The sequence below is a fragment of the Asterias rubens genome, chromosome 7 (assembly GCF_902459465.1).
Source record: "Asterias rubens chromosome 7, eAstRub1.3, whole genome shotgun sequence".
Classification (NCBI taxonomy): Eukaryota; Metazoa; Echinodermata; class Asteroidea; order Forcipulatida; family Asteriidae; genus Asterias; species Asterias rubens.
The window spans coordinates 17,722,876-17,867,054 of NC_047068.1; the positions used below are offsets into that span (position 1 = coordinate 17,722,876).

General features: G+C 38.4%; 8 protein-coding genes and 3 long non-coding RNA genes across 16 annotated transcripts in view; 7 read left to right on the top strand and 4 right to left on the bottom strand.

Annotated features, from left to right (window-relative positions):
* Window positions 1–1,857: 1,857 nt before the first annotated feature.
* On the bottom strand, window positions 1,858–10,429 carry LOC117293005 (WD repeat domain phosphoinositide-interacting protein 3-like). Its single transcript, XM_033775206.1, has 9 exons — window positions 10,233–10,429; window positions 8,528–8,602; window positions 7,919–8,020; window positions 7,455–7,637; window positions 6,853–7,043; window positions 5,276–5,361; window positions 4,692–4,793; window positions 3,999–4,120; window positions 1,858–3,477 (listed from the first exon to the last, which is right to left on the bottom strand). Exons 1-9 carry the CDS (start codon window positions 10,297–10,299, stop codon window positions 3,371–3,373), a joined length of 1,035 nt encoding a protein of 344 aa, XP_033631097.1. The 5' UTR covers window positions 10,300–10,429; the 3' UTR covers window positions 1,858–3,370.
* A 333-nt stretch (window positions 10,430–10,762) lies between these two features.
* Window positions 10,763–19,155, top strand: LOC117293121 (enoyl-CoA hydratase, mitochondrial-like). Its single transcript, XM_033775339.1, has 7 exons — window positions 10,763–10,992; window positions 11,867–12,055; window positions 12,776–12,903; window positions 15,197–15,296; window positions 16,001–16,105; window positions 16,791–16,978; window positions 17,453–19,155. Exons 1-7 carry the CDS (start codon window positions 10,851–10,853, stop codon window positions 17,516–17,518), a joined length of 918 nt encoding a protein of 305 aa, XP_033631230.1. The 5' UTR covers window positions 10,763–10,850; the 3' UTR covers window positions 17,519–19,155.
* LOC117293120 lies at window positions 18,667–52,538 on the bottom strand. The gene is made up of 26 exons (XM_033775338.1): window positions 52,291–52,538; window positions 47,775–48,398; window positions 41,635–46,927; window positions 40,958–41,130; window positions 40,248–40,418; window positions 39,564–39,859; window positions 38,847–38,987; window positions 37,528–37,551; window positions 36,671–36,796; window positions 35,817–35,907; window positions 34,891–35,081; window positions 33,157–33,399; window positions 31,825–32,055; window positions 30,504–30,768; window positions 29,890–30,020; window positions 29,230–29,454; window positions 28,535–28,705; window positions 27,679–27,839; window positions 26,436–27,189; window positions 26,001–26,139; window positions 24,896–25,128; window positions 23,694–23,895; window positions 22,765–23,255; window positions 22,050–22,251; window positions 20,977–21,537; window positions 18,667–20,139 (listed from the first exon to the last, which is right to left on the bottom strand). Exons 1-26 carry the CDS (start codon window positions 52,454–52,456, stop codon window positions 19,904–19,906), a joined length of 11,541 nt encoding a protein of 3,846 aa, XP_033631229.1. The 5' UTR covers window positions 52,457–52,538; the 3' UTR covers window positions 18,667–19,903.
* Window positions 52,539–55,487: 2,949 nt separating this feature from the next.
* On the top strand, window positions 55,488–65,345 carry LOC117292488. 2 transcript variants are annotated; one of them, XM_033774549.1, is made up of 6 exons: window positions 55,488–55,567; window positions 57,093–57,224; window positions 57,937–58,062; window positions 59,141–59,305; window positions 59,890–59,967; window positions 60,538–65,345. In XM_033774549.1, the coding sequence occupies exons 1-6, from the start codon at window positions 55,564–55,566 to the stop codon at window positions 60,750–60,752; spliced, it is 720 nt and encodes a 239-aa protein (XP_033630440.1). In that variant the 5' UTR covers window positions 55,488–55,563; the 3' UTR covers window positions 60,753–65,345. The 2 variants fall into 2 exon arrangements, with proteins under 2 accessions (XP_033630440.1, XP_033630441.1); XM_033774550.1 differs by lacking the exon at window positions 59,890–59,967.
* Window positions 65,346–69,051: 3,706 nt separating this feature from the next.
* On the top strand, window positions 69,052–77,604 carry LOC117292535. Of its 3 annotated transcripts, XM_033774620.1 has the most exons (6): window positions 69,052–69,129; window positions 69,300–69,395; window positions 71,255–71,380; window positions 71,846–72,001; window positions 72,814–72,909; window positions 73,379–77,604. In XM_033774620.1, the coding sequence occupies exons 1-6, from the start codon at window positions 69,123–69,125 to the stop codon at window positions 73,540–73,542; spliced, it is 645 nt and encodes a 214-aa protein (XP_033630511.1). In that variant the 5' UTR covers window positions 69,052–69,122; the 3' UTR covers window positions 73,543–77,604. The 3 variants fall into 3 exon arrangements, with proteins under 3 accessions (XP_033630511.1, XP_033630513.1, XP_033630512.1); XM_033774622.1 differs by lacking the exon at window positions 69,052–69,129 and having other exon boundaries at window positions 69,309–69,445; XM_033774621.1 differs by lacking the exon at window positions 69,052–69,129 and having other exon boundaries at window positions 69,309–69,417.
* Window positions 77,605–78,974: 1,370 nt separating this feature from the next.
* Window positions 78,975–100,011, top strand: LOC117292250. Of its 2 annotated transcripts, none has more exons than XM_033774237.1 (6): window positions 78,975–79,057; window positions 86,855–86,950; window positions 87,776–87,904; window positions 95,333–95,458; window positions 95,837–95,923; window positions 96,262–100,011. In XM_033774237.1, exons 1-6 carry the CDS (start codon window positions 79,006–79,008, stop codon window positions 96,417–96,419), a joined length of 648 nt encoding a protein of 215 aa, XP_033630128.1. In that variant the 5' UTR covers window positions 78,975–79,005; the 3' UTR covers window positions 96,420–100,011. The 2 variants fall into 2 exon arrangements, with proteins under 2 accessions (XP_033630128.1, XP_033630127.1); XM_033774236.1 differs by lacking the exon at window positions 78,975–79,057 and adding an exon at window positions 86,224–86,340.
* A 1,553-nt stretch (window positions 100,012–101,564) lies between these two features.
* LOC117292673 lies at window positions 101,565–111,651 on the top strand. Its single transcript, XR_004519309.1, has 4 exons — window positions 101,565–101,648; window positions 108,283–108,348; window positions 109,170–109,261; window positions 111,074–111,651. It is a non-coding gene; the product is annotated as an uncharacterized LOC117292673 (long non-coding RNA).
* A 10,486-nt stretch (window positions 111,652–122,137) lies between these two features.
* Window positions 122,138–125,370, bottom strand: LOC117292130. The gene is made up of 3 exons (XR_004519259.1): window positions 125,273–125,370; window positions 123,125–123,261; window positions 122,138–122,259 (listed from the first exon to the last, which is right to left on the bottom strand). It is a non-coding gene; the product is annotated as an uncharacterized LOC117292130 (long non-coding RNA).
* A 979-nt stretch (window positions 125,371–126,349) lies between these two features.
* Window positions 126,350–129,662, top strand: LOC117292782. Its single transcript, XR_004519319.1, has 4 exons — window positions 126,350–126,459; window positions 126,815–126,924; window positions 127,266–127,334; window positions 128,490–129,662. It is a non-coding gene; the product is annotated as an uncharacterized LOC117292782 (long non-coding RNA).
* Window positions 129,663–131,423: 1,761 nt separating this feature from the next.
* On the top strand, window positions 131,424–136,969 carry LOC117292781. Its single transcript, XM_033774934.1, has 5 exons — window positions 131,424–131,664; window positions 132,106–132,246; window positions 132,753–132,938; window positions 133,526–133,639; window positions 133,953–136,969. Exons 1-5 carry the CDS (start codon window positions 131,577–131,579, stop codon window positions 134,060–134,062), a joined length of 639 nt encoding a protein of 212 aa, XP_033630825.1. The 5' UTR covers window positions 131,424–131,576; the 3' UTR covers window positions 134,063–136,969.
* Window positions 136,970–139,903: 2,934 nt separating this feature from the next.
* Window positions 139,904–144,179, bottom strand: part of LOC117292783 (alpha-N-acetyl-neuraminyl-2,3-beta-galactosyl-1,3-N-acetyl-galactosaminide alpha-2,6-sialyltransferase-like) — a 14,819-nt gene continuing 10,543 nt past the window's right edge. For both annotated transcript variants that reach the window (XM_033774935.1, XM_033774936.1), the window contains exon 6: window positions 139,904–142,318. In XM_033774935.1, coding sequence (XP_033630826.1) covers window positions 142,135–142,318 — 184 coding nt within the window. In that variant the 3' untranslated portion in view covers window positions 139,904–142,134. The remainder of the gene's footprint in view (window positions 142,319–144,179) is intronic.

The following is a 144,179-nucleotide window of genomic DNA, read 5'->3' on the forward strand; positions in this document are numbered from 1 at the left end:
TGAGAGAAATTTAAACAGGCCCTCGCGCTGCGCCAATTGATGCATGATCTCCTTTCCAGTTGCTTGAGATAGCTGCTCTATGAAGCTGTCAAAGCCATGAAGGGCTTGACAAAAAGCTAATCTTAGCTGGAAACAAGGTTGAAACAGCCCAAAAAACGGATGGACAACAAACTAATGGAGTGGCAACAAGGACCAGGGACAAGGCAAAGACGAGGAATGAGGGATGACATAAGATTTTCGCAGGAACAGAATATGGACAAAAACAGCAAGGAACAAAAGTAAATGGCATTTACAAAAGGAGAGCTACATCCTACTAGTGAATGCTTTTGACGTAAAAGAAGGGGCACCGCAAGGCCAAGATCGGGGCACCGCAAGGCCAAGATCGGGGCAACAGAGGCCATGGCCTGGCCTCTGTGGCCTAGCCTCTGTGGCCTACATGTAATTCCAGGCCTGCTCTTCCATCCATCACGATGGAGCCTCAATCAAGGTCACGAGTTTGTAATCATAAGTTATCAACAAGTATACTTCTTAAAATGGAATCATATCGATATTTCAAAACTTTTTCAATCTAGTATTCACATTAGTTTCATAACTTTTAGATTTTTATTATTATTTATGACAGTTCACTCATTGAAAACTGTGTATAATTAACTATCAGTTCCCGATTTCATAGAGCTGCTTACATGTTAGAAGAAAAGACTGCTTAAATTTCCTGCTAAGCACAAACGAGCCGGATACCAGTCACAGGTATTTTGGCCTGTGCTGTACCCTGGTTTTGGTCAGCTTGATTTCTTAAGCTACTTTTGTGGGTTGGAAACTTTTTGTACAACACAAAGCACCATGTCCATAGATTTACAATGACATTAGACTTACATGGTTTGAAGATAATGATGGTAGAAAGCTTCCCTAAGTATTACTTGTTGAGGTGCTGTAGTTTTTTAGAAATTAGTAAGACAATGAAATGAAAATAATTTTTGTCTCAGTGAGACGAAAATTATTTTAGCATGTAAAACATATTTACCAGTTACCAGTTACCAAAACTGGTAAAAATGTTTACAAGCTAAAACTGTGTTGAAAATGCTAAAACCAAGAAAACATCACTCTTGTGACATTGTTTTACCCAAACCCTTTAAGCAGCTCTATGAAATCAGGCCCAGATATTTCAACCTTCAAAAGTTTAGGGTCGTAGAGCACACTTTAAATGGAATAGACTTTTAAATGCAGCATTAGGTAAAGCATGCAACTGGCCATCTCAGTTCACATGTTGCCACCATCTTGGTCTAATTACTTATATCCAGTAACACTAACAGTAACTGATGCTAATATTCGTTTTAAAAAAGGAACCAGACTCTTTCTCTTTCCAGCCCAGTTTTGGTAACATCGATTTAGATGGGAGAAAAAACAAGATGGCTGCACCATGACGACATAGTTTTTAATGCTACAAATCATGTTAAAAAGCCATTGAAAATAAGCCTAGTTTATGTACAATGCAATTTTTCCTTAAACATATTTATATGTACACCATACCAATGCCATGTCTAAAATGGCAGCGCTGATAAGCCATTTGCGAGTTAGCCATTTGCGAGTTAGATTTGAATAATGTCTGGTACAATGACTTGTTAGACACAATGCACCGCTTACATTTGAATTCCTCAAACTATAGAGACAGATGCTAAGTCAAACAGTTCGGGCAAGCTTTTGCATAGCAACCTCCCGATGAGCAAACCCAAGTACCACTGTGCCAAACACATCCATTCAAAATTGTGTATGAGTGTTCACCGTCTCTTATGTAACTACGCAAAAGATTGCCCCCCCCCCCAATTTTGTAGTAAAGCAACCGTCTCGATAGTCTGAGGAATTCAAATTCAAGTGGTAACTTGTGATCAAACGCGTCATTGTACCAAACAATATTCAAATCTAACACGCAAAGTGGCTTATTCGCAATGAATACTGAATAAGCATTTACAACTTAAAGAGACAAAGGTTTGAGGGGTGGGGGGAATTGTCCACTTTGACCTTTGTTGACCTTTAACCCTTTAGAGACCATTCATATTTGTATAATCATCAATATTAATTGTTTGTGAAACCAACCTTTTACTGCCACAAAATCAGCTGGCCCGATGATGCCCCAGGACATGAAACTGTCGCTACAAACAGTTGTAATTCCAGTTGTCTTGATTTCAGCAATACCAATATGTTTCTAAAACTTGTGACACCGGCATCAGGCCTGTGGGTCAGCATCAGTGGCCTTGGGGTAGTGGGTTCCAGGGTGAATGTTTATATTAAAACTACTTTACTGATGATAACAGCTGATAAGAGTCACAGTGAAACCGAGTAGATTTCAGAGATTTTGGCTGATGGGAAGTTCACTTAATGGGTAAGAAAACAATGTTATACATCTCCCTTAAAATTTTGTTATCTCCAAAACTATTACTTCCTCTTCTGAACCACTGAGCCATTCATCAATTGATGTACATGTATGTGCCTCTCTTCATGAACAACGCAAAGCTTGACGATTTGAGCTCGCACAATAACGACACGTTTTATCTCGCACGAGAACGACACGTTTTGAGCTCACACGAGAACTACAAGACAAAACTTCAAAGCACAAGCATTCACCGCGTCTAGTCCTCAACTCACAAGCCAAAATCACAGCACGGTGTGCAGCTCAATGCCCAGTAGCGTTTCTCTGTGTGTAAGAAGTGTGCAACATTTGGAAATTAAAAGCAGAGTCTAGTATTCAAGGTGTGGCCGTGAAAAAGCGGAACCCACAAGAAAACGGTAAATAAAAACGGGGATATCAACATAAATGACGAAACGTACGCGTGATGTAATAACATGTGGCTTCGTCTTCCCTAATGTTGAACAATGTTGAATGAAAACTTTCACGCATAGACCAATGAAATAACTGGCTGACCAGTAAAATATTGACGCAACTGGCCCCGCTGACTTGTCACAGGCAAAAACCCAGGGTGATTGAACCCTGAATTCCTTATGGCAATACGGGAAAGCTCAGTCAAAGAAAGTGGCTAGAATAAAAACATCCTTTTCATCTTACAACTTACACCTGTTTTCTCCATGTAATTATTTTACCAATTAGTAGATTAATTGGATCTTGCACAAATCAGTAGACTGCTGACTGCCCCAGACAGATTAACTGCTCATTTATTAAGTTTCATGACCCAATGTAAAACCAACCACTGGTGAAAGAGATGTATAGTTTCCCAGTGAATGCGGCAAAACTTTAACGGAGCTTTCCCAAAACTCTGTGACAACCAGACATTCAAAACAGACACGGGGTTTAAAAAATTGTGTGATAGAAATACTTGATTAATAAGGAGGCAATGAATAATATGGGTGTGGCAGACCTTTACATCTTATCGTCAGTCATCTCCATGAAGTTTTCATAGACGTCCCTACTGCACTCTCCTTTTTGGTTGAAGACAAATTTGAAATAGCTTCCGTCCGCACAAATTGCTGGAGATGGAAAAGAGGGGAGGAAAAAGTTAATAGAAGGCAACTTTTTCAACTCAGATTTCTTTGGTAAAGCACCGAAGTAAGTTTAAATAATAAAACTACTGAGTATATGCAGTTCTTATAATAATAACTTATTTATTCATATTGCGCCCATTTCATAAAATGTACCAAAGCGCATATCAAAATAATGAAGAAATAACTTAATAAACACAAATCGGGAACACGTCTAAAAAAGCTTCACAGCGCATTTACAGTCAACTCTCGCTATACCAAGAATACCTGGATTGACCATGTCACCTTTTTATAGCAGGAACGTTGCTATAAGAGGACAGCCAAACAAAGAAATACAAAATAGAAATTACATTTGCGACTTAAAGGGAACATATACTTTCAGTTTTCAGAAATGTAGACATAGTTTGTGTTTTGTGTCATACAAAGTACCCAAACCCTTTAAGGATGTTTTCTTCATAACTGTGCTCGAGCAATGGTTGACTGTAGTTGCCTTGTTTTAAGTTCCTCACCTATAACAGAGTTGGAGTCTGCACCAAATGCGCAGATGCACTGAGCATTATCGGGGACTTGAAACTTTGAGAAACTCCACTTTGAGCTGAAATACTTTGGCAGGAAACTGGCTGACGCAAGACTAGAAAGAGTAACCAACAAAATAAACATGTAAGAATTACCTGTTCATTTACAAAGTCCTTGACAACAATGCTCCAGAATGAATACCTCATCAATTTCATAAATTCATACACCTCACCATACACCGGACCACATTTGAATGAGCTTATGATGCTTCATCAGCCCAGGACGTCTACTCTTTGGGGCAACTGGGTCCAATTTCATGGCTCTGCTTACTGCCAAATTCCGCACTTATGATCGCCATTCTCCGCTTACTGTGTAAGCGCAAATATCTGTGGTAGATGTGTAGCGAAGAATGCCTTGTAAAGTAGAGTATGCGAGCGCACAAGTAAAAAAATTCCTTCTTACCCGTGAAATACCTTTGACGTAATCCTCTGCTTCCAGAAGCGAAAGCTCTTTGCTTAAAAGCAGAGCCACGAAATTGGGCCCTGGTAATTTTCTGCAGCAAAGTGTGATGTCACACTACAAACTTCTGGCAACATTGACAACTTTTATTTAGACAAATCTTAGTGTTTTGTGAAATCGAGCCCTTGAGCTCGGATTCACAAAACACTCAGCTCAAATATCTGTACCTAGATTGCTTGTTTTTTCGTGGTTCCTCTGCACCAAATACATGCACCGTGCCGTGGTCACTTGATACACACAGAAGTGAAGAGTCTTGGTTGAAGTTGATACTGAAAAACACAAAATAAACAATTAGCAGAAAATGCTCCTGAAGATGAGCAGAGTATACTGTTTGAAATGTTGAGACTTCATGTTGAGACTACACCGGTTCTTCTCTGAACCAACAATCTTCTCAAAACAGTTTTGGTATGTATGTTGCACTAGTAAGTTAACTACTATTGCTTTTCTTAGCCTTAAACACGTATCAAACACATAATGCCCTTGAAACATAACATAAAACGATTGTTTGGCTTTTGATTGGCACCCCCGAAAAAATTATTTGCAAAATAGGGAGACCGTCAACATAGGCCTAGATAGCCAAGTTGGTAGAGGGCAATTCAGAGGTCATTAATTCAAATCTCGTCCTAGTAATTTTGTCTTTGTTGAACACCAAATCACAACAAACAATTCATAGAGATTCCATTTGTTTTTGGCTGAACCTTGCTAACGTGTGTGAAGGTAGTGGGGGGAAGAAGGAATTTATTCTGCTCACCAGTAGATATTGGCACTTCCTGATCCCCTCCTTAGTTCCTGTAGTTGAGTTCCATTACTTGTGTCAAATATCCTTATAAGTGTGCCCTGTAAACCAAAACATAACATAGTCTGTTACCATTTTAAAGAGTTTTGGTACTTTTTGTACGACACAAATCACAAACTTCCATTGATACAATAAATTTACACAGGTTAAAGATAATGATGATTGAAAGCTTCCCTTAAAATATTACTTGCTGAGGTGCTGCAGTTTTTGAGAAATTAGTTAAACAATTTCACAAAAATATTTTTCATCTCAGTGAGACGAAAACTATTTTAGCCTGTACAAGGGATTTACAAGAGTGTCATGAACACACTGCTCTGTGATGTTCATTTTTTTTTTTCTCAAAAACATGACGAATTATATTACATACATGAACATATACACTGTAAATCTTCATTCGCGGTGAGTAGGGATTCTACAAAAGGTGTCAAAAGCCTTTAAGAGAATATTTTGAGCTTACAATAGACTGACAAGTGCAAAAAATACCGATCAAGTGATTTGCTGATCAAAGAAATCGGTAAAGTACTGAGTATACAAGTACAATACACATCGATGTAAGGGTAAAAACTAATTGTAGTCTTTATCCCCGTTGCAAAACTTACAGCTATTAAATTGTTGCAGTACCCGCTGCTAACCTATAGGATTTGAACTGTCTCTACCCACCGGGCTAACTCAACAGTCTAATTGGTATGACACTGCTCTAGCAATGCAAAGGTCACCTGTTCGAACCCCAGCTGTATGATTTGCCTGTGGAAGTACTGAGTATACAGTGCTTGAAAATAATACACACCGGTGTAAGGGTCAAAACAAAATATAAACCTTTTTCATAATTTTGACAACTTATTTACTTAATTATACAGGGTCATTCATATTTTTAAACAAACACACAAATTAAGTAACAACTTTGTATTTGTTTTGCTGATAGTCTGTGTCAAAGTCTAGCGTCGGAGCATTGAACATGTTGAATGGGTACATTCGCTTCACAACCAAAACACAGCATGTACCAGTTTAGTCAGTAGTTAAACCTCTTTCTCCGTTTGGATAAAAGGGGCAAAAATAGTTGTGATTACCGGTATTAGAGAATCTTGTACATTCTCTTGTACATGTACTGTTTTACTATGATTTTAAGACTGACTTTGGAGACAGTTAATTGTTTTATTAATTTTTTATTTTTATGCAAGTCGCCGGACACACAAGGCCTAAAGGCCACTTCAAGGTGTGGGCTACAATAGACTTTTTTTCAAAGAGCTGTTTGCAACCTACACGTACTCCTGGGGCTGAAACAGGGTTACCCCCTTTACAGTCCATACGGATGTAGGCTTGGGTATCATCCATCAGAAGCCTGGCTGGCAGAGCAGAAAGCACTACCTCCCCAACTTTACAAAGCAATCATGGTTAAGTGTCTTGCCTAAGGACACAAGTGTCACAACTGCGGCTAGAACCCACACTCTGCTGATTAGAATCACCAGAGTTTGAATTCGGTGCTCTTAACCGCTCGGCCACGACACTTCCAAAAGTGCTGAATACAAGCTTACCTTTTCTGAGGCAGATGCTAGCCTTGTTCCTTGATGGTTGAACGTTAAGCAACTCAAGGCGTTGTCATGGGCTGCAATGTCTATCGGGGTCTTCTCGGTGTTAGCGAGGTCAACGACCTGAACATGACCCATACGACGTGCTGGAAACGCTAGCAGGGAATTGTTACTGTTTGGGCACAAGACACACAGACCTAAAAAAAGAGGGAATAAATAAAAAACACTTATTAATGGAAGGAAATGTACACCTTTGGTTTTGGGAATTGTTTTATTGTTTTAATCCTATATAAATGTAGATAGGCCTCTACAATAAAACTAACCTATACAAATTTCACCAGTAAATGGTCAGAAACTAGGGAATAGCCAGGTCCCAGGGAAAGGCAAGGAACCAGGAAATGGACAGGAACCAGAGAATACCCAGGAACCAGAGAAAGGCAAGGAACCAGGGAATAACCAGGAACCAGGGAAAGGCAAGGAACCAGGGAGTAGCCGGGAATGGCAAGGAACCGGGGAACAACCAGGAACCAGGGAAAGGCGAGGAATCAGGGAGTAGCCAGGAATGGCCAGGAACCAGGAAATAACCAGGAAGATTCTACGCTCTGTACCTTTGGGATTACGCCATGTTTCGAATACATGAAGCTGTTGAGGGTTTTGAGTAAAGGTGTAGACTTTGATCATGGTTTCCAGGACGACGACAATCCTGTCTCGTCTGAGTCGGACGGCTTGGACCTCTCCAGTAAACTCCAGCTCTATTACTGGTTTCTTCTTGACATCATCCCATATCATCACTGCAAGGACAGATCAAACATTTATAACAAGAGTTATAAACAAATAGTAATAAATAGTAAAAATAGTGGTTTCTTAAATAGACCGTATTGAATATATAGACCTTTTTGCTATGAAAGTCGCCATCTTGTAAGTAAAACCTAGCCCTGGTGGTCTTACACTTTCGTATTGTACTACAGTGTAAGCACAGAGGAAGAGTCCTATATAGGGCTAGGTCAAACTGTATGCGCGTTCAAATTTTATGTTTTCACTTTTTGTCAAATGGGGATTCTATCCCTCTTACCTTTATTTGGGGGGTAGTTGGGCGTCTTCCCACCTCCAACCAAGGCAAGGTAGTTACACCTAAACAACATCTCCACATGTCCCACACCTCCATCAGTAAAATCTCCAAAGGTGAAGAAAAATCGATTTGAATTACATGTATTGTGGCGGCAAATTCTTGGACAGTTTACAGTTAACACTATGTATGGATCTCTCTTATAAATTGTTGAGGTGTTGAAAAGAATGGATGGTAACAACCTGAGGTTTTGATAAGTATGTTATGCTTGTCTTCAGGAGAAGCATACTGATACAATGTAGAAACGCTGAGTTGTTACACATCGGGTAACCACCACACTTAGAGTCGTGTCACCGCATACCTTACACTCCAGGCCTGGCATTTCATATTCGATGGGGTAATGCCATTTTCTTTTTTTTGACACGAAGGGCATTATCAATTGAAAATCTTGAAGTCTATGTGAAACTTTCTAAAAAGTCAAGACTAGGGCAACAGAGGCCATGGCCTCCATGTCATTCCAGACCTGCACTCTGTTTTAATTTGTTTTGTGCGCAAAACCCGGTCCCTGCGCACAACGCAGATATCAATAGAGGGCGATGTGTATACTTTACCAACCTTGTCTTTCCTTCTCTTTCAATGGATCTGTGTTATACACCCTGAAACCCTTCTCCATTCCACACGCAAAACATCCTGAAATGTAAGCAGAGATTCAAACTGTTCGGCCTATTGTTTCCATATTGACATAATCTAGAAAATGCCATTGTTATTTGCTTGAAAATTTCTCTTTTTTTATGGATTGCTGTGCATTGATTTTTGTCACTTTGTGTGCGGTGTGTTTTGTCCTGAATTCTTCTGTTCTTCAGCCTTGACATTGGATTTGTGTGGTGGTTCAAAATTAGATTCAATCAATTTAAATTTAGGACAATGTAAAAAATATGTTCATGTATGATGTTGTACTTCGACAAAAGAAAAGAACTTTTGAGTTCGGCACAAGAAAAGGACTCTTGAGTTACAATTTTATGAGCAGTTTTATGGACTTCAGCTACATAACATAGCTTTTGACATAACTGGTGCTAATTACTTCGAGTTCAAGGCAAGTAATAACTAGAAAATTTGATCTATATCTAGGAAAATCATCAAATCTAGGAAATTTACTGTATTAAGATAAAAAGTTTATACTATTCATCAGTATTGTCAGATTGTAGTCAAGTAGTTTTCAGTTGTCTTAAGTACCAAATACTACCAAGTACCAAATGTACCAGGGTGGGCTGCAACTCAGCCCTGTTTTGACAAGTACTTTAAAAACATGTTAAAATTTGAGTGAGAGCATGGAGGTATAAACCCATGGTCAACTCAGAGACAATACATTAAAGGAACACGTTGCCTTGGATCGGACAAGTTGGTCTATAAAAAGAGTTTGCAACCGTTTGTTATAAATGCATGGTTAGAAAGGTGTTGTAAAAGTAGAATACAATGATCTACACAAATATCTATCGAAATTGCGTGGTTTTCCTTTTAAATCGTCGACTAATAACACGGTCGGCCATTTAATTATGGGAGTCAAATTTTTGACTCCCATAAATGGTTGACCGTGTTTCTTCGCGACAGAACTAAAAGGAAAACCGTGAAATCCTGAGGCATGTTTGTGTGGATTATTATATTCTACTTTTATATTATCTAATGTATCTAACCATGCATTTCATAACAAACGGTTTCAAACGCTTTTCAAAGACCAACTCAATATCCAAGGCAACGTGTTCCTTAAGTCGACGAGTAAAGGCTATCGTATCACTATCAGTATCATTCAAAAGAGCGGACTTCAACAAGTATTGAGTACTTTGCTCTTTGCTTGCTGCGTACAAGAATACAAACTCGAGCGAGTAGTAGTAGGCCCCCCTAACTCAAGTTTGTGTAACGACGAAATTAAGGATGGATCATGACGTCATGATTATCTATTCTAATCTAAATTCTAAGTTATGCATGACGATGTCCACAGCATAACAATAATTAACATAACATAACAGGAACATTTAACAAGCAAAACTTGTGTCATGTTGTGTACTGTAAATTTTGTTACAATTGTTTTATATCTTCAGCCACTTAAACTGATCATACTATTCCCTACATAGTAAAATAGTCACACTTCCCTGTTTGTGACACGGCATGGAATCAAATTATGATTTGATCATGCACAGACATTTGAGAAACAGCTCGAAAAGTGAATGATTTATCATTTATGAACAGATTTTATATATTATTATTAGAATAGACGATCTATCTAAATTAATCTTAAATTAATAAATTCACACGCTCGTCTTACCATGGTCCTGATTGAAGCCAGCGTACAACAGCTTGTTACCAAAAGGATTCTCCTGTCCTAAATTCATACTAAATGAAGATGTTGAAAGAGGGAAATATTGACAGTTACTTTCGTGATGAGTTTTCTTTTCATGCACTCCTCGGGCCCTCTAGTGTGAGTCACGGTCGTCGGTAGAGATCGAGTAATGACTGATTTGCTTCCTACTAAAATAATGGGTTCGTCCCCCTAGCCATTTTGGACGGATACACATCCTGAAATGGGGAAGTTATAAATATTACTTCTCAAACTCCATAAAAGACAGACCTAATAAATCATTTCTACTGGAATATTTCATTTATAAAAATCAAGTGAGTATTTGTAAGGTTTTAACTTTTCAATTCAATGTTTGATTTGAAGGTTTTTATAACATAAAATTGTTTGTCCGCAAACTTGTGTTTTTGGACAACCCTAAATTGTCACGTCGAACATGCCGATTTAAGTCTCGCGAGATATAACGAGAATCCAAATGTTGACCTCTGTTTGACCCAGATTCAGACATGTGTGGTTTTCGGTCAAGATAAGACTTCCCCCAAAGTTGCTGCCAGAAACCTAGGCCTTGGTCTTGATTAAACATTTACAATGGCATCTTTTCAGAAGTGTGTTTCCGTCCTCAGCAAGTCCTTGGTAACGAGGGCATCAGCTAGGTCACAGTTTTGCTCCAAGTTTGCAACAGGTGTGCAAACGCCTGCATTTGCTCGCTGTTTCAGTATTACTCCAGCAGGTAAAATTTATTAATTGTGTTGTGTTGTGTGCTGTGCAATGCTGTGTGTGTGGTCCTATGTGGCAGTGTGGTACGTTCACTGCATGTTGTGTGTGTATTTACGTAATCACTGAAGTGAATCAGGCCAAGTGAACTAACAAATTTTGTTCTTCAGTGTTTGTTTACGCATTGCCAGAGTTATATTTCATTCATTCAAGAAACCATGTTTTAAATAACTAAGTTTCTGCTGCCTACTGTAGTACTACACTACTCTTCCTTCGCACAAAAATCCCCACTGTACTGTAGGTAGAATTTTCTACCCCCATTATTATAAAACTAATAATAATTTTATAATAATAATATAATTTTTATTGCATTGAAAAAGTTGATTGGGAAAAGTTTCCGTATGGCGCCACCACTTTTTCATTCGATATGAAATAATATAGTATCTAATTTACCTCAGTCAGAGGCTCAGCCAGTGAGATATCCCTTTTTGTAAAAATAGTGAAAAAGTGGTGGCGCCATACGGAAAGTTATCTGTTAATTGATAGGTTAAGTTACTGTGGTCCTTTAGGCCTACTCCTTTTTAAAGAAATTTGTCATTGGTCGTACTTTCATTTGAAAAATGTCAGGGGGAAAAAGGAGCGCCCTAGTGGCCCTAGTAAGTAACTGGGTCTGTAGTACAGTAGAGAAGGCCCAGTGCAGTGGCAGTTTGGTTCCTGAATTCTGTCTACATGTTTATCTACTGCTGACATTTTATGCATCGTGCATCATTCCAGGCATGACACTTTTCAAACTAAGTGCATGGTACTCCTGATATCAGATACCACATTTTCGCTGGCCTTTCATCTGTTACAAGAACTTCATTGTGTAATTTTTTGATCCCCAAATGCAGCCAATTATGAAAATATCATCGTAGAGAAGAAAGGAGAAAGCATTGGATTGATAAAGCTGAACCGACCCAAGGCCCTGAATGCTCTGTGTGATGCTCTAATGTACGAGGTGTCTGATGCACTCAATGCATTTGAAGCTGATAAAGATGTTGGTTGTATCGTCCTCACTGGATCTGAGAAGGCTTTCGCTGGTAGGTAGATTGGGTTCTATAAATGTGGGTGGATCTTTTCTGTGGCGTTTCGTAGCCGAGTGGAACTCAAGCTCTGGTGTTTCTGATCAGCAGAGTGTGGGTTTGAATTCTGGACATGACACTCGTGTCCTATTAAAAGCAAGATAATTTTAAACCACTTTTGCTGCATCCTTGAAGTCAATACTGAGTGCTTTGGCTCAATTTGTACAGTACAGCACTGGTCAGCTTCCTTGAAATACATGTAAGGGGATGTCTTGGGAGTAGATACCACTCATCTTATATAAATATTATAGATCGTTTTTTAATTTTTTTTATTTTATATTTCTAGCTTCATTCTTACTGTTCATCAGTTGACCTTGTTGTCCCTTGAAGTCCCTTGAAGAGTTTCCAATTCGACCTTTAGAATAGATTTCCTAATGGAAGTGCCCTTTGTAAAATGAAGACCAAGAGAGGTTTGTTTTCCATTGTGTTGCCACAAACCTAGATTGTAATAGGTCACTTGAATAGCTGTGGGGTTGACTGCAGAGCTTCACAAAAAAAACCGATTAACCAGCTATAGGCCTAAAACAACCAAATGAAAAGTGTTTTTAATGTAGGCGTGGGGTGTCACATCTGTATAACACACGTTTACTACAATTATTATTTAAAGACAACGTTATTAAAGGTTGTCCTTGATCTAAATAATTAACCCCCCACTCCCCGATCTTTTTCTTTTTAAAGCTGGAGCAGACATCAAAGAAATGGAGGGGAAAACATTCCAACAGGTTTATGGAGGAAATTTCCTGAGTCACTGGGACCACGTTGCAAGAACTAAAAAACCAGTCATTGCTGTCGTCAACGGATATGCTGTAAGTTTGACAAGACTGAATTTATTTGCTCCTTATTTATTACTTGATTTTTGAAATAAAAATTGCATTCCCTTTGGATGATCCTACTACTGCTGCTTCCCAGGTTGTATTGTAAACTTGGATGTGATCCCTGGCTACACGGCAGTTACAGGTTGAACGTGCTCTGACTGGCTAGCAAGCGTAGTTAGCTTGACGTTTCACAAGCCCACCAGCCTTTGCACTGGTCAACAGTTTTGTATTATGATGCTTTTAAATATTAGGGAGAATTTGGGCTGGTACTGGGGTGTTATAACTAGCTTTTGGCCAGCAGACCTTGTTCAGGGGACATGTACATGTAACTGTTTCATGTGTGAATCTTTTATCTTGGCTGTGGTGCCCCTCTAAAAGCTTCTCAAAGACTCTCAAATTTTACAAAGAAAGTGTCCTTTTTGCAAAATTAAGATTGCCTTGCCCTCACAAAGATGAATTTCCACGCCTGATTTCACTCTTTCCAAAATTACAAAGAAGAGCCTGATTAAAGCACATGGTGTCACATTCATAAATGATGCAATAAGTCCAAAGGTCAAAAGTCATTGTCTGTACATGTACATGTACATGTACATGGTGTATGTGTATTATGCAATTCAATTATTAATTCAATGACTACATAATGATTTTAATCCACATTGAGCCATGGTGTTAAACCTTTTTGCAAATAGATTCCTAATCCATTGCTGGCTGCTGCTGTGCTCAAAATACAGGGCAAGGAATAAGTCCAGTCAATTCAGTGAACTAGCAGTGTAGTAAAACATTCATATTTGGTGGTCTAGCCAGAGTTTCATGCTGCAAAGCTGTAATGTTTTCTGAACAATTTACAGATGAGAATATAGTTGCTAAGGTTTTTATGGCCTCAAGGCTTCTTAGAAGAGAAAAATTGCCTTTGTTAAACTCAAAGTTCAAATCTCCACAGTTAATATAACCACTGATTTCACAATGACTAGAATTACATGTAGTGTTGTCGTCTTGTTATGATATCATGTCTTGATTTGTGCAATTCATAGTTAGAGACGTTAAAGCCATTGGACACTATCGGTAAACAGTATTGTCCAAGTCCCACACTTCGTGTATCACAACTTATATATAAAATAACAAACCTGTGAAAATTTAGGCTCAATCGGTCATCGGAGTCGGGAGAATAACGGGAAAACCCACCCTTGGTTTCAGCACGTTTCGCTGTGTCATGACATGTGTTTAAAATAAATCCGTAATTCTCGCTATCGAGAATTGATATTGTTTTAATGTTTTCTCAAAAAGTAAAGCATTTCATGGAATAATATTTCAAGAGAAGTCTTTCACCATTACCTTCTGTAAACCCTGCTGTAAATTATTTGTAAATCTGTGAACTTTAATTTTTTGTTCTGTACCGAAAGTGTCCAATGGCTTTAAACCAATGTTTGTATGAGAGAGATTGGCTGTTGCCAGCTTGACGCTTATATCCCCTTGTGGAAGCATTGCCAAGTTCCAATGATAAAATGTGGATTTTTGTTAAATCATTTTGGATCGTAGCCCTCTAAAAAAATGTTGATGTCGTGGAAATTCTGAAATAAATGAACAAAGTTTTTGTCTTCTCGCCATTGGGTTCTTGGCGTGATTAAAGTGCACTCTTCTGAGTGTCCTTGGCTTCACTTGAACCATTAATATGAAATGAAAAGAAAATGAAATGAAACCATTTTTTTTCTGGCTAGTGAACTGATTTCTGTTCAAAGGTTAAAATTCAAATTGATGATTAAAGGATTTGAGTACTTTTTCAAAATGTCCATAGATTTACATTAAACTTACAGGGATTGAAGATAATGATAGTGGAAAGCTTCCCTTCAAATCTTACGTACTGAGGTGCTGTAATTTTTGAGAAATGAGTAAGACAATGTCCTGAAAAAAACTTTTGTAAATGATAAAATAATTTTTGTCTCATGAAACGAAAATTATTTTCATGACATTGTTTTATTCATGTCCCAAAAACTACAGAACCTCAGCATGTAGTATTTACAGGGAAGCTTTCTACTATCATTATCTTCAAACTGTGTAAGTTTAGTGTAAATCTAGGGACATTGTGTTTTTTGTGCTACAAAAGTTATATAGACCCTTTAAAGAACCAGTTTTTGCCTGCAATCTAATAAGAATTAAGTTCTACTCATCCAAATCCGAAGTTCTTGATTTCCCCTGATAGCTCAAGAAAAGAGCTAAAAAAATCCCAAATCTCTTGAAATATATATAATAATGATGATAAGTGAAAGTTTCATGTATATTTCTATAGCTTGGTGGAGGGTGTGAGCTGGCTATGATGTGTGATATCATCTATGCTGGATCAAAAGCCAAGTTCGGCCAGCCTGAAATTTTGTTGGGAACAATTCCAGGTATGTTCTATTGGTTGTGTGTTTTACAGTTTTTTTTATCATGATAAAATAACAGTACACAATTTTGTCCCTACCTGACTGTGTGGGGTCACCCCGGTAAAATAATTCTCTGGGGTTTTCCTCCCACATATAAAACTACAAATTCCTTCTTTGTCATCTCTACATTTGGGTTATAGGCTAGTACAGTGATTAAGCTTACTTTTTGAGAGTCCTTGGCTTCACAATCCACATCTAAAACTGAAACGTCCTTCCTTGTCTTCTCTTTCTTTGGGTTCTAGGCTATTTCAGTGATTAAGCTTATTTTCTGAGAGTCATTGGCTCCACAACCAGAATCAAAAAATGAACAAAGTAAAATGAACTATGGGATAGGAGCCATCCAAGTTGAGCGACCCCGGCTAGCCATTGGTTGCATCGACAACATTGAAGAATGAGTCTTGTCAGCAAACAATTCAAACACTGTTTTAATAGACCCTTCCCATGAAGTATGTAAATTACACACAGCGCCTGCGCACTAACATTTTGGTTGGCAAAAAGAGGGAACATCGTGCTGTTTTGTACAAGGCTAATGGGTACGTGACGCAGAGGCGATTGCCCGTCTGCTTAGTGCACAACTCTATGGCGTTTGCCAACCTATAGGGTCTGTTTCATGGGAAGGGTCCATTCTAAGAGTTATGCTAAGCTTTGCACTGTCTTTCATTCTACAGGTGCGGGAGGTACTCAGAGACTCACACATGCTATCGGCAAGTCCAAAGCAATGGAGATGGTCCTTACTGGGGATCCAATCGCTGCAGATGAGGCCAAGGAAATGGGTAGGAGAAGATTGATTCTTTATCAGTTACCTTAGTCTCCAACTCCAAAATAAAATTACTAGAGAAAAAGATTTGAACCTGGTTTGCGATAACACCATGTGTGTATCGTATCTACTTGCCAGGCTTGTTTTTTAGAGAACTGTCTTGCCATATATCTACTATCGCACAGTAGATTTATCGGATTGTTCAGGAGGCTTCTCGGTTCTCAAAGATTTTAACCTGTGACCCCCAGATTAATGTGCCAGCACCCTACCAGCTGAGCTATCTAGCCCTAATGTTCTTTCCTTACTACGTGATTGCCTTTGTTTGGGCTGCCAGTCAGAGGTCATTCAACCTCCAGTCAGAGGTCGTTCAACCTCCAGTCAGAGGTCATTCAACCTGAAACTGCCAGTCACAAGGGTCAGATGGCATAAGTTCGTTAAGTTCTGGCATGTTAATCCAGAGATTGCAGGCTCAAATCCTGTTCAGGTAAAATTGATGTTGTTCACCTCAGCGGCCCTCACAGGTACCCCTTTTTACCAATGGGTGAAAGTGTCATAACCAGATTCAAACCAACACTTTGATGACTTAACCACCAGAACTTGATTGGATGCTCTTGACTAGTGGCCATGACACCCTTAGTTTGATCTACATTGTGTAACTGCCTTGGATCCAGTTTGTTGACATTGTTTTGTTTACTTTGAAGGGCTCGTAAGCAAAGTCTTCCCACCAGACGTTGTTCTGGACGAGGCCTTCAAGTTAGCAGAGAAAATCGGGAAGAACTCTAAACTAACAGTTGCCATGGCGAAGGAAGCAGTGAATGGCGCCTACGAGCTGTCGCTGACGGAAGGACTTCGACTTGAAAAGAAAATCTTCCACTCTACGTTTGCAACAGTACGTTTCTTTTTTACTTTAGTGATTAATGTTCTGATGGCCATGTGTGCCAGAAAAAAGTAGGTTCTGGAAATGATGCACACTCATATTGTGAGCTTGTCAAAGTTTTCCGTCTTTTAGTGTTCAGTTGGGAAGGAGGTTGATGTCTTCTATGACTGTATGTGTATGTTACTGTTTTTGGGTTATACAAAGAAAGATCGGCTAGATCAATATTTGAACCAGAACCAGTTCCCTACTAAACCTAGTATTTTGGACCTACATCATACTGTCTCATTCGAAGGACAAAGCAATTATTGTTAAGTCAAACCCATATTCTGCTGATCAGAAACACCAGAGCTTGGATCCGGTGTTCTAAATTGCTGGGCCACAACACGCCACAAAAAATATTGGTCTTTGCAGAGTGTTGATTCAAAAAGTTTTTATTAAAGTTAATCGCTTATTGATTTGTTTGTGTTACTTTTCCAACCCCCTCAGGATGATCGAAAGGAAGGGATGACAGCATTTGTGGAGAAGAGGAAAGCCGTCTTCACCGATAACTAAAGATCATTTTGTGACAACATGATTTGTGACAGCAGGGTTTTTGTAGCAATCATGACGTGGACTAAGGACAATTGGTTTGACAATTTAAGCAAAGTTTTATTGAGAAGCTAAAATTATCACCACATTATTCAAATGATGTATATATATAGTGGTGAAGGTGAAGGGACTGTTGTCGACATGATCAAATGTAGAGGAGCGGCACTTTGGGCATCAAATCTTTCTGTTTTTGCGATGTGCCTCTGACAACTCAACAAATCAAAACAATAAGACTATGCAAGGCTATGAACTTTAATGGTATCATGTTTTGCATATTAATTGAAATAGGAGAGATGTCACAAGTAAAAATGCCTTGGAATAACATGAACTTAAGCCTCACTCTAAATCCAAGTTTGTGCAAAAAGAGAACTCGCACATACGGCTGAGAGGATTTCAGTAGTGGGCGGTGTAGACATAAACAAAGGGCACTTGGTTTATTGCTATTCATCCTTTACCATGCTCGATATGGCAGCAGAGGGTACCCCCTCCCCCAATAAACCCATACTTCAACACACTATTTTCCTCAAAAGTACCCCCTAAAATCCTCTTAAGAATTCATGAGTTTCTTATCACACAACAAGGACGCAATACAGGGAGGGGGTACCACTATGGGGGTACCACTTTGCGAGCACCCATATCGAGCACCACATGATTCATCCTTGTTCACTAATCTCATTTGAAGTATAGACCCCTTGCACATGACGTCACAAGCCTGGGCTCAAAGGAAGATCACCAATTAGCTGCGAGCTGTGCATTGTGCGCTCACAGAGGCACGTTTTCATTGTTTGGCCTCAGTGATGGCGGCATGTGCAATGGGTCTAAACATCTGTTTGTGTTTTTAAGTTGTTTTCTTATATCAGAGTTATCTATTTTTAATTACTTGAATTAATTATGGTAAAAAATTGTATTTTGCTCGTATTTTAACACCTGTTATCTCCATGTAAATCCTTTCTGAAGGATTATCACAATTTGAATCACTAACTCATCCCACATGCACCAATCTTCGATCCCAGTGCTGTCCCTCGATCCCACTGCTGGGTCTCCAGTCCAATAGCAATAATGTTTAAATTTCTTCATCAGTGAAAAAATAATTTGACTAACACACTTGCTGGTTAACTACGCACTATGAAGTTTTTAATCATTGACTTTATAGTCATTGTACCTATAGATTTCTTGAAGATTTCTGTAAAATACCCCAAAAACTTATTTTAGATACTTTACAGCAGCTCTTTTCGGGTACAGTATACAAGTACATAATAAGGAGAGGAAATATTTGGTTTATTTTGAAAATAAAATACAATAATTATAAAACGACTTAAACAAATTAAGTTTACATGTACAAGTGTTTTTGTTTTTTTTCAATTTGTGTTACTGTTATATAATTACGACTAACACTGACATTTTGTATGGACTTCATTTGCATGCAGCTACAAACCCTTGTTTCCCCCTCCCCAAATATTTACATTTGTTTGCGCACTGAAACATGCATGTTCACTAATCATGTACACCATTGTTTAGTATCAGTTGATACTGCTGATTTTAAATTATTGAGCATGGTAACATTTAGCTGTGTATAAAAATACATTCATAAATACCTTGGACAGTTTGGCTATTGCTATTTGTTGAGAGCGTGTTACGTGAATTCGTTGCTGTGTGATAAAGGCCATGGCGGAAGGCGAGGGCCTTTATCGCACGCCCAGGACCCTGCCTGTTTTAATTGGCAATTTAAGAACTCCTCGCTTCCCTTTTATTTCCTTATATATAGACGGTGATTTTCTGGAATAAGTGTTCAGGGGTCGATTTCACAAAGAAAACTTAGGACTAGCCCTAAGAGATATCAAAAACGTACAGCTAGTCCTAAGTTAGGACGAGTAATTGGTCCTAACTCCTTATCCTAAGATAAGACTAGTCCTAACTCTTTGTGAAATCCACCCCTGGGTTCTTTTACATGCACTACTGAACCTAGTGCCCGGGACCTAAGGTTTAATGTCCCATCCGAAGAACAAAGCAATAATAGTAAAGTATCTCTCTGCTGATCAGAAATCGACAGGTTGAGTCCATTGTTCTTACCCGCTCGACAAGAAACCACCCTTGCTCTTTTTCGACCCAACCCTCCTCCCAAAAGAGATTTAAACATGGCTCTACTTCCAATTTTACTAGTTATTGTACACAACAAGTACAATGTAGTATTAGAATCAAAAACTAAAAGAGCATTGACTTGGGTTTCTCAGATTGTTTATTCTTAATTACGGAATACTCTCCCTGCACTGACATAATCGCTCCAGATTTTAGAAATGTCTCAAACCTTTTTTGGAGGGGTCAAAGTTCACAGGGAATGAAATCGGCGTTTCAAGCCAGAAATATTCTACGGTTACATTGTTTCCCGGGAGACTCTTCACCACCATTGTGTGATGACGCAGAATGAAGTGTGATGCGGCTCAATGTCCGCGCAGGTGACCCACTCCCTTCACTGGGGCTGTCTTTTGGTATGTCAAGATCGCCGTAGTTGCTCTCCACAAAGTGGACGATCCGGTTGACCTGGACTTCCAGTGAATCCATCGTGTCCTCGTAGGATGTTGTTTTGGCTGAGAACAAAAAACGTAACAATTTGTTTTTCTCGTTGCCTGAAGGTAATTACATTGTACAAATATTGGATGCATGTTAGTACACTATTGCCGAATATAAAAATATAAATGTTGGTTTGCTGTTATCAATTAGTATGCAGGTATTTCGTTCACAAAATCCTTTTTCAACCAAGTGTATAATCAAATAACATTTTCCTTAGCGAATGATCAGAGGGCATTTGGTTGGCACATGGAAATGATGTGTTTTAGCTGCCCCAACACTTGAAGAAAAGTTCTGGCACTTTGTAAAAGGGAATGTATTTGTTCAGGTATCATTCTTGAAATTAATGGCAATAAAAACTTTTGGTAAAAAGCCACAGCAGCTCTTGAATAGTGTAAAGCATTTGTAGAGACATTTTACTTCAAAGCAATGTGGTTATATAACAATATACATACAAAATATTATTGTTTTATGCCTCTGAAGAAGGTCCGATTTGGATCGAAAGCTAAGGCCATCTACCCTACTCATTATATATATCAGTGTTTGCCCCAACATTTAAATAAGAGAAGCAGTACTGTCTCAGTAACATTTTTCAGATTGTGTATTCCTATTGGCCATTATTCTGTCCTGCATAGACACTTTGGGTCTGTTTTTGATCAATATCTATAAAAAAAACGTGACCACCATTTGGAAAATAACTGTTCACATAAGATTAGCTTTTTTTTTATATACATCTATATTTATCAGGATTAAAACATAGTGGTTTCGAGAACCAAGGGAATACTTTGCTTTAAAAGGTCGAAAGTTTGGCCCACTGGTGACTAAATCTGTAGATGTGAAATGTATCTTTTACTAACCTTTTGCTTTCAACAGTGGATTTTCAGAATGACCTTGAAGAGGTCTCAGGAAGAAGGCCTTGAATCTGTCGATCATAAACTCCACCATCTCATGATCTGTAGCATCGTCAGATCCTTCCTTGGCTCTCAAGTGCCTGAAGGCCTCGGTGACGATCGTAATGAACATATTCGTCAAGATCATATACATCGTAATGATGTAGACGACGAAGACAGCGCCCCCGATGATCGGTTTGGCCATCTTTAACGCCTCAAAGTCAAACTTTCCAAGCAGCATGGAGAAGAGAGTCTCTGTTGTCGTGATGAAGGTGCTGAAGGAACCCACGATTGCATGGAATAGGAGGTAGGTCAGCTGGGCGAAAGCACAGAAGACTAAGCTCCAGATGATTGAAAAGTGGAACAGGTCTTTTGCGGCATAGGCGAGAGTTGACCCAAGGAGGGACATCTTGGCGTTGAGGCGCAGGAGGCGCATGTATCGGATTAAAGAGAGGAAGGAAACACACGCCAAGATGTACCCTAAGAGCTCGTCCCACTTTGCAATATGGCTGAAATTGACAAATTCACCTGCAATGAATAATTACAGAATTGATAGTTAGGTTCACTGTTACATCTTGGTGTGTGTTCATGAAATCTCCATTTGAAATTGTGTTGATTTTAAAATGAACAGGTAGTATAAACGGCTCAAAGTTTTTATCATTATAATTGATGGTCCTCAGGAGAAAGTTGAACTCTAATGCTGTAGGCTGTAAAATTTCTCAAAACTTTTCAAAACATCTTTGTCTTCGCCTTTGCATCTTTACACAACAGGAAAGCTCCATTAAATATTTTCAAAGTTTTGGCACAAATCTTGGAAACTGCATTGTACACATCCTTTTCACCAGTGGCTGTATTAACATTGAATAACTTGGGTCACTCATGTCATTAATTTTAAGTAGTTTGAGCATGATTAATTTTTGGAAAAGGAATTACATGGAGACCCAATGTAACAGGTGTTAGTTGTCAGATGGAAAGGATGTTAATATTTTTAATGGAGCTTTCTTTAATGAGAATGAGAAAATAGTTTCTGTGTACTAAACCCTGATCTTTGTTCTTGACGTCCTGCAGTGTGTTGACTATGAAGATCTGTCTGAGTATAAACATCACGATTGAAACAACAGAAAGCAGAAGCATGAGCAGCTCGATGGCAGTCCAGAAGTTTTTCAGCTCCTTGCAGCCGGCCTGTTTGATCTTCACAATCAGACGGATGAAGAAGTAGATCAGGTAGGCCACAAAGAGGACCTAGTGGTAAAAAAGGTTGAGCTTTATAATTTGGTTTTTAAGCTTACACAAATGTACTCATTAACTTCCCCGAGTTCTATGAAAACAAAATCACACGTAAGTCGCTTTGGTGGGATTCTAACCCATGACTTTTTCATTGCTAGAGCTGATGTCTTACCACTAGACTGACGAACTAGCCCAATGGCTAGAGGTAGTTTGAATCCCTAGAAGCAGGAACCACAACTAAATGGTAATGTTTGCATCTGACATAGAAAATATAATTTGCTTTTTACCCTGATTTCTATTAATGCAAGGGTGTGTATAAAGGAACTTTAATTCCCCACGAGCTGTTCCGGCGGCGTATATATCAGATCTGGGGAAGGCATCCCTGGCCGGACAACGTAAAAATTGATTTATCGGGCTTCTGTTTGGGTGTCCATGAACATTTTGTGTGTATATCTCGACCGTTAAGTCCTTAAATGTTTGGAGTGGAAATAGTAGAACCAAGGTCAGACAATTTGTTGACAAATTTACCTGAAAAACAACAGTGAAGATGGCCATATTGTCCCCGTAGTGATACAGCCTCAGTGTGTTGACATTGGAAGACACAACAGCGCCCCCTGTTGGCAAGGTCTCGGCCAACATGGTCACCACGCTAAATAAGTTAATGTTGCCGTTGAACACTGAAAATTCCACAAAGATTGCCCGTGTCAGCTCATCGTACCATCCTGTCTCCCGTAAGAACATCGCCATAGATAGGGCACTGGATTTGCTTGTGCCGAACTCTGCCACATAGCCACCACCAGAGTAGAGAGCAAGCATGCCGAAATGAGGTACCCCTTTCAGCTCATGGTAGTCATGAAAGATCCATGGAGATGACTCCTCGGTTGAGTAAGGCTGAGTTTGGCTGGAGTTTGTCGGTTGCCAGCCGACGGAGAAGTTTCTCTCGTCTTCGTTATCCCAGGAGTAACCAAGATGGCACTTTGGATTCAATGTCTGGACATCTGGAGGAATCTGGCAGGGTTCTGAAATGTCAAAACATGCTTTAAGTGTCAAGAACTGTTTTTTTATTTAAGGGGGAGTCGCTACACTCCAGGACTTTCCAGGCACTTAATTGCAATCCATTGAACTGCCAGAACATAACAACTGGACTGCTTCATTGTGCCGAAGTACCAGACAATAGTTTTGAACGTTTTGGTGGTCAAATGGAAAAGTCCACTGGGAATTGTTGAATACTTATCTGATCCAAGGAGAATACTAAACAATTTCTGGCTTTTTATGTGCCTTCGTCTCTAAGCATTTGGTGTTTGGTGTATGAGATCATAGTCCATGTGTTTTATCTTGATCAGTATCAAGTCAGCATTACATGTACATGAGGTCTGGGTGAGATTCCATCTTTCTTCGGCTTATTTTGAGCCACAGAAGGCCTCAAGCTGAATAATCTTAATTGTGTCGCATCTCACCCGGTTTCACTCGTAGCTGCCTCAGACGTACAGGGCCAACACGGTAGCACTGCCAGTTGCTCAGGAACCTTGTATGTCTCCAGTGCATGGGATCTCCATTATAGTATGTCTCACCATAGAGACCTGGTAGCAGAGCTTGTTCAACCCAATTCCAGAACAGGTCAGGGGTGAGTTTCTCCAAGCTTGTGAAGTTCAGTTTCGTCTGGTAGGATTTGAATACATAGAGATGCTTTAATTTTGGGTTGCATAAAGACAAACTGACTAGAGCGAGACTTGAATGCCCGACCCCAAGATTAACATGCCTGAGCTATCTTGGAACAGGGTAGCCAGTCAGAAGTCATTCAACCTGTAACTGCCTTTTAGCAAGGGATCACATTCAAGTTAACGGTACAACCTGGGAAGCAGCAGCTGAGGGATAACCTTAGAGGGAAAAATTGCAACCTGGGATTAACATGCTGGCGCTCTACTAACTATGGTTAAGCTCTCTTGCCCTAATGTAAGCAGTCTCCCTTTTTAGTTACAGGGTTGTAAGGAGAAGCCATTTAACCTGCAATGGACCCTTCCCATGAAATATGTAAATTGCACATAGTGCGTGCGCACTAACGTTTTGGTTGGCAAAATGAGAGAACATCGCGCTGTTTTGTACACGGCTATTGGGTGCGTGACGCAGACACGATTGCGCGTCTGCTTAGTGCACAACTCTATAGCATTTGCTAACCAACAGGGTCTGTACGCATGCGTGAATGTGATTACCACATTTCTGTATAGCGAGGTATCACATCCAAGTTTACAATGCAATGTGGGAAGCAGCAGCAGAGAGATCATCTTGTTTGTTAGTTTGTTTGTTAAGATGATATTCCTATCAAGGGAAATCGGCAAAATCCCACAAGGGGATATAAACACCAAGCTGGTAACCGCCAATCTCTCTTAGACAAACATTGGTTGAACGTGTTTGTGATTTGGAGTTGCACAAAATCAAGAATTGTGATTCAGTAACTTGATGACAATATCTACATTGTATTCTTGTTATTGAGAAATCAGCGGTTAGCTTGGGGGATTCAAAACCTTCATTCTTGCAATTGCAAGTCCTGCAGTGCAGGGGATGCGAGTTTGTACTTGGACATCTTGGAAGTGGTGACGTGTGGGCATGTTTTGGCATTTGGAAGAATTGCTTTGAAAAAGTAAAAAAAAAAAAATCTTACCGCGGTCTGCGCCCCGTTATTCTTAATGAAGATATCTCGGATTGATTGAGACATGTGGAATGATAATCCATCCCTGGTTGTGAAGCAAAGGAACATCACTATCACAACGAAGACTGTGTAGAACCCAGTGTCCTTCAGGATGCGGTTCATCTTCAGCTCCTTCAGACGCTTCTTACGAGCCTCTTCAAGGGCTGCCTTAGTGGGAGGAGGACAGAATCTGCCTCTTCGTTCGCCTGGCACAGACCAACAAGAAATAGAACTACAAGATCACTATCACTATTTAAAGGGAAGGTACACATTTGGTAATTGTCAAAGACCAGTCTTCTCACTTGGTGTACATGTATCTCAACATATGCATAAAATAACAAGCCTGTGAAAATTTGAGCTAAATTGGTCATCGAAGTTGCGAGAAAATGATGAGAGAAAAAACACCCTTGTTGGGCCAATAGGTATGCTTTCAGATAGGAATAAAAGACTTCTAGCTAGAAGTCTTTTATTTTTTTAGTGTGAAATTACCTCTTTCTCAAAATCTATGCGACTTCAGAGGGAGCCGTTTCTCATAATGTTTTATACTATCAACAGCTCTCCAATGCTCGTTACAAAGTCAGTTTTTAAGTTAATATTGGTTTTGAGTAATTACCAAACGTGTACCTTCCCTTTAAAGGGATGGTATACGTTTGGTAATTTGAGCCCACTGTTTGTTTCAATCCTATATTAGTTGTATGTACATGTATATCCCCCAAAAACTAATCTGTGAAAATTATATTTCAAAAGGTGGTAGTTTTTTTTGGGTTTAAACATTGCTGAAAATCTAGAGCGATTATGTCTATGCAGGAAGAATAATCTTAAATAGGAATACACAATCTGAGAAATTTTTCTGTCAGTAACGCTTCTCAGGTTCACATTTTTGGAGAATAGAAAGATATTGTTTTTTCCATGACCACAGTACTTTCACACAAGTAGACTTTATCTCAACCTATAAACATGATAAAGGACTGTCCCTTGCACACATGTAGGGTCCCTTTATAGCTGAATAAAGTCTCCTATCAAAGGTCTTGCAACCATCAGCAAAGATTTGCATAATATGGACAGATTTGTTGTTTACCTTTCAGCATTGTATCATGAAGCATTTCTTCATCATCCCCAAGCTGATTTTGATCTTTTGAGAATCCCTCATTGACCACGATGTCCATTCTAGTGGGCTTCTTACATAGTAGGGACAAAAAGATGGCTACAGCAATCACCTGCAGATTTATGAAAGAGAGGAGTTGAAGCAGGAGGCGGGATTAGCATCTTAGATAGGAGAGTGGTAATCAAATGTTGAAACGATGAACTAAACTGAGTTTCAAATAATAAACTCGGGTGGAGCGTGAATGAAAAATGATTTTTAGGCCATTTTTAAAACCATAGCTTGGGCCTGGGCTTGGGCTTCGTCAGTTATCTTGAAAATATGTCTTTTTCCAACAGGGGTTCAATCAAATAGACAGAGCCTAAACTAGAGCCTTGGCCTAAGCTGTGGTTTTGAAAAGGGCCTCCTTGCCTTAAATGGTTGTATGATGATGACCGAGTTGAAGAGTGACATCAACATGGATACCAGCCATTCATTAGACTTCTCTCTTCCCCACTGCAGGCTGTATAGGACTGTGAAGAATGCTGCTGTGACAGCAGACAGTATAATCAGAAGCCAACCAAGGTAGACACACCAGTGCGGCAGCGAGAAGGCTCTACTCTTCGTCTTCTTGTTCCTGGGCTTAGAAGAAGGTACTAGCTCTACCTTATCGCCTTTCAAGTCGCTCATAGAGCTCTGCGGGGAGGAGTTCTCTGATGATTCGCCTTTCGATGTGTCTTTTAGATGGTTGGGAAGAATGGCAGTCTGAGATGGTTTAGACTTCCTGAATAACTGGACTATGATGATGTTGACTGGAACCACAATCATTGCGCTGATGAATCCGACATAGAACTCTTGTAGGGTGAAGGTCATCGGGCCAAGACGTAGTACACTCTGGTTTTCACGCTCCTCTCCCTGGCCAACATAGAACATGGCACTCGCAATCATGCTCAGATACAGAAGGCAGAGGCAGCAGGAGAGTCTCTGAACCCTGGTGAAGGTGCTCCTCGTCGGGCGACTGAAGAGGGAGAACCAGATGTGTCCATCGAAGAGGTCTTTTCGGCTGCTGGTGTAGAAGAGTTTGCCAAACTGAGTGAGGTCGGAGCGTGTTGCGACCGGGATGACACGCTCGACTGCTCCGTCTTCTTTCTCCACAGCCAGCCAACGGTCACAGACAAAGAAGAATCTGAAAACAAGACAAATTGTTAATTCTGACAGTCTGATAAAGAATTTCCTGACACTTTCTGGTAGAGCACCGGACTGAAGCTTTGGTTTTTCTGATCTGCAGAGTGTGGGTTTGAGTCCCTTGTGTCCTTTAGCAAGATACTTTACCATAATTTCTAAAGTTGGCCTTTGAATGGCTATCAGGTTCCTGGTACTAGTATTGGTAAATACACGTACAAGAGCTCAGAACACTTTTAGTGGAAAAGTAGGGGTTAACCGTGGTGTTTCTGTTTCCACATAGCAAGCACCCATGTTTACAGCTATCTTTACGCTTCCAAGGTACAGTGATTATAATAAGTAAACAGGGGGTCTCAAAAAAAACTATTCACTTTTGAAATGGCTGCGGAATAACAAATATATTGGAGTGTGTTATTCGGCAGCCATTTAAAAAAGTGTACACACGGTATAATAATATTACGGAACTTCAGTGACACCTGAAGCAGTGACTTACTGTTGTCTAGTTTGTAGATCAGTAATAGAGACCTGTGAGAGATACCAGCTTGCTGATTCCCCAGCTCCAGTGTTATCATGCCATACCTTGATGTGAGACAGGTTACCTAGAGGTCTGGCCACACTCATCAGGAAATGGCACACACTGCCCCTCTCAAAAATCTAGGAAATACAATCATACATTTTATAGGTAGGGTCATAGACTGCTTTGGCAATGTAATGCTGATTTGCAGGAAAAACTATAAAGAAAGAGAGAACAAAAGTCATTGTGAAAGTTTCAGCTATTATACCACAAGGGAAACTCATTGATAGTTTGGGTTTAAACAAAGACAAATTGATTGGAGCGGGACTTACAGTGGCCTTCGGTTTTAGTACGAGCGCTCTACCAACTGAGCTATTGTAAGGATGACTATCCACTATTATCTCTAGAATTCCCCAATTAGTTGTTTATACCAAAACTGGTCGCCCATATCCTCTGTCATCCCATTTCTTGTTAAACACACCACAACAAGTGGAAAATCTTTCTTAGCCCTATCTAGACAGTATCCCTATTAATCGGTATCTTTGTTTGGGGTTGCAAGTCAGAAGCCAATATTTGGTAAGTTTTCAACACAACATGGGAAGCAGCATGTGATGCGACATTATTTAAAAAAAAAACATGCTCCCTAATGTACATATGTCGCCTTGGTGCAACCGCGTATCCTGATTTTGCAAAAGCATTGCACAAAAATACTCCATGCAAATATGTTGTTAAATAAACTTATAAAGTTGACCATGAGAATAATCTACTGTATTTAAACCTACCCGAATCATAGTTTTTTTCCTCACAAGAAGAGAAATTCTATTTTATTTGTTACCTTCCTCTTATTGTCATCCAGAAGTCTGACTCCGCTATCTGCATCGTCTGTGCTGAGTATCAGGCTGACCTTTGACCTTGTGCCACTTTCTGGACCCAATCCCGTTGACACCGTCACTTGGTAGAAGTAAGAATGCTTTGGGTGATTGTCAGCCAACGGACAGACTCCCCACTGTGGAAATACATACACAATGTGATATATCAATATCACACCAGCATCAATAACACTACACCATGGAAATGAACAATGCAAATGAACAATGCAAATGGAATTGAGCAATAAACAAAGGAACACTGAGCAACGTGTGTGCGCTGTACGTGCACAGGTGACACCATGATGATGATGTGGTCTAAAAATATGTATCTCATTGGTTCTCCTGACATTGAAGGTAATTTTTGTCATTTCATTTTATTCGCCAGCAGATAAAATAAAAAAATTGCAGATCAAAGGATCTTCAACAAATGTACAAAAACAAACATTAGAAACCCTCCGCCAGTAGGGATGTGGTCGGGTTGGCATAGTTGTATCAGATTTCTCGCACATAGCAGTGTCTCAGATGGATTGTTGCATTAAGGTCATCCGACTATTTTTCTTACCAGCCTCATTTTGGGCTGATTGTTTTGAACAGAAATTTTACAAAATGGTGGCACCTTGAATGAGATTTAGATGTATGGTACCCAATGGTCATTGAGTACCTTGATAATATCCTGTCGATCCTTCCTCCTCAGCCACACCAGGAGAATCAAATACAGTCCGAAGCTTCCCAGCACCGTTGAGAAAACAGCTGCGTTGTCGCCAAGGTCCTTGGTGAAGACTGTGGAGAAGTCGATGCTGTTTGGAGGAACGAAGAAGGAGGCTGCAAAGGACGAGAGATGGTTGCAGAGACAGTGGGTGGAGCGGAGGTTCGTCAGTGGACCGGCCTAAGGAGCATCAAAAACAGGAGGTGAGTTTGTAAGTTACTTGTGAATTTGGGATTTGAGTCATTGCGTGATTATTAAAAACTTATATTTGGTTTGCAGGACACATGGTACACCATGTTTGGAAGATTATGTTCTTTTGAGAATTTGTCTTGCTTTGTATGCTACTTAGCGGTAGGGTTAGGGTTATACTTGTGATTTGTAACTTTCAAATCTGGCTGTTTGTGAGAAAAACCCTTAAGAGAAAAGACTTATAATCTTTAAGCAAACTTAAACCTCGATTCTAATTGATCAATTCATAGCAACAAGTTAATGATATTATTCTTTATTATAAAAAAAAAATCCACATGCAAGGCTCTGGTCCAAAGCGGGCTTCGAACCGAAGTCCACAGATTTGACAGGCTGAGGAAAATTCAACCAGAATTCAAGAGTGCTTACCTCGCAGCCTTCACTACTCATTGCTTCAATATGGGTGTCCCAGTACCGGCAACCAGAAGCATAGGTCAATAAAGTAACATTAACGACCTTTGACCCAGCTAATGATGATGTATCATTCAAGACCATAGATTCTGAAAAACAAGACAATTGTTTGTCATAAGCATTGGCAGCCATTATACAATTGTTGCCACTGTAGCGAGGTCCATGGTGTTTTGTACACCATGGACCCCATCACAGTGTGCATTTTTTGTTATACCACGGTAACAATATTATTCCTCACAAGTTCTGTTTTCATCTTCAAACATTATTACGATGGAGTAGGCATAGTTAATATGAGCAGATGGACAGTTTTTCAAATATGAACAACTCTTCACTGTTCCCTCGAACCCGGGGCTGATTCATACAAAGGAAAAATTTGGGCTGAATTTATTTTGCTTAAGCGCACTAAACTAAACCAACCACAAGAACCGTCCCTGCCCACACAGGTACCCATTTACCCCCTCAATAAAGTGTCTTGCTCAGGGACACAAGTGTCACGACTGGGCCTCAAACTAGCTACCTCAAACCCATATTATAATATTACTTTTCAAAGAGAATGGTAATATTTTACTTACCCATCAGAACAACTCCCAGGTAGTAGTTGCCGACACCATTCAATACTTCTATAGGAAACACAGCTGTGTATTCAGCCTCATTCTTTACCGCATTATCATCCCAGCTTTCCCCCGCCTCAAGAATCCGAGGAATGGACTGGACTGCATCGTGCGTCTTCTCATCTGGGAAGCTGCCGTTTCTCAGATAGATCAGGAATCTTGAGGTCTCATCGGAAACATCTTTGAGAAATACTCTAAGCTCAACGTTCTCATCAGTAAGCTCAACCTTAATAAATAAGTCAAAAGGCTTTTGTAAATTTTTATTTCAAGAAAGGATAAAGCCAGGTGGTCTTTGCCGTCATGGTTTGCTTGTGCGTAAAGTACTCTCTTTTCACCAATGCGGCCCTGCTGTCAATTTCACCCAACTCTTCTTAACGAGTTAAGTTCTGTATCTATAGACATTAGGACGCATTGAACCCATCCTAAGTTAGGCCGAGTTACTCGTCCTAACTTGAGATAGGATTAATCCTAGAGTTTTTGTGAAATCGGCTGCTGGTTCCCCTCCCTGTTAAGGTAATAATTGAGAAGAGTTGTGCGTTGGTTTTCTCCTATGCCACAAGTTTTTTTTTTCCAGTCGCTCCGGTTTAACTTCATGTGGTAAAATCAAACACTTTCAATATCTGGCTGTGCTACGTGTTCATGTATGGGTTGGTGTGGCTGGCTGCCGCTGCTTTTCTCTCCGAGGCTCCTGTTTTCCTCATTCCAGAAAAATCAAACACTTTCAAAATCTGGCTTTGCTCCATGTTCATGTATGGGTCGATGTGGCTGGCTGCAAATGCTTTTCTCTCTGACCCCTCCTGTTTTCCTCATTCCAGAAAAATCAAACACTTTCAAAATCTGGCTGTGCTTAGAGTCATACATGTATATGGGTTGATGTGGCTGGCTGCCAAAGACGCCCTCGCATGCCTGCAGCTAAAACGCATCATAGCGTAATCATTCGCAAATCAGCTTCTCAACTACCAGTCATGATATCCCTTATATTTGTCCATTTTCATAAGGGCTCTATCTATTAGAAAACGAGTGGATGACAAAACTTAATTTGACCTCTGAGCCCCTCTTTAATGTTTTCATTCGCTCCAAACCCCTTCCGAAAAATAATGTAGAACAAAAAAGTAAAGATGGCACGACCACACAGTTTTCAGAATGGGAAAGAGGAATCTTGAGGGTACTATTTTGACCTGTTTTAAGGGGGTTGCCTTTTGGCAAACGAAAAAAGGGTATTTGTCCATAAGATGATCCATTTATCAAAGGGTGCAACTCAAGACAGTAAACATCTACCTACCTTCTGATATTGCATTTCCAAGATGCTTTTGAAGCTCATCTTCAGCATCATTTGACTCTCAACTTTCCCTTCATCAGTCTGGAAGATGATGCTTATCTTATTTTTGGTTAAGTTAATCACTACAATTGGATTTCCATCTCCGTCGTTGAGTTCCATTGTGAGGACACCCTTGGATCCAATGCTTGCTGAACTTTCAGAAAAACTGAACGGGTTTGATTTGAAGAAGAGAACCTGTTGGAAGGAATTGGAAATTTATTCTTAGTTTGTATACTTTGTGAAACATTATGTATAAGAACCATGTTTACACCATCACTATAGGTGATCACATTTTGGAGAGAATGGAGGTATATGATGTTTCTGCAGAGTAAACATTGAGGTAAAGTCTTAAAGTAATTGAGTTCGAGTTTCAAGTCAAGTTTCAAGTCTGTACAAGAGTCAAGTTAGAAGTCTTTTAGGTAAAGTGTCTAAGTTTTCGTGGTGAAGTCTTAAGTCAAGTCCCAAGTATTTGAGGTTAAGTGTCTCAGTCTAGTCTGAAATCTTTGATGGTAACTTGTTGAGGCTTTTAGGTGAAGTGTTAAGTCATGTCTGAATTCTTTTAGGTAGAGCCTCTTTGAGGTAAAATCTCCAAGTATTTCAGCTTAAGTCTTTAAGTCTTTAATGTCAAGTCTCTAAGTTTTTGATGTCAAGTCTCAAGTAAAATCTGACATCTTTGAGGTCTATTTTCTAAAGTCTTTAGGTGAAGTCTTGTGGCGAGTCTTAAGCCTTTAAGGTCAAGTTTCTTAGTCTTGTAGGTGAAGTCTTAAAGGCAGTGGACAGACACTATTGGTAATTACTCAAAATAAATTTTAGCACAAAACCTTACTTGGTATCAAGTAATGGGGAGAGGTTGGTAGTATAAAACATTGTGAGAAACGATTCCCTCTAAAGTGGAGTAGTTTTCGAGAAAGAAGTAATTTTCCACGAATTTGATTTCGAGAACTCAAGTTTAGAACTTGAGGTCTCGAAATCAAGCATCTAAAAGCACACAACTTCGTGTAACAAGGGTGTTTTTTCTTTCATAGTTAGTTATTTTATGCATATGTTGAGATACACCAAGTGAGAAGACTGGTCTTTGACAATTACCTATAGTGTACACTGTCTTTAAGTCAAGTCAAGTCGCTAAATCTCAGGTCATTTCTCTAAGTCTTTGAGGAAAAGTCTCAACTAAAGTCTCAAGTCAAATCTTTTGAGGTAAAGTCTGAAGTGAAGTCTCACCTCAAGTTCCTACATCATAGACACACACAGATTCAGTTTTATCGACCCTGTTTATTTCTTGTCAACTTTAGTACTCACAGTCTGCTCAACATGGATGTCGTCTCGTTCACCAAACAGTGAATAACCATCTGGAAGACTGAAGGATCCAGCATCAGACTGTATGGATTGATTCGCTATTGAGTCTGGTTTACCTTTGTAAACCTCCACTATGAGACCATCAGATTCCAGGCGCAGGGGAGGCTGACCCAAGACCCTCTTGTCCATGACAACATCCACTGCATGGTTAATTGTTTGCCGTGCTAGGGTGCTAATTGTACCAGCCTAATAGTGGTGAAAAGTAGATCGCAGCATCAAGGTATAATATTTTTAATCATGCATTTGCTATTTTAGAATACTCTCAAGGATCCCCTTGGAGATAATACCCTTGGAGATATTCCCATGAAATATGTAAATTGCACGTGGCGCGTGCGCACTAACGTTTTGGTTAGCAAAATGAGGGAACATAGCGCTGTTTTGTACACGGCTAATAGGTGCGTGACGCAGACGCGATTGCGCGTCTGCTTAGTGCACAACTCTATGGCGTTTGCCAACCAACAGGGTCTGTACGCATGCGTGAATGTAATTAGCATATTTCATGGGTAGGGTCCATTGAATAATGCCCCACTTCACGTAGGTTAAAAGAATGCATATCCATGGCTTCAATTCAAACAATGTTCTCCACTTTAATACAGATGAAGGTGGCAACTTGCCCCTGCGTGACATTAAATTTTGGTCGATAGCCCAAATCGCTGAAGTGTAGCCCTCACCTTGAAGTGGCTTTTCAGCCTTGCGGTGTCTGGTTATCATTAAATTTGGAAAATTCAATATACTAATACACTTGTGTAAGATTGCTCCTGTTTTACGACACCCCAGCTCTGTGTTGCAGTTAGTGTGTGGACATTCCTTTGTTCTGTCCACTTAAAGACACTGGACACTATAGGTAATTGTCACAGACAAGTCTTCTCACTTGGTGTATAGCCTCAACATATGCGTAAAATAACAAACCTGTGAAAATTTTAGCTCAATTGGTCGTCGAAGTTGCGAGATAATAATGAAAGAAAAAACACCCTTGTCACACGAAGTTGTGTGCTTTTAGATGGTTGATTTCTAGACCTCAAATTCTAAATCTGAGGTCTCAAAATCAAATTCTACTTCTTTCTAGAAAACTATGTCACTTCAGAGGGAGCTGTTTCTCACAATGTTTTATACTGTCAAGCTCTCCCCATTACTCGTCACCAAGTAAGGTTTTATGCTAATAATTATTTTGAGTAATTACCAATAGTGTCCACTGCCTTTAAGGAGAATTGAACTGTAAATAACACTGTGGCCATGTGTAAACTCCACATAGTATTTCTGGTCTCTACATTAAGTGGAATTCTCTCGTTCTCAGGTCCACCTTGGAATGTAGAATTAAAGGAACATTATACAGAATTGGTTTTTGCTAATAAAACAATCCACCGTATACATAAAAACCTGTAGGAGTTTGGGATTGATCGGCCATCTGGGTCGAAAAACGTTGAAACACGTTTACACAATTTGCATGACATCGATTTAAAAAAAAATGTGAATAAAACGGTTACTGAGCGCTAAACTCGAAATGGGAAATTAGTTTTATTTATTTCTCATAAAATATGACATTTCAGACTTAAATATTTCTAGGGATGTTTTCCACTATCATCAGACCGTGTAAGTTTTATGTAAATCTGTGATTAGACAAGTTTTTTTTCCTTACCAATTTTGTAATGTTCCCTTGAAACACAGACATGTACATACCACCATTTGTGCGTTTTGTATATTGATTTTCTTCTCCTCTTCGTATCGTGCAGTTTGTTCGACAGCATCTTCAGGTGAGATATCATCACCATAAAAGTTGGAGATTTCCAGACCTGCTTCACTGGTTCCCAGTGCATCCTGAACTAAGCCGTCTGATTGGGCGATCATCATTCCCAAGCCAGCGGTGATTTCTAAAGTATTGGTGAGTAATAAATTTTGTTTTTGAAGGATTTTTCATCGTGGTCCATCTACAAACATCACCCTCTTAAGCCTAAAACACACTCACTACTACCCACTTGATTATCATTACACACAAGTTTTAGCTTGGCTCTGGAATTTGGTTGAGGTCGAGTAATGAGTCTGTGGCCATACAAGAAAGCTCCATTTAAGAAAGAGGCTAGAATAAAACATCCTTTTCATTCGACACTTAACACCTGTTATCTCCATGTTATTCCTTGTCCAAACAGTAGTCTTATTTGGATAATGCATAAACCAGTAGTAGGGCTTTTGACTGACTCAGCAGGCAGATCGACTGCTCATGACCCCAGTAATTCAATGTAAACACAGCCACTGGTGAAAAGGATGTCTAGTTTCCCAGTTTTACAGAGTTGCGAGATACTGCCCACTGTGTGGAGAGTATCTTGCTGATGATAGACCCCTACCTCCAAAAATACAAACTAGTAAGACAGGAAGGAATTTGTTGAGCTAGATATATAGCTGGATTGTGTGTGTGTCTGACAAGGGCAGGCCCTCGAAATAACCCACATCACCCACAGCAATTGCCTTGGTACCAGCCCTGTGCTTTTGCTGTGGTGCCTTTTGCAAGTTCAAACACAAATTTAACTTTCCTTGTAGAAGTGCTTTTTACCAGAGAAAAATTGAGGTGCCAAATCAAGAACAAAGTTCAGGGCCTGCAAATGTCTTACCTGATGCTGTGTTGATAACCAATTCTACATTATTAGAATCAACGCCTTGCAGGGTAATGGCCATTGCTAACATTGCTTGTGATGCATCCAGCTAGGAAAAATAATGCATAATGGTTATAAACTGTGTTGTGTGCAACCGACTAATGGCCACTTAATTGTCTGTGATACATGCACCTCCACTATTCATATCATCACCTGTGGACCAATTGAACTTTATCATGGTGCGGCCATCTTGGTTTTCTCCTATTCAAATCAATGAAACCAAACTGAGGCTGGAAGGAGAAATAGTCTGGTTCTTTTTTTCAGTGCAATGAATACCAGCATCCATTACTGTACTTGGATAATGGGAACATGACCAAGTATGATAAAGGTCTATTGTCCCTCTTGTTCTCTGTTGCCCATGTTCTTTGCCTTTGGACTATAGAAATAGAACTCGGAGAACGCTGAGTGTGTCATTGTGTGTGCGGTATTGTTCTGAGACCATTTTAATGGACGCGTATATGCCATTATGCATATACAGTATGGCAAATTATTTTGCCATACAGTAGACATAATGAAAACAAGTAGAACGGTCTATGTACGCTGCTATCTTGCCATTTTGCCATACACCCGTGTCACTTGATGCTCATTTTGCCATACATGTTCATTTTGTCCTACATGCGTATCGCGTGTGGTATCGATACGCCGCATCCACAGACGACACAGAGGGCGGCTGAGCTCAGCATTCTCTGGGTTATTTCTATGCTTTGGACACACTTTATGATTGTCCATAAAGTTCCCTTTGCAAAGTGAAGCTGTCCTTCCCCCTAATGTGCCGAAGCTAAGATTCTAGGTCTGAGATATCATACACTTACCAGGGCTTTATCATTGACGTGGCCAGTCAGACTGTTGGACAGAGTAGAAGAGCCTTGAAGTAAAGATTCCACAGTCTTGCCCCATACAGACACCCTAGAAAGTGTTGAGACCAATTCAGATCGTTGCTGGAACAATAAATCAAAATACAGACTAATATATTCACAGCATTATATCACATTAATGTTTTTTTTTAAGATTTGGGACTTAATGTGTACAAGACACACAAATTGTATATGATGAGTAGATTCGTTCTGTAAGTCTGTGAAACAAGCTGTAGTTCTCGTTTCTCTTGTTAATTAATAAAGCCTTGTATGATTGGTTGTTAACCATTTGGACTTGACTTTTGTGACTTGTTAATTGAACTCGTCCCAAACGAGTTAGGGCTTGGACTCGACCATCCCTTTCAACCTTTGTGACTTGTTACTCGGATATAACCTGAATGATTAACCCGACATCTTTAAAGGAAAGGTCCATTGAAGGACAAAATAACATCAAACTTAATTGGATCTTGCACAAACAAGGAAGGTAGCCGACTGCCCATACAGATTAATTGCTCATCCATTAGGATTAATGAACCAATTGAGTCAATGTAAACACACTTACTCACTGAAAAGGACACTTTCTGAGTTTTTGTGGAAAAAGCTTTCTCGCAATGTCTATTTGATAATCTGGACTCGGCCATTGTAACTGGTGACTCGGACTCAACCCAAATGTCTCTGGTCTCAGACTCAACCATCTCGTCTTGACTTTTGTGATTCATAAATCCAACCCAACCAAAACAACTTGGACGACTCAAAACTGATATTACAGACTTGAAGATCGATCACTTTATTGGAAGAATCATGGGTACACCTACCTCTATAAGTGATGTATTTCCAACCTATAAGAAAAAAATAAAATAAAATTCAACAAATTTGTAATGTCTTGGCAATTAGAGAATAGCTAATCATCATTATTATTATTATTATTATTATCGTTATTATGTTATCATGAAATGTCTTTAGACTGCCACAGTAGCCCAGGGCTATACTCCTAAAGGGAGCTGAGAAAGATTGTTATTGGCCAATTGACCAGAGGTTGATTTCACAAAGAGTTAAGACTAGTCCTAGGAGATATTAAAGACTTATGGCTAGTCCTAAGTTAGGACGAGTAACTCGTCCTAATACGAGATAAAACTATCCTTAAAGACACTGGACACTTTTGGTAATATTGTCAAAAACCAGTCTTCTCACTTGGTGTATCTCAACAGATGCATAAAATAACAAACCTGTGAAAGTTTGAGTTTGGTTGTCAAGTTGTGAGATAATAATGAGAAGAAAAAACACCATTGTCACACGTAGTTGTGTGCTTTCAGATGCTTGATTTCCAGACCTCAAAATCTAATTCTGAGGTCTCAAAATCAAGTTCGTCAAAAACTACTTCTTTCTCGAAAACTCGGCACTTCAGAAGGAGCCTTTTCTCACAATGTTTTATATTATAACACCCTTAACAAGTATTCTGCCTGCTCATTGGTTTAGAGCGCGTCACATGACATGTTTTAGTTTTGCTAGACGACGGCCGTGTGATAGTATGTCGGTTTGCCGTGCACTAGTCCGAAGACTAGCACACGGCGTGCAGTACCCAGACGTCAGTTGCGTGTGCGAGGATGTTAAATTAATAGTCTGTAACCATTTCGGATTGCACGACACTACATGCAGCACAGTAAAAGTTTTTGCAATCTGTATTCGCGTCGTCCGTGGATTGTAGCATTCAGGTCTGTAACTTAATAATAACAGTACAGTATTTAGAAATGTTTGGGGTGTTATAAAACAAATATTGACTGCTTTGACTCGTGCAATGGTTAAAACTATGACTCCCTTGGTGATCCCCGTAGCGTTCTATGTTCCCTTGGTTTCGCCTCGGGAAAATAGAACGCTCCGGGGATCACCTCGGGAGTCATAGTTTTAACCATAGCACTCGAAGCAGTCAATATTTGTATACTATCGACCTCTCCCCAATACTTGTTACCAAGTAAGGTTTTATGCTAATAATTATTTAAATTTTAAGTAACTACATTCTACCATTACTAGTGTCCACTGCCTTTAACTCTGTGAAGACCCCAAGGCACTACTGTGAAGTACATTGATACGTTATTGTGAAATATTAAGAACTTTATATTCTTATATCTTGACTTACCGTAGGGAGGACAGACAAGATTGCAGTTATGAGCTGAAAAGCCCCCTGTGCGTCGCCAGATGAAACCAGGAGTGAAAGTTGACTGGTGTTGGAGCCGAATAAAGATAAGAGTTCCTCCTGTCTCAGACTGGGCGGTCTCACCTACATGTACAGAAGGCACAAGATACACATGTATGAATGTTATACCATGCAGTAGATGATGATTTGTTATTGTATCTGATAACAATAATAATCATTTAATACATGGAAATTTACAGCATAAGTCTGACAGAAACGCTGTCATGTCATGGTAAGACACAACCTTTGGTCTAGTTGGTAAAACACCGCTCTAGAATTGCAAAGGTCGCTGGTTTGAATCCAGCTGAGTAACGTGCCTTTGATTTTTTTCCATACAGTTTTTGAAAGTAAACAGTGTTCACAAAACTAACACACATGTGTGTATATGGGTAAATTCAAAAATTTATAATAATAACTTCATAATAATAAAAGTGGCTTCTTACATTGTGTGTATGTGTATGTATGTACATGTATGTACAAGTAGTGCTCATACATTATCTGTCACTCAGTGACGTTCAAGTTTATTATTTCCTGTAAGGAACTGTGGAGCTTGAAGTTCATGTATATGACCGATTCCATTACAAAGCACCAAGTACAATTGACAATATGCAGCTAACAAAACCACTCACTGCATTTCAATTGCAATCCCTAATAACTTACCTCAACTGTCAAATTTACAGATGCAACTGCCCCGTATGCATCCAGGACATTGACCAGCACCTCATGTGTGTAGCCAAACTCCTCCTGCCCTAGCTCTAAGAGCATTGCTGGGACTGCCCGTTGCGTCCCGGATGTCTTGAGCAAAAACTTGGTTTCTCCGGCGACCCTGGTCATCACACGATACCGGAGGAACTGAACCGAGGCGAGATCGGGGGAAATTGAGGTGCGGCTTAGGGCGTGGCCCTCGTCCAGCCAACCAGAGCAGGTGATGCTGAACTCAGTGCTGATGGCATATCCTGTGGTGAGAGTAGACAGTAAGTACTTTTGAATATATTCATTGTAGGAATGCTTCGTTAACTAAAGAGGCTGAACAAACACAACCTTTTCGTCTGGCAACTTACACCTGTTATCTCCATGTAAAAGCTCTTCCAAATAGTGGGCTAAAGTGAATCATGCACATTTTGTTAGACCAATCCTTATTGGTCAACCTTTTTAATAACTCCACGTCAAACTTAAGTGAGCCTTACAGTCATGTGGTATCTTGGAGAAGAGCAGAGAAAAAGTCCTACTGTTTTTTCAAGATATATTTAGTTAATGTTTATGATTCAAAGGTGCTTTCTTGAAAAGAGTCCTTGGCTCCACAACTTAAATGAAATTTAAAGAAATGAGTTAAAATCATCTTACCTGTGGTTGGAGTAATCGAACATGAACCGTCATACGGCGGTAGATTGGTGATAAAAGAATGTTGGATAAAGCCTCTTCCATGAGTCTGATCACTGACATTCAGTTGGAGCATATACTCTCTGCCACCTTCCAAGGTGTTTGGATAAAAGTCAATACCTTGATTGTCCGAACCTTGAACAAAAAGAAAAATTTAAGATCTTCTTTGTAATGAGACACTCTCGACTTCTGGGTTTGCTCCATGATTAAGGTACATGTACAACGTTTTTTTGGATACTGAAGGCACCCTTGCATGCCTAAGGCTTGAACACATCATACCCGCACCTTTTTTTTATAACAAAATTAATTGCAACCTTATTTTAGGTTTTGTTTTTGCACAATTATGTGCACTCTTTGCTGTTTGACATTTCAGATCTCTCCTCGGCGATTTTGAAAGGATCGCATAAAAAGCAACATTATTTTACTGTACCACCATAAAAAAGAGCCGATGGTAAGCTCGGGTGAACATGGACAAACTACAGCTTTACTACAGATAGCCTTTTTGCTTAGGCTTTAAAAATTTGCCCTCTGTGATCAGGAAATGGTTAATATGTGAAGCAAATACCTGTAGTCTCTAATACATACAAGGAATAACTGCAAGGTCTGTCACATGATGAATATGAATTAATTTATGAAATGATGTTCAAAATACTCTGGAGTATTGTATATCTAACCTGTTGAGGTTATACTTTCAAGATCACTTATAACTCGTAACTCTTTGCTGCCGTGTTCCCTCACAAATAAAGACCAGTCAAATACTGCTTTTCCTGCATCACAACCGCTGCAAGCCCCTTGCAGTATGAACGAAGTGGTTGGGTTGATTTTAGCTGCGCAGTTGGATATACAGCTGTATCGTAACACAAAAAAACAAATAACTTTATAAGATCCAGGAACTGGTTCCCAATGTCGTAGAGCTATTTAATCACACAAAGTACCTTAGCAAAACAAAGTATGCTTACCCGAGTAAAGTTACCAGCTAATGATTCCATGATTATTTTTGTTTGCCTAGCAGGGAATTGTTAGAAGCTTTATTTTTGCTTAAGCAGGGCTTTGCAAATTTGATTCTGGCGTAGGTTCTGTCATTGTAAAAACATAAAAAATTATTCATCTTATTTTTGTTGTTTAAAAAGTTTGAATACTATGGCTTGGACTGGAAGTGTTTGCAGCAGAACTCCTTCAAAAAAAATTCTTTTAATTCTGTTGTGAAGAATTTTCATTTCATCTTGCTTGAGAAACCTTTTTGTAGTAAGGAAAAGTTGCAATGTACTATTAGTAAATGGACAGTTCTGTAAATGGATTTTCAATGTATGATTGTCTCTAGGCATAACTGAGAAAATGAAGTTTTGCTTGCCTTATTGAGACCACTGGTGGGATGCCTTCCAAGACCCAAACTGTCTGCTCGTATGATGCACTTCTTGATCCAGATACCACTTCCACCCGGAAAACATACTCTGCACCTTGTCTCAGCCTTGATGCGTCGAGGTTAATCACAGGGTCTGTGTTGTTCAGCTGCTCCCATGAGGTGAGGTTGTCACAAAGGTGTAGCAGATCTGTATTGCTGACGTTAGATTGTATCTGGCATGACCAGTTGATGGTCCAGTTGTGTTTGCTGCTCGTTGGATCATCTGGATCGTAAGATGACGTCAGGACATTCAGAGTCAGAGGGTTTACTTTACCTACTGCTCTGCCACTTCCACCTTCGATCACCAAAACCAGAGGTGATGGATCTATTCTAAGAAGAGCCACGTCATACTTTGAAGAGTATCCCTCTACCTGAGCATCGACTAGTACCAAATGCAGACCTACGTCTAAGAGACCTGGTGAGAAGTCCAACTGGTAGTTGTTTTCTAGTGTAATTGGCAGTAATCTTTTTGTGTGGTCATATACCCTCCAAGTAAAGGTCGTTGGGGCGAGGCCAAAACATTGAGCGGAGACACTGGCTTCCAGCTGGATAACTTCAGATCTTATATGCACCCTGGGAATGTTTGAATCGCCAGGACCTCTGATAAACACCTCTGGTGGACACAGGCAACCCTTGACTGTAAATTCTCTAGTGATGTGCGCTGTACTGAGGAAAGATGTCACAGACACGTTGATATGGTGATAACCAGGTGATGTAAACACATATGATAGGTTTGTGCCTTCTGCTTGATCTGTTGGAATGTAGCTGCTGTTGTCTTTCCGCATTAAAGTCTTGCATGCCTCAGGGCCATAGACAATCTGCTGAGCATGATAACCAACATCCCATGTGATGCAGAGAGGGTTGCCATTTGTTAACCCACTCCCAAGTAAGCTTAAGTCTAACGTCTCATTAGGTTTTAAAATCTCCTGCTCTGTTTCGCCAACAGCTTCAATGTGCAACAGGTTGAATGGGCCTACTATGTATGCAAAATAGTGCATTTCCTGGGGTGCACTGTCACCTTTCCTGAATTGCAATGTTATGTTGTAGATACCAGGTGTGTAGTACTTCCTCTTTACTAACTCAGTGTACACTTCTTCCCCATTGCCGAAGTTCCACTGAAATGTAACATTTTGAGTGAAGTTGGCAGCTAGTTGCAGTTCAAAGCCACTTGGAAACCAGTTCAATTGTGGTCCAAAACCATCTCTAAGGCTTCCGTTGTCGTCAATAAATTTCAAGCTGACATCCACTTCAGGCTTTATAAAAACAGTTGTTTTAAGTCGCTGGTTGTCAAGTTTGTTATACACATGTGCGTAGGCTTGGTAGGATCCTGAATTCTTGTATTGATGGGTGGTACCAATGCTGTGATTCTCGTTAAAGTCCATTCGCTCTAAAGTTTCATTCACGCCGTCTCCAAAATACCATTCCACTTTGATGTATAGCGGATGGTTCAAACCGTCATTTGATGTTATCAGAAATGTTATCAGTGAATCTGGAAGCTTCATTGGACTGTCCGATGAAAGTTCCAATGTGTAAGTGCTGTGCATGACCTCGATGGCAAAAGTGGCATTGGATGAACCTACCCTGTTACTTGCTGAAACTGAAGGATGAAATGTCCCTGGTGTGTCAAATGTATGCTGAAACATTTGAATCTTGGTTTCACTGGCCATCAGGACACTGCGATTTTCATGCTGACCATCACCAAACTGAACCAAATACTCAACCAGTGAGCCACTTGTCATACTGACTTCAAAGGTTATCTTGGAATCAACTCCAACGACCAATGCATGAGGGAATATTTCCAAGTTAGTTATGTTTTCAAAGACATCGATCTCGGTTTTCAGGTTTACACGTCCGAGAGCGTTACTACAATTCAAATCAACTAGAAAATGTCCACCGTGGTAGACATGGTTTTCAGCAAGCCTGAGGCTATCCTGAATAAAAACGTCGTTCATCTTCTGACTGGGTTCACCGGTCCCCCACTCCCATGTGCACTCCATTTCTGACGGAGACGGGACCCCGTTGTCAATTGAAATGTAGAAAGTGATAAGTCCTGGATAAAGAATGCCATCACTCACTTCTAGGCTTAGTCCTCGTACCGGATACAGAACTTGGATCTCTGTGTGGTTACTCAAAATACTGCTTAGGTTGTTCCATGCATGGATTGTGAGGACGTAAGTTCCCGGAACATCGTAGGAGAAAATGAAACTTTCATTTTGCGGCTGGTCTTGAAATCGGTTATCTATGCATCCATCACCATAGTCAATACTGTAGGTTATGGAAGAACCTGATGTTGGTAGAATCCATAATGTTATATTAGCGCTAACTTCAGCTGTGATGGAACTAACATCAAATTCGATTCCACGAATTGGTTCAAGAACAATCACCGTTCCTATCAGCACCTCATAACTAACCAAGTTTGAGAGACTCAAAGAAACATCATAGGTTCCCACCTTGTTGTATTTATGAAAGATGTTGAAGTCCCTGGTATCTTGTGGAATCACTTGACGATGCGAGGTACCATCTCCGAAGTCCCACAATGCAGTAACATTTGTTGGCACAGAGAGATCTTGATCAAAGTTTATGCTTAATAAAGTTAGGTTCGAAATGCTGACCGTACCTGGGTTGATCGAGAGTTGGTATCCATCATCTGGTACAGGAATTTGCACTGTCACTGGGATCCCGTATGCAATACATTCGCTGATTGGGTTTGATGCATACAGTGTGGCTCTGTAGAAGCCTGCTTTCGTGTAGACTTTCTGAGCGATGTGATCTTCACCCGTGATAAGAGTTGCGTTTCTAGAGCCATCTCCAAACGTTAAGTTCAACAAGATATCAGATCCATTCACTTGTATGGTGAAGTCTACTGATGTGTTGACGGGAACAGCTTGGGAAGAAGCACTGAGAGAGCATCCAGATATAGGTTGATGTACGTCTAGACTGAATTGAATGGTCACGTTACTGACCATGTTGTGACAGAACACAGTCACCTCATAGTTCAGCTTTGGTGTGCTGTACGTGTGGTGAGCGGTAAGGTTGGTGGACTCTGATAGATTAGCACTGAGTCTATCTGCTGATTGGCCATCATTGTAATCTATGAGACAGTGAGCCATTTGGGGCGTCTGGACACCCTTTGCCAGGTACACTACAACATCAACTGGGGATCCTGTCGACTCAACTCTCTTATGGTAAACCTTAAGGCCATTGAGTCCGTTGATTATATTGACTGAGAGCTCCCCGTGTGCCTCACTAAATGCGTTCAGAGCTTTATATTTGATAGCATACACCCCTGGAATCTCATACATGTGGCGTATTGGTGTAATTGTGGAGCTACTGTGTACAGATGTGTTTGAGTAAGAAAAGAGTCTATGGATTGTGAGATTGTCGCCAGAAACCTTGTTGTCTTGTTTTAAGGTTGTGTTTGAATCATCCCCAAAGTCTACCACAAAGGTAAGTTCACTTCCGGTTTCAACTCGAAGCTCCAAAATGATGTCTTCTCCAGCTGCCTGAGTTGATGGGATAAGCTGCCCGGAGAAGCCTGTGATGTTTTCTCCGACCTGTATGATGATGTTTTGGAGGGTCAAGGAAGAAATGGCGTTGAAAACGTGGACAGTTAAGTTGAAACGATTGACCACAGGGATGCTCAAGTAATAATTGGCCGTAGATTCTCCTGGTAAGAATGGACTAAAATCTTCTTCGAATTCACCTTGGAAAAAGTCAAGTGAAAATACTACTCTTGCATCGGTTGGCCAGGGGGATGTGTTCGATAAAGGACGAAACATCAAGACCACAGGTTCAACAGTTGAGCTAGAGTTAGATACCACCATCTTAAGAGGTGGCACTAAATTGTAGACTTTTACCGTATAAATCTCACTTTTCAATGAGGCAATCTCATTTGAGACTTCCACGTAAACTTTGAAATGTCCAGCTGCTAGGAAGTTGTTCATGTAGGAGAGTTTGCAGGGTGCCATCTCACAAGTCAAGAGTTGTTCTCTCTGTCCAAATTTGAAGAAGAAGTTACAAGGAGCTCCACTCTCGACAAATGCTGTCATTGTGATCCACTTTCTCACTTCAACAGCTGTCTGATTGATTGTTGATGAGAAATTTGTCAATGGAGCCCCGACATAGATATCTGATCTTGACGTCACTAGACCACTGATCAAGTTAGAGGCCTTTACATCAAGAATGTGTATACCTGTTTGACTTGTCAAAGTTACCCCGATGAACATCTCACAGTTAGTCTCAAGACATGTGATGTTAGGCATGGGTTGACCATCGTACAAGACTGCTCGGTCTGTGATGTTGGTGCCAGTTATCTGGAAGGGAATTGTGAGAATAATCCCCTGGGGAATTTTAAAGGTACTATTGAGAGAAATGGAGACTCTGTCCTGGACTGTAATTCGGGCGAAGGCATGGAATTGCGTAGATTGTTGGTTTGTGCAGATTGCCTTTGCTGTAAAAACTCCTGCTGTGGTGTAGTTAACAGTGGTGGTGTAGTAAACAGTAGATACAAGTGTATCAAATATAACTGCCGATGATCCATCTCCACTTTCCAACTCACATGTCTCGGGACTTCCATTAAAAACTTCAAGTGTTATTGTCTCAATTTCAGATGTTGCGATGACCTTATCTTGAATTTCCAAATAGAGTGCATCTATTTGCCATGTGTCTGTCACGGCAGTTATCCACAGGGAATTCGTCACAGTGTTGATCTCATTGGTGGCCCTTGCCATCAGGTTGTGCTGCCCTCGTGTGAATGTCAAATAGGTCGTGGTCATGTAAGTTCCAGCAAGCAGGATGTCATTCTCGTAGATTGAGTAGAAGATATCCTTGCCGGAGACCACGCTGAAGCTGAAGTTGATGTTAGTACCCTCTATCACCGTATAGTGTTTGTCGAGCATTACTACTCCATCAATACTCACTGTAAAGCCAGTGATTGCCAGTGGATCTGATATCGCAGATCTAAGTGATGGAAGCCGGTATACACTCACACTATTATTACCACCACAAGAAGCCTTTGTGTACCCATCACATGTATTGCAAGAACCAATCCTTTCTGAAGTCCTGTATCTTTGGCGGCATATACAAACTGGAGTATTATTAACTTCAGTAATAAGAACATACTTGTGATAATTGAGTTTACACAAGACCATGCACTCCTGGGGTGTCGATACTGGAGGTGGTTCTGCTACCGGCGAAAGATTGTTGGTATATTTGCAACCCTCGAAGTAGATTTGCAAAACATCTGTGATTTTAGAACCAAAGGAGACAAAAAATCAGGATTAATTTTTGTCCATGGAATGTGATTAGCTGTGTGGCCTCCAATACATGTAGCTATCAACATGTGATAGTGTTCGTGGTGGCTGATTGGCTTATTATGCGATGATATTCATAGTTTAAATTGTTAAAATAACCCCCCCCCCCCCCCGAACGAAGGCATTGACCAAATGGTAGAGCGCCGGCACAATAATACAGAAGTCACAGTCTCAGGTGCTGCCCTTGTAAAGTTGTCTTTGTTCAACCCAAATTTTGAGTAAAATGCATAGACAACAAGTGGACACTAAAAAACAAGAAAATATTAAACTCCAACGTTAAAAAAAGCCCGCTAAGTTTTTAACATTAAAAGACAGTGGACACTATTGGTAATTGTCAAAGACCAGTCTTCTCATTTGGTGTATCTCAACATATGCATATAATAACAAACCTGTGAAAATTTGAGCTCAAGCGGTCGTCAAAGTTGCGAGATAATAATGAAAGAAAGAAAAAAAACCTTGTCACACGAATTTGTGTGCTTTCAGATGCTTGATTTCTAGACCTCAAGTTCTAAATCTGAGGTCTCGAAATCAAAATCGTGGAAAATTATTTCTTTCTCAAAAACTACTCTACTTCAGAGAGAGCCGTTTCTCGCAATGTTTTATACTATCAACCTGTCCCCATTACTCTTTCCCAAGTAAGGTTTTGTGCTGATAATAATTTTGAGTAATTACCAATAGTGTCCGCTGCCTTTAAAGGATGTGGCCTTGGTTTAACAATAAATAACAATGGCTATGTGTGTATATCACAACTAAGTTTTACAATGTCGCCAAACTAACCTTCGTCCTCTAGATCAGAGATGTTGAAGGGGTTTTTCCAGGCATCCCAAATGGTTATCTGTCGAATGTCGGCCCTGGCAAAACCCCCATCAAAGTCATTCCTCCCGCCTACATACAGGTACGGGAACGGATCATGAGAACATGGAGAGGTAACATTAAATCTTTGGTAGCCTTCGTCAGTCTGAGCTCCTACGCACAAACCATCAACGTAAACATCCAATCCAATGTCCTGTCTCCAGGACATGATGACATGTGACATTTGGTCCATGGTCGCTTGGTAACGCACGTGCCAGATCCTGTCCAAGGTTGCCACTCCGATGGAGAAGGTACCGAGCGGAAAGCCAGTTTGTGGATCTTCCACGGAATCCAGTCGCAAGTAGAATCCGTCTGACTCTGGTCTTTGAGCTCCTGATGATAGGTAGTACACTCCTTCGTCCCCCACTGTTGCGTTCTGCGGACGTAGCCATAGTGCGACCGTGAAGCCGTTCTCACAGGCGGAGAGATCGCCCGGGCAGAGATCAGTCCCGATCGGGACGACTTGCGATGAGGAACCATTCAAGACAAGCTTGGCTTCAGGGAAAGATTGGTTGGATGAGTACAGCTGGAAAAACCTTGAGTCGACACCTGAAGAGACAAGGAGGCGAATTGGAAAATGGCCAGCTTGTTGTTATTGTGCAAACAAAATTGTTTCTAAAGCTCTTGATAATAATAAAAATTGAATTAAAAATGTGCAGATTCCAGACAATTAAAATATTAAACCATTTCAAAATCAAAAGAAGTTAGAATAAAAATATACATTACAATATTTAAAATGCAGAGAACAACCAAGAAAATTAGAAAAAGAGACAACCTAATAAAAAAAGCAAACCATTTAAAATCACATTACACGTTAGAACAATAAATACTGAAAAAAGGAATACCAAACCAATAAAGCAGCAATAAAGTATACAATACATTTGCAGTACCAAGGTGGTACATGTACAATCTATTTGATGTATTCCTAAAGCGCCATTATCAAACATGTACAATAAATTTCGCCACAAAAACTCAGAAACTATAATACATCCTTTTCACCAGTGGATGTGTTCTTTACATTGAATTACTTTAGTAAAGTTGAAGTTAATGTCAAAGGGTATACTCTTATTTACTGCCACAAGACCCGTAACTTCACTTGGTGTATCCCAATAATTAAATCCATAAAAAAAATGTGAAAACCCCTTGTGTCGGTGCAAACGAGTTTGACATTGTTTAAACAAACTATGTTTATTTTAGTCATGAGTCCATTCTTATTATTATTATTATTATTATTTATTCAGCAATTTCAACAATACATGACAATACAAAAAATACTTCCAGATGGGCTAGGAGAAACAAAAGCAAAATAATTACTGTGGTCCATAGACCTGCCTCCCCACATCTGGTTGTAAGACAAGTAATAAAACGAGTAATAAAATATGTATAAAGCAATTCATGTACAAAAAGATAGGAAAGTTAACTTATAAATAAAACATGTCTATGTACATCAAAATTTGGCAACTGAAACAAAAATAATATAAAGCATGGACTATTTGAGATAGAACCAGTTTTAAGAGTGAAAAATTTGAGAAACTTGCACAGTGTTTGGTTATTTCTGAGATTGGTCATTGTTTTTTTTTTCAAGGACGAACAAAATAAATCAATTTGAGGATTTTAATTTCAAATTCACTATGACTTCTTTCTCTGGATACAGAAGATCCCTAATATTAAAATCCACACACCAATAAAATAGGCAGATTCATAAGTGATGTGAAATGAATAGTGTCGTTTGTTTTGAAACCATAGCAACAGTCAGTAACACCACTAGTAGGGTGTGAACTTGGAAACGAATCAATCAAGTGCATCAAGCCTCATGGTAGCTGAATCAATGTAGTCTTCGACCGCTAAATTAAGCATCTAAGGATCTAATAGAATAAGCCTTTTTGAGATATGGTGGACACAATGCTACAACACTGTAAGGTTTGGGTAAATTTGTGCATACTGACCATAGAAAAAAACTGTGTGTTAAAGTGCGCATTACTGTGTGTTAAAGTGCGTAAACTTATTGCCCACCAACATGGTGAGCGTGGCATCAATGGCGGCGAGTGACGGGCGTGCAAGGGGTCTGCCATACCTCATAAAGGCTTATGGAATTTGCATCGGGATAAAGAATAGTAATTTTGTGGTTTTACCAACACATGTATGTTAGTTCTGTATACTCATTACTTTAATAAGCTTGTGGTTTTGAATCCCACCAATTAAAATGCCTGGGGTTTTTTTCACAGAGCTCTGGATTGCACTTGTGTTTTTAGTGCTAACACTAAGCGGTGTATATGGATAAAACCAAAAATTACTACACTTTAGGGTAACAGATAATAGGATACAATTTGCTATGTAATAATATGCTATTCATTTTGGAAACCTCCATTTAATATTTCTGAGTTTCGCCTCATAAACTCGGAAACTATACATCCTGCCTCACTGGTGGGTGTGTTTGTTTGCATTAAATTACTTGTGTCATTGAACTGAATAGATGGGCAGTTAATCTGTCTGTGACAGTCAGCAGCCCTACTGGTTTTTGTGTGATCCAATTAATTACACTGTTTGAAAAAGGAAATACATGGCTATAACTGGTGTTAGTTGTCAAAAAAAAGAGATGTTTTAGCCTTTTCAGTAGCCTTTTCAAGGAGCATAAAACTGGGAGAACCCAATTTTTCATTGAATAAACTTTTGTTCAAATGGTAGCTGATTCCTAATAGCAAGTATAAAACAATCCACACAGGACCATAAAACTGAAAAAATCCAAGTTTTTCATTGAGTAAACTACAAGTAGAGATTTCCAGCTGGTAATTCTTTCTTTTCAGGACAATAAATTTGGAAAAATCCTCATTCATTGAATAAATGTTGATGAAATTTGCAGCTTTATAATGGCTAGTAGAGACTTCCATCCAATGTATTTTTCAACAGGTGCATTCAACCGAAACAAATACAATTTTTGACTAGAGACAAATTTCTACCGTGTAGCCAGAGATCACACCCAAGTTAAAGATACAACCTGTGACCTTTATTTTTTTCATCAGAAACTATAAAACTAAAAAAGCTCCAATCTTTATGTTTATCTCGGTATAAAGTTGTGTAACTTAAATCACACTGTCAAAGCGCTGGACACAAGCTCTGATGTTTATAATCAACAGAGTTGATCATAAGTCTTTCTCAGATTTAGATTTGTTAGTGAAATATTATCTCTTTCTCGAAAACTATACATCTCTTCAAAGTGGGTTTTTAACAGTGTTTTCAAATATCTACAGCTCTCCAATGCCCTATATCAGTAATTTTGATGGTCATTAACTTGTGGAAAATTTACCCAAAGTACACTCTGCCATTAATGGATTTTGATACCTGTGAATATGAAGATGTATTTAATACAGTTTACCATGTTTTTGAGAAAATAAGTGAAAATCACAGATCAAGTTTTCAGGAGGGTCGCCTTAATCCGCTGTACAAGCTATATCAATTTTTGTGAAATTGTCGTACTCATTTCTCAAAAATTATAACACCTCTGCAAGTAACAAGGGAAAGTTTCTATCACCATTATCTTTAAACCATGTAAGTTTAATGTAAATCTTTGGACTTTTGTGTTTTGTGTCGTACAACAAATACCCAAACCTTTAATGTTTTGTACTTATTTTATCACTCTTGTATTTAACACGTAGACCAGGAGGTTTGAAACTGCACGACAACTAAATTCTTTGAACTTTGAACCAGAGGGTGAGTAATGCTCGCAATTTTTAACAAAGGATGAATTGCATTCGCCTGAACACATAATAGTATGGCATAGGAATGTTGAAGCAACGTTCACTCATTTTTAAAAGGGAGGGTATACCTTTGGTAATTATTCCAAAAATTAATTACGATAAAAAGTTACTTGTTAAGAAGCACTTTGTCTGTCGATAATGTATGTGCTGAGAAAAGATTACATTCTAAGGAAGATAGTTTTAGAGAAAATTCAATCTGAGCAATTTTTCTTCATGAAATGTTTCTCAGTCTTTTATTCAAATTACGGGTTATTCTTTCTGCGTGATCATAAATGATCCAGTCTTTTGGCTGAACCTCAAAAAGCTACCATCTTTTGAAATAAAATACTTCCAGCTTTGTTTTAACAACTGATTGGTTCCAAAAAACAGAGTTTCCTTTCAAACAGGGCTTACAATTGTACATGTATATTGTGAACACACATTTTTAATAAACTCATTCACACTAACACAAAAATAACAAAGAAAATTGCTTGTTATTGCTCGGTACCGAGTAAGTTTACTTCTTTCTCAAAAACTATGTTACTTCAGAGGGAGCCGTTTCTCACAATGTTTTAACTATCAACAGCTCTCTGTTACTCGTTACCAAGTAAGTTTTTATTCTAACAATTATTTTGAGTAATTACCAATTATGTCCAGTGCCTTTAAGGGTGAAATGTTTAATAAGAATCGTAAAAAGAGAGTCCTACCTGAAGTCTTATCCTCCCTACAGGGGGAATCCTTTCCTCCACCGTTAAAACCATCAAGCAAATCGGTGATAACAGACCCATCGACTGCTGCCCTGCCATGCCCATATCCACCCCAGTCTGCTGCAGCTAGCAAGAACAAAATAATCCATATATTGAGATTGATCATGATTGCTCTCCTTAGTGACAACTGAAATTCATCTCCCAAACTCGGCCAGTTTTTATATCCTTGAAGTGTTAAAATCTCGGGGAGGGGGTTTGCACGCTGGTTGACGCAGGAGGATAGGGTGTCACTTTGCGTTTAATAACGTCACAATAACTTTCATCCAATGGTTTGAAAACGGTCTGAGCCATTTTGCTTACGGGAGGAATTATTGTAACCAGCAAAAACTCTACGTTCACAACTGGTTTGATGGTATACATTAAAACTTGTTGAGCAATAATTTTAGATATCAAAGTATCGACAAAATAGGGAGGTATTGACTTAGGGCTGGATAGCTCAGTTGTTAGTAGAATATAAAGCAAGAGCAGCTCTCAAAAGAATATTATCTACCCAGCAAGTAGTAATCACATTGTGTTGCTGCTGCAACAAAATATACAAAAATTATTCTAGTAGGCATATTTCTGTTATGCTTAGTTAGTTTTTATAATCCACAGTAATAGAATATACAACAAGACAAGCTCTTAAAAGAACATAATCTACCCAGCAAATAGATATACTGTACACATTGTGTTACCGCAAACCAAATATAAAAACTTATTCTAGTAAGCATATTTCTGTTATGCTTAGTGATTTTTTGTGCTTAAGCGACTTGATAAAAATAGGCATAGAGGCCGACCTTATAACCTGTTAGGTTAGGTGTAACAATCAATGACACCTGTGCCTTCTGGTCATTATTGCAGTCTATGCCAATAAGACATGTAATATGAATCGCTACTTCTCCATTGACATAATGAAAAAGTAATACACTGGTGTTGTGATAAAATATTGATTTGAATTGGGGGGATGTAAACAATGTAAGCATGTGAGATTTCCTCTTTTGGGGTTTTTGATTTTCCTGTTTTCTTCCTCACCTTCTGTGTACAAAAGTATAGGAATATTATCTTGTTCTCTTTTTTTCTTGCATGGTTATCTTTTTCCCTCTTCTTTCATGGATAGTTACTCACATGCCTGTAATTAAAGCTGAGCCTGGTTCAATTAAACGTCTACCACAGACTTTGAGATTTTCCAATGGAACTGCCCTTTGAAAAATGAAAATGGCCTTGCCCTCTCAAAGATGAAATCCCAATTCAAGGCCATGATCATTGCTGATTGAAATGCTTTGTTGTATACCAACGTTTCTTTCCAGAACGCCCACACATCACTTGGGAGATTTGTTGCTACAAACCCAACTAATTTTTTTTCCCCTTTGCAAAAAATGAAAATGGCCTTGCCCTCTCAAAGATGAAATCCCAATTCCAGGCCTTGATCATTGCTGATTGAAATACTTTGTTGTACACCACTGTACTTTCCAGAAACCCCACCTCACTTGGGAGATTTGTTGCCACAAACAATGACAAACCCAACTAGATTTTCCCCTTTGCCAAAAAATGAAAATGGCCTTTCCCTCTCAAAGGTAAATACCGTTTCTCGCCATGTTTGTTGCCCTCAAGTGGAGGGCAATAATGAAAGACTGCCAACTCTGCTACACTAACTGGATGGATAGCGAGTTGGCCTATGCGTGTGCACAGGCCCGTGAAATGAAGTCACTGCACACACATCGGCGGCCATTTGGAAACATCCACAAAGCTGTTGAATGCACATAGTGGGTATACAAATTACGCTGTATTTTTTAATTTAAAGAAGGGTGCACGCCCCCCGCTGTTTGTGTGGTAGTTTTGGGTGTTTCAAAATGGCGTACGTGGTGACTTCAATGAACGCACTCAACCCGCTTGTATAAAAGAGATCAGTGACTCGCACTGATTCTGCAGAAAACTCCCTGAAAATAAAACAATCTTTCCTTGTTACACTGAACAAACTTGAAAATCTCCCTGATCAGGGAACATTTGTCGCTATTGTGTTGAATGTAGTTCTATATATCTCCCTGATTGTTGTACAGTATCTCCCTGATAACATGAAGCAAATGTTGGCAGCTTTGAAAATGTGTCATTGGGTTTCTTTAAAAGTAAAATCAACTTTGAGTTTCCCAAAAGGTTTGACAAAGCAATCAGTCTGAAAATAAACTGATCAGATTATATTGGATCATAAAAGGCTGCAAATTGCTCAGATAGCATTGACTATGACTTTGTGTGACTAAGCTTAAAGGCACTGAACACTATATTGGTTAGCAACATATGTAAATAATTTTTAGCATAAAAAACGTACTTGGATAACTTGGATGTTGTTTAGAAAGAAAATATCTCACTTAAATATTGGGCCTTATGTTTGGCACCTGAAAGCACACACATTTGTGCAAGGGTGTTCTCTTTCATTTTTCTCTTGCAACTTCAATGACCAATGGAACCCAAATTATCACAGGTTTGTTATTTTATGCTCATGTTGAGATACACCAAGTGAAAAGACTGGTCTTTTACAATTACCAAAGGTGTACCCAGTGCCTTTTAGAGAGAAAGTCTTAAAAAGTAAAACAAAAATAACTTTATTGATTATTAACTTGTAATTTTGCTGTTTCCTTTTTCTTTTCTTTTTTTTGGGGGGGAGGGGGGGGGGTCGGAAGGTTTTCATTCAGCAACTATTTTTGTATTTGAATGAAATTTCTAACAAAACTTACTTTTTTTCACTCAGACAGGGCAACCAAAGTGTGATTAAAAGGAACCATAAAATGTTCAGTGTGTTGATTGATTGGTGAGTAGTTAACAAAGAAGTGGTTGATAATTGCCAATGAGGTCAAGCCACTTTAAGTATTAATGTTTCACACCTTGACATAGATGGATGACACATTGAAACTTTAATAACATTTAAGGTTTAAAACAAATTAAATTCTTTATCCCTGTTGCAAAAATAACATCTATTAAATCATTGTGGCACCCACTGCTAACCCATAGGATTCAAAAATGCCTCTTGCCACCAGAGTATACATCAGTGTAATTTGAACAATAACAGGTTGATGATGTAATAATACATGTACAACTGATTTTGAAATCCAAAGCATTGAGAAGGGGAATCCCAAAATGTTCATGTAGGTTGCACTGTACGACTACATAGATGGTGGTTTGGTAGGCTCTGTGGTCACAATATATCTGATTCAACCAGAACCACGACACTCCAGCAGTGATATGAGTAAGTCTATGTTGCATTTTTATCTCATTATTTGTATTAATAATAATGCTATGGTATGTGTAGGCATAGTTTTGGCTCTCTTACAGAGGTAATGTGCAATTGAAGAGTAAATTCTGTTTTGAATATTGAAAAGGATATAACTTTTTAATTTTCTTGATTGTGATGTCTGTTGGACACCAGTTGTCAATTGATTGTTTAGCCCATTTTTTGTTTAGCCCATCTTTGACTGATTTTTGACAAGTTTTTAACAATTCAATTAGAATACAAGGAAAGTAATGTTTTGTGCTTTTAAAATATTGTTTGTAAACCATGAATATATAATCAACATTTATTGATCCTGTTTTATAAACCATGAAAATTGAACCATCATAAAAAATTTATTGTCACTTGCATTTCAGAAGAAATCATTTTGCCTGATTTTTACTACAGTTACAATCTTTGTAATAAGTAGGTTATTCAGATGTAAACCGCACAGTTTCCTTTTTTATGGTTCATAACTTAATTGTTTTTTTGCTAACAAAACAGTTGATGGCAGTGTAAAGCACTTTATGTAATCCACCATTAATCAGCCATCTGGGTCACAAGAAAATAATGGGGAAAAAAACGGTTACACATTTTGCGTGACATCGATTAAAAATGAATGAAACGCTCGATGAGCGATAAACTCCAGATAGGAAATTAGTTTAATATATTTCTCATCAATTGTGACATTTCAGAAATAAATAATTCAAGGGATATTTTCTACTGTCATCATCATTAGACCAGGTAGGCCTAAGTTATATGTAAATCTGTGATCGACAAGTTTTTTTCTTGCAAATTCTGTACCATTCCTTTAAACGCACTGGCCACTAATTGGTAATTACTCAAAATAATTGTTATAAAAACTTACTTGATAGCAAGCAATGGATAGCTATTGATAGTCTAAAACATTGTGAGAGCCAGCTCCATCTGAAGTAGTTTTAGAGAAAGAAGTTATTTTCCACTAATGAGTTTAATTTCGAAGCCTTAGAATTAGATTTTGAGGTCCCGAAATCAAGCATCGGAAAGCACACAACTTCGTGTGACAAAGGTGTTTTTTCTTTGATTATTGTCTCACGACTTCGACGACCACTTCTCAGTTCAAATTTTCACAGGTTTGTTATTTTGTGCATATTTTGAGATACACCAAGTGAGACGACTGGTCTTTGGCAATCACAAAAGGTGTCCAGTGTCTTTAAGTTGACTTGGTAGGATATATTATCTCACTTTATGGCAATACTGGAGGCTCAACAAAACCTATAAAGCTAAGACATGGATAGTTTTTATCTTTTATATCGAGCCCTTGAAAGGTGCACATGTGTACGTGCTGCGCATGACTCTTGGCCCATGATAGCTCTGCGTTAACCTCAGTGAGGGGGTTATTTCCGCTTGTGTCATCATAATGCAGTTGACCTTTAACTTCATTGTCAATAATCTTTCCATCTTAAACTGGAACTTGTACCCCCTCATTCCCCAATTTAAAAAAGAATTATTTGTTCTGTTTCAGACCTTGCAGCTTTTGGGATATTTTCCATTGTTGTGGCATGCCACTTACCGGCCCTGCCCTCCGCAGCCCCAGTCAGGGACAAAATTCCTACAGATCAACAAAAACTGACAAAGCGGGAGAAAATTCAAGAAGGTACGTGTGAACACATAAAGAATATACCTTTTCGGATCAGTATTACATTCAAAAAGAGAGGGGAAAAAGGAGAAAATTACACTGTTCTAGATTTGCAACGGTCGTGGGTTCGAATCCCACCTGAGTAGTATGCCTGGGTTTTTTTTCCACAGAACTGAGTATACAGTGCTAACACACATCAGTAATATGGGTAAAACAAAAATGATTTTCCTTAATTCCCGATGCAAATTAAACATATAATCATTGCAGTACTTGCTGCCAAAAATAGGATTCAAACTGCCTCTATACACCGGGCAATCTCGGTAGTCTAGTTGGTAAGACATTGCTCTAGAATTGCAAAGGTCGTGGGTTTGAATCCCAGCCGAGTAATAATGCCTGTGGTTTTATTCACAGGACACGGGAAAGTACTGAGTATACAGTGCTATAACACACATCAATGTATATGGGTAAAACTAAAATGAATACGGTTGACTTACTTTCACACTGGCATGAAATTTTGCAGCCTGTATTGAGCATGTTGTATGGCCAAGTTTGCATAAGGACTATCGTTTTTGACTTTGTCAGTCAACATTCTGTCAGAACCTGAGAAAGTGCTTGAGAAAGTATACAGTGCTGACACACATCGGTGTATATGGGTAAACCCAACGTCAATATTCTTAATAGTTCTTGTTTCCCTTTACTTTTATTTATTCCTTTATTGTTGAAATTCCAGAGAACAACATGATCTGCCAGAAAAGTAAGAATTCTACAGACTATTTCTTTGAACCAGTTCAGGAAGTTTGTCTTTCCTGTAGAGTCTGTGTGGGCAGTAAGGACCAGTACTGTGAAGTATGCAACAGTAAGTTCTTTTCATTTTTGATACATTTTTTTTCATGTCAACATAATTCAAAACAAAGGTGATAACATTGCTCTGCAATGTTGGACAAGATTTTACAAGGGACCCTGGACACTCAAAAAATTGTTGTTCTATCACACGGAGTACATTTTGTAAAATTTTACAACCGTGCTACAATTTAGCAAGGGACCGTTGCTAAATTGCTCTTGTGTGGAAGGTTATTGAACAGATAATAATGTGATATTAACAGGTAGAAAAAGGAGAAGCAAGTGTTTTTAGTTCCCCTTCCCTATAAACAACTTGTCTATAAAGGCAACGACGAAGAAATGTAGTCAAGGGAAACGGTACTAGTACGTACGTGAAAATGGGGAAACGGACATGTTATGCATGAGTGAGACTGGGCAAGTGATACATAATTACTAATAAATTAGGTGTATTTTTAATAAAAGAGATACAAATGCATTAGTTTTCCCTTAGGTTATTTAGTTTTGCACTAGACAAAAATTCTGCCTTGGAAAACATGGTTGACCTTTCACACATGAGGGTTTGATTAACTTGTGGGGTTCAATCCCACTCGAGTAATTTGCCTGTGATTTTGTATTCACAAAAGTCCAGGAAGTATACAGTGCGTATACATATCAGTGTGAGGGTAAAACCAAAACCAAAATAACACAATAATTTTAATTTATCCTGTGATTGATATGTTGTATAAATCACAATTGAACATTAAAGGCAGTAGACACTGTTGGTAATTACTCAAAATAATTATCAGCATAAAACCTCACTTGGTAGAAACAGCTCCCTCTGAAGTGACGTAGTTTTCGAAAAAGAAGTAATTTTCCACAAAGTTGATTTAGAGACCTAAAAAAACTCAAGTTTAGAATTTGAGGTATCGAAACCAACCATCTAAAAGCACACAACTTCGTGTGACAAGGGTGTTTGTTCTTTCATTATTATCTCGCAACTTCAATGACCAATTTATGCATCTGTGATATACACCTGAGAAGACTGGTCTTTGACAATTACCAATAGTGTCCACTGTCTTTAAAGTAAAAAATGCTTTTGTTTATTTCTTGGTCAGAGCCTACAACCACTGTACCCAGCTTGGTAGAGACCCCCTCTTCCCCAAATGACTCCTCAGTCACCTTTTGGGAAAGCACTACTAAACACCTGCAGACCCCTGAAACGGAGAGTGCGAAAACAGGTGGAAAGACAACTCCTGATGAGGCATCAAGTTCTAACAAAGGTTAGTAGAGAAATGTTTAAAGGCAGTGGCACTATTGGTAGTTACTCAAAATAATGGTTAGCATGAAAACTTACTTGGTAGCGAGCAATGGAGTATAAAAAATTGTGACAAACGGCTCCCACTGAGGTAACGTAGTTTTTGAAAAGAGGTAATTTCTCACTCAAGTACTAAAAGCCTTCAGAGGCCTGAAAGCCTTTTATTAGGCATCTGAAGGCACACAAGTTTCTTCTTTGACTATTCTCATGCAACTTCGATGACCAGTTGCTATGTCATAATGTTTAGGGGCTAGCTTTTGCTTAGTTACGTAGGAGATAGTGAACACCCATACACGATTCTGAATGGATGTAGGAGTCACTTTAAAAAACCTGACCCGAACCATTTGACTTTAGCTACTGTCCCTATAGTCAAAATGTAAGCGGTACATTGTGACTAGTAAAAGCAAGTCATTGTTAAAATCTTACTCGCAAATGGCTTATCACTAAACGTGTTGCCTTTACTGGGAGCTTCCCCTTCATCCTCCCCTCCAGCCATCCCCTCCAAATTGCTTTTGATTCTTTTTTTCTGGTTTCTTCATTTATTTACAGAATATGTGTTGATTGCGATACTGTCTTTTTGTTTCCTGTTTGGACCTTTTGTTGTTTTCTGTTTGTTCAAACGATACAGTAAGTTCGATTCATTGCAAATTAAACCTTTTCACTCTTTTTATACATCCACATCCAAAAGATAATTGACCTCATTTGAAACTTACAATTGAATGTTACAAGAACGAGCAACTTCACACTGATGTATTCTAGTTTATTTATTTATTTTATTTTATTTATCTATATATTTCTTTTTCCTTTTTTTTATTTTTTACAAATTTATATAAAAAACTCCTTAATGGTGTTTAAATAAATGTGGCATTTTTCTTGTAGTGTTTTAGACAGAACAGGTTGTTGAGACAGAACTGGGGAAAGTACTGAGTATCAATCAATCAATCAATCAATCAATCAATCAATCAATCAATCGTATCAATTTATAAAGCGCCTAAATCAAACGTTTGCTTAAATGTGCTGAGGCACATATGAAATAGTTGGGTCATTGACGGGTAGGCCTCCTGAAATTTCGAAAGTTAATGGATATAGTATACAGTGTAAACACACTTCGGTGTATATGGGTAAAACCAAAATGAATATTCTTTATATTCACGACACAAATTTAACATCTAATAAATCCTGTGTTTGGTCTTTCAGAGGGAGTAGCTAACACACCACCTGCTGTGATACCACGGACCATTCCAAGCACCCAAGAGGAAGAAGAGGCGTTCCTACGTGGTATCAATGATACTGAGTCCAGTCTAAGAAAACCCCACCAAGATACAGAACCTGTGCCATCATGTCACCCCATGCGTCCAAACTCCTTTTCAAGCTCCAGTGATGAAGATTCCATTAGAGAAACCATGGTGTAGATCGGTCAGTCATTATCAAAGATTAGATTGTGTTGTATTGTATGTTATTTTAAAGACTGGAATTAGCCCTTTACGACTACTACAAAAATTGTGAGGACTACCTGTTTGGTGAACCAATTGTATCGGTCACAACTATTCACGACAAAATCGTTTAATCAGTGACACAATCCTTCAATCCTTTCAGCTTGAATCAAGCAACACAATCGATTCATCAATCAGTCAATAATAATAACTAGTTCTTATATAGCCCATTATACAATAACCATATCAATGTGCTTTACATTAGTGCCCTGGTCATTGGGCCAATACCACTCAATCTTTCTCAAATCCCTGGGAGTTTACAGCCCCGGGTCGCAATACATCGACCACCGCAGCTACCCATTTATATATCTTTTAAAGAAAAGCAAAGCATCTCGCTAAAGGATACAAGTGCCATGATAGGGAATAAAACCACCTCTGACACTCTGATATCTAAACAACCAGAACTTGAATTCAATGCTCTAAACCACTAGGCCATGACACCCTATAAATACAACAATTCAACAGTGCAGACATTGACCATTGATGTCAATGATATAACCAACAATCGCCCACCATGTTTCACATTTCCAACATTACATAGAGTGCCAGACACCAATATTGTACATTGGGCGCTGCATGATCTTTTATCTGCATGTCTGTAAAATTACCTTTGTCGTGTGGAACACATTAGCCTACCAGACAGCCGACTGCTGTGGTTATTGTGGTCAAAATTTCACAGTTATAAAAACAAACGACTGCTTGACTGTGACATTGCGAAATAATAAATCAACACATATTAAACCAAAGAATAGTTCAATGGCTGGCAGGCAGGGTAACAAGTTTTTATCTTCCAGTGCAAGTTTTTTTTTTTTTTTTACTTTTTTGTATTGCGAAATATGAACAGAAAGATACCAGCCCAAACAACTTTGTTTGCGGTAACAAATTTTTGTTTTCGCTGGGCCTAGCTTTTGGTTGAAATTCTGAGAACTGCCATTTTTACTTCTAGTTGTTTTCCTTTTTTTATTATCTTCCTTATATTTCAAAAAATCCAGGACATGTTGTTCCAAGATTCCTTTTTTTAAATTTGTTTTTATATATAAGCTTTGATGAACAAAATTTCTTCCAGTTTCTTTTTTACTTCTGATTGTTGGTCCTCAGTGTTGGTTGACAACGAAAATACGTTTTTCACTTAGTTAGATAAGCTTATTTTAACCTGTAGGTTATTTTAAGTGTAAGTTTTTTTTGTACTTTTTTACTTTTGTAAGTGGTATAAGGACCCCCAAAAATATGTCTAGCACATCATAGCATTACCCAGTGGGGTGTCTAGATGTCTGTTTTATCTGTCGTTTACATGTAAATGTATTGTAAGTGTCCAATTTGCACACCCAGTTTTTTAATTTCTAGCCTATTTAAACACCCTACAACAAATCCTGCACCAGCAATAATCATAATCATTGAGGAAGACAGCAATTATAAGTACTTCACTAATTACATAAAAACACTTACTGTTTCGTTGTCACTATTAATGACAGTAAGTCGTTTTTATAGTACTGTTTTAGTTCAAGTTCATGGTGAGATTTAATAAGGTCATAACAATTGTTCGTTGTCCTCACCACTTTAACTCCTATTGGTTCATAGCCACTAATTGTTTCCGAAATAGAAACTTTAATTTGCTATTGTTTGAGCGCTTTTTCTGGATCCCTTCCCTTAATCCTTTGCTCCTCTTGTTTCTTTTAAATGGGTATGTATTTGTTTGTATTTGTATTTGCTTCTGAAGCAGGTTCGATTTGTATCGAGACCATCTACACTCATTTAATAATGTCATATAATAATATAATATGAGTGGACAGGAAAATGTCATAATAGAACTTTTAGGGGTAGATTACACAGCAAGACAGTTTTCTAAAGAACACACTCTACATGGAATAGATACAAACATGGTGTTACCGCAAACCATTATTGACCTCACCATGCAATGCCTCAAATCCTATTTAAACCCCAAAACACGAGATCCACCAAAGTTCACTCACCAGTTTGGGGCCTTTTCATTACACATGGTTGGTCAACAGATATTGTAATTGTTTTGGTTTCGATAGAGTATGAACTTTTTAATATGAATTTTAACTGAAATTTATTTCTCTTCATGAAGAAAAAATGTTACCTCTAAAATGACTTAAGTAAACTAGTAAACATAATGTTAGATTGTATTTTTTAACTATAAAATGTCCAATTAAGATCTACCTTCTCAGAGAGGGAGATACAAAACTACCTCTCAACGAGGGAGAAAATAGAAAAAAGAAAAAAACAACTCATCGAGGGAGATAAAGTCTACCCCTAAACGAGGGAGATAAAAACTACCCTAAAAGAGGGAGGCACAAAGTTTTGTGTGGACACAAAACTACCCCTCAACGAGGGCGATGTAAAACTACCCCTCAACGAGGGAGAGAAAAAAAAACGAGGGAGTAAAAACAAACAACCTCAGGGAGGGAGATTAAAAATTAAAAAAAAATCTCAAAGAGAGAGATATAAAAGAATTGCCCTCAAACAGGGAGAAACAAAACTACACCTCAACGAGGTAGATAAAAACAAATAACCTCAAAGAGGGAGATAAAAGTAAAAAAAAATCTCAAAGAGAGAGGTATAAAAGAATTGAGAGAGATATAGGGAGAAACAAAACTACACCTCAACGAGGGAGATAAAAACAAATAACCTCAAAGAGGGAGATTAAAAAAAAAAAATCTCGAAGAGAGAGATATAAAAAAATTGCCCTCAAACAGGGAGAAACAAAACTACACCTCAACGAGGGAGAGAAAAAAAAAAAAAAAAAAAAAAAAAAAAAACTCAACGAGGGAGATAAAAACAAATAACCTCACAGAGGGAGATTAAAAAAAAAAAAATCTCGAAGAGAGATATACAAAAAATTGCCCTCAAACAGGGAGAAACAAATCTACCCCTCAACGAGGGAGAGAAAAAAAAAAAAAAAAAAAAAAACTCAACGAGGGAGATAAAAACAAATAACCTCAAAGAGGGAGATTAAAAAAAAAAGAAATCTCGAAGAGAGAGATATAAAAGAATTGCCCTCAAACAGGGAGAAACAAAACTACCCCTCAAAGAGGGAGACATTAAACTGCCCCTCAAAGAGGGAGCTGTACAAGTAAGTCTCGTATGGAGTATCAAAAGTTGTCGATATTCCATAGTCTCTTGTAAATAAAGAAGAAAAGGGAGTAAAAGAGAAAGAAAAATAAAATCCGCGAGGAAAACAAAGAAGAAAGAAAGTATACTATACATGTAGTTTTATGTAAAATATTGTAGCTATATTGTTAGTAGTTTTAAATGTGTATATATGCTGCTGTTGTACAGCTACTATTCTTTTGTCGCGTCACAGTGGGTTTTGCCAACCTCATGCGGCCTAAGGCCTTCATTGCAGAAAAGCCAAACAGTTATGATTCAATAGTGGTTTCAAATTGCACATAAACACAAATATGGCGTTTACACCACTAACACAAAATGTTTCAACATTAAATTCTTTAGAAGGGGGGGGGGGACAGAGCTGTCACAAGGCAACTGTATGTATTATAAGATACCCCGCAAAGCACACCATTCAAAAAGAAAAGTAACTTTATGCCAGCTTTGTTATAAAAAAAGTATTTTAAAATAGTTTTCGCATATCTTAGTGTGTCTTAAAAGCTGCCAATACTTTTTACTTACGAAAGCTGCTGTACTTCTAACCAATATGTTTTATTGTCGTTAATTTTAAGAGTAATTACCAAACGTATACTTTCCCTTTAACTTCAGCTTGTATGCTGTGATTGTTCTTAGTATATAGCTTATATCAGATATTACTTATTCAAGCTTGTATAAGCAATTTGTCATAGAATATACATCTTGGTCTCTCAACTAGACTAGTAACTTTCCAGGACAAATTAGGAATTCGTAATTGGGCATTGTAAAGAGTCTTAAGTCGTATCCGAATCGGCAGCTTTGGCTACAGCTATGGCTGTCGCTGAGGACGTCTTTCACTCTATCGCATGGCATCATGGCGATCCAGCCGTAGCTTACTGTAGCTATCAATTTGGACACGGCGTTATAACATCATGCTCCGAGTGCCCGACTAATGATTTCATAATTATAGGTGGGCCATTCCCCCAAGTTGAGACACATTGTGATTTGTGTGCAATATTATGAAAACAAATCATTTATTTGGCCCATTTACTTCACGTTACATTCTCCTTTAAGTGTGAAAATGTTTGATGAAATATTAATGGTTTATTTTTTTTGAAAAATGTGTGACTTGGATGTTACATCCAGTTGTTTTTGTTCTTCAAATTGTTGGACACATCATTGTGCAAACTCACTTCTTGCACTAATTACAAGGAACAAATTGTACCAGGCAAAACCGTTTTTGATGCACACGTCATACAAATATCACAAAGTGTTTTCCAACTTGGTTGAATGACCAATCATAGACTTTTGATTTTCTTCATTTCCGTTTGGGCGTTAACCTGTTTATTGCAGCTCGGGTCAGCTTAGGCCTATTTATACTCCCGCGTTTGTTGTGATGATGCAATGTAACAACAACAAAAATCAAAAAATGAGAGAACAAATATATACAATGGACTCTTCCAGATCTTTGCTAACCTGGGAATTTGCGGAACTCCGAAGAGTCACACAGAAGGCATGTTTGCTGCATAGAGGAACACATCAATCTTGCAAAAATGCTGAAGTTTTTTATTGTTCATAGGGGTGCCTTGGCATAATAACAAAACCAAAAAACAAACCAAAAATTGTCTACCCAGAAATCTTTTGCACGTCAGGAGTTTCTCACAATTAGTCATCCAGAAGGCATGTTTGCAGCATAAAAGAACACAAAAAGCTTGCAAAAAATGCTGATTTTTGTTATTGTTCAAATGGTGCCTTGGCATTGGCTTTGCATTGACAAAAAATCCCCAAAACTTAAAAATGGTCCACCCACCCAGTATTTTTTTTCTTCCTCCATTGAGGAAAAACTTTTGCACATCAGGAGTTTGAGGAACTCACAATTAGTCATCAAGAAGGCATGTTTGCAACAGAGGGGTACACAAAAAGCTTGCAAAAATGCCGAAGTTTGTTTCTGGTCCAATTATTTTTCAGGGGGTGCCTTGGCATTTGATTTGCATTCACAACAAACCTCAAATTGAAAAATGATCAGTCTGTCTATTTTTTCTCAATTAGGGTAATTTTTACTATAGAAATGCAGCTTCAAATTCAAAAATTCAAGTTGATAAGTTGGAAGAGTCCAAGGTTCTATATTTAATCAAATAAAGGACTTCATCAGTTAGACATAGCACTCTGTGCTTCATTAAATCGTTGATTAAAAATCATGTTGTGATTATTTCTTTTTGATGGTTCTTTCTCTGTCTCACCCTCTGATTTCGTTTTATATCACTTTGCTGTTGGCGGTGGTTAGACAAAGGAAGAGAAAGTTGTTGCAACATTTCAACGAAAAAAAAAACATTTGTGATAGGCCCTACCAATGTTTCTGTGTAAATGGCTGCAGTCGTGGGACTAGCCTTGGTTACAACAGGTTTTTGTTTAATTCCGCAGATGTAATTTATGTTGTTTATGTGATTTATAGGCACCGGACACTGTAATTACTCCAAATAATTGTTAGCATAAAAACTTACTGAGGCCGAGCAGTGGGGAGCTGTTGGTAGTATAAAACATGAGAAATAACTACCTCTGGAGTAACGTGGGTTTTGAGAATGATAATTTCTCACTCAAATATTAAAATACTGAAGGACTGAAACATTTTTTAGGCATCTGCTGAAAGCACACAGGTTTCCGCAACAAGTGTGCCTTTTTCTTCCATTATTCTCTTGCATCTTCCATGACCAATTGAGTCCTAATTTTGACAGATTATTACTTTATGCATATGTTGGGATACACCAAGTGAGAATACTGACCTTTGACAACTACCAAGGTGTCCAGTGCCTTTACACTAAATAATTGCTCAATGTGCGTAGAATAGGCTTTTGAATTGAATTGGCCGGTAGATAATAAATTAGAATGCATGATTCAAATTGTTTACTAATTGTCGATTTTGTTTGAGTGTGTTCTGGTGACCTACAGCATCAAACAGTTTGGTGTCAACTCCATTATTTTCAGGGTCCTTTGGTCCCATAGACCAGTGTACGTACCGAAAAATACTATACATCTTCATGGCAATAGTTACATTGCTCGAAAGAGGCAAATGGCACACCCCGGGTCGCCACATAATGTGTTAGTTAGAATCATCACTACACGATTTTATGGGATTATTTACAACAGTAATTAATGGTGCTTTCTGACTAATTTCACTATAGCCTGTTTCAAACACATCAAAATGTTATCACATTCGAATTCCACGCAACCGTATGCTGAGCTCACGCGCACGTTTTCTACGCACAATAAAAAGCGTTTAAAATATGACGGATAATGCAGATGAGTATTTAGCATAGAGCTATACGCCTCTCTTAATATTTATGCATGACGTCATAATTCTTTCCCAAAATGAGGCAATGGGCGCACGTCCACCATCACTTGCAGTGGCTGCACCCATCGCCTCGTTTTGGTATAGCATTGTGACGGTACCTCATGCATAATAGCTCTATGGTATTGGTATTTAACCATAATCATCACGTTTTCTACGTTGAGAGCTGTTATCAATTTTGCGATCATCGCTAGTTACTGGTGAGCTCATGCGCACGTTTTCAACGCACCACGAGAAGCCTTCATCCAATAAGCTGCCTCCTTGTTGTATTACGTCATATGCAAGCTTATAATAAGGGCATTTAAGCCAAATTACCACGTGGTTGTGCGTTGGTTCCATAGAAATGGAACAAATTTTCTATTGACTCTCGATGAATAGAAACAACGTTATTCAATTAAAAATCGAGCGGGAATCTCGACATGGATACAAATTTCGTTGACTGTTGACAATGACTAACTATTCGTATTTACAACCGTTTAGGTTTACCACCATGCATGATTCAACATCCGTTACGTAGACCATCCTTCCGGTCGATTAAAGGGTTGTGTTATTTAATCCGAGAGTAGATAATGTCGTAATTAGTATACAATTCTATATCAATCAATCAATTAGAAGACATTTATATATCCCCAAAATAAAAATAAAACAATTTTTCAAATGCGCTCAAGGCAGTTACATGAAACTAAGTACAATGCACTTGATGAAAAAGCTAAGATTTTGAGCAGTTTCTTAAAAATATAAACAGTCTGAACATCCGAGTCCTTTGATGTAGTTTGGAGTGTTTCATTATCTATGTAGGCCTGTAAAGTATAACAGATTGTTGTTTTGTTCTTGTTTTCTTGTTGAAGTATGCTTATACATCAAAAGAGGCCCTACATACATACACTTCCTTGAAGTTTAAAGGAACACGTTGCCTTGGATCGGACGAGTTGGTCTATAATAAGCGTTTGAAACCGTTTGTTATGAAATGCATATGGTTAGAAAAATGTTTTAAAAGTAGAATATAATGGTCCACACAAGTATCACTCAAAATTGCACGGTTTTCCTTTTACGTCGCGAACTAACACGGTCGGCCATTTTGTGGGAGTCAAAAATTTGACTCCCATAAATGGCCGACCGTGTTAGTCGACGAGTTAAAAAGAAAACCACGCAATTTCGAGGCATATTTGCGTAGATCATTGTATTCTACTTTCAAAACATCTTTCTACCCATATGCATTTTACAACAAACGGTTACAGAACGCTTTTCAAAGACCAACTCGACTGATCCAAGGCAACGTGTTCCGCCCTTTATTAAAGGCATTGACACTATTGGTAAATACTCAAAATAACTGTAAGCAAAACTTACTGGTAACCAGCAATTGAGAGCTGTTGATAGTATAAATCATTGTGAGAAACGGCTCCCTCTGAAGGAACGTAGTTTTTGAGAAAGAAGTAAGTTCTCACTCAAATATTGAAATCGAATAAAAGGCATCTTAAAGCACAACTTGCGACAAGAGTGTTTTTCGTTCACTGTTCTCTCGCAACTTCGACAACCAATGTAGCTCAAACTTTCACAGTTTTTGTTATTTTGTGCATATGTTGAGATACACAAAGTAAGAAGTACCAAAGGTGTCCAGTGATATCTTTAATGATATTCACCCTAATTCCTTGTTCTTTCAGTGTTCAGTGGAATCCAACGCCATATGTCGCAATCCTGCCCGTGCAGCCGGGAATTCCCCCCTTACGTATTGTAAAAGACCAATGCATTACACGTCACATATTTTCATAAGCGAGCCGGTGTGGAGCGAAACGCAACATAAACGATCAGCTGAAAGTCTGTAACTAACCGTGTCGCCTTTGATGAACAGTAAGTGGTGAATTATTTTCCGTTTTTAGTTAATTACCTCCACAAATTCTGATTTCCGAAAAAAGGAAGTTTGTGATTCTTTATGCAATGCCTCATTCCAATGCTAGTAAAAAAAATACCAGAATTTTCATGTCAGCCATTGACAAAGTTTTTTCTTCTTCTTTTTACAGAATTGTGGGTGATTATTGTAATGGAAGTTTGGATAGGTCACCATGGCATGTGCTGGCCTCTGGTACCTAATAAATCGCAGGATAACATGGAGCTCAGTGAGAATTAATCTATTTGATTGTAAAACATACTGAATGGTCAAATATGGGTATTTTGTCTGTTTACATAATTTGCGTGTAATGAAAAAAAAATGTGCAGCTTTGCTTCCACGTCTCGATGATGATCTTTTCGTGTACACTGTATTGTATGTTGTCTTCTTTTACAATTTAAATGAAATTAAATGGTGTTTAGATGCGCTGATGTTAGGAAACTAGATACCATTGTCATGGTTCGGCCATTTTGTGTTTCTCACATGCATTCAAATCAATGTAACCAAACCGAGGCTGGGAGGCCAAATAGTCTGGTTCCTTAAATATTGTTCGATGATTATTATCATGCATTACTGCTGTTGGATACATACAACTTGATGGCAGCATGGCGCAGGGAATGTATTTATACGTTTGGTAATCACTCTAAAAATTAGTGGCAATAAAATAGGAGCCAACACAGCAGCTTTTGATAATAACATTTCACTATAGGAAGTAATGGGATTGTGTGCTTGTGTAAAAAGATATCAGCTTTATGCCCCAAAATTTGAATATATCAAATCTGTCATTTTTGTACTGTCAGTAACGCTTCTCAGATTATGTAGTCCTATTAGGGATTATTCTTCTTGTGTGGTCTCCTTCCGGATTTTGAAGTAAGATTACAAAATGTTATCGGTTCAAAAAACCGAAGGTATACTTTGCCTTTGAATATCTATTGCCTTGTGGTGCCGGCTTTATATGTGTGGGTTTTTTTTTTGGCGGGGGGGGGGGGGGGGGGGGGGGAGAAGGTGACTTTAAGAGAAGGCATAATACATGTAAGTGGTTTGAGTTGGGATGGTTTTTATTTTATTTGAAAGGTGCTGAAGGGTTGGGCTGGCCTTGGATGTTTTCCTTTTTCTGTATGTTTTTTCTGCTTTTGGGGAGAGTCAATTTCAGCTTATAGTGGAACCTGATTGCCATTTTATATTCCGTTTGATCATCGATCTGGGATGAATGTGTATATCTTTTAAAACGACGATCCGTGCATTGTTCATTGACCCTTGCACGGTGCGCCTGTTTCTAGATGAGATAAATTGTGCCCTTTTTCTTACGTTATTATTTCTTTTCCTTGGGGCCCGTTCAAATTATTCTGTTGATAAAGTGTGAAAGCAAAAACCGCAACAATTACCAAACAATGAGCCATCATAATTTTGAAAATATTATTGTGGGCTCCTGGGGTGATTTTGCGGTTGAATTTGCGGTGGTGGTTGTCCCTCCCCCCCCCCCCCCCCCCTCCCACCACATACACTGTTTGACTAAGGGTACACCCGATTGTGGTTAAAGGGAGGGTATTAATAAGGTTTGTCCTCTAAAGCACCGGAGAAGTAATTAATTTTCGACAAATTTGATTTCAAGATCTCGGAATTAGATTTTGAGGTCTCGAAATCAAGCATCTGAAAGCACACAACTTCGTGTGACAATGGCGTTTTTTCGTTTGTTATTATCTCGCAACTTCGACGACCAATTGAGCTCAAGTTTTCACAGGTTTGTTATTTTATGTATATGTTGAGATAAGTGAGAAGAATGGTCTTTGACAATTACTGTTAGTGTCTAGTGTCTTTTTATCTTTATATATTTGTAAGCACGGGAGCCAAGACAATTTATGTGTATTCTTGTATATAAATAGCAGTCAACCAATTCTAATCTATGTAGTAAAGGTTTACGGTAACACCATATGATAATCCCTGAATAAGTTGGGTTGGATCTGATCGGAACCGTTGGTTTCAACTCGACGTTTCGATCAGTATACTCTGATCGTCTTCTAATCTAATGAATCTTCATTGAGAAGTGTTCACTGTTTTTACCCCTTGACTACTATACTCCATGTACAGGCGGAATGAACAAGGTATGCAATGACGATGATAATATGACCGTCTATGAGGAAGTATTGGGGATGTGTGTATCATGTTCAACGTGTGATCTGCAGTCCCAGGACGATCACTGCTATACTTGCCGAGGTAATCAATGGGTTTACTATACATGGGTTTAAACTCTGATTTGGAAACATATTTGGGTCAGTTTGTCCATCTTGAAACGGTTTCGGGTGAGTTTGACAAAGTTTTGGCTCATGGTTCGTTCAAAGGTTTGAGTCAGTTATTGACACGTTGGCTCAGTTCGTTTACAAACATCTGGGTCAATTTGACACAGTATGGCTCAGTTCGTACAAAGGTTTGGGTCAGTTTTTGGCTCAGTTGGTACAGTTTTGTCCCATCAGTTTTTACAAAGGTTCAGGTCAGTTTGACACAGTTTTGGCTAATTGGGTCAGTTTGGCACAGTTTAGGCTCAATTTGACATAATGAAAAACTAAACAAAGTTAAGACTTGTATCCATTGGGATCCTTACAGAAAACCGGCAAAAACCTCCCCCCCCCCCCTATTTGTTTGTACCATTGGTTAAATGTGTACAATTTCTTTAATACTCAGCACTTGGAATTATTCCCAGTGGAACAACGCCATCACCGGTGCGTCAAGACATTGAAGTGCCGGGTGACCAAGGAGACAAAGACCGCGGCTCGTCTAAGGATGTTGTCAAAATCAATAACGAAATTGACAACACTGACGGTATCGATAACACTCATGGTAAGCTCCCTCTCGCATAAGATTCTTCGTCTGACATGGGTATTTTTAAAAGAGTTCAATTGTCACCATCCCTTTATGTCCGAGCCCCCAATTGAAATCCGGACTTTCCTGTTTAAAAATTACAGAACGGAAATGTTGCAATTTACATGCTTTGCAATAACGTCCATGTTTGTAAAACTGTTTTCCCATTTGAACGCAGATAATGTATTTTTGTATACACTCTGGTCAGATTATATATTTTGTGGAAATGGCAAGAAACAACAGTTTTGATTGACCAGAAGTGCCCCCTTGACAAACGATGGTTCACCCACTTTGCCCCTAAAATGTTTTCCTGTTTCCAGCGCTGTCACTATACTTGAAAGCACTGGACACTATTGGTAATTACTCAAAATAATTTAGCCTAAAAACTTACTTGGTAACGAGCAAGGAGAGATGTTGATAGCATAAAACATTCAAGAGAATGGCTTCCTCTGAAGTAGAGTAGTGTTTGAGAAAGAAGTAATCTCTCACTAAAATATTTTAATTGAATTCGAAACCTCTGCAAGCACACAACTTGTGCGACAAGGGTATTTTTTCCTCAATTTTTCTCAGAAAATCGACGACCCATTGAGTTCAAATTTTCACATGTTTGTTATTTAATGCCTACGTTGAGATACACCAAGTGAGAAGACTGGTCTATGGCAATTACCAAAGGTGTCCAGTGTCTTTAAGAACACAGGTGATTTTTCTAATTTTGATAGTATGAGAAGCCTATTGCTGCCAATCTTGTTGCTGTTTATCCAAAAAATCAAATTCTATTCACACACATCCAGGGTTGCCAATTGGACTTGCACTTGGAGGAGTCTGTGGAGGCGTCTTTACATTGACTCTCGTAGTAGGAGTGACATTGCTGAAGAAACGAAGAAACGGTACGTATGCTAATGAAGTCTACTTCGGCAAACCAAAGTTAACTTTGAAAATCACGTTTCAATTATGGTTCTGATAAAGATACGATACACTATTTTCCGGAGACCACAGTCTTCGCTTCAAAGGAAAACAAGTGAAAATCACAGAGCGATGTTTTTTGGAGAGTCGCGTTGATACCAGTACTGGTAAATACGTTGCGCATGTTGCGCATGTTGTGCATGCTACAATAATGTTTATTTCCCGAGACGCAAAAAGTGTTTTTTATTAATATGACATTTGTTTTCACTAATATCTCAAAAAGTACAACAGCTTAGCAAATTATATTTTAAGGGAAGCTTTCTATCATCATTACCTTCAATACGTGTAAGTTGAATATTATTCTGTGGACATTGTGTTTTGTGTTCTAAAAAAAAGCACACAAACCCTTTAAACGGTGTTTATATTTAAAATTGTGATGCATACTTTCTTTAGGGTTGGTACCTGTACAACAACATGACGATGCAGCAGTAGGGCAGTCAACGCACCTTCCGCCCCAGCAAGAGACCAACCCGCCAGACAAATTTCACCCAAGCGCTGCCCTCACTAACACAGAAGGATTTAACCAAAACTCGGGTTTGCTTGAAATCACTTTGTAAGCTCTTCACAAGTTTGTTTGGACATCGAGGTGTGACTTTAATGCTAGTAAAATAAGCATTTAAAATTAGTATCAAACGGGGAGGGGTGGGGGATAACGCAAAAAAAATCATTTAACAGTAATATCATTAAGTAATATCATGAGTCATGGCTTTTTATAAAGCCTTTGTGTTGAGTTTAGTTTACCCGAACCCAACACTGTGTTCGGCTAAATTAAAGAAGCTGGTCTGAGATGCACTGCAAATATTATTGAATACCAGATCACCGATATATAGTCCAACATTGTGTTCGACAGACACAGAAGTATTGTCGACAATGGTGGATGCATGTTCTGTAATGAAGGCCTAAGTGTTCGCTGGCTTTATAAAGCCCCAAACTGCGGCTGGCAGAATATTACAGAGGCTGGTCTGAGATGCACTGCAAACAATGAATTTTGGTTACAAAGTTAGCCGAATTTATCTAGTCCAACATTATGTTCGACAGACAGAAGTTTTGTGGACAATGGTGGGCTCATTTTCTGTAATGAAGGCCTAAGTGCTGATGTTGGCTTTATAAAGCCCCAAACTGCGGTTGGCAGAATATAACAGACGCTGGTCTGAGATGCACTGCAGACAACGAATTTTGGTTACGAAGGTAGCCGATATAAACTTTTCCAACATTGTGTCGGACAGACAGAAGTTTTGTCGACAATGGTGGATGCATGTTCTGTAATGAAGGCCTATGTGTTGGTTGGCTTTATAAAGCCCCAAACTGCGGCTGGCAGAATATTACAGAGGCTGGTCTGAGATGCACTGCAAACAAAGAATTTTGGTTACAAAGGTAGCCGAATTTATCTAGTCCAACATTGTGTTCGAGAGACAGAAGTTTTGTGGACAATGGTGGGCTCATTTTCTGTAATGAAGGCCTAAGTGCTGATGTTGGCTTTTGAAGCCCCAAACTGCGGCTGGCAGAATATTACAGAGGCTGGTCTGAGATGCACTGCAAACAATGAATTTTGGTTACAAAGTTAGCCGAATTTATCTAGTCCAACATTATGTTCGACAGACAGAAGTTTTGTGGACAATGGTGGGCTCATTTTCTGTAATGAAGGCCTAAGTGCTGATGTTGGCTTTTGAAGCCCCAAACTGCGGCTGGCAGAATATTACAGAGGCTGGTCTGAGATGCACTGCAAACAATGAATTTTGGTTACAAAGGTAGCCGAATTTATCTAGTCCAACATTGTGTTCGAGAGACAGAAGTTTTGTCGACAATGGTGGATGCATGTTCTGTAATGAAGGCCTATGTGTTTGTTTGGCTTTATAAATCCCCAAACTGCGGCTGGCAGAATATTACAGAGGCTGGTCTGAGATGCACTGCAAACAATGAATTTTGGTTACAAAGGTAGCCGAATTTATCTACTCCAACATTGTGTTCGAGAGACGAAAGTTTCGTCGACAATGGTGGATGCATGTTCTGTAATGAAGGCCTATGTGTTGGTTGGCTTTATAAAGCCCCAAACTGCGGCTGGCAGAATATTACAGAGGCTGGTCTGAGATGCACTGCAAACAATGAATTTTGGTTACAAAGGTAGCCGAATTTATCTACTCCAACATTGTGTTCGAGAGACAGAAGTTTCGTCGACAATGGTGGATGCATGTTCTGTAATGAAGGCCTAAGTGTTCGCTGGCTTTATAAAGCCCAAAACTGCGACTGGCAGAATATTACAGAGGCTGGTCTGAGATGCACTGCAAACAATGAATTTTGGTTACAAAGTTAGCCGAATTTATCTAGTCCAACATTATGTTCGACAGACAGAAGTTTTGTGGACAATGGTGGGCTCATTTTCTGTAATGAAGGCCTAAGTGCTGATGTTGGCTTTATAAAGCCCCAAACTGCGGCTGGCAGAATATTACAGAGGCTGGTCTGAGATGCACTGCAAACAATGAATTTTGGTTACAAAGGTAGCCGAATTTATCTAGTCCAACATTGTGTTCGAGAGACAGAAGTTTTGTCGACAATGGTGGATGCATGTTCTGTAATGAAGGCCTATGTGTTTGTTTGGCTTTATAAAGCCCCAAACTGCGGCTGGCAGAATATTACAGAGGCTGGTCTGAGATGCACTGCAAACAATGAATTTTGGTTACAAAGGTAGCCGAATTTATCTACTCCAACACTGTGTTCGAGAGACATAAGTTTCGTCGACAATGGTGGATGCATGTTCTGTAATGAAGGCCTATGTGTTGGTGTTGGCTTTATAAAGCCTCACACTGCGGCTGGCAGAATATAACTGACGCTGGTCTGAGATGCACTGGAAAAATGTTGGTAACAAATTTAACCGATACTCTTGTCAAACTATGTGTGCGACAGACAGAGAGTTCGGCAGAATAGTACTGAAACTTGTCCCAAAATGGGCAACGTTGTCTGTAATGGCGGCCTTTGGTGATGAGGTTTGTTTCCTTGCACATTTCACCATATTACTCCTTTTGCTTTATAATTTGTTAGGTTTTTGTTGCTGGGTATAGTTGGACAGGGTTTATAGTTTAAATATTGTAAGCTGCTTTTACATTGTTTTGCTTTCTAAATAATAACCATTCATGACAGTGGTATTGCTAAAATAGTTTAAATTAATGTTAAAAGTGCATGGAAAGAAGTAAGTTTAAACATTAGTGTGAAATCTCGGAATGTGGCTTTTAAAGTTGTTTAGTTCTTAATTTTCATTGCGATGTGTTCGTTTTCATTCCATTTTGTTGTAACGTGTGATAACAAAACTGAAAGATTTTGTGGCGTTATGGTTGTTCATAATCCACTCTGTCATACTGACAACCATTTTCCTCACCACTTTATTACTCTTATATTATTTGCCACCAAATGTTTATGAATTATTGACTTTGATTGACAGGGTATAATTGTCTCGCTTTTCTGGATACCTTCCTCCTCCACGAAAGGCTCAGTGAGTCGAGTTGTCTTTTCCAATGGGTTAAAGGTGGTTGAGGAATGTTCATTCTGTGTTGTAAAAAACACTATAATGACAACAATACTGTAGGCTCCTAACAACGAACACACTTTCTGTGATATGCCTTTCTTTGGCTTTGTTGACCCTAGGTCAACTCATAGCTAATTTGCATAAACGCTGTGCAGAACACCCTGAACTGTGTCCCCCAGACGACAAAACAAGCTCGCATCGCTCTTTAAAAAGGCCTACGTGTTATGTTGTCCCATTATGTTAGTTATGGACGATCGAAAACATATAATATAGTGTTTAATGTTTCGTCCGATTTGGAAAGTGGTTTAGTTTTTTGCAGTAAGTGGACACAAACAATTATGCACACGATCTTTCATTACTTTGGGCGTTAAAATAAATTTACCTTTTCATTTGGGGTGCAAGCGGGGGTAAATACTTAATTTGTAGAGGATAACATTGAACCAAATATTAAACTATTTCTTGAATCCATTTGGGATACTGACAATTAGGGCAAGATTCTGGGTGGTTGACATGTCCTGTCTAGTTACGCCACTGTTCATGGCATATACCTTATATTTTAGTTATTGTATTGTATTGTGTATTTCTTAAATAGTTCTTGTGGCTCAGTTACAGTTTGTTTTAGCGCATGTGCGTGCATTGTTTTAGAGGCAAAGTATTCCTTTGGTTTTTGGAACCATACAAAATGTAGCTTTTGCAATGAAAAGGTGATTGCATTTTTCAGACATCGCCTTAAATCTGGAGCAATATTATGTCCACACACTGAGGAAAAATAATCCGTAATAGGAATACAAAATCTAAAAAGCGTTCGCTTTTGTGGCATAAAAACTAATAGCCTTTTTCGTTTTATAAATAACCACATTATTTTGAAGTTTCTCGAAACGCTTTATATTATCGAAACTGCTGTATAGGTTCTAAACCAAAAGTTTACTTTGCCATTAAAACGTATTGGACCCTACCTGAATTCCCTTTTAACGTAGACAAGATTGTATAATGAATTCTACTTTAATAATATTTGCATTTAAATTTTTTAGCATAGTGTACTTGAGTCGTATTTGCATTCTTTCCGATTTTTAATAAATGCCAAATTCTATTTGCCTGCCTAGTTAAAACTACCTCTCGTCTCTATATTTTGAGAATGTTGGTGTTATGGTTGTTTTTTGATGGGGCGGCTTCTGTTGGCAATTTACGGGCAACCAGTTCAAGGCAGTAGAAGAAGAAACAACCACACCGTAACGTCCACACCATTTTCTTAAGACAGTAGGCCTAGTAGAAAAATGTGTCGTACTTCCAAAGTGTTCATTTTTTCACTTGCCTCAAAATTGCCTGTGAAAACTCCTTGTGTGAAATTGCCATTAGGGTAACTTTTAAAAACATGGGCGCCGGGCAGAATCGTTTTTATTTTATTTTTTAAATGCCCCCATGTTCTACCAGACCTGTGATCGGTGTATAGCTTAGTGCTGGGTCTACGTACTAAGCCTTATCCATTTTTATGCAACGGGAGTGTCTGAGCATTAAACTTGCTACAGGGAGAGAAATATCTTGCTTACTGAAATAGGGTTACGCAGATAAAATTCAATCAGGTTTAAATGGGGCTAATGTAAGCAGTATTGCCTGCTTAACAGCTTTGTAAAATGAATACCATTTTTAAAATCGGGCCTTGTTCTTGGAGCGACTGCTAATGTGGAACATAACCAACTCTAGCAAGCTATCATGTGGTAGTACGTGGCAACAACATGTCCAAAACTATGAAGTCCATGCCACACAGGGCAATTATTCCACTCATGTAAGGCAACCACTTTCACTGCTACATGCACAATGAAAGACACAATGTTCTTAAGTGCGGTATATTTCCATAATGAGAAATGTGAAATTTCAAAATGAGATTTCCTGGGAGTGGTTGCCTGAAATCGCCTCATGTGACCATGGGCCTTTACAGTTATATTATTTAGTGGAGACTTTAAAAACAATGCTTTATAATTACCTGAAATGAATGAATCATGTGTGGTGATGCAACTTAAGACAAAGCAAAATGGCAAATTATATCCGTGAGTTGTATATTTCCTGGTTATCCTGGTTATCCATAATTTCCCATGTTTATGTTATCGGTGACAAAGGTCGCTTGGCGGCAAGGTCCCTGGGAAACGGTATTTGGCGCCCCCGCGAGCTGTCCTAGTCTTGATTGGTGACGCTTGTTTGTTTTTTGTCACCACTAGATGGCGCGAAATCGACTGGTTTGGAGGCATGACTCGGAAGGACTTGACAAATCTACGAAAAAAGTACTGTGTAATACAGATTTCTAATAAAAAAAATGTAATAATGGTAAGAAATTTTGAAATAAAATAAAATATTTTTAGAATATTTTTCTGAACCAAAATGAGAAACTCAACAATAAAGGAAGAAAACCTGTAAAACCTGCGCCCTCTCTCATGAAATGAAAAATGCATGCTTCCTTTCGATTGACTCCATGTTTTCTCACAGACCATTCTTTTATCCCCCGGTAGTAATGCACATTTTATTGCGAAATCGGTCTACAAAAGCGAGACAAGATGATATAGGTAAGTAAACTAATACCCATAGCATCCAGAGGAAACTTTCTTTGGGGAAAATGTGTTTTAAAAACCAACAAAAATTAAGCAAACTTTAGGCTTCATTAATTTAAAAATGTGAGGCGGCGATTTTGAAACAACACACGCGGTGTGGAATTATTTTAGTCGAGCTCGTACACTTAAAAAGAGAAACGCCCTTCTACAAATGGTTTAAATGTGTACAAGACTGACTATTTTGTTATAAATTGTAGACATGGTGTTGTGTACGTGAAGGGGTAAATTTTGCGTATTTGCACAATTTATGGGGGTGCTTGATTGACTAGCTAGTTTAGGTCTTGGTGGGGTGGGCGGAGTACAAGGGAGGGGCCGGGGCCTACTCCTAGAACTATAAGGTTCTGCTTATGCCAATGATCCCAATGCATGCGCATCGCGTCTGAGAACCATGCAAATAGGCTACAAATAATAGGGTACATTTAAAAAAGGACTAAACATGCTAAAACACACTTTTAACATGTTTTTATTTTAGACCCAAATCTAAATTTAGCCTCAACCCAAAAGCTCGCTCAGGGTACACTTCGTGGTTCCCAGCCCCATTTTCATACCCTTTACAGAAGTGAGCAGTGCTCACCCAAGCATGAATTATTCAGACTTTTTGGTGTCATATGAAAGTTGAGTCCATTAGCTATTCATACATATAAACCTTTTCCCCCAGAATCACATATTTGTTTTTTTCGATAGCCATTTCAATATGGTAGACCCTAATTTTGGCAAGAAAAAAAAGAAGAGATTTGCGCACACACAATTAAAAGAACCACAGAATCATTATTGTTGTTAGAGATGTCAACCTACAATATGTGACTATGAGGTCAGCTTAGGCCTATTTATACTCCCACGTTTGTTGTGATGATGCAATGTCAAAAAAAAAAATAGAGAAAAAAATACAATGGATTCTTCCAAATCTTTGCTAACCTGTGAATTGACGGAACTCTGATGAGTCACCCATAATGCATGTTTGCAGCATATAGAAGAACACCAAATACTTAAGTTTTTTATTGCTCCAATTTTTCATATAGGGGTGCCTTGGCATAATATCAATAAACCACAAAACTTTGCACATCGGGAGTTTTTCACAATTAGTCATCGAGAAGGCATGATTTGCAGCATAGAAAAACACCAAAAAAACTTTGCAAAAATGCTGTGAAGTTTTTTATTGTTCCAATTTGTCATATAGGGGTGCCTAGGCATAATGTTAATAAACCCCAAAACTTGAAAATGGTCCATCCAGTATTTGTTTCCCCTCCAATGAGGGAAATCTTTAGCAAATCAGGAGTTTTTGGAACTCACAATTAGTCATCGAGAAGGCATGTTTACAATAGAGGAAACACAAAAAAGCTGGCAAAAATGCCGAGGTATGTTTCTGGTCCAATTATTTTTAGGGGGTGCCTTTGCATTTGATTTGCATTCAAAACCAACCCTTAACTTAAAAATCGTCAAGTCTGTATTTTGTCCTTTAATTAGTTAGTAGAAATGAAGCTTCAAACTCAGAAATTCAAGTTGATAAATTGGAAGAGCCCAATGTTCTATATGTTTGCAATTTGTAATCAAATTAATAAATGACATCAACAGTTAGACATAGCACACTGTGCTTCATTAAATCGTTTATTTTAAGTCATGTTGTGATTTCTTTTAGATGGTTCTTTCTCTGCTTCCCCCTTATATTATTATTATTATTATTTTTTTTTTTTTAACATAACTTTACATTTGGCCTGGTGGTTAGATGAACGTTGTTGCAACATTTTAAAGAAAAAAGCATCGCATTTATGTAGACCCTACGTTGTTTCTGTGTATAACCGGCTGCAGTCATGGGAATTATGGAGTAGCCTGGGTTACAACGGTTTTCTTTTAAATTCCCGCAGATGAGTTTAAAAGCACCTGTTATTGTTTTGATGATAATTGGCTATGTAGTGGAATTATTAACACAATGGAAATAATTTTTGTTAAAGCTGTATCCACAATTTTAGCTGCACATTTCTAATTGTACAGATCCAACAAATCTTTCGCTAGCAATCTACCTCACTGTGCACTAGGTCAGAGCTTCCAACTTTTCCCGAGTGTGCAGACAAATCCCTGGAAGTAAACCAATACTTCCATTAATTTATTTTGCAATCTACATGATTTTGGAAATTGATAAAACGTTGAACAAAAATCTGAAAATGTCTCCCCGATTGCTGCAAAAAATCCTCTGCTGTCAGCTTGCTCTGCAATTCAACTAGAAAAAAATAGCCTATCATTTCTCAAGGTGTGTACAGTTAGGGTTTTGAACGGAATTGGCTTTTTGCAAAATAAATGAGAATGCGTGCTTGAAATTATTTATTAATTTGTTATTTGTTTATGATGTAGGAATCCCATTATTATCTTATAATTATGTTTTTCAATAATGTTAATTGATTTCCCCAAGAGTTTTTAAGCTCCTCTGCTTCTAAGGTTTTGGACTCGTTGCCAATGACGCCTATTCATGACAACACCAACCCGCTCCAAAATGCTCAAGAACTGAGGGACCATATTTCTTCGGTGATCGTCAATGATCCTTCATTTTTGCAGTCCATTATTGAGCCAATTGCCACCATGGTTGCGGACAAAATTATCAGTACAAGCTGCAGCAAGTTGATCAGCAATTTGGCCAATAATCTGGTAGCAAACAAGACTTTTTTGGCATCCATTTCATCATCTGTACACGATGCCATTGCTCAGGAGGTTTATGAAGCCACCTCTATGGATACAGAGAGCCAACGTAAAGATATCACCAAACTTGATCGCCAGTACCAAGAAATCTCCAAACTCAACCGTAAACTGACGGATGATCTTGACAACATGGAGCAGTACAGCCGTCGTAACTGCCTTTTATTACATGGCATTAGAGAATCCACCACCGAGGTTACTGACAAGCTCATCATACAGACCATCAATGATAAGCTAAACTTAAACATCAAACAGGATGACATTGACCGTTCCCATCGTATCGGTCAACCAAGGAAACACCCACCAGGTGCCTCAAACAGTCACCACAAGCCACGGCCTATCATCATCAAATTCGTCAGCTACCGCACCAGGTCACTTGTCTTCATGAATAAGCGCCATCTCAAGGGGTCCGGTCTTCTGATAACAGAGAACTTGACCAGAAGACGAAGTGAGCTCCTTCAAGCTGCCAAGGCCAGTTCATCGGTAGAGGCAGCATGGACAAAGGATGGGAGGATCATCCTGCTCTTGGAGAACAACAAGAAAGTCTCTGTCTCTTCATTGAGTGAACTAAACAATTTCATTTCATGAGATGGCTGATGTTTGATTTTGCTTGTCTCTCATTATTTCAACATTTATATGAGCCTTGTTCAATATTTTCTGATTAATTTTTCAGTCAGATTTCGTTTGAATTTTAGCTTTTGAGCTATGACTTCCACCGTCAGTTCTTTTCACGCAATTAATAATGAGTTTTGCCATTCCGTTTTGATTTCCTTTGAAGTGTATTGTTTGTTTTGTTGTTGTTGATGCTTAAATCAAGTAATTAAGTATTACGATTTTGTTTTCTTTAAACATTTTTTAATCACCAGTTCATTTGTGTGCTTTTCTGTATGTTCCATGATTGTAATGTTTCAGATTTGTTTAGCCTCGACGACACTTCATCCACCAATAGTTGTTCTTATTTTGAAAGTAATGACTTTAATAATTTAATGACAAATTCCACAGGTCACTTTTCTATCTATTATATGAATGCTAGGAGTCTTTGTAAACACTTTCATGATATTCAAGATTATCTTTGCTCTCTCACTCATTCTTTCTCTATTTACGGGTTTACTGAAACATGGTTCAAAGACGCTCCTCCTCCATACATTCAAATGAAGAACTATCAGCTTCTTCACTCTTCTCGGTCCAATAAGATTGGAGGAGGTGCGGCCATGTTTATCAGTGACTCATTGGCTTACCATACTCGAGATGATCTCATGTTAACATGTGATGATTTGGAATGTGTTTTTATTGAAATTGCCAGGAGTGACTCATGTAACATTATTGTTGGTAATATTTATAGGGCACCTGGTACTTCCTTTGATACTTTTCAGACATCTCTTGATTATTGTCTCAGTGTAATTACCAATGAGAAAAAGCTGTGTTATATAATGGGAGATTTTAACCTGAATCTTATCAATTGTTCCATTCATCAGCCAACAGAGGACTTTGTAAATATGATTTCTGCTTATGGTTTCTGCCCACTGATAAACAAGCCTACTCGCATCACCTCTCGCACAGCCACGCTAATTGATAATATTCTTACCAACAATGATACACATCAAATATCTGCCGGTATCCTTTATACCGATATCTCTGACCATCTTCCTCTTTTTCAAACTACTCCTTTTTGTTTTCATCAAAAGCCGTCACCTGATAAAACATACACTACTAGGCCAATAAATAGCTTCACGCTAAATGCGTTTCGGTCAGACCTTGAATGTACTGATTGGACTGGTGTTTTCCACTCGTCTGATGTGGATCTTGCCTACAATTACTTTCTTTCTACTTTTACAGATCTCTACAATCACCACTTTCCTCTTGTTACGAAATCTGCAGTCAAAGTTAAACAAAAACAGCCCTGGATTTCTCAAGCTATTATTACTTCTATCAACCACAAAAATAAACTCTACAAGCGGTTCTTACGCAATCCATCTACAACCAATGAGCATAACTTCAAATGCTTCAGAAATCGACTTACGACAATTATCCGAGTAGCAAAAAGAACGCATTATGCTCGCAAATTGGATGCCAATAAAAACAACATTAAAAACACCTGGCGTGAAATCAGTGACATTCTTGGCAAAAAATAGAAAAGTTGATATCCCAGAGGAAGTTACTGACGGACAGCAGACTTTTTCCAGCCCCTGTGATGTTGCTAATTCTTTCAACACTTACTTCACCAACATTGGCTCTTCACTTTCCAGCAAAATCTCACCTACACAGGCATTGTTCTCTGATTATCTCCCAACCTCAAACAACCATTCCTTCTTTCTTGTACCAACAAATCGCTTTGAAATCAATGAGGTGTGCAAACAACTTAACAATGGTGTAAGCTGTGGCTTTGATGGAATTAGTTCAACTGTGGTGAAGTCTGTAATTTCTTTTATCTCTTGGCCTCTTGCCCATAATTATTTTCAATCTGTCCTTTCTGTGTGGCTCGGTGCCTTCTCAGCTAAAAATTGCTAGAGTCACTCCTATCTTTAAAAGTGGTGATCGCCATGACTTGCGGAACTACCGCCCTATTTCAGTTCTTCCTTGTTTCTCTAAAATTCTTGAAAAACTTGTCTACAAACGACTCTTTAAATTCCTTTCTGATTTTCATCTTCTTTATGATCTTCAATTTGGTTTTCGTAGCAAATTCTCGACAGATATGGCGCTAATTAAACTTGTTGATCATCTTAACAACTCTTTCACTGAGAAAATGTCTACTATTGGTGTCTTTATAGACCTTTCCAAAGCTTTTGACACCATTGACCATAGCATTCTTCTCTCCAAATTAGATCACTATGGAGTGCGTGGTGTGGCTAACCAATGGTTCGCTAGTTATCTGTCTGACAGGAAACAATATACAGTTTTCAAAAACTGTGATTCCCCTCTAAAGACAATTGACTGCGGTGTTCCACAAGGCTCCATTCTTGGACCTTTACTGTTCCTTTTGTATGTAAATGATCTTTATCATTGCTCATCCGTCTTGTCTTTTATTCTATTTGCTGATGATACCACTATCCTTTGTTCTCACTCTAATATATCTTCTTTAAGCAATATCATCAACAGGGAACTAAGTCTGGCCTCGTCTTGGTTTAGATCTAATAAGCTGTCACTCAATTCGAGCAAGACTAAATACATGTTTTTTAGCAGGACTCGCAACGCTAACGACAACTTCACCATCAGTATTAATGATACTCCAATCGAACAGGTTCACTCGACAAAGTTTTTAGGAGTTTTAATTGATGATAAGCTGACCTGGAAAGATCACATATCCTCTGTTTCGAAAATTGTTTCTCGCAACACAGGCGTTTTGTCTAAGCTTCGTTCCTTTCTTCCCACACACACATTACTTTCTCTCTACAACACTCTTATTCTTCCCTATCTTAACTATTGTAATATTGTTTGGGCTCATTCAAGCACTAGCAAACTTCATTCACTGTTCTTAATCCAAAAAAGGGCTATCCGTATCGCTTCTATGTCTCATCGTCGTGACCATACCGCGCCCTTGTTTGCTAACTTGAACACACTCACACTCACGGATATCAACAAACTTCAAACAGCCATTTTCATGTTCTTACACAAAAAATCTTCTGCCCCACACTTTCTCCAATTACTTTCCTTCTGTCAGCAACACGCACCTTTATAACACACGCTCCTGTAACAATCTCTATATCCCTTTTGCACGTACTTCTTACACAATGAACACTCTTCGCTATCATGGGCCCCGCCTCTGGAATTCAATTGATAGGCGAATTCGCTCGCAGTCCTCTGTTGGTCGATTCAAAGCATCCTTCAAAAAACACATTGTCTCCCATTATGTAACATAGTTGTGATTCTGTCATTATTTAGGTTTAGTTCTATCGTCGTGGCCGTCTTGTGGTATTTGTATTGTTTGTTTGTTTGAGGTGTCAGTTTGAGGTGTTAGTTTGAGTTGTTTGTTTGTCTGGTTGGTGTTTTGTTTTTTGCGTTTCGTTTATCCGTCTCGTTTTGATGTTATTGTTATTACTATACGCTTTGTTTTATAATTTAATTACCTTCCTTATTACCTTCCTTTGTTTTGTAAAAGGCATCCCAGCTTACAAGCTTTGCTTTAATGGGCCATGCCTCCATACAGTTTTCAGTCTTGTAACATCCTATTGTTTGTATTTGTATATTGTGTTTGTATGGAAATAAATGTTGATTGATTGATTGATACTGAAACTGATTTTAAGTGTGAATAACCAAACGTATACATTACTTTAATACTTTCCGTTATCACTCGCAACCAACTGACAAAATCAATGAGTATGCATTTTCCTCGAACAAAGTGTTGAGCAAGACTGCCCTAAATAAAGGGAATTTCCCCATCAATGCATGGTTTTATCTATAGAACGGGCGAATTGTGATCAGGTGATACCCTCGCCGAATGTTGGGGTAATATGAGCTCGTTAATCAGAACCAGATTGCCTACTGTTCGGTGTTCATGTGGAAAAGTTTTCTCTGCGGGCACGTCGTTTGGTCAATTATGACGCCTTCTATATCCGGTAAGTGTTTTATTGTAACGATTTTGTTTCTTGCACTTCTATGATACGGCCTCTCAGCCTAAAAACCAACCGAAATTCCATGACCTTTTTTGTAACAATTTGGCTTTTTGGCCTACAGAATCGATTGCCGAGAATCATTAAAACTGTGGACCATGCACCTTTGGTTTTTGGAACCGCCGCTCAATTGTTCTAATATTAATTAAAAGTAGATATTATACATTTAAATTAACCTGTACAAATTTCATTTCAAAGGGTAGTAGACTTGTAGTAGTTCCGTGTTCAAATTTGTTTGTCCCGTTTTAATTTGTCATTATTTTGCCTTGTGGGTTTTTATCCATTTTTGTGTTTAATGTTAGTTTTTTTTATACAAAAACTTGTATTCATCCTTGAATTGGCGCTTGCGATCTGGGCTGTTGTCATGACACACACAAAAAATGAATAAATGCATACATTAATTCTAAGTGTGGTTACCAAACTATACATCCCATTTAATAACATATTTTGTTTGTTATAGCGTTCTGTGTGGTCCTTGGAATGGGAGTGTGCATATGTCGCTATGGTATGTGCAGTCCATTGGGGAACAATCAACAAAAACAGAACCAGGAGCTAGGTGAGAATTAATAGTATTTTCTATCGACAGTTATAAAAAGTATGAAGTAAACAATACAACATGTTTTATATACCACCATTTCATCAAGATCACCAAGATCACACGGTTTGTGATGATACAAAAAGTATAAAATACAGGGGAGTGGCATAACTGGACCTATTCACCCCCCTTCCACTCTTTTCCCCGTCAAACCCACCGCTACAAAAAATAACAGCTCCAATTAATTATTCGGTACATTAATCCCCATCCTATTGGGTCTCTGCCCCCCCCCCCCCCCCCCATGAAAATGTATGTGACACCACTGCTAAACATTATTGTCACTTTACTTGTAAACTGTTATGACAAATTGAGTCTGTAGCTTGTCATAACTGTATAGGCCTAAAGTCATTTTTTTTTTTTTAGGTGAAGGTTATTGACTCTTGGGGTAGAGTGGCGACTCACGGGAAAGGCGTGGTTGGGCTTAAATGTTCTGAAAAGTGCTGAAACTGTGTACTTGCTTTAGAAAAGTTGTTTGAAAATGGAGGGGAATGGGGCGGGCTTGATCTTGGGCTGTGATGTTTCCATGTGGCAGACTGAAAACTACTTTTTGGAAAAGTCGATCGGTTTCGGTTCAGGGAAAACTTGGTTGCTACATGGGAAATGTTCTTTATGCATGAATGAAGTGAACCTCATAGTTTCCACAATGGTTGCCGAGAATTGTACGGGTTTTTTTTAAGTTAAAAGTTGACTGTTTTAACTCCTTCTGAACTACCTTCTGAATCACTTTTGCACTCCTTTCACAATCATAAGAAATTGACTGTTTGCTAACCCCTTCAAAATTCACAGTAAAACATTTGAACGAGGTATGTCAGGAGAATAATAAAGAGACCGTGTATGAGGAAGAATTGAATATGTGTGTGTCATGTTCATCTTGCCATCTGCACTCCCAGGATGATCACTGTCACACTTGCCGAGGTAAGACGGTTTGGCCTACCACCTGCATGATTCAAATAATTTTCTCTTCGCTTTAAGGGAAGGCACTGAACATAATTCGGTAATATTCCCACTGTCACATGCATAATAATACAACAAATCTGTGGAAGTTTTGACTCAACGGGTCATCAAAATTGCAAGAGAATGATACAAGAAAATCACAATTGTTGTGCACTGTGCTTTGAGATGTCTACTAAAAGTCTCTAGGTCCTAAAATATTTCAGTATTGAGTGAGAAATTACCTCAAAAACTATACCTCAGAAGTAGACGTTTCTCACAATGTTTTATACTATCATCAGCCCTCCATTGCTCGTTGCCAAGTAATTTTTTATTCCAAGTAATCGTTTTAAACAAAAGTCCAGAGTCTTTAAATCATTCATACAATAACACTTTCCATTCATAATAATAGTAAACAATGTAACGCTGTTAAACCATGTGATTTGATTTATTTCTTTAACTTGATTGTTCACTCTGTTAAGAATTCCTATTTAGTATGTAATCTTATGTAATAAGTATGTGGTGGTCGCGATTACAACTTCGTTTTGTGTCCCATTGTCCCTGATCACTTCTGCGAATGGACTTTAAAATTCCTTCAAGTAATCGTTGGTTTAAAAGGACTGTTCGGCCGTCGATCATCAGATTCTAAGCCTTGGTTTCCAGAGTTCCAGCCGTGAGGCCGGGTGGCGTACGATGTTCTGGCGGGCCAGCGGCCGTGAGGTGTGGCCGGTGCCGAGTGAACGCTCACTACCATACCCATTGATGTCCTTCACCAATCCTCACTACCGTTGAGTTGAGTCTTCGATGACATCTGGGATTCTCCACGCTGGTTCATCATCATCATCATCATCGCTAGACCCTGGCCTAGATTCTCACCATTATTGGAGGTACCTCCCCCCCTCAGTTGTCCCTCTCATTCTCGTTATTTTCTCACCACAATTATATTTATCTCGATGTATTTATTTAAATTCCCCTTGGGGTCTTTTGTATGTAATTTTCGTTGCTAATTTGGTATTATATTAAATAACTTTAATTTCTTGTTCCTAAACTTGACTCCATTTACATTCATTTCTATTGTTGGTCCTTCCCTTTAATGTTCTGTTATGTTGTTTCATTTTGGTATGTGACTTCGTAACAGAAATTTGGGGGCTTGTCCGGGAGAGAGACCATTAGCAAGTGTCATTTTTGCGGTTAATCAATATTTTTGGAAACCTTCCGAAAATGGCGGAAGCCCAAAAGAAACCGAAATTTAGTTTCCACTCTGCTGAAGAGTTCTTAAGCAGAACCGATTTAACGGTTGACATTGTTGATGAGTTAACCAAAGATCAATTGTGTGCAGTTGCACAAGTTCTTGGAGTCAAGGTATTCATTGGGGCGAAGAAGAGTTATTTAAACCGTACTGTTTGCCATGCTTTAGTATCAAATGGTTTAATTGAAAGTGATGGAAGTGTAACACAATTTGCGGATCCAAAAGAGCAAGCTGAGCTTTTGAAGCTACAATTACAACTTAAAGACAAGGAGATTGAATTAAGAGAGAAAGAAATGGCACATGAGTTCAAGCTTAAAGAGTTAGGAATGAAAGAATCCAAAGTTCAATCTTCAAACTCAACAAAAGTTGCTCACTCAGGGTTTGATTTTGGTAAGAACATTAGACTCGTTCCGAAATTTGATAGCAAGGAAGTGACACGGTACTTCACGTCATTCGAGGATTTGGCAAAAAAGCTAGAGTGGCCAAAAAAATACTGGACCACATTACTTCATACTGTTTTTGAAGGGAAAGCAAAGGAAGTGTACACTGCCTTGTCTTCCGAACAAAGTGGCGATTATGATGTAGTGAAACAAACTGTGTTAAAAGCATACGAGCTCGTTCCAGAAGCATATCGTCAAAAATTCAGGAAAATGAGACGAAGAAACAATGATGGGCAAACTTATGTTGAATTTGCACGGGAGAAAGCTAATGCTTTTGATCGTTGGCTCAAATCAAAGGAGATTGACAAACGTTTTGATAACATGAGGGAGTTGATATTAATGGAAGAATTTAAGAGTTGTCTTCCCAATGATATAAAAACACATCTAGCAGATAGAGATGTCAATAAGTTAGAGAAAGCTGCCAGAATGGCAGATGATTATGAACTTACTCATAAGCAATCATTTGGCTCTGACAATAGACATGACACCAGTCGCTCCAAATCGACAAAAGGGTCGAAGAATAGTGAACGGTCTGGTGATAAATCTGTCCAGTCCAGTGACTCTAAAACAGAGTCAGATCCTACAAAAGGGAAAGAAAATCCCACCGGGGTTTCAGAAAAGCCACATTGGCGGAAAAACCGGCCTGTTTGTAGTTTTTGTGGCAAAATTGGCCACACATTTGAAAGATGTTTCAAACGGAGGGACCAACTGGAAAAGCCCATTGCGTTTATTGCCAGTGAATCTTGTGGCGAAGTTGTCCTTCCAAAACACAATGTTGAGAAAAATCACATTGTTGAAATTCCTCTTAAAGTTGCGACTGGGGAAGAAAGTCAAGTAACAAAGCCAATGAACAATGGTTATGAAGCATTTATGTCTCATGGACGTGTTTCAGTTAATGGTGGTGTTGATTCTCATAAAGTTAAGATTTTGAGGGACACAGGGGCCGCGCAATCCTTATTGCTTAAAGGTGTGGTCCCTTCCTTAAGTGAATCTAGCCAAACTAGTGTTCTAATTAGGGGTGTAGAAGGTGGTTTTCTGAAAATACCTCTTAAAACTATACACCTTGAGTCAGATTTTATGACGGGGCCAGTCTCAGTTGGTATAGTACCCAGTTTGCCTATAGAGTGTGTTACGTTCTTACTTGGGAACGATATTGCAGGGGCTAATGTTCAATGTAATCCTTGTGCACAGGTTACCGAAGTCCCTCATAGTAGTGTAGACACAGAGCGTTTATCAGATGAATTCCCGGGCATTTTTCCCGCATGTGTTACTACACGTTCAATGGTTCGTGCCTCACAAAACGAGGACACATCTGAAATTTTAAGGGCCAATGATGATGAATGTTTTAAGCTGGCAGGAACATTCTTTCAAACTTTGAATGACAAAGTTTCCCGAGAGGAAAGGAATCCGAATCCTAATCTCTCGGTCCCTCTTGTATTGAATAAGAATGCACTAATTAAAGCTCAGGAATGTGACCCAGAGTTACGTAAAGTAGCTAGTGATGCACTTAGTTTACAAGAGGCTGAAAAAGTCCCGGTGTGTTATTTTTGGTCAAATTCTGGGGTGTTAATGCGCAAATGGCGTTCCCCCGAGGTACCCGCTGATCAAGAATGGCGAGTTTTAACTCAAATTGTGGTACCAAAACCGTTTCGGGCTGAAATTTTGAAACTAGCCCACGAACCACCCACTTCAGGCCATTTGGGCGTTCGGAAAACTCAAGACCGCATCTTGTGTCACTTTTTTTGGCCAAAGTTGTACCAAGATGTCGGCGACTTTTGCAGGACATGTCACACGTGTCAAGTAGTGGGAAAACCAAATCAGAAGATCCAAGTTGCACCACTTATTCCTATTCCTGCATGTGGACAACCATTTGATCGGGTCATAATTGATTGTGTGGGTCCCTTGCCAAAAACTAGATCTGGTCATATGTATCTTTTGACAATTATGGATGCGTGTACCCGATATCCAGAAGCAATTCCTTTGCGTAATATTACTGCCAAATCTGTGTCTGACGCTCTAGTTAAATTCTTCACTAGAATGGGACTTCCGAAAGAAATTCAGCACGATCAAGGTTCCAATTTTATGAGTAGAGTGTTTGGTGAAGTAATGCAAGCTTTGGGTATTGAACAAATGGTTTCATCTGCTTATCACCCTCAATCACAAGGTGCGTTAGAAAGATATCACCAAACCTTGAAAACAATGCTCAAGACCTTTTGTCATGATAATCAAGAGGATTGGGACAAAGGAATTGATTTCTTGTTATTTGCCACACGAGATTCACAAAACGAATCTACCGGGTTTAGCCCGTTTGAACTTGTGTATGGACACGAGGTTAGAGGCCCATTGAAATTGGTCAAAGAGAGATGGCTTGCCGAGCCACAGGTAGAAACTAACCTGCTAGAGTATGTTTGTTATTTCAAAGATCGTCTATATAAAGCATATGACATGGCTAAGTCCAACCTGTCTAATTCTCAAGAAAGAATGAAATCATGGTATGATAAGAACGCTAGGGAACGATCATTTCAGGTTGGAGAAAAGGTGTTGATTTTGCTACCAATTCAGGGCGAACCATTGAGAGCTAAGTTTAGCGGCCCATACATCATTGAGAGAAAACTCAATAGTGTCAATTATGTTGTCAAGACACCTGATCGTAGGAAAACTAGAAGGGTTTGTCACGTGAATATGTTAAAGAAATATCACGAGAGAATTTCTGAGACCAAACCTGTAGTTGTGACGTGTTCCTCTATAGAGATTAGTGAGAACAAGGTTGTAGATAACAATGAAAACGACGAAGATGTTAGATTTGCGTCAGTCACTAGTTCTCTCATGAATCAAAATTCTGATGTGTTAATGAACCTAGATTGTAAACTTTGTCATTTACCTGAACTAGAACACAATGAAATGGTTGAGATTCTGGAATCGTATGTGCAAATATTCCAAGATAAACCAGGGAGAACTTCAATGTTATTTCATGATGTTGATGTTGGAAATGCAAGTCCGATCAAACAACACCCATACCGTCTAAATCCGACCAAACTTGAGTATGTTCGTAAAGCAGTGACATACATGTTAGAGAATGACATAATTTCTCATGCTAATCAGAGCCCATGGAGTTCACCAGTTGTGTTAGTACCAAAAGAAGATGGAACACAACGTCCTTGTATTGATTATAGAAAAGTGAACTCTGTTACCAAAACTGATTCATATCCCATTCCACGGTTGGATGAGTGCATTGATCGAATAGGGCATGCCAAGTATGTAAGCAAGTACGACCTTCTGAAAGGGTATTGGCAAGTGCCATTAACACAAAGAGCTAGAGAAATTTCTGCCTTTGTAACTCCCGATGGTTTGTTTGAGTGTAATGTTATGCCATTTGGCATGAAAAATGCTCCTAGCACGTTCACAAGAATGATGAATCAAATTACTTCAGACTTAGATGGTTGTGGTGCTTACATAGATGATGTTATCATTTATTCTGATACATGGACTGATCATGTTGTTAGAACAAAAGCATTGTTTGATAAATTATCTGATGCTAATCTAACTGTTAATCTGAAGAAAAGTGAAATAGGTCAAGCTCATGTGACTTATTTAGGTCACGAGGTTGGTCAAGGAAAGGTTTCGCCAAAAGCAGCTAAGGTTCAAGCAATCAATGATTTTAAAGTGCCAGCACATAAGAAAGAACTCATGCGATTTCTTGGCATGACGGGTTTTTACCGTAAATTCTGCTCAAATTTTGCACATATCGCAGAACCGTTAACCAATCTGTTGGCGAAAAACACCAAATTTGTCTGGACAGAAAGTTGTCAGGCGGCTTTTGAGAATTTGAAAGGTGTGTTGACCCTTGAACCAGTTTTGATGGCAGCAGATTTTGGCAAACCTTTTAAGTTAGTAATTGATGCAAGCGATGTTGGCGTCGGTGCCGCATTATTGCAAGATGATGACGAAGGTGTTGAACATCCAGTTATTTATTTCTCGAAGAAATTAAATAAGCACCAAAAGAATTACTCAACAATTGAGAAGGAAACGTTGAGTCTCATGTTGGCAATTTCACATTTTGAAGTGTATGTTACAGGCCCTTTCCCAGTTACTGTGTTTACAGATCACAATCCATTGACTTACCTCAATAAGTTCAAGAACAAAAGCCAACGTTTAATGAGGTGGAGTCTGTTGTTGCAAGGTTATAATTTGGAATTCAAGCACATCCCAGGCAAACAGAACATAATTGCTGATGGTTTGAGTAGATCATGAATTTTTCAGAATTTAAGTTTAATGAGGTATTTAAGGATTAAGTCTGCTGTGTATTTGAATTGTATAAATCACAGTTTTGTAATGTGAGATTTATTGATCGATAACGGTTAGTTTGATGGCAAACAGTATTTACATCGTTATTTTGATTGGTAATTTATATTTTGGCAATTCAATTTGAAATCCTTTAATTAAGTAAATTTTTTTAATGTGAGATTACTACAGAAAAATACTTCATTATTGTCGTATTTTTCCACCCTGAGGGGGAGGGTGTTAAGAATTCCTATTTAGTATGTAATCTTATGTAATAAGTATGTGGTGGTCGCGATTACAACTTCGTTTTGTGTCCCATTGTCCCTGATCACTTCTGCGAATGGACTTTAAAATTCCTTCAAGTAATCGTTGGTTTAAAAGGACTGTTCGGCCGTCGATCATCAGATTCTAAGCCTTGGTTTCCAGAGTTCCAGCCGTGAGGCCGGGTGGCGTACGATGTTCTGGCGGGCCAGCGGCCGTGAGGTGTGGCCGGTGCCGAGTGAACGCTCACTACCATACCCATTGATGTCCTTCACCAATCCTCACTACCGTTGAGTTGAGTCTTCGATGACATCTGGGATTCTCCACGCTGGTTCATCATCATCATCATCATCGCTAGACCCTGGCCTAGATTCTCACCATTATTGGAGGTACCTCCCCCCCTCAGTTGTCCCTCTCATTCTCGTTATTTTCTCACCACAATTATATTTATCTCGATGTATTTATTTAAATTCCCCTTGGGGTCTTTTGTATGTAATTTTCGTTGCTAATTTGGTATTATATTAAATAACTTTAATTTCTTGTTCCTAAACTTGACTCCATTTACATTCATTTCTATTGTTGGTCCTTCCCTTTAATGTTCTGTTATGTTGTTTCATTTTGGTATGTGACTTCGTAACAACTCTAAAACAAATCCTGGTCATGATTAATCCGGGTCCCATGGTCCTGTTTCTGGGTCAGTATGACCTGCCAAAGAGTTAAATGACGTATGAACTGAGTTTAAATACGTATCTTAAAACCAATTTCTGTGTTCGACCCAAAATGGGTCAGGCCCCTGGGTCCAAAATAGTGAACACTATTAGTGTAACGGTCAAAATAATATAGTGACTTGTCATCTACGCCTCTTTCGAGCATTTTGTACCAAATGTTCTCTGTGTAAATATTTCGTATTACTATTCCAAGAACTACACTACAACTGCAACTATAGACTATTGTCTTTCCATTGTGCTTTACAACAATGCTGTCTTTAATCCCTTTTACAGTTATTAATTTGTTTTGTTTACTGAAGATGTTTGAAGTGGTATCGCATACATACATAATTGGACACATTATGTAGACTAAACTGAGTATTTAAAAAAATGAGAAAGAAAATGTTGCCACGTGCAGTATTTGTAAAACTGATGGTAAATAATATTTAAAAAAATACACAATTTCTTCACTTAGCATTTGGGATCATTCCTACACCGGTGTTTGAAGTGACTGTCCAAAACACTGATGAAAAGGACGACCCTGAGCCTGATAATGCACATGATAAGTCCAGTCCCGATTTAGATTCTTCGTCTGACATGGGTTAGTATACAATAATTCAGGTTTCATAACGTTTGTTTAACACTATAATTGTGTGAAAAAAATCTTGTTACTCGCCACTGGAGGACATTTAGGACGAACAGGTGCAGTACCCCAAATTCAGAGCTGCTTAAGCACAAAAAAGAGCGATGCACAACAAAATAATGCTTAGCAGAATAAGGTTACCAGCCCAAAAGCATTTCACATGTACAATACTATGTGACTGGTTTCTGCTCATTTCTGTTAGCTAAGTTCATCTTTCTCGAATGTTCGTCTCTTCAAAACTATACGCACATAATGTAAATTTACCCGAGTGGTATGTCTGCTGTCACCTAGCGTTCCAAAGTCTCTCATTCTTATTTATTTTGTTTACTTATATAGGGTTACCAGTGGCTGTAGTTGGAGTAGTTGTATGTTGCGGTGGTGTCACCTTGGTGGCTATGGGATTGTTGTTCAAACGAAGAAATGGTACGTATATATAGGCCTACTTGTTGTATGAACAAGAACCTGCTCAAAAACAATAAATTTATTAAAAGTTTGTATCGTTCCTAATGCTCAGTGAAGGCGACAATCTGTTTTATATAAACATTGGTTTGGAATTAAAAAGCCCAATATTGATACTTGTTTCTTTGGTTTACATATCATTCTTGTTAACTCAATTTTCTTGTTGAAAACTGTGTTATTTGGCAATCAGCAGTATTCATCATCTTTTAATTTTAGTGTTATTGTGCTGATTATGTATTGGAGCCAAGAACAATTTTGTGGATTTGGGCGATTTCTAAATTGTCATTAATGTTTACTATTAGTTTCAGGGATGTTGCCTGTTCCACAACATGATTGTACAGCAGCCTATTCAAAGCCCAAACAAGAGACCGGCCGTCCAGACAAATTCCACCCAAGCAATGACCTCTCCCACATCAAACTTGATCAGCAGGATTTCGGTGGCACCGAAACCATGGTGTAAGTTTCTTAGCAATTTAATGTAGAGACCCGTTTCTACATTATTATTGCAGACAGACAAAACAACTCAAAACACAACACGCAGAAAGAGAGGATGGCCCGGGAAAAAAGTGTTAGCGAAGATCGAACTGACGCTTTAGAAGGAAATGAGATGCCAGTCAAAAACGGTATGACAGATAGAAATGAAAGTCCTTTCTATGGTATACATGATTATGGGTTTCTGGGTTTCCGGCTGGTTCCTGGTAACTATAATTTTGTCATGCTTATCTAGGTTTTGTTCTTAGGCCGTGCCCGAATTGGTGGCTATGGCTGCGGCAACGACCATTGCCAGGGATGTTGCTAAGGGCGTCCTATACTTCAATGCATGATGACGCGGCGATCAAGCCGTAGCCGTAGTCGTAGCCGCCAATTCGGATCCGGCCTTAGGCAGAGCTCTATGAAACCGAGTCTGGTACTGAAAGCAGTTACTATGGTAATCGTGAACAGGGCTTTGGGTGATAGACTTGTAAACGTCCAGTGGACGTTGGGTTAGTCTTAGACTTAGGTCAAAGGAGGATGGACGATGTGTGATGGATGGATGGACTGCGGGTGATGGTAGACTTGTAAACGACTGGCTGACGTTACAATGTGGGACCAGGTCATAAATAAAGAAGACTCACACCCCACCCGATGGTCAAGGCGGCCTCCATTTTTAAATTGTACCAAACATGTGTTGCAATTTGACAACTCTTTAGATCGAACTGACGCTTGTGGTAGTGCGCTAATGTTCATTCTCGATTTCACGAAGCATTCGTACACGTTGCCTTCGGATTGGGTGCTTTTGGCTTTTCAAGCGTCTGTTATAAAACGAATATGGTTGGACAGTTATGTTTCAAAAGTATAAACTATGACGACTCACGCAAATATCTCGCGACATTGTCTGGTTTCTTTTTACTTCGTGAACTACGGTTCACCATTTTGTTCAGTCAAAAATGTAAGACAATATGGCGGACTGTGTTGGTTCACTAAGTAAAAAGATAACCACACCACTTGCCTAGGTATAGAATTTTGTAGCCCAAAACGCCCAATCAAAAGGCAATGTGTCCGATTGAGGATGAGTTGTTGATATTGATTGGCAGTGTGGCGTCACACTTTGCTTGTATAAATTCAAACTTCCATCCATCCCTTTATGAAATCGGCCTAACTCAATTTTGTTGAGCTGCTTAAACAGACTATTGCTTAACCACTTTCTATTTAGAAAGAAATGAGATGTCAGTCAAAAACGGTATGACAGATAGAAATGAAAGTCCTCTCTATAGTATACATGATTATGGGTTTCTGGGTTTCCGGCTGGTTCCTGGTAACTAATTTGGTTATGCTTATCTAGGTTTTGTTCTATGAAACAGAGTCTGGTACTGAAAACGGTTACTATGGTAATCGTGAACAGGGCTTTGGGTGATAGACTTGTAAACGTCCAGTGGACGTTGGGTTAGTCTTAGACTTAGGTCAAAGGAGGATGGACGATGTGTGATGGATGGATGGACTGCGGGTGATGGTAGACTTGTAAACGACTGAATGACGTTTACAATGTGGGACCAGGTCGTAAATAAAGAAGACCCCCACCCCACCCGATGGTCAAGGCGGCCTCCATTTTTAAATTGTACCAAACTTGTGTAGGCTGTTGCAATTTGACAACTCTTTGCTTCATTGGTGTAGTCTTCTGAATCAGATTCGATTTTCTTTTATCTCTACACGAAGCAGTCTTTTATTAGACTAGTAGACATCTACCTACTTTGGAAACTATATGTGAACAAATTCAATGCATACCATTGAATGCATGTATGAAAGTTGTTGATTGGGCAAAACATAATCAGACATTTTTTGCAACGATGTTGATTGTTAAAATCCTTCATCTTAAAGCTTGTCTGCTGTGTAATTTAAGAGTCAAACTATATTCAGCTCCGTTGTATAATAATATTTGAGATTTTTTTAAAATATTTCTCTGTTCTTGGTTTTACCAATAAGAAAAAATTAACGTAGCTTTGTTGTTTTTAACACACAGTTCAAGTGAATTAATGTAAAAGATAGGAGTATAATTTTGAGTTACAACTTGCGTTAAATATTTTTATTGGCCATGTGTTTTAAGCATATTATTTTTTAGATTATTGTGTTTTATCATTGTTTGCATGGTGTTTTGAATGATTTGTTTTAGCTATTTCTCCAATCATGTACTTGTCTTCAAGCTAAAACCTTATACCAGTGAATCTGAAAGTTACAAAGGGAAAATCAAATCACAGAGACATCAGTCAATTGCTATATCATCCACTAATACAAGTTCAAGACCGACATTGGTTGTTTTGGTTTTTTTTCCACACCGGGTGGCCGTCGGCTAAATTACTATCAACTCAAATTGGAATTGGAATAATGCTGAATGGGTTGATTCTACTATTATATGCTATAGAGCCTACGTATACAATCAAGGTTCAAGCTATGAAAAAATCATCATAGTAATCACAACAATATTTACGGCTTCTACAAACAATTTGTTTTGACCCGTAGGTCAACTCATAGATTTGCATAAACCTTGCGTACAGAATACCTTGAACTCTGTCCCCCAGACAACAAAACAAGCTCGCAGACTCCCACGGTTTTTTACACCTTTTTAAGCATCGTTATTTATAAAGGCCTACAAGTAGTGTTGACCCATTGTGTTAGTTTTAGTATGGATGATCAAGGAAATAGGAATATAGCATTACAGGATTATGGTTTTTCCCGATCAAAAACATTGTGTTTTATGTTGCTACCGATGTGGAAAGTGGTTTAGTTTGAAGTTGACACAAACACTCATTACTCACACGATATTTCATTACTATGGGCGTTCAATTAGACATTTTTGTTTAGGGTGCAAGCGGGGTTAAATACATAATTTGTGGAGGATAATATTGGACCAATCATTTATCTATTTCTGGAATCCATTTTGGATGTTGGCAATTAGGGCAAGATTCTGGGTGGTTGACATGTCCTGTCTAGTTACGCCACTGTTCATGGGGTTACCTTATATTTTAGTTATTGTATTGTATTGTGTCTTTGTTAAATAGTTCTTGTGGCTTAGTTACAGTTTGTTTTAGCGCATGTGCATGCATTGTTTTAGAGGCAAAGTATTCCTTTGGTTTTTGGAACCATACAAAATGTAGCTTTTGCAATGAAAAGGTGATTGCATTTTTTTTAGACATCGCCTTAAATCTGGAGCAATATATATTATGTCCACACACTGAGGAAAAATAATCCGTATAGGGAATACACAATCTAAAAAGCGTTCGCTTTTGTGGCATAAAAACTAATAGCCTTTTTCGTTTTATAAATAACCACATTACTTTGAAGTTTCTCGAAACGCTTTATATTATCGAAACTGCTGTATAGGTTCTAAACCAAAAGCTTACTTTGCCATTAAAACGTATTGGACCCTACCTGAATTCCCTTTTAACGTAGACAAGATTGTATAATGAATTCTACTATTATATTTGCATTTTAATTTTTTAGCATAGTGTACTTGAGTCGTATTTGCAATTCTTTCCGATTTTTAATAAATGCAAAATATTATTTGCCTGCCTAGTTAATACTACCTCACGTCTCTATATTTTGAGAATGTTGGTGTTATGGTTGTTTTTTGATGGGGCGGCTTCTGTTGGCAATTTACGGGCAACCAGTTCCAGGCAGTAGAAGAAGAAACATCACACCGTAACGTCCACACCATTTTCTTAAGACAGTAGGCCTAGTAGAAAAAATGTGTCGTACTTCCAAAGTGTTCATTTTTTCACTTGCCTCAAAATTGCCTGTGAAAACTCCTTGTGTGAAATTGCCATAAAGGTAACTTTTAAAACCATGGGCGTCGGGCAGAATTTTTTTTTTTTTAAATGCCCCCATGTTCTACCAGACCTGTGATCGGTGTATAGCTTAGTGCTGGGTCTACGTACTAAGCCTTATCCATTTTTATGCAACGGGAGTGTCTGAGCATTAAACTTGCTACACGGAGAGAAATATCTTGCTTACTGAAATAGGGTTACCAGATAAAATTCAATCAAGTTTAAATGGGGCTAATGTAAGCAGTATAGCCTGCTTAACAGCTTTGTAAAATTAATACCATTTTTAAAATCGGGCCTTGTTCTTGGAGCGACTGCTAATGTGGAACATAACCAACTCTAGCAAGCTAGCATAATTATGGTGGTAGTACGTGGCAACAACATGTCCAAAACTATGAAGTCCATGCCACACAGGGCAATTATTCCACTCATGTAAGGCAACCACTTTCACTGCTATAATGCACAATGAAAGACACAATGGTCTTAAGTGCGGTATATTTCCATAATGAGAAATGTGAAATTTCAAAATGAGATTTCTTGTTAGTGGTTGCCTGAAATCGCCTCATGTGACCATGGGCCTTTACAGTTATATTATTTAGTGGAAACAATGCTTTATAATTACCTGAAATTATGAAACAATCCCATGTGTGGTGATGCAACTTAAGACAAAGCAAAATGGCAAATTATATCCGTGAGTTGGTTTATTTCCTGGTTATCCTGAGTGCGTCAAAAAAATATAATTTCCAATGTTTATGTTATCGGTGACAAAGGTCGCTTGGCGGCAAGGTCCCTGGGAAACGGTTTTTTGCGCGTCCTAGTCTTGATTGGTGACGCGTGTTTTTTTTTTTTTTTCACCACTAGATGGCGCGAAATCGACTGGTTTGGAGGCATGACTCGGAAGGACTTGACAAATCTACGAAAATAGTATTGTGTAATACAGATTTCTAATAACAAAACAAAGTTTAAATAATGGTAAGAAATCTTGAAATAAAATAAAATAAAAACAATCAACAAAACGCACCATGATTCATTTGTGTTTTGAGGAATTTGCTAGTCTCGGTGACCTAATAACTTTGAGTTTCAAAGCATAACACAAAGGTATGCAGAATATTTTTCTGAACCAAAAAGAGAAACTCAACAATAAAGGAAGAAAACCTGTTAACCGTTTAGCCTATTATTTGTAATACACAATTTAGGGAGAAAAAAACTCAAAGCAGTGTGGCGAGTCTAATTATTATTACTCTGACGAGCGCCCTCTCTCATGAAATGAAAAATGCATGCTTCCTTCCCTTCGATAGACTCCATGTTTTCTCACAGACCATCCTTTTATCCCCCGGTAGTAATCCACATTTTATTGCGAAATCGGTCTACAAAAGCGAGACAAGATGATATAGGTAAGTAAACTAATACCCATAGCATCCAGAGGAAACTTTCTTTTGGGAAAATGTGTTTTAAAAACCAACAAAAATTAAGAAAACTTTAGGCTTCACTTATTTAAAAAGGTGAGGCGGCGATTTTGAAACAACACACGCGGTGTGGAATTATTTTAGTCGAGCTCGTACACTTAAAAAGAGAAAAGCCCTTCTACAAATGTTTTAAATGTGTACAAGACTGACTATTTTGTTATAAATTGTAGACATGGTGTTGTGTACGTGAAGGGGTAAATTTTGCGTATTTGCACAATTTATGGGGGTGCTTGATTGACTAGACTAGCTAGTTTAGGCCTTGGTTGTTGGTGGGGTTGGCCATGGAGCAATAAACTAACTAGTTTATTGCTCCATGGGTGGGCATACTCCTAGAACTATTTCAGTTTCGTCCGACTATATCATCACCCGTAACCTCATAGGTTTATATCTCTCACGTGTTAAAACTTGAACGATCATGGTTCAATCATTGTTCAATGAATTTTGGAATCAGAAATCTCTCTTTATTTTAATTTTAATCTCGCCAAAATTAGGCTCTATGTATGTGTCCTTTGATATCTCAATGTCCTAGGGGGCGACCAGAGAACCCACTCCGCAATCTCAAAAAATGTTAAAAGTTATAAATTCTTACCGTAATTCAGTCCCCAACTACTCCACGACACGTGACGAGCGTGCGCATATTATTTTTTTCCCAGGGCAAATGTGGAGAATTATAGCACACGATCGTCCGTCCTAGAATAATAAAAATACTCGATCCGTGCTTTGTGTACAAAATATATGGACACGCGTCTAGGAATCAGACGTCTTGTTCCCAAACTGGTCCATATGTTTTTGTACGCAAAGCACGGATTGAGTGGTTTTTTATTCTAGGACAAACATGTGTAGATAATTTTCCACGTTTGTCTTGGGAAAAAAATAATATGCGCACGCTCGTCACGTTTGTAACTTTTAACATTTTTTTAAATTGCGGAGTGGGTTCTCTGGTCGCCCCCTCGGACATTGAGATATCAAAGGACACATGGAGCCTATTTTTGGCCAGATTAAAATAAAAATAAAGAGAGATTTCTGATTCAAAAATTCATTGAACAATGATTGAACCATGATCGTTTAACGCGTGAGAGATATAAACCTATGAGGTTACGGGAGACGATAGCCCGACGAAACCGAAATAGTCCTAGGATTAGGGTGGGCAGAGTACAAGGGAGGGGCCGTGGCATATCAATTTGTAATGACAATTAAGCCGCTGCAGTGTGAAACCCCCTGCGTACGCGCGTTTCTGAGCAAAAACCAACGCATTTCACTCTTTTTTCGTCACACTCACTACTCCTTACTCCTTTACTGTGTGAACTTGTTGTTTGCAGAAAAAGAAAGATGAATACATCCCCTTTTACATAGTATCTCTTTTTTGGAGATTACTATTATTTTTCCTCTGTAATTTTTCGATTTAAAACTTGTAGTTTCGTACCGTTTTGCGTGAGAAACTAAAAAATAACGTCATTTTTTACAACCTAGCAGGGTCATTCCGTGTCAAATCAACCAGTGGTCCCCAGGTGACCCTCTCAGATTTTGATGAAACTTCATCAGAATGATTGGATGTTGCAAAAATGAACACATACAAAAAAGCTAAGTCATATTCCATGTCGTTTTCGAGATATGACCGTTTGAAATTTGGCCAAGGCGGCCATTTTGTGCTCGCGCGAGACGCGAAAAGTGATTTTTGTGATAATTTCCGACTTTGAAAGCTCATAATTTAGTTTTTGTACCAGGTAGAGAGCTCAAATTCAGTATTCCATCTTACTTTTTGCCAAATTTCATGAATCTGCACTCAATTTAAATGTATTTCCTTTAATTTTCTAGTTATGGTCACCCAAAGTAGGCACTTTAATCAGCCGAAAATGTTTTTTGTGATTTTTGGGGTCACCCTGTGCCCACATGAGAGGTCAAATAAATCCTATATTCCCTAGGTATTATCTATGGGTGCATGTTTATACCCATAAGCAATTATAAGCTCACCAATGCAATAATTTAGAAATAGCATGGGCCCAAAGTTGGTTCCAGCCAGAAAAAGGTCAAAAAGACCCCGCCCGTCTTGACCCCGGTTGACCCCGCGATCAATTGAAATGTTTTTTGAAATTGATACCAGTTAAACATATATATTATATCTACTTATACACCAATTTTCAGCTTTGGCACTCAACTCCTTCATGGTGTGGTGGCAATTTGAATATTATATGTTTTTGGCACATTTTAATGTAATATCATACAGTATACATGTACATGTACATGCATGTACACATGTACAATACATGGTAAAATATGTTTGAAGCTTGTGTAACTTATTTTTTTCTGGCTAGCAAAAAAGTAAGTTTATTTGTGTTATTGTTTTTAGAAATGGGTTGATGATGCATGTTTTTAACTGCAATAAATAATTTAAGGCAGGTACCACGAAGTGCTGCAAAATTCTCCCATAACACACAAAATATTGGAACCATACCCCAGTATGGAACCATACCCCAGTGTACCGTGTGTAGTTTCACTTGAAACATGGATCACACCACACAATACAAATTAAATCTGCCAGTACTTAACACTAACTATCTGTCATATTCTTCTCTGGTTTTAACCCAACCCCAGTCCCCTTTGTTTCCTCCATGCTATGTTTATGCTGGTTAAACTTTCCAATCACATGGTCACCTCATTTGCATATTAAACGCTGGTATTACTTTCCATACACTACTTTTTTAGAACAATACTTCTCTAATGTGTATCACATGCAAACACTCATTTCTCAAACAAAATATGTACTTGTGTATCACGCAGACACCACAGATGCCAATGCGTTGATGTTACTTTTTGCTAGCCAGAAAAAATAAGTTACACAAGCTTCAAACATATATTACCATGTATTGTATGTGTACATGAATGTACATGTACATGTACACTGTATGATATTACATTAAAATGTGCCAAAAACATATAACATTCAAATTGCCACCACACCATGAAGGAGTTGAGTGCCAAAGCTGAAAATTGGTGTATAAGTAGATATAATATATATGTTTAACTGGTATCAATTTCAAAAAACATTTCAATTGATCGCGGGGTCAACCGGGGTCAAGACGGGCGGGGTCTTTTTGACCTTTTTCTGGCTGGAACCAACTTTGGGCCCATGCTATTTCTAAATTATTGCATTGGTGAGCTGATAATTGCTTATGGGTATAAACATGCACCCATAGATAATACCTAGGGAATATAGGATTTATTTGACCCCTCATGTGGGCACAGGGTGACCCCAAAAATCACAAAAAACATTTTTGGCTGATTAAAGTGCCTGTTTTAGGTGACCATAACTAGAAAATTAAAGGAGATACATCTAAATTGAGTGCAGATTCATGAAATTTGGCAAGAAGTAAGATGGAATACCAAATTTGAGCTCTCTACCTGGTACAATAATTAAATTATGAGCTTTCAAAGTCGGAAATTATCAAAAAAATCACTTTTCGCGTCCCGCGCGAGCACAAAATGGCCGCCTCGACCAAATTTCAATGGGTCATATCTCGCAAACGACATGGAGTATGACTTAGCTTTTTTGTATGTGTTCATTTGAGCCACATTCAATCATTCTGATGAAGTTTCATCAAAATCTGAGGGGGTCACCTGGGAACTTTTCTGAAAACTGGTTGATTTGACACGGAATGACCCAGCAGCCTTTCAAAAGGCCGTATCTAGGGCCCCCTAGCATTGAGTTAAACTTTATTGTATAAGCTTTAATCTGGTGAGACAATCATTCTGATAGGAGCAATATTTCCTCCGTCAATCTGGGCAACAACAAGTTGAACCAATAAACGATCTCGTAACAAATCCCCTATCACACTGCACAAAATCGATCAGTGCTTATAGTCACAGAGCCACACACAAATCCAGGAGCGCGCACGCGCTGCAGCAGTGTGTGTGTGTATATTCGATGTTGTCTTAGTTGACTTTTCAGTGTTATACAAATTCATATGCCTACTCCTAGAACTATGAGGTTCTGCTTATGCCAATAACACCAATGCATGCGCATCGTGTCTGAGAACCATGCAAATAGGCTACAAATAATAGGGTACATTTAAAAAAGGACTAAACATGCTAAAACACACTTTGAACATGTTTTTTTTTAGACCCAAATCTAAATTTAGCCTCTACCCAGAAGCTCGCTCAGGGTACACTTCGTGGTTCCCTGCCTCATTTTCATACCCTTTACAGAAGTGAGCAGTGCTCACCCAAGCATGAATTATTTTTCAGACTTTTTGGGTGTATATGAAAGTTGAGTCCATTAGCTGTTTATACATAAAAACCTTTTCCCCCAGAATCATATATTAGTTTTTTGGATAGCCATTTCAACATGGTAGAGCCTAATTTTGGCAAGATAAAAAAAAAGAAAAAAAAAAGAAGAGATTTGCGCAAACAAAATTAAAAGTAGGGCCACTGATTTGCCGTTTCAGAAAAGTGCAAATTCCGTTTGGCAAAAACATGAATTCCGTTTCAGGCACAAAAAATTCTGTTTCATGTTTTGTTAATTAGATAAAAGGTTTTTTAATACCCAGGGACACACTTATAAAAATCAATTTGAGATAAGTTGCACTGTTGACTTCGTAAAATGTTCATTTGAACTGACAAATTTCAAAAAAATACCCAAATTTTTTTATATTTATAATTGTGGATTATTTTGTATACTGCTGTTCGATGAAACAAAAACATGTAGTCAGGGTAAAAAGGTTGCACTGACTGCAGTATCAATGCACATGATGTGATAGACTTGATTCCAAGTCTAAAACTGCAGTTGATTCTCTGCATCAGCCACATTGTAGGCTAATGACAGGAGTGTATCCACAAGAGGGCGCTGTTTCAGCATGATCAAATACTTGGGAACAAGTCTATGGACGTGACCGTTCTCCATCCACAAACAAAATGTCAGCCATTTTGTTTTCGCTTTGGCGACAGAATGTTGACAGTTTACGGTTTTATTTTAGACCTTTCCGAGATGAAAAAACATTGTATGTGTTCTTATAGATCATAGGTAAGCTAGTTTTTCTATTATTGTTAGTAAAAGAGAGGGAGAAAATGCAATTTGGGTCAACAAAAAAAGTTAAAAACGTGCCGCGAATAATATGCCCTTCGCTTAACCATGTTAACAACGTGTGTACATCATGTGTACATCATGTGTGTAAACATGGAGGATGGTGTGAAGTAGAACAGAATGATCCACGGTTACGATCGCGTACTTTGGTCTGATTTCTGATGCTTTTTTAGTTTAACAAAAAGAATCTTAATAAAGAATGCAATTTCAATAGTTTTGGCGTCAAGAAAAAAAGAAAAAAAAAATCAAATTTTCTGAAATCCCGTTTTCCGTTTCAAAGGGCGGATTCCGCGAATTCCGTCCGTTTTCCGCGATCGCGGAAAATCAGTGGCCCTATAAAAGAACCACAGAACCATTATTGGTGTTAGAGATGTCAACCTACAATGCATGACAATGAGGTTATGGGAGACAGCGGAGTGAAACCTCACAGTTCTAGGAGTAGAAGAGGCTCCTCCTTATACAAATATACAATAAAAATACACGTTGGGCATTTTGGGTTGAGGCTAAATTTGGATTTGGGTCTAAAATAAAAACATGTTAAGTGTGTTTTAGCCCTTTTTTAAATGAAACCTATTATTTTTGGGCAACGGTTTCCTTGAAAACTAAGTAAGGTGCACAATCAAAACTCGTATTTGGCAAACAAAATTTTTAATTAATTGTTAACTCACTGAAAAATTGTGCTTTTGCTTTGGTTTGGTGACCAAAATTATAAGCCTAATTTTGTTTCAAGAATAAGCAAAATTTCATTGCGACAATGAAATTGTTCAACTTTACATAGTAATGTGCATCAACAGCACACAACAAACTCAGAAAATACAATTAGCATTTAAATGTGCCCTCTTTTGGCAAAAGTATTGCCATACAGAGACATTAATTTCTTGATTTTGCAGCGAAAGGCTGGCGTAAGGATATACCAAGTTAAGCTTGTTTATATAGCGAATCATTTTACTTTCTAAATTAAATAATAGTTGAGTTGAAATCAAAAGGCCTCTTTCTATTCAGTGGTCCGTTTGCCAGATGCCAGTTTTAAAACACCAGTGGACTAGCCCCAGTTAAATGACCCTGCACAAAATATATTAACTATTTTTTGTATTTATGCATAATGGGCCTTTGGTTGGTAAGCAGTTTGCAACGCTAATTCTATATTCTCACCACTAATTATATCTGCCAACTAAACCCAGGCTGTGTGTAGGGCTATGTCTGAGTTGGTGGCTAGGGCTATTGCTGGCTCTTCACATCATCTTGGAAAGAATGTCCGTATCTATTGTGTTGTAGCAGTAGCTGTAGATGTCGTAATGTGGACATGGCCTCATTTAAAACCCATCCCCTTGTGATTTTTTTTCAATTTTTGGTCCAAATTCGCTAAAACTTATCTCTTGTGACTTGTATTTCAATTTAAGGCTGGACTTACATGTATCCAGGCTTGTATTTTTTTCAATTTTAGATGCAAACTTATTTTGTCCTTTCAAATGTTTTTCTTTGTAGTGTTTGTCCGCCATCGTAATGAAGATGTACAGAGATCAACAGTAACAAACTCATAATGTTCAAAAGGTAAGCTTGACTATATCTGCAACGTATAATTAATGGCCTGACCTTCGACCCGAGCAGAGTTTTTCTAGTCTGTTACGGTCAGAACTTCAAGCCATTAAATTGTTTTTGGTTTATAGGCTATGTCTGAGTTGGTGTTTATGGCTAGGGCTATGGCTGGCTCTCAGCATCATCTTATAAAGGATGTTGGTATCTTTGGTGTTGTAGCCGTAGCTTTAGATGTTGTTGAGTGGACATGGCCTTATTTTTTAAACCCATCCCAATGATTTATGGCTTTTATGTGACTCCTTGCATTACGCGAAAACGCTACAGGGACGCTGAGGTCACGCACACATTTTTATGCACAATAACCTGCTATTGTCAGATCATTTGCCTCCTTTGACCCCAGTGAGGGCGCTTGTTTCAGGGTTTGACGACACATGCAAGGGGTACATGTAACTGATGCTACTTGGTTTTAACATAGCAGCCCCTCCCCCCCCCCCAACAAATAATCCATGACCCCCCTTGCTATCTGGAAATTGAAATTTATGGTCCCTCCCCCCCCTACACTTAATCCATGACCCCCCTTGCTATCTGGAAATTGAAATTCAGATAATTTATCTGAACATTTGAGACCCCCCCCCCCCATTGAACCTTTTTTTTCCACTTGTGTTTGTTCTGACTTCCTGAGATAATCTTGGGAGTTGAAAACAGTAAATGGCATACCAAGTGTTTGTGATGAAAACAAAAATGCAAACCGATATTTCAGCAACTAATGTTTCCCTATAGTTTTGCCACTGATTCCGTTGTTAAATATGTTTTCCTTTAAATGTTTTTCGTTGTAGTGTTTGGTCAGCCATCGTCATGAAGATGTCAAGAGATCACCAGTAACAAGCTCATACTAATCTGAATATGATGTAGGCCTATAACTAAAAAGGTAAACACATAATTCTTTAACAACTGGTTTTTTTTTGCATTTGAAGTATGTGTTGGCAAATGGAGCTTCACATCAAATAGAACAAGCGCCCATTTTGAGCCTCAAATAAGTAATGGCCCAAGTATGATTAAACTGCTGGACTTGCCCCTTGTGATTTTTTTCTAATTTTAGGTCCTTATTGCATAAAACCAGTGCTGGACTTACCCCTTGTTATTTTTTTCAAGTTAAGGCCCAAATTCAATAAAACTGCTGGACTTACCCCTTGTGATTTGTTTTTAAATTATAGGCCCAAATTTGATAAAACTGCTGGACTAACCCCTTGGGATTTTTCAATTTAGGCCCAAATTTGATCAATCTGCTGGACTTACCCCTTGAGATTTTTTAAATTTAGGCCCAACTTTTAGAAAACTGCCGAACTTGAAATTTTTTCCAATTTTAGGTGCAAACTTATTTTGTCTTTTTTTCCTAGTGGTGTTTGTCAGCCATCATCATGAAGATGTCAAGAGATCACCAGTAACAAGCTCATACTAATCTGAATATGATGTAGGCCTATAACTAAACAGGTAAACACATAAATTCTTATTAATTGTTTTTGTTGGCCTTTGAAGTATGTGTTGGCATATAGAGCTTCACATCAAATAAAACTAACGCCAAATTTAAAATCATCTAGCTAAAGTCTAATCACCTTGTAATGCCATGCATTTTAAGCCTCAAATAATTAATGGCCCAAGTATGATTAAACTGCTGGACTTACCCCTTGTTTTGTTTTTTTCAATTTTAGGCCCAATTCGACAAAATAAAACTGCTGGACAAACCCCTTGCGATTTTATCAATTTTAGGCCCAAATTCGATAAAACTGCTAAGTCAAAGCTGTGGTAGTTTGAAGGTCACACTGAGTGTTGTACCAGAACAAAATGTGTCATAAAAGCCAGGTCTGAGGCTGCATGGTGCTGGTAGTCTTAATAAGCAGTACTTCTGATTAAATTTGGGGTGTGGGGGGGGGTGTCTGTATCATCTCCTCCCCTCCCCCCCCCCCCCCAATTCAAACCTTTTTAGGTCAGTATTCCACTAAAATTATCTAATTATAAAATTTGAGAATATAATTGACCAATAAAACCTTGACTTGACAAAAGGAAAGACAGCAAAACGTTCTTACATTTGGATTTGTTGTTGTCTTGTGAAATAATATTAGTACAAGGCACCGACCATGAATCGCAGAACCTCGGCCGTTAGCCACAGCAGATAAATAATCTGCCAGGGTATAGTGTAGAAACCCGAGAATGCTTTAATTTCCATTTAGCAAAATAGCCAAACATAATAATAAACTACAGTGCAGCCTGTCGTGTGGGTCATTTTTGTATAACAAACGGACAACAAAAGTTCTGGAACTGGGGATGAGGCAAAAGGGGGATAAGGGGTGCATTATTTCTGCTACTTTCTGTCCCTCTTTTAATGGGTGACAAGTGTATCACCACAGGGGCATGCCTGTGCAAGATACACAAAGAAATATCCAGGTGGTTATTTTCGTCACCATAAGCTTCTCTCCATCCCACGGGTAAATAGGTACCTGTGAGGACTGTATACTCTCCAGGGAGTTGAGATGGTTTATGGAATGATTTAAGGCCCAGTGACCAGGGGTAATAATGTTGAAGCGCCATGAGCGTCACTTCGTGACGAACCTGGGCGCTATAAGAAGCCACCATTATTGTTATTATTAAATAAAGAGGTGGTCTAAATTGCCCATGTAAGAGTTTTGATGACAAAATACTGGCTTACAATTACATAATTCTATCTGTTAACTTGACCTTTCAGGGCCAGTAGTTCCTGAAACCAAGTATGGATGGAGTCTCTGCTACCGACCACCTTTAAGGCTGCAGGGTATAAAGGAGATCAACTGCCTTGGAAAACATCAGTATCTTCAAGACATCTTAGCAGCTCATCTGTGGACCATGAATTAACAAAAGTAAGATATTCTTTTTAGATGAGTAAAGCCCGGTTGATACTTCCTGCGAATGCAAATGCAGAGCGAATGTTGACGTCACAAATCCGCAACTAATAATTCGCAGCAGTTCAAATCTGCTCACTTTTGAATTTCGTTGCGAAAAGAGGGTTCTGACGTCAAATTCACATCGCAATCGCATTTGCAAGAAGTATGAACCGGGCTTACATGTGTAGATTTTTGATGCTTTACATGTAGTGGGTTGTTTTGGCAGCTCACTATACAGTTGGCATCTTGTAAATAAGTACACCATTGCAAGCAAGCAAGCATATACGCGTTTTTGTTGTTGCGCTAACTTGGTGGTGCGTGCGGACCAAAGACTAAAGGGACCTGGACACGTGCACGTGGCATGTGGGGTCCTACTTCCGGCTCGGGCCACTGGGTGGTTGATCTTAAAGGTGCATTCGGGCTCCTCATCTGCTAGGATGGTGCCGGTGTTATCACAAATGGTTGACCAACGGAAGTAGTCCCTAAGTTCTTTCCAACTAGGGACCGCGTTAGTACAGTAGGGGACTGTCCCTCCTTCTGGGACGGCGGACCTGACCCATCCGACAGGATGGTGCAAAGGCCCTGAAGATCTGGAAACCGTGTGGGGCAGGTATCCTGGGACCTTCACGTGGTAGCCCTGTTTTAGACGAACCTTACCAGGATAAATAGGCCAAATTTGAAACTGAAATATATTGCTTGCATGGGTGTACTTAACTACAAGATTGCGCTAAAATCATACTCTGTTCAATTAGATTATTAAAACAAGACTAATGCAAGAATAAATCCTTTGTTTTACATGTGAACCAACTGCGAGGTGGCATAACAACTGCATCTCCTCAGGACCGATTGTCATCCATGAAACAGCACCAGTCAACAGTGTCAGTTCGTAAGCGAGGCCTTAATGCATAAACCCAGGGAGATTCAAGCTCAACAGAATGGAGGGCTGACACCTGTTGCAGCCTCAGGACTATCAACATTTTGCATATTTATCAAATATTTCTCAAAAATCAACCAGGCTCCGTTGCCCCTTGCCATTGCCTTGGTGCCCTTGAAATGCTCCAGTAGAAATTTAAAATTTCCTCATAGGGTGCCCTTTGCCAAAGAGAAAATGCCTTAGTGCCCTTGCCCTTCAAAAGCGGGGGCATACAGGTCTGAAGGGTATATAAAAAAACGCCTTGTAAATTTATCAAACTTATCTGCCTGAAAATGCATTGAGTATTTAACAAAAAGTATTGCATAACAATTTTTTGCCCAAACACTCATAAAGGCTTTAGCCTTGCACATTTATCCAATTTGCTCAAATGTTGCCCTAAATGCAACAAGGCAATTTATCTATTTTTGCTCAATATTTTCCTATAAATGCAACAATCCAATTTTGCAAAAGTTTTGTCCAAAAATGCCTTGCGTATTTATCCAAATTTGCTCAAATTTGACCCAAAAGTAAAACAAGGCTATAGCCTCTGGTATTAATCACATTTTGCTTAAAAAAAGTCCCAAAAGTGCAACAGCCTTGCGTAATTCATCAAGTTTTGCTCAAAAATTCACTTGCTCAAAGTTTGCTCAAATTTTGCCCATAAGTGCAACAGGACTACAGCCTTGTGTATTTGCCCAGAAGTTCCACAAGACTATATAGCTTGCGTATTTAAAAAAATTTGCTCAAATTTGGCCCAAGACTACCTATGCAAGACCATAGCCTTGCGTATTTCATCCATTTTTGCAAATATTTTGCCCCAAAATTCCACAAGACATACAGCCTTGCGTATTTATCACTTGCCCAAATTTTGCTCAAAGTTTGCCCAACAAGAATTCTACAAGACTATAGCCTTGCGTATATTATCAAATTTTGCTAAAATTTTGCCCAACCAAAATTCCACAAGACTATAGCCTTGCGTATTTATCACTTGCTCAAATTTTGCCCAAAAATTCCACAAGACTATAGCCTTGCGTTTTTATCCAATTTTTCTCAAAGTTTGCCCAACCAAAATTCCACAAGACTATAGCCTTGCGTATTTATTACTTGCTCAAATTTTTCTCAAAGTTTGCCCAACCAAAATTCCACAAGACTATAGCCTTGCGTATATTATCAAATTTTGCTAAAATTTGGCCCCAAAATTCCACGAGACATAGCCTTGCATATTTATCACTTGCTCAAATTTAGCTCAAATTCCACAAGACTATAGCCTTGCGTTTTTATCCAATTTTTCTCAAAGTTTGCCCAACCAAAATTCCACAAGACTATAGCCTTGCGTATTTATTACTTGCTCAAATTTTTCTCAAAGTTTGCCCAACCAAAATTCCACAAGACTATAGCCTTGCGTATATTATCAAATTTTGCTAAAATTTGGCCCCAAAATTCCACGAGACATAGCCTTGCGTATTTATCACTTGCTCAAATTTTGCTGAAATTCCACAAGACTATAGCCTTGCGTATTTATCCAATTTTGCTCAAAGTTTGCCCAACCAAAGATTTCCACAAGACTATAACCTTGCGTATTTATCACTTGCTCAAAGTTTGCATAAAGCGCAATAAGGCTATAAATAAGCCTTGCGTATTTTTCAGCTGCTCAAAGTTTTCTTAATTTTTGCCAAAAAATTCCACAAGACTATAGCCTTGCGTACTTATCCAATTTCGCCTAAACTGTTGCCATGTGTCTCTATCAAATTGTGAGTGTTATTCTATATGTACAAGAATAAAGGCTGATGCTTTTTACGGGCAAGTCAACTATTAGTTGATTCGTCTGAACTCAGAACTGTTGTCTCATTATTTGTCTCATTATCTACTTGGCCGCCATGTTTACCCACAATGCAATAAATTGGGTGTGTATCAATTTAATGGGAGTTTCCTTGCGCAAAATGACCTGCTAAAAGCGACTGATATACACACCCAATTGTACTGTGGGCAAAAATGACGGCCTGAGGGTCCAACCGGGATAAGGTGGGCCCTCAATATTTAAGTTGGGTGGAGGGGGGTAGGGTTAAGGCAAATAAAACACAAGTTACAAGGAGAGTCATGTCCAATTTTTTATTGAAAAATTTTGCCAAAAAAAAAGCAGAGTTGTGCAAACACCGATGCCTGTCGGTGGACCCCCTCGGCCACCTGGAACTTGTGATGATCTAAAGGCCCAAGTGCAATGGTCGATATGTTCTCTGTTCAGTGAAGTTCAATTAGATGTACTCGTAGTGTCTACTTCAATGTTGTAATGTCTCACAAAATATAAACGAGCTAGACGCAATTCTGCGCTTTGTTTTTTAGACGCAAGTGTTTAGCAGAAGGTAGTTGTTGCTTGCTTAAATGAACTGGTGCCCTCAAGGGCCAAAGATTTCACCGATTGTTGTCTCGCAACCAAGCCACACTGGTGGTGTCAAGAGTTGTCGACGCTTGTTCCAACGGGATCCTTACTCAACAGATGATGACGACTTCTATCCAGATGATGATGTGCTGGTTGGAGAAACAAATTCTGCAATGGCCACTAATTTCCCCCTTGCTTTCCATGGGGCTGCAATTTGGACGTTCAGATGTAGTCAACTGACAAAATGGCTACAAGTGAACTTGTTTTTGGCCAACTTTGATAAAAAACAAAGTTGACGATGTGTAAAACACATTGCATGTACTAAAGGCTTTGAGAAAAAAAGCTTGACGTATTGCACAAACGTTGCAAATTTTTGAACAGTTTTAGTAAGCTGAATAGTGACGCTTTCTCACTATGTTTGCCAATACATGATAACAAAGATGACATTGGATTGATGTTACAACTACCATTCTTAAAGAGACCGACTTTGACCATAACGACAAAACATTTCAACACAGCTAAGATTAATCAAGAACTGAAGTATTTGATTTACTTTCTAGACTACTTCACAACACAGCAATGCTTTGTAGCTCACTAAAATTCAACTAAACATTTTGACCTTTTGAGTTATTGTAACATAAGATTTTGGGCATTTGTGTTCAGAAAAAGTAATTAATAAGAGACGTAAACACTTAAAAAAGAGCACTGTAACTATTGATAAAAAAAGAGGAATAAATATCGCAAAGAGATGCTTGTCTACAAAAGAATGAGAAGAAGGTAAAAAAGCAACTGTGTCCTGAACTGGCGTTTAAAAGAAATACTTTAACTTGGTTTGCGTCAGCCTTTTTTGCCTTGCAGAAAGAGAAAAACCTACACATTTTGTGACATTTAATTCTCCCTCAAATTATTATCTAATAAAATGAGGAATAAAGATCTTTGTTATTTAGGGCACAACTGTTTCCTAAATTGAAAACTTGGTAGGAATACTTTCGCTTGGTTTGCGTCAGCCAATTTTGGCCTAGCAAGAAAAGAATAAAAACAAACAAAAAACAATTTGTGCACATGTTCTTCCCTCTCAAATTATTATCTAATAAAATGAGGGACTGCAATACTTTGCAATTTAAGGCACAACTGTTTCCTAAATTGCAGTCTTATTGGGTATATTTTGACTTTGGTAACAATCAAACATTGTTGGCCTTGTAGTATGAAAAAGTAAATTGCGCTTAGTTTTTCACTGAAATAATATTGACCGTACAGTACGACAAAAACTGTGTATAACTTATTTCCCCTCAAATCATTACCTAACAAAATGAGGGATTAAAGATCTTTGCAATTTAGGTCACACCTGTTTTCTAAATTGAAGTTTCTTAAAAGGAATACTTTTGCTCGGTTCGTTCTTCAACATTGCTGGTCTTGTACTAAGGGAAAAAAACTACAAGCATGCTGTTTTGCATTTGTTTCCCACCTCAATAAAATGAGGGACTGAATTTCTTTGCAATTTAGGGCACAACTGTTTCCTAAATTGAAGGTTTTAAAAGAATACATTCACTTGGTTGCACCGAAATAGCCTCAAAGAACAACAAAACTTTACTTCTCCCTCGAACTATTATCAAACAATATAAAGGACCGAATGGTTTCACTCTTTGTCAAAGATTGCTTCAAAATTGTGCTCATTGTGACAGAAACTTATTTTGACTCGCAAGTTCAAACCCCTGTTTTGGGTAACACATAAGTTCAATAACATTTTTTCTGTAAATAGCATCACTGGTGAAAAGAAAAGCCCTTTTGGTTGACGTATATGTGCTGTAAATTTTCCTACAAAACTTGAGATGAATTTATCACTTTGAAACCTTGAAATGACCTATGACCTTTCACGCAATGATTTAAAATTTGACCTTTGACACAAAATGGAGATGGAGTTGAACAAGTAAACATCCTTAACTAGAACGAACTGCACGCTGAAAAATTTCACTATACATGCTTGCTCAAACTTGAACTCGAAGAACATGCAGTTTAGTTTTACCTAGTCTGATTTTAAAAGCCATATCCTCAGATAGGATTTTAAATGTCTTAGGCATCTAGTTCTTTTTAATCTGATTTCAAATCCAAATGTAAAATTTTAGTGTGTTATTCCAAGTTAAAACACTTATAGTAAACTTTCTGTACGAGAATGTTCAATTCTACCTTGCTTATGTGATTTTGAAAGGGAAGGTACACGTTTAGTAATTACTCAAAACAAATATTAACTTCAAAACTGACTTGGTAACGAGCATTGGAGAGCTGTTGATAGCATACAACATTGTGGGAAACGACTCCCTCTGAAGTATTGTAGTTTTTGTAAAAAAAGGTTATTTCTCACTAAAATAATAAAAGACATCAAGCTAGAAGTCTTTTATTCCTATCTGGAAGCACACAAATTCGTCCAACAAAAATGTTTTTTTTTTCTCGCAACTTCGTTGACCGATTGAGCCAAAATTCGCAAAGGCTTGTTATTTTATGCTTACGATGGGATACACCAAGTGAGAACACTGGTCTTTGACAATTACCAAACGTGTGCAGTGCCTTTAAACTTAATATACTAAAATAAGATTTAGTTGTGAATAACCCACGCTTCACACAAAATTTGAGCTTTTATCAAACAAAGTTCTGTTTGGATTTTTCCAAAAATATTTGTTTGGTTCTATCTAGTCTGCGTTCTCTGAATGATTTGAATGTTAACTTTGCAAGTGTTTAGATCTACCTATTTTTTATTTTTAAATTTATATTCTAGAGAAAGATTTAGTTGTGAATTTTCCAAGCTTTTTGAGAAGTATAAATTTTTATCATGAACCTTTTTGTTTAGATGTATTGAAAACTAATTAAGTTCTACCCTAGTCTGATTTATATATAAAAAAGTACTCTCCAAAGATTTAAATGTTTACCTTGCAAGATCCATATTTAGTTTGATTTAAACAAAAATTTACACTAAAATAAGATTTAGTTTGGAATGTCACAAGCTTTTAGAGAAGCATAATTTTTATTATAATAAACTTTCGATGTGCTTTGAAAAGGAATTGAAATCTAACTAATATGATTTTTTTAAACCATGGTCACAGAAATGTTTAGGTTTAGATGCGAATGTTGCAAAGTTAAAGAGAACTTTAATGATGAACTTTCTGTTTGACATTGCTTTGAAAACTTGATCTGTTTATCTCCTGCAGTAATTTACCATTGACCATGACCAGACCCTAAAAACCTTGACATAGACCTGACCTTTGACCTCTTCTAAAAACAACCAACTCAAAACAACTACAAACTATAGGAATCCAGTGTCATCTTTGATATCAAAAGGCAATAAAATTGGTGTTCTTACTAGATATTTTGGATGTGAAGTGGCATGACCAAGCAGAACATGTTTCTCCAGCCCTCATATCATCAACTGGATAGAAGTCCTGATCATCCACGAAGTCCTGATTCCATTGGCTCAAACGAAGACATCTCTTGGCACCTTTGATGATCATGAAAGATCCCCAGTACAAACCTGTTTACTCAAAAACAAAAGAGTGACGTGACCAACAAAAGGCTAAATAATAAGGGGCCCTCATCCCGACGTCTTGAGAGATCTTGCCGACCAGAACGTTTTAGGGACCAACCACTACCTTCCAGCTCAGGCCCTAGCAAGAACGCATGCTTCCAAAAATGCTCGCTCTAGCTCGTCAAATTTTGTTAGGCATTACACCAGTGAAGGAGAACACTAGTTGTGCATCTAAAAGAATTTCACTGAACGGAGAACATACCTTCCATTGCACCCGGGCCCGCAAGACCACCACTTGTTCCAGGCAGCCGAGGGGGTCCACCAACAGGCACAGGTGTTTGCACAACTCTGCGAGTTTTTCAGAGGGTTTGGATGAGGCCCTAACAAAACTTAGCACAATGAGCTGCTCATACACAACAAGTCCATCATTTAATCTTGAAAATTTCATTTTAAAACCCCGACCCTGAACCAAAAACTTGAGAAAAGCAAAATAACAAATTGTTGTTTCCCCTTAAGATATGAAAGATATTGCCAATATCTTTAAGAACAAAAAAAAATAACCAAAAGAACAAACACTTTATTTTTTGCGCTTTCGAGAAAAGTCATAATTTGTTTAAAGTTTCTTTTAAATGGTCTCATTTTTCGGTAGGAGCAACTCGTACATTTAACTTAAATAATACAAAGACATATGATTCAGAGTTTAACGCCATAAAAAAAAAAAAAAATTCAAATCAAGATCAAACATTTCTGCCAAAAGATTGTTTAAATTTCTTTGAACAGTTTCAGTCAGAGTGCTCTCTGCCTGGTAAAACTGTTTTCCAAGACGACAATCAGAGTGCCCTGATTATCTGCACGGAAAGGTAGCAATTTCTGCAAAGTTTTGTTTTAAAATGTTTGTGAACAGTTTTAATCAGAGTGCTCTCTGACTGGTAAAACTGTTTCCCAAGAAGACAAGCAGAGTGCCCTGATTATCTGCAAGGGATGTTTTCTTTGATTTTTAAAGATGTTTTGTGAATTTGGCATAAAAGAATCTAAATCATACATCTTTGAGGGTGAAAAGGATGGATCTTAACTAACTAAAGTTGAAAATTAAGTAATTTAGCACACCGGGGGAAGTGTGGCTCATCTAAACACAAATCAGAGTAGGGAGAGTGTCAGTTACTCACTACACAAAGGAAGTGTGAGCTCAGAGTAACACAAGGGAGTGACAGTAACTCATTACACAAAGTAAGTGTGGGCTCAGAGTAACACAAGGGAGTGTGGTTACTCATTACACAAAGGAAGTGTAAAGAAACTCAGAGTAACACAAGGGAAAGTGTCAGTTACTCACTACACAAAGGAAGTGTGGGCTTAGAGTAACACAAGGGAGTGTGGTTACTCATTACACAAAGGAAGTGTAAAGAAACTCAGAGTAACACAAGGGAAAGTGTCAGTTACTCACTACACAAAGGAAGTGTGAGCTTAGAGTAACACAAGGGAGTGTCAGTTTCTCATTACACAAGTGAAGTGTAAGCTCAGAGTAACACAAGGGAATGTGTCAGTTACTCACTACACAAAGGAAGTGTGAGCTTAGAGTAACACAAGGGAGTGTCAGTTTCTCATTACACAAGTGAAGTGTAAGCTCAGAGTAACACAAGGGAATGTGTCAGTTACTCACTACACAAAGGAAATGTGAGCTTAGAGTAACACAAGGGAGTGTCAGTTTCTCGTTTACACAAGTGAAGTGTAAGCTCAGAGTAACACAAGGGAATGTGTCAGTTACTCACTACACAAAGGAAGTGTGAGCTCAGAGTAACACAAGGAAATGTGAGCAACTGAGTCACATAAAGGAAATGTGAGCAACTCGGAGTAACACAAAGGAAGTGTGAGCAACTCACAGTAATACAAAGGAAAGTTTCTATTACTTACTCAACACACAAAGGAAGTGTGGCACACCCTGAAACGTTGACTAACCTACAAAAATATTCAAATAATAATTAAACAGGAAATATTAAGTCAAATTTTGTTTGACTCCTAAGAATTGAGACACTAAAGTGTCTCCTATTTCAGGCATGCAGCTCTGTATTTTGATAAAAGTATTCATATTTCCAGAAATCCAGGCACAGCAAGATTTTGTACAGTGTTTTTAATTGTTTCAATGGGTAAAAAAAACCAAACCAAAAAAATCAGATATTGCATGCCTGCTTGCTGATGTATGAGATGGGCAAAACCCCGCCTATCTAATACCCTCTTGGGGAAAAATTCCCATCCGGCTCCACTATATGGCAACCAAGTATGTCAACTCCACGCATCAGCACATCTAAATTGAAATGGCTAAATGAAATTCCTAATTAAGCCTTTGACAACGTTTCAATGTGTGAGTTTGATGATTGACCACACAAGGAAGAATGGATCATCACATAGAGCGAAGTGTGAGCGATTCACCACACAACTTAGTGGTAGTGATTCACCACACAACAAAATTTGTCAGCGATTCACCACACAACAAAAAGTGTCAGCGATTCACCACACAACAAAAAGTGTGCGCAATTCACCACACAACAAAAAGTGTGAGCGATTCACCACACAACAAAAAGTGTGAGCAATTCACCACACAACAAAAAGTGTGAGCGATTCACCACACAACAAAAAGTGTCAGCGATTCATTACACAACAAAAAGTGTGAGCGATCCACCACACAACAAAAAGTGTGAGCGATTCACCACACAACAAAAAGTGAGCAATTCACCACACAAAACAAAAAGTGAGAGCGATTCACCACATAACAAAGTGTCAGCAATTCACCACACAACAAAAAGTGTGAGCGATTCACCACACAACAAGTGTGAGCGATTCACCACACAGCAAAAAAATTCAGCAAATCACCACACAACAACAAAATTCAGCGATTCACCACACAATTAATTCTAACTATATCCCTATAATAAACAAATAATTACAAAGTATAGTGGTACATCTCTACCAGTGATGGACGCTGACTCCTTGTGAGATCCGACACTCTCTGTCTGGATTACGATCTGTAGAAGACGACAAAAAGAACAAGAAAAGATTCATCAGAGATGATATCACCACACAAATTTGACCCTAAATTTGAAAAAAACCACAAGGGGTAAGTCCAACAGTTTTGTCAAATTTGGGTACACCGGGACTTATAGTTAGTTAAAAGTTTTTCGAAACGACTAATTAACCTTTTGTTTTGCCGTCTCCTTTTTCCCCACAGCCTTTTAGCCTGAGCCTCATTCACTAATCTATTACTTTTTTACCCCACCTCCCCACTTTTGATATTGTCCTTTGTGTTTCCATCTTCCTGTGGTCAAGCCAGTCCCTTCCCTTCACCCCCCTTTTGTCCCCCTATTCACTGTTTACCTCTTGCTTTTTCTGTATGCTTTCTAACCCCATTCATGTATTTCCACTTCACTGCTTATGTTTCACCTAGTTACCTGTTCATGTTTGTTGTGTTGTCATTTAGCCTTCGAGAAAGACTCTGCTAGGGATGAAACATCAGGCCATTAACTATTTTTTGCATTAAAAGTTTTTCCTTATAAATTGCAAACTTTACTATCAGTGCCAAAAATGTAAAACAATTTAGGCTTACCTGCAATAAGGTTCATTGACTGCTCAAGGCGTTGACAGGTTCGACACTCGCTGTCGAGATTTTGATCCAAAAAGGTTGTGCATCTCTACCAGTGATGGACGCTGACTCCTTGTGAGATCCGACACTCTCTGTCTGGATTTTGATCTGTAAAAGACAACAACAAAAAAAGAAAAAGAAAAGATTTAGCATCTCTGATGGAATAGCAACCACCACACAAGATTGGGCCTAAGATTAAACAAAAATCACAAGGGGCAAGTCCTGCAGTTTTATCAAATTTAAGCCTGAAATTGAAAAAATCACAAGGGGTAAGTTCTGCAGTTTGATCAAATTTGAGCCTAAAATTGAAAGGGTTAATAACCTTGGAAGCGCTTTGAGACACCATCAAAAGTTCATATTTGCCAAAGTGTGAGAGCAGCATTAAGCTGCCATACTAAAAACTATACCCATGGTTCAATTTCAATCATTTTCCTGTACCTTTAGATGCGAGCTGTCATATATTGCTGGCCACTCTGCGGTGTTTCAACATTGATTGATTGACACATCTCTGTTGAGTGCGATGGACAGCCCAGCCATCAAGATTGAAGATCTGAAGCTCTGTCAGTGTTAGTTGATCTGTAAGTTGATGACAAAACATATAAGAATGCGTACAAATTTGTAAACGATTTTTTAAGCTACTCACACAATAACACTGTCAATATAACAAAATGCGGTATTCCTACGTTTTGACATAATCAATCTTTTTTAATTACCTGAAAACTCATAACAAAAAGAAACTAGGAGCCGTGAAACAAATCAGAGCATTATGCGATCATAAGAAATAACAGAATCGACACGAGTTGTACCGACTGACAAACCGACGATAACAAACATGTACTTTGATATCTGGCTCCCAAACCCTCCCAAGCTAATGGCGAGACCCGCACACTTGTGTTCATAGCGCCTGGGATTACACCTCCAGCCCCCCACGAGACACGGCATGCACGGTATGGTATAATGCCCTGATGCTTACGCTCAGATTGCTCCACACTGTGGGGCCATATAACAAGCTTCCGTTACACAGACTCTTTGAATGCGAACCTTACGTTAGATTTTTCACCATTATTTACATTTTGTAGCGATAATTTGAATACATGATCTTTTTCGTCAATTATTCGATAATAATTTTGTAAAAAAAAGATTGAAATTTGGTTATGTAAGTTACTTTTAGACGGCTGGAAGTAAAACTAGCCCGGAAGGTCATGTGATTGTTTGTACCACTTTTTGGTTACAATCACCTGCGTTTTCGTCTTAAAATGCGCAAAAACGGCTAAATTTGATGATTTTTGTAAAGAACTTTTCTTCTTCATTTCTGGAAGACCGTTGAAGTCATATCTTAGTCTATTTTGTAGCCCAAATAGCCCAATTCGGCCGGTGTGTCCCTTTAAGCTGCAATTCTAAAAACTATACCCATGGTTCAATTTCAATCATTTTCCTGTACCTTTTGATGTGAGCTGTCATAGATTGCTGGCCACTCTGCGATGCTACTACATTCATTGATTGACACATCTCTGCTGAGTGCGATGGACAGCCAAGCCATCATGATTGAAGATCTGCACTCTGTCTGCGCTAGTTGATCTGTAAGTTGATAACAAAACATGTAAGAATGAGTACAAATTTAAACATTTAGAGAGTAGGGTGCATGGCTGAGAAAATAAGATCACCGAACTCAATCTCTCTCAATTTTTCAATGTAGATACTTAATGACTTGAACTTAACATCTAATCTTTTTTTTTTCTCATTTGCATAATTAATTATGAAACTAGACACGAGAGAAGATCCGTGCTACTTCGTGAAACCAAAAAAGTGCAAAATATGTCTTTTTACGTTTTCACGAAGTAGCACTCGCCTATGCTACAACACAGTATTTTGTATGACTTTTTGAAACAAGGTCAGCGCGCGCGCTCACACAACTTACGTGCTACTTCGTGAAAAGGTTTTTACCACACTTTGACTCGAGTGCCTACATGCATGTTAGGGTGCTAGTTCGTGAAACCAAAGTTGCCACGTTTGAGCAAAAAATTAAAACACTAATGAGCTTAATTAAAAAAGTAAAGCTGTCTTGAGCTTTGAAACTTCACGGAATTGTAGGTCTTCATGCATAATCAACATAATGTAAAAAACAAATAAAATGCAAAAAACATCCTTAAGCACGTAGAGTGCTTCTTCGTGAAAACGCTGACAACTTGTGTCCCTGAACATGGCACTTACATGTGTGTAACTATAATTGCTTCTCTCCACCCAGGGCAGAGGTGATTTTTGTGATTGGTAAGCCTAGTGCGCTACATATTTGGCAGCACTGGCTGCATACTCCCCATGGAGCTGGGATGGAGGTATGAAAAGGATAGGAATGATTTAACATCTCCGAAACTTCGGCTTTTAAGGGGCATGGCAGGTTTTTTTAAACTTGGGGCACCAAGGCATTTTTTTGAAATTTCATGGGGCATCATAGGGCCAGTTAAAAAGTTGCGAAGGGCACCAAGGCACTTTGAAATAAAAAAGTTCTCCGAGTTTCCTGTAAAAATATTTTTTCCATTTTGTGGGCTAATTTATACTTAATGTTTCCTTTTTTCTAAAATGTTTTCACCTTTGATATAAAGCATAAGAAAATACACATTTTCTAATACATGCATGACACATTTTTTAATCCAGACGTCGTTGATCCATGGTTGATCTAGTACTAGTACCCTGTGTGAGCTTCCCTGTTCCCAGACGCGTGGACATGTGTTTTGTACACAAAGCAGTAAGCACAGATCGCGTATGACATTGCTCTAGAATTGCAAGGGTCGTGGGTTCGAATCCCACCCAAGTAAAAAATGCCTGTAATTTTTTTCACAGGACTCGGGGAAAATACTGAGTATACAGTGCTACACACATCGGTGTATATGGGTAAAAACCAAAAATTAATATTCTTTATCCCGATGCAAATTTAACATCTATTTAAAAGGTGGGCTAGGTTACTTAGGTAATGGCCGGCCTGACGTTTTGACCCTGGCAGAGTCTTTCTCGAAGGATATATGGTAACACAACAAACATGAACAGGTAACTAAGTGAAACATAAGCTACTTTCTCAATGGTTTCAGTTAGTTTACCTATGTTTGTTGTGTTGTCAAACTTTCAAAGGCTTCGACTTCTCCATCTCATCTCCATTGGTTCAGTCAGCAAAATATCCTGCCGGATACATCTACGCTAACTTGCGCACTGCGTGTGGAAATAGACTACTACATGTATTTGTTGTTGCTTATATGTTGCTTAAATGACTTTGAGAAAGACTTTGAGAAAGACTTAGCTCAAAACGTCAGGCCATTCATTAACTATTTTTTGCAACAATTTATTTGGGTAGGAAGATACGAGTTGATTTGGGTACGAGTTAACCTGGGTACGAGTTGACTTGGGTACGAGTTGACTAGGGTACGAGAGGCCTCTCGTATCCAAGTCAACTCGTCGTAGGAAGATGACCCGAATGACGTGGTTTGTGGACGGACTGGCATTTTGGGTCGATACGGGCCACACATTCTCAAGTCAAACTCTTGGTGTAAAAATCCATTATATCCAAATCCTCATTATTAAAATCAAATAAGTAACTCACCATCACTCCTTTGAGGTCGGGTCAATGGATATCCCGTAAAAACTTCAATTTATTGGACACTTCTAAAGGCAAAGCACAGACTAAATCGAGACACATTGATGGCGTCCATTTTGTCTTTGAAACTGGGCGCTTTTTGGAATCACACGTGGTAACACCCAACGGCTTTCAGATACGATCGTTTTCATTGGTCAATCTTCATCAAACCGTTTCAATTAATTACGGGTTTTTTTCTTCTTCAAAAGTTACACTTACAGAATAAAAATTAATAAAGTGAACACAGCTATAGCTTTTTCAAATATGGCTAAACATCAGAAAACTGCACATAAGGTTTAAAAAATTCAAGTCCATCCATATACTATTCTCATTTTAACCGAGCTGGTTCACATTTGACAACAGAGGGCGCTGATGCAGCTGGCCAGGGGCGCGCGCGTGAAAGGGGTGTGTGCGGGCCGGCGGCGGGAGGAGGTACACCTTTACTAGCTCGTAATGTCTCGACCACCACCTCAACCCGAAGCATAAGGGTAAGATGAGATCGAAGGAGCTGGGTGAAAGGGTTGCAAACCCCACTATAATCGTGTCAAGTCCTACGATCAGGTAAGGGGATTACCCCTTTCCAACAGGCATGATTGGGCAACTTCTTCTCTTGCCCCTGACCGGTCCATATTTAAAGGGGGGGTACAGAATTGGTAAGAAAAAACCTCGTAAAAAATTCCTAAGATCACAGATTTACATAATACTTACACGGTCTAATGATAATGATAGTAGAAAACATCCCTTGAAATATTTCCGTCCATAATGCCATATTTGATGAGAAAGAAAGAAAAGTAATTTTCCGATCGGACTTTATCGCTCCGGTAGCGTTTTATTAATTTTTTGAATCAATTTCGTAGATACTGCCCTCACACGACCAATAATAGTTATTTTGTTTTCTCAATTCGGCACGCGTAAATAATTCGCGAACGGTCGGTTACTGGTTCGCAGCAAACGTCGTTCTCAAGGATGATCGATCTCGCCGCGCAAAGCGCACCAAATTAACCCTCCGTGGAGATGAGCCAAGCATATGAGGTTGTAGTGTTATTCACGTCGATGAGTTGGCCACGTTGCTGCCCTAGACACACGCACGAACACACACACGTAAGCTAAGTCATGCCTGAGACCAGCACTATGGCCAGTTCAAGCCCAATGAAGTGAGTATTTTGTTTAATTTAGAATCCAACAAACTTGTCATTTCATCATCTGATTTTTTTTTTTTTTTTTCAGTAAGAAAATCTTCACCGTCAAATCGGAAAATCTTCGTGTGGCATTCCAACGATACCACTAATAATAGTATCGTTGGTCACAGTTTTAGCTACGTCAAAAGCACTCTGAAATCTCTGTGAACTCATGATTTTGACAGTTTTACGAAATTATTTCTCTTTCACCTTGTTAAAATTTTAGGGCCTTGAAAAAAAAGCCAGACAAAAACTGAGACTGGCCTCTGTCTCTGTGAATTTGTTCAGTCAGTCACTGAAAATAAGCTATTTTTTTATTCCTACATTTTAGTCCTAGTGGTGGCAGTGCATCTAGATAGGCCTACTCTACCATGCTGTTTCAACACCTGTGGATAAGGAGTTCCATGAACAACAAACCCTTCCCTCTGTTTTAATTAAAATGTAAGTTATCAGATTTGTGTTAGACTTTCCAAGATAAGTAATGTTTGTATCAAAAAAACAAGTTGTGATAAACATTTTCTCTATCAAATGGATGAAACCAGGAATGTTTTTTAATTGGTTATCGAGGGTGGTTCATCAAACACAAGTCAAACTCAAAGGTGTTGATTTATTTTAAAAGGTTATGTGATGGTTGAGGTGAAAGCTCAATCACAAAAGGAAAACAAAAGATAGTTATGTGGCAGAGTAAATGCAGTTTATTTGCAAGGCATCTAACATGACAAGACGAGACTATAAAAAAAGTTTTTTAAAGAAATTTATTGGTGTGGCTTTCTCTTTTTCAGCAACCCTGTGGGAACTACCAACGGTTAAGATGAATTCTTTGAAGACAGTGACTCGATTTCCTCTGGATTGTAAGTTCAGTATGCTTCTCTGTTTTTGCATTGCAAAGATAATAAAATTGACTAATAAATTAATCTTTGCAATTTTTAAAATAGTTTTATTTCTTCCTAAAGTGGCCACCTAAAAACAAAAAATGGCTGACATTTTTCAGTTGAAATTAATCTTGACCTTTTTCTAACAGCCATCCTGCTAGTGCTAGAGTACGTTAAACTTCCTACGAATGCGAAAGCGAAACGACTATGGCGTGAATTTGACGTCACAACTCCGTTTTCGCTGCGAATATTTGCAAGAGTCGAGCACAGGCCAACTTCCGCGAATATTTGTTGCGAATTTGTGACGTCAACATTCGCTTCGCATTTGCATTCCCAGGAAGTATGAACCGGGCTTTACAATACTTTAGGTAGAACAATGTTTTGTGCACTTTAAACAATTTATGCATGTTGAAAGTAGCTTTTTTAGGTGAAAACAAATAAATAAAAAAGAAAACATACATGTAACTGATTTTTGTTTTGTTTTGCCGCAGTCTTATGATGAAAGATGTCACTACTTAAAGCCTTTTTAGTCAGAGTTTGTTTCAGTAATTCACCTCGAGGTACTCCAATCTGATTAAGCCTTCTTTGTTTTCTTTTTTATTGAAATTGATGTGTAAAAATGCAAGTAAATTTCAGCGTTCAGTTTTATCAGATCAGACAGTAGTTTACTTAGATTTTATGAAATTTTTGGCTCGTATCTGGGCCCAATTTCATGGCTCTGCTTACCGTAACGTAAGCAAAGAGTCAGCGCTTACTTAAGCAGGGAATTCTGCGCGTATGTCAAGCGTATTTAACAGGTTAACAGTGAATTTTTGCATGTGCACGCGTGTACTCGACGTTACTAAAATACTAGTCATTATTCGCTTACACCGCTAGCGCAAAAATTCTGCGCTTGCACAGTAAGTGAAGTAATGGTGATCGCAAGCACAAAATACTGCGGTAAGCAGAGCCATGAAATTAGGCCCCGGTCATGCTTATTTTGTATTGTAAATTTGTTTGAAGAAAATTGAATCATGGTAAGTTTGGTTGGGGAGAAAAGGTTAGTTTTTTCTTTTTTCTAATGTGGCTTGGTTAAAACAACAGTTTAGTAAAATGAAAATTTATCTTATTGTTTCTATTTCCCTCCAATTTCAGGCCTAGCACTCTTGATGACCTACCGTTTTTTCAAGTTAAAGTATTGGGCGATTCCTTCACGAGGTACTTGCCGAGGAACTTAAACAGTGACTGGTTTCTTCCTGATGTTGTAACCCAGCCAGGAGCAACATATTTCTTGCAAAATCGGAAAAATTTTCCTTGAAATGTAGTGTCATAGATATGTAAATACTTCAACAAATAATGACCATAAAAAAGTTACTTGATACTTTGTAGGAAACACTGCAGCTGTTGATAGTTTTGAGAAAAGATTATTTTCGAAATGATATGGTTTGGACAATTGGTCATCAGAAAATATGTGAAGCTGAGAAACAATTTGATTCATGTATGAATCGTTCCGCTGTTGCCAGATATGTGGTTGGTAGCGCTAAACATTGATGAACTCTATGTTTATGTGAACATATTATGGTGATATTTTTTAAAATTTGGTTTGGCTGTCACATAGACAAAAACCAATCTGTGTCCCTTAATGTTATTTGTTATTTATTATAGCAAGGTACATGGACTTAGGTGTCTGATTTTTGTGTTTAAGGTACTATACAGGATTGGTAGAGCTGACAAAATAGTAGTAGTGAATGTGATGGGATCAGCTAATGCCTTTTTTCTTTTTTCTTGAGGTTTTCAGATTCAGTTTTGTCGAACATGACTTAATTTCAGAGGGAAGTTTTTCACAGAAAAGAATGTCTCTGGTATGAATTTCATTGTCAAAACTGAAATAAAGCAACATTTTTGTATCCTTACCGATTCTGTGTAATACAAAAATGTACCTTGAAGGTAAAAAGCAATGTTCATATGATTGCTTTACAGGGTTTTCATTATTAATATTTAACTTATTTTATGCAATACTAAACATTCCAAAATGTCCTAACAGTTGTATTACAAGTTGGATGTGATACTACAAAAAGCAAGAAAATAAGTATCAAGTGGAAAGTATTTTAACTTGGGTAATTAACAGGTCTCCTAATTACTTGGGTGTCCCTGCAATTACTTTTAATTGTACTGCCACAATACTTGTGTGTAAATCTTTTATATAATTGTATTGTTTCTGTTTTATATAATTGTGTGTACATGGAAATGTTGGTAACTGTGTGAGACATTCATGCTGCTGAAAGAAGAAACCGAAAACAAATAAATGTTTCCATAAAACAGGAAAAAGTGTGACAGAGTTTTCATTTTGTTGGTATTAAAAACTATTAATTTGACTACTGAACCCCCACAAGAGGTGCAAATAAATAAATAAATAAATGAATATGTGGGATTGGGCTCGTGACGGTGATGCCTTACAAGAAAATAGTGCATCTGAAATAAGAGTATAAACCAATGAGATTTTTTTAGCATCTGAAAAATGCTTTAAAATTGTTATTTGTTGAGTGAAAAGTTAAAGTGAAAAGTTTGTGAGACCAAATGTAAGAAAAACAAAACTGTTTTCCCAGTAGCTGACTGGCAATGGGGTACAAGTTTTTCTTCACAACGAAACCACGAGACGCTAAATAGTCTGGTACCTCACTGTTTACCAAACACAGCTTTCAGATTTCTCGTAGTAAGTAGGAAGCCGCACACAATCAACTTGCCTAGCGTTTTCTTACGCAGCAGCTGATTAGTCAAGAAGGCAACGTAGTACAGTCTGACCAATCACAATCGGGCTCTCATTTTTTAGCCATGCTGGACATTTTGATTCAAACGATTACGCTGACGAAGACATATTCTGTAAAGGTTTTTGACTGTTTTGGGTTTCCTTAGGAAAAACGAACATAGTAAAATACTAGATGAATAGTGTATCTAACACTCATTAAGGAAAATTATTCTGCCCAATTTAGTTAAATATTATGAAAATGACTTTTACGGAGACCCTTATTTCTTCTCAAAATCCGTGATGCTTTTGGTCTCATATTTCTGTATTTTTAGCACAAAAAATCGTGTTATTAATTTTCTAGGTACAATAAAACATTATCGCTTCGTTGTGTGATGTTTTTTTTCGTTACAGTGTTTAATTTTCCCGAAATGAATTTTTGAAAACGTGTCCTCCAAGCAGAAGCTCATAAGATACGCAGCGAATAGCTGTGTTTTAAATATTATAAAAACGACTTACGGAGACCCTTATTTCTGCACAAAATCCGTGATGTTTTTGGTCTCATATTTCTGTATTTTTAACACAAAAAATCGTGTTATTAATTTTCTAGGTACAATAAAACATTATCGCTTCGTTGTGTGATGTTTTTTTTTCGTTACAGTGTTTTATTTTCCCGAAATGAATTTTTGAAAACATGTTCTCCAAGCTTATTATTTATTGATAACGGTCATGCATCCGACTGACTGTACAAGGGTAACATGGTCTATACACGTACACCTACACGCAGTACATACACATTTCCACACACACACACGACGTGCAGTTGCATGGCCGTACGTGAAAGAGCTCATTATATATGCGGATGACCCTTCAGTGGCCTTTCAGTAGACGACCGCAAACGGCCGGCCACCTCCGCCCTAAAGCCTGAATGGGAATGAGTGTACCAACGGCGCTGAGACGCATGAGGGCGATATTCAAAAATCTATACAGGGAAATTTGCAAGCCTGGACCGTGCGTGGCTATTCAATGATTTCATGCAAAATGTGTAATCGGTTTTTCACTATTTTCTCGGGACCCAGATGGCTGATCGATCTCAAACTTCTACAGGTTTGTCAGTTTATGTATATGGTGGCTTACATTAAGTGCTTACACTGCCAGCAACTGTTTTGTTAGTAAAAACCAGACCTGTACCCGGCCTTTAAGGTGGGGAGGTACATAGGTATGTTGCAAGAGGCCCCGGTTGACTAATGGGAATGTCCCATAAAATTGGGAACTGTTGCTCAATTGCACGAATAATTTTTGCCTTTTTGTCATAATGCCATTTTATGCCACAATTATTATGCCACTCGGCATGCTCAGTACATGAATGATACGAACCAGACGAATTACCTTTAATTAAAAATACTCGTGGTTGGTTGGAGGTACTAAAAACACTTATTGTTTATAGTATTGTCTTCCCTCGACTCCGAGTCATTGGTCTGTCAACCCACGGTCTGACGATGTTTGCTAAAAGCAGAAACTTGGTGTTATTCGTAATGCTAATGACAGCTGAAACATGCTTTGCACGTCACATGTTAACCAGTAGTAGTAAGTTGCATCATTATACAGAACATGAAAGCATATTATGGGGGAAATGTCTGTATCCCGCCACCACTTTTTAAATGGCTATAAAAAATGCCTTTACGAGTGAATAAGTGGTGGCAGGATCCTGCGGAAATACTTCCAAATTATATACCAAGCATCCTTTCGACATTATTTTTGGAGAAAGCAGAAATATAGTAGGCCTATGTATCAGGGATTTGTGCATTTCAATGTTGCATAAACGGGGGTGTACACATTTATAACTGGGGTGTCCAAAAGACACCCACACCTCCCTCTGGCTAATGACACTGGGATTAGGCCTACCAATCCTATTATTGGGTGTCACTTTGCTGTCTCATTAATTTATGAGTACAAGTGTTATCCCAGTGCAAACAAAGAACAGTAACGGTCACCATTACATTTAATATTATTTCTTTTATTTCCAAGGAGTTAGACCCCCGGACAAGAACAAGATCTGCCAGGATGAACTTGGTGCCGACTATGTATGGGAAGAGAATGTCCGGACATGTGTGAGGTGTACATCTTGTACACCAGAAGCGCAGGACCCACACTGTGTCACATGTCGTGGTGAGTTCCCCCTCCTCTAGCCCACCTTGTTGGGCTGTTAAGGCTCTCTTAACATATCATATCAAGCAGATGTTAAGAGAACAAAAACAGCCCAACAATGGGTTACCCTCCTATCTGCTACAAATGGAATTCTGCTACAGTTTTTACATTTCCTTTTTATTAATTCTGGTTGTGAAGCCAAGCAAACTTAATCACTATACTAGTCTTAGAACCCTAAGGAGGGAAGACAAGGAAGGAAGTTTTAGTTTCAGATGTAGGAAGAAAACCCCAGAGAAAGTTATTTCAGGGAAAACACACACAGTCAGACAGGGACTCAAAACCCAATGCACTTAGTGCCCCCTTGGTGTGAATCGAACTGGGATTCTTGAGGTGAAAGGCAAGAGAAAGATAACACAATATGCCAACCTGATTGACTCAAATAACCATCTATAATATGTTTTGATTTTAAATTTAAATTCTGCCATACAATTCAAAAAAATTAAAAATATGTCTTCTTTTATTGACAGAACTTGGAGTAATCCCAACTGTCCAATCCTCCTTAAGTGGAATTACTGCCCCGCAGCCTGACGTACAGAGCTCCACAAAACTCCAACCATCATCCGCAATGACGTACTCGTCTGCCACTGGGATGGACTCTACCAGCCAGGCCACTGGGATGGGCTCTACCAGCCAGACAAATGATGACAACAAAGGTACAGTAAAAAAGGCATCTCAAGCCTATATCAATGTGCTCAGGAAATGCAGGCTTGCAGAATGTCACACAGGCCAAGGCCTGGTCTGTTGCCCTGTTCTTGGCCTTGGTGCCCCTTCAAAAGATTCCCATGGACTTAAGGATTTTTGGATTGAAGTGTCCTTGCAAATGGAAAATGGCTACAAACAACTAAATGGAAACAGCGTGACACAGCTGGAGCTGTGTAAAGTTAGAAGTGATTTGGGGTAGGGGTACTTGGCAAAAACCTATTCATTCACGCTTCATATTTGTTTCATATTTTACGAAGCAGAACTTGTAGCCAATGGTACATGACATTCATGCATTTATAAAGAGAGCCCAAAGATAACTCAGGCCTGTATGCTTCGTTTTTAAAGGGCAAGGGCACCAAGGCATTGTCTCCTTGGTAAAGGGCACCCTATGAGGAAATTGTAAATTTCTACTGGAGCATTTCAAGGCCACCGAGGCAATGACCAGGAGGCATGGAGGCAATCGTGAAGTATCAGGCCTATGTACCGTTTGATTCACCTTTGCCAAGTTATTAATTTAGAATCATCTTTTCATTTTTAGGGAGTGAAGCGAGGGGTGGACCATATTGGATAATACCGATATGTTTGATAGTAGCAGTTATAGTGGTCATCCTCATCGGTTGTGGGTTGTGGATGTTCAAGTATAAAAAAAAGGGTAAGACGTTTTATCCAAACTGTCTGACACCATACCGAGTACGCCACACTATTTTAACTACAATCAAACTGACTTTGAAGCATAGGCCCTTTTCGAAACGACTGGATTTGGCTTTGGATTTGTCTCAGGCTAGCTTGGCCCCGCAGTTGTTTTGACAATTGCAGGTGCTTTGCGTATACACGCTCAGGGTTTCAGACGAGAGGGCGGAGCCTGAAGCCGAGTCCAAAGCCCAAGCCGTGGTTTCGAAAATGGCCATAGTGTTACGTGTACTGTTCTGTACACTGTTATCAACTCTCTATTCTTTCTTCTTCAGCAACGTTAACTCCAATGTCACAACAAGAGACTGGACTCCCATCTGAGTTTCATCCCATGGTAGGCTTACCAACTGATGATACGGGGAACCACACAGCTGAAGACGTGTAGAGTCGGTACGAAATAGTGGTAGGGGGTACTGAAATTAAAACATTCCTGTAGGTTTCATCTTGTATAGAAGGGCCTTGTGCTGGTGAGGTCATGCTACTTAATCATTAGAAAGCCATTGAGGTACATTTTGCATCTTGCTATGATAAGTATATCCAAGTAAACTTTGTAGACAAATGTACTATTTTAGCTTGTAAATATTTCTTGGCTCAAAAACAAATTAAGATTGCAGAAATGAAACGTTGAATAAAAGCTGCTTTTTAGTTGTACTTAGGTTTTTCTGAACTTTCCATGACAAAGTAGTTGGAGGACACAAATGCTTAGGAATTGTCTACATGTGGTCACAATTCTTGCAATTTATGCAGTGAGTTTTTTATTGATTATTTTAAATGTCACCTCACACAGAACAAGAAAAGAGAAAGGAAAAGAATTTTTATCCAGACTTTAGTATTGGTTTCAATGGGTAGGCACCCACAACAAATTCAGCAACATTCCAAGGCCGAACTAAATCCTGCAAATTAAACGGAAGTTATTTGTTTAACTAATGAGGTTTTGGTATTTACAAAGGATGTCAACTTTTACCACATAGAATATATGAATACTTACTTCTCCAGGCAAACTCTCGAACCTCACTAATTGTCAGAGAAAACGCAATAGCTTTTATAAAAAGTGGTGAAAATCTTAGTTTTTCACTTTCGCATATCACACTGTTTTAAGTGTACCAATATTCTTTCACAGGTAATTTGGAGTATCGCATAATTCCATCCCATGGCTATATTCAGCGTATAACTGGTTGAGATTGTTTTGATAATGATGAAGGACATTGAATGGTCCTTCAGTAAATTCCAAGGTTGAAAGATGAACTTTAAAAGAGATTTTGCTAAAATTTTTGTATCGTAGCCATGGGATGGAAATGTGTGGTACATTTTTTGTAATTAATCATGGAGCATATTTGCTCCCTTAGTAATTTAATACGTAATTAAATTTTGGTTTTTAGATGCACCATTTTCATAATCGGTCATCAATTCCACTTTTCAAAATGTTCTCTTGCGCTGGAGAAACAAACTTGTAAGCCTGCTAAATGTGAGCAAGAAACAGGTGGTGCATGAACAGAAATTATTGCTCAACACAAATCTGTGCCAGAGATTTCAGAAAACAAAACATGAATAATTTTTTTATTCATGCACCATGTTGTGTGAAAGAATATCTTTCCTTCATACGGCTCACTTTTTATGATTGAGTTTGTTTTTAGTTTTTAGACTGTAAGACTAGAAACTTTTCAAGTTGATACGGTAAGGTTTGCAGAAACACCTTGTACATGAGTAGGATTTGAAACCTTACATGGTGGAGACCAATGTAGTAAGGTTTACAGTAACACCATGTACATGAGTAGGACTTGAAACTTTGCATGGTGGAGATACAATCTAGTAAGTTTTGCGGGAACACCGTGTGAGTAAAACATTGACATGGGGCATGGAGGCAAATCCGTTACCTCTGCGAACCAACGGTTTTGCTAAACCTTACACAGTACATTCAAAGGGGCACAAAGGCAATGGAAAACACTCTTGAATGGGCAAGAAAGTGTTACCTTTGTAAATGGCACTTTAATGAGAAGGTAACACATTCCCACATGGACATTCCAAAGGGCACCGAGGCAAAGATTAACCAGGAGCATTGGGGCATTTGTCTCTATGAAGAATATAAAATCGACCTCAAATAACATCAATAACAAAATAAAGAAAAAAACCTGCCATTTTGAAAACTTATTTGTGTTTTTTGTGATAGATTTACCATCAATGATCGCAATGTAACAAATCTTCTGCACATAAAAAAGCATCTAGATGTGATATTCAAAATGTGCCTTAAAAATCCTCAAAAGTCTATTTTTTCTATCTGTGCTTAATAGTACTATACTATTATATTATAGAAAATAAAATTGGTAAGTTAGATTGTAGATAACTTTGCTGTGTATATGTAGTTATTAACTTAAGCTATCATATTAGATGAAATACTGTAGTTCACATTTCTGTGTGGTAGTTAATAAAACGGTGCTTTTAGCAAATGCCATTTAAAGCTTTTGTGCAGTGATTATTTTCAATCGAAATAACTAGAGCTGCAAGATAGGTAACTGGAGCTCTAGCGATTGTTAGAACCTGAAATGAGGCATGGGCGCCATTCTGGTAAGCACATGTTTCGTTATGATAGAAATGCTCACTGTCTGCACTGATCCAGGCTCTAGTGAACTTAAGGGGCACAGCAATTTTTCTCTGGTAAGGGGCACTCGCAAAAAATATAAATTTGTATTCGAACAGCACAAGGCACCACTGCAAATGGCGTGGTTTATTTCGAGGCCTGCTGTATATTGTTGCATTAGGAGACTTGCTTACTGAAATGGCGTCAAATGCATACTTCAAATGTCAGCTGAAAAAATATGTGAGAATTAATTAGTACGAAACTAAAGGACAAAATAATGCCTTGCTCAAAATTGGACACTTTGAGTTCTCTTTTAACAGCTGCTTACATTTATTGTTACACATCTTTTTTTCAGAAATACATGCATTTAACCATTTAATCATTTTTAATTTCAATGACTGTGTATTAAGCACAGTGTAATGGCAATGTTAAACCAACATGTTGGCAACACAATGTTGTGTAAAATTGTTGCATTGTTTTTGTTGTTGTTATGTTTTGTCAAGTATGAAATTACTGTCTTATCTATAAATGGTACATCAAGAAGTAATTTTTAATACAAATATGACAATTGTTTTTGAACACAAAAGCCCATAATATAAGAAAATGTGGGCTAGCTGTACTACCTAAGGCTATGTCCAGATGAAGCAACTAAGAGCTGAGCTCAAGTTCATAAAGCTGTGAAGCAGAAACGGTTGCTTAACAAATTTCTTTGCTAAGCAAAAATTGAGTGGGGCACCAGTCACAAAAATGTTAACTTCATGTTAGTTTTGGCTGGTAATCAGTTTCTGTTAAGCAACACTTTTCTATGCTTAGCAAATTTGTTTCCTTACATACAGACATTAAGAATTCGGCCCTGGCGAAATTGGTCACTACATTAATTGATTTCATCTCTCTGCAAATTCCCATGTTCCAATGCAGGGACAAGCCACAGCCCAAATTGCTTTATCTGGACAAAATGACAGGGCCTAATTTCATAAAGCTGTTAAGCGCTAAGCAAACTTGTGAGATCACTTTTATAATCCTACTTAACAAACAATCCCCAAAAATTAGCACAGGTTCACAATGAATAACTTGCATTATGTTGTCACTCAATCCACTTACAAGAACCGCCAGCAAATTAGCTGTTTTTGCTTACAGCAAATCAATGGTTATCAAATAGAAAATGTGCTAAGCGTAGCTCCGCAGTAAGCAGAAAATGTATGATTCAAAACTTTATGAAATTATCCCCCAGATCTACTGGTAACAATCTTATTCATTAATTACAAAAAGTTAAATATTTCAAGTTCTTACTGTCAAATTCTCTCTGACGAACACAAAACTTTGAAACTTACTTCATAACATGTCAACTTCTATGAAATTCCATGCAAAGTAAAGCCGTTTCCAAAGCTATCTACAAAACAAACTCAGTCTCTAGTCCACCCTGTAAGATGATTACATTGCTCTATAAACGAGCGGTAAATGATACATTTTAGCTTTTAACCACCTGTAACTACATTAGCGTAAACTTGGGTGTGATCCACGGCAAGTTCAGGTTGAATGGCTTCTGACTGGCACCCAAACAAAGAGATTAACAAAATAGGGAGACCGCAACACTAGGGGATAGGTGCAAAGTTGGTAGTGCACCCGTACATTAATGCAGAGGTTGTGGGTTCAAATCCCACTTTAGTCAATTTTCTTTGTTCAACCCATATAACTTTTGAATAATGGCCATGTGTGAAAGAATTATCTTCAGCAGTGAGCTAAACCAATTACGTCTGTATGGTACAATGAGTTTGATTGGTAAGAAGTTGACAGTGTTGCCAATGCACATGGTTTGAGGTTAGCTTTTGTACAGCAACGTGCGCTGAACCTGGTACCATTGTCCCATACACATTCATTAAGAACTGTGAGTGGGTTTTCACCTGCTCTTGGGTAACCTTGCCCCTAAACATTTGACAAAGCAACTATCTTTAGTCCAAGGAATGAAACTTCAAGCATTGTGTAGGCTTGAAGTTTCATTGCTTAGAGGGCAAGGCCATTTACATTTTGCAAAGGGCACTTCCACTCTATATACACCAAGGCTTTGTTACCCCTGTTCAATTCCTGGCCTGATTGTGACTAAGCAAGTCAGTGTACCAAACATTATATTTAAATCTAACCCGTTATTGGCTTAAAACATGTAATCCATGCTGTTTTTATGAAGGAACCCCTTCAACACAAAAACGAACACAACACTTCCCAAAGTTGTTACTGGTATGTATCAAACACAAAGAAAATACTATAGAGTTTGTATGATTTGAGGCATGGCATGGCGAGGTATCAATATATGTTTGGTTTGCGGTAACACCATGCGTGTATCTACTTACCAGGTAGTGTTTGTTCCTTAGAAAACTGTCTTTCTATATAAAAGAGTTTGCCATACAAGCGTATACACGTACATTTTGTTTGGATTGGAATATAATCCTACCCTGCCAATCGAAAAACAAAACAAAACTAATCTCTCTTACAAATGACTTATAAACATTTCTCATGTTACCGGAACTGACTGTATAACACATAAATAATAAGAAGAAATTTTTTTTTAGTTTGAGCCCAATTTCCAAACGCTGTAAACTGTAAGATAGATTGAACTACATCAATTTGAAAAAGCACCAAGAGAGAAGACTTATGTCATTTGTAATTTTGGGTAAGTAATCTTCAACACTCAACATACGTATAATTCATCGGACTAAAAGCCAGCATTAAAAAAAACCTAAAAAAACAAGACCGCTGGACGTGTCCAATATGAGTTTACTGGCTGATGCTAAAATCACTGGCCGCAAATTAAACCCTGAATCTCCTACATGGATACATTTTGAAATCAAGAAAACAAGGTGAAAACTAGATTTCTTAGTTCGGAACATTAAAGTATTGGGTTTTGCTAACAAAATTGTTCCTTGCAGTGTAAGCAATTTATGTAATCCACCTTGTACACTGACTGACAAACTTGATAAGTTTGAGATCGATCGTCATTCTGCGTCACGAGAAAATAGTGAATGATTAAAACGCTCACTGAGCGATTAATTATTTACCATCAAATATAAGATTTCAGACAGAAATATTTCAAGGGACATTTTCTACTATCATTAAACCGTGTAAGCTTGATGTAAATCTGTGACTTTTACAATTTTTGTTTTCTTATCAATTCTTTAATGTTCCTTTAAACTAGTTCATGGAAAGATTACAAAGAACTTTTAATTATATTAAAAAGGGCAAGGCACTTATCTTCCCTTCAAGAATCTAACATACTTGAATTACCTACAGTCAAATATTGAAGTATTTCCGCCCAAAGGGAAGATGCAACATTTGTAATACAAATCTTTCAAAAGTCTAAACCACTGAAGTTGCTTTTGAAAGCTTTAAAGAGTGACGTTGGAACAGCAAGTCAAGTACTAGTCATTGGAATTATATTTGTTTTCTTCATCCAAATTAATGATCTTCATTCTGATGTAAAAGTTTTGAGTAATGTCGTTTGTGTTCACACAATTTTGAAAACACTGTTAATTTTTACGGGGGATGATTATTATTATTTAATTTTTTACCCTTACACTGATGTGTGTTAATAAGCACTGTACACTCGGTACTTTCCCCAAATTCTGTGAAAAAAAAAAACCTGTAGGCAAATCACTCGGGTGGAATTCAAACCCATGACCTTTGAAGATGTCTTACCACTAAACCACAGAGCGTGCCTAGTAGCTAGAGGCAGTTTGCATTCTATGTATTCACCAAGTGGTTTGCCTGTGGATTTGTTTTCTCGACAGACCTCAGGAAAGTATACAGATCAATGTAAGGGTAAAAACAATTTTTATAACATCCATTTAGATACATCATTAAGTATTCTTTGTTATTCATGTAGATTGTGCAAAGTGCACAAATGTTGCTTTTTCCTTTCAATAAATTTAATAGTTTTAATATAAAGAGGAAGGGAATTGTTAAAGTTGACATTTCTTTTTTCTTTCTTTAAACATGAAACCATTATACGCTTGGCATATTATGAGTTTCTGGTCACCACACATATATAAACTAACAACACAATCAAGATAAATTACCACATCGACAAGTTTTGTAAACTTGCGACAAGAACTTGTTGCATGATAATACTGATATTTTCTTGCACAAAAATAGTTATATTTACAATATCTTGTTTTAAAATAAAACACATTTGATTGATAATAACTGAGCATACTTTAATCGAGTAATATAATCAAGTCAAATTTTATGAAAAAACTCACCACAACAACTCAGAATCCTCTAAAATCCTTTCCCAAGTTCTGTCAGACTTTGACGGACTCGCAAACACCTTGCAAGCAAAATAACAATGCTCGGCATCATGCCTAGTTCATTCTTCCTGCTAATGCAATACAAATTTCTACGTCACAAATTCGCAACAAATAGTTCGTAAGAGTTGAAATGTACTCAACTGCTGCGAACCATTTGCAGCGAAAACAGGGCTGTGACGTCAAAATTTGTATCGCGTTCGAAAGGAAGTATGACAGTATGAACCAGGCTTTAGGGGTCATACCCTCAAAGCAATGGTTTGCTTGAAAGTTTCACCAACAAACTAAAGGATTCTGAAAAAAATTGAACAGCTCCTTGCTCACGTTTCTGAGGAGTTGGGGCTCAAGGCTTTGTACACCACTGCGAAAGTCATAAGTTTAGCGCTTACAAATTATTTGTTCTCAAAGTTTACCCTGGACGAACTATAGTACTGGTGGTACCAAATGCCATGAGAACTTGTAATCAATTTGGCCTGTTGTCATTTATCGCAGGAGGAAATGTGGAAAAACATTCCATACCAAAATGCGCAGCTGACTTGTGACTTTTATATATTAAACCCTGTTTTAAAAAGTGAAGGAATTTTTATTATATTCTGTACAATGAAATAAACCCGCCACTTTTATAATCGGCTGGCTCTTACTTTAAATCTTTAAATAATGGTGTACAATTCCTTGAATACAAAAAAAAAAGAACAAACTTGCATTGTTTGTGCGAAAATATCATCTCTTGAGAATTTCGTTATTTTAACATTTGACTACACTGTCACTACACTATATAAACTCAACCTACGTAACCAATCTGCTAGTTACAGAAACATCTACTTATGTTTGAATACACCTATGACTCTAAAGCTATGATGCCCAAAAGTTTTAAAACACTTGCTTTTATGCATAACTATTAAAAACAACAACAGACCCCTAGAAATTTCTGTTACACGGTCAAACAGCGCCCTCAAGGAGATCAAAGGAAGATCTCTCATTAAATTAGAGTTGCGAGTATTTGCGCACTCTTTTCATTGTTTGAACTCGGCAAAGGCGCTGATGCAAAGGGACCTGTAGAATACATAAATTAAACTTTTGAAGTACACTGTCCAGAAACCTTTACCGCCCCCTCCCCAACTTAAAAAAGGGATTAGAACTAATTAAATCATTTGGTTAATTTGTTTGCATGTTTACCAAACACTTGTATTTCTTTCATACTTGGCAACCACTGGCTTTGAAGCTGTCCATATGATTTCTCTGTTGTATCTTGGCAAACATGCACACTCAATTAAATCATCTCAATTCTTTTGAGCCTTTGGAGGAAGGGGGAAGGGGAAATAAAAGAACCCAAACTGGTCTTTTGAAATTGTTAACAAAGAAGGGAGGGACGCAAAGCCTGCACTGCAACTTAAATACGTTATAAGAAGGATCAACGCTACCAAATTGAAGAAAATTTAGTTCTAACTGACAGCAAAACAATAATAATAAACTTGCAAAAATTATAATAAAGAAAATCTTTGACACGGATGAGATGTCATCGATTACTGCCTGAGTTTTTTAAAAGGGCAAAGCAATTTTTTTATGTTACGGGTACAAAATTGTTGTTTAGTCCCAGGAAGGGTCATGGAAGCTGATGCGGCTGCTCTTGGCCCAGTTTCGGAAGACACGTCGCTCAGTCATGAGTCTCTTTCCTCCTTGGTCCACGTTCTCGTGGTATTCGTACATCATGCACTCTGGTAAGACTGGCTTCTTGTAGTAGCTGTAGGGGATATTGCTGTTGGGATGCAACCTGTACACAAACAAACAAACAAACGCAGGAATACATTATTAGTTTTCTTGTTTGTTTGTTTGTTTGTCCAGTCAAGGGAACTCGGGAAACTCTCACAAGGGGAAATAAACACTAAGCTGGCAACAGCCAGTCTCTTTCATACAAACATTGGTTTAATGTCTATGACTGTGAATTGCACAAAGCAAGCAATACATCGTATTGAATAACCCCTTTGTTGCTAAAAAAGGTTGCCATCTTGTAGGGCATACGCGTACATCAATGAAGCACGCAGCACTCCCGGTTTGATTTCTACCGCACATGCACACACACACGAACGCTCACGCGCACTGACGCCATCTTGTAGGGCAGATATTTGAATGGGGACACAATATTCAATACGGTCACATAGGCCACAGAGGCCACGACCTTCATTGCCCTGGTTTTGGCCTTGGTGCCCCTTCCCCTTTAAAAGTTTTCGAAATAGACTTTCCACTGGAAGTGCCCATTGCAAACATAAAAATGACCTTGTCCTCTTAAATATGAAATTCCAGGCCTGCGAGTATAAAATATAATAACTTATTGTATTTTATAGTCATTGTGAAATCAGCGGTAAGCTTGTTAAGATTTGAACCCACAACCTTGTGATTGCAAGTCCAGCAGTCCAACCACTGGGACCTGTCATATAGGGAAGTTTAGTCATTCAGAAGTTGGCCAGAGAATTAAATTAAAACAATGACCACATGTAATTGCATGACAATTGTATTGTTGTTTTTTGATAGGGTCATTGGTAGTTAAATAAAAAATAATTGACTATGAAAACTTACTTGGTGAAAAGCACTGAAGCTGTTGATGGTACGGTGTATAAACTATTTTGAGAAAGGATTTGCTTTACAGCAAACAAACATTTTTTCAGCCAAAACTTTCTCCTGTGACTTTCATTGTATCTTTCTTTATAATTGTTCCTATAAATCAGCATAACATTTAAGTGACTCAGGCCTTGAATTTCGTTCTTTAAGGGTTTCAGATTTTCCAATTGGTTAACCATTCTTATGAGGATTTATTTTTTATTTTTTAAACTTTGCAAATGGCACCACAGCAAAAGCATGGCGCACTCCGCAAATTGCTGTGGTGCTGTGGGTCAATTCGAGGCCCAGTGAATACATTGAAGTACTGCTTTATGACTTCATGGACTGGGGAAAAAAACCTGCAGCAACAGACAGCAGGTCCCTTGGCAACATTTCTTTCCTAGGTTGAAGGATTACGGTAATGTCAGAGGAACAATAAAACTTCAGACAGTCTGCACCTGTCATCATGTGTACTTGAACAAATTTTTATAGATTTTGTCTGAGCTTTTGATTTATTTTCAGCACATGACCAAAAGCTTCAACAGTTCTCTTGGAATACTTCAACAGGGCACCAACAAGAACCACACAGGCACGCATGGCAGTAATACACACACTTAATAAAAGACAGGGGTAACTACAAACAGTCTAGAGCCATAAAAAGTTTCACTTTGTACTCTGCAGGATCATTCATAATATGTGAATTGGAAAATACTTGATTCTTAAAAAGTAAAAACCTTTGTTTATTTCGTCAATTCACAGCCTGCTAGAAAACACACTACCCATTCAACACTTGACGACAAAGTATATATCTTTAGAACCTTTCGAATGTGTTAATCCTTAATAGATGAGAATGAATTGAAATATGGCCGTTTTTGAAATATGGCCAAAAATCATGAGCGAATATTTCATCCCAGGAAGAATAATTCCTAATAGGAATACACCATCTGAGAATTGTTACTGACAGTAGTGCTTATCAGATTCAAATTTTGGGGCGTAAACACTTTTATCTTGCTACACTAACCACATTACTTCATATA

Coding starts and splice junctions, on each gene's coding strand:
- LOC117292535 (XM_033774620.1), top strand. Junction 69,396..71,254: donor GCAGGATAACATGGAGCTCA/GTGAGAATTAAT, acceptor CTCCATGTACAG/GCGGAATGAACAAGGTATGC. Junction 72,910..73,378: donor GCTGAAGAAACGAAGAAACG/GTACGTATGCTA, acceptor TACTTTCTTTAG/GGTTGGTACCTGTACAACAA.
- LOC117292781 (XM_033774934.1), top strand. CDS start 131,577: ATGTTTGCTAAAAGCAGAAACTTGGTGTTATTCGTAATGCTAATGACA. Junction 131,665..132,105: donor TCACATGTTAACCAGTAGTA/GTAAGTTGCATC, acceptor TTTATTTCCAAG/GAGTTAGACCCCCGGACAAG. Junction 133,640..133,952: donor GTTCAAGTATAAAAAAAAGG/GTAAGACGTTTT, acceptor TTTCTTCTTCAG/CAACGTTAACTCCAATGTCA.
- LOC117293005 (XM_033775206.1), bottom strand. CDS start 10,299: ATGAATTTAGGACAGGAGAATCCTTTTGGTAACAAGCTGTTGTACGCT. Junction 8,603..10,232: donor TGGCTTCAATCAGGACCATG/GTAAGACGAGCG, acceptor CTTACATTTCAG/GATGTTTTGCGTGTGGAATG. Junction 7,044..7,454: donor AACATGGCGTAATCCCAAAG/GTACAGAGCGTA, acceptor CTCTTTTTTTAG/GTCTGTGTGTCTTGTGCCCA.
- LOC117293120 (XM_033775338.1), bottom strand. CDS start 52,456: ATGATCAATCTCAATATATGGATTATTTTGTTCTTGCTAGCTGCAGCA. Junction 36,797..37,527: donor GAAATACATCACTTATAGAG/GTAGGTGTACCC, acceptor TTATTGTTCCAG/CAACGATCTGAATTGGTCTC. Junction 29,455..29,889: donor TGAGTAGTGAAGGCTGCGAG/GTAAGCACTCTT, acceptor GATGCTCCTTAG/GCCGGTCCACTGACGAACCT.
- LOC117292488 (XM_033774549.1), top strand. Junction 58,063..59,140: donor GTACTGTGAAGTATGCAACA/GTAAGTTCTTTT, acceptor TTTCTTGGTCAG/AGCCTACAACCACTGTACCC. Junction 59,968..60,537: donor CTGTTTGTTCAAACGATACA/GTAAGTTCGATT, acceptor TTGGTCTTTCAG/AGGGAGTAGCTAACACACCA.
- LOC117293121 (XM_033775339.1), top strand. CDS start 10,851: ATGGCATCTTTTCAGAAGTGTGTTTCCGTCCTCAGCAAGTCCTTGGTA. Junction 10,993..11,866: donor TTTCAGTATTACTCCAGCAG/GTAAAATTTATT, acceptor CCCCAAATGCAG/CCAATTATGAAAATATCATC. Junction 12,904..15,196: donor CTGTCGTCAACGGATATGCT/GTAAGTTTGACA, acceptor ATATTTCTATAG/CTTGGTGGAGGGTGTGAGCT.
- LOC117292250 (XM_033774236.1), top strand. CDS start 86,280: ATGTGGAAAAGTTTTCTCTGCGGGCACGTCGTTTGGTCAATTATGACG. Junction 86,341..86,854: donor TATGACGCCTTCTATATCCG/GTAAGTGTTTTA, acceptor TGTTTGTTATAG/CGTTCTGTGTGGTCCTTGGA. Junction 87,905..95,332: donor TCACTGTCACACTTGCCGAG/GTAAGACGGTTT, acceptor TTCTTCACTTAG/CATTTGGGATCATTCCTACA.